Here is a 143,565-nt window from a genome sequence, read left to right as displayed (position 1 = left end):
ACAACAAGTGGCTATATCAGCTATAGTTCTTCACTGGGGCAAGGCTTATATAGAGAGCTAGACTGTAAGGTTGAAGACAGTGATGCAGGGGCTCTCATTCTTTTTTTAATTTTTTATAGTACCTGGCCTTCCTCATCCTCCGCTGCTCCTCTTGATGCAGGTCGCCTACATCTGTTGCCAGGACAACAGCGGCCACTGCTTCCTTCACTGACCTTCTGCATCAGAATCTTTCACTGCCATCCAGTCGAGGTGGCTCTGCCACAACATAAACACCTGACCCGGCCATTCTCTTGCAGCTCCAAGTTCAAGATATCTAAATGATGCGCCCCAGGAGAGCCAGGGCCTCTTTTGCCCTCTCTCTCTCTCTCTCTCTCTCTCTCTCTCTCTCTCTCTCTCTCTTGGTGGTACCAGGGTTCCTGAAAACCCTTCTACCTCCGCGCTACATTCCCAGACATATACATATACATATACATATACATATACATATACATATACGTGTGTGTGTGTGTATATATATATATATTTTTTTTTTTTAAACAGAGTCTCTTAAGCCAGTGAGGCTGGGTTCGAACCAGCACAATCCTCCTGTCTCTGCTTCCTAAGTGCGGGGATTACAAGTGTGTGCCACCATGTCCGGCCTCTTTTGCCATTTCTAAGAGTGAAGGTCCTAGAAGGAGAAAGAGGGCTCAGACACTGAGCTGGGTACACAGGAAATTTGATAAAGAGACTGGGACAAGTATCAGTAGGGGCCATGGCTAGCATAGGATTAGGAAAGATGACCTTCCCTGACCTAGAGAGGGAGGCCTGCCAGCAGCTGTGTGTGACCTGGGAGATGGAACTGGAGCACTAAATACCCTGGTCCCTCTGGTCTCTTGCTAGAGCCTCTAATCTGCCAAAGGTGCTGGTGCTGTCAGCCACCCAGGCCAGCCTTCCAGGGCACTGAAAACTGCAGAGAAGGGTATCAAGTCATCCTAGAACGGCAGCAGACAGTCCCAGCATGCCACTGTGTCCCTGGTACCCACTTAGTTGAAATAAAGCAATCAATAGTTCCAAATGCACGAGAAAAGGATGGCTTCCAGAACTCTGGGCCTGGAATTTGAAGTCCTTGTGAATCTGACGCAAATTCACTTTCCACACACCCTGTGCCCGATTTCCCGCTAGGATACCGCTCCCTTCTCCCGGGCACAGTTCAAATGGCACCGTATCTGGGAGCCACGCCTCGCTCCACTGGGAAGTTAGCCACTCTGTTCCCACTAACCCGACTTATTTCTTATGAAATGAATTGCTTTCTCTTCAAATTTCCTTAAATGTCTGTCTCTCCCTCCCCACCCCCACCTCCACTAGCAGCACTGGTATATTTATTTCTCTATTCCTAGCATCTGGTACCTACTAGGTGCTTAGTAAAACTTAAAACAAGTAGGAGAATTAAAAATGAATAGATAGAATGATGAGAGATGGTGTTCCTAATGCCTGTCACTTGCCCAAGATGGCAAGGGTCTTCTATACCTTGTGATGTTTAAAAATGAATGCAATACGTACTTGGGAGGCTGAAACAGGATGATTGCAGGTTCAAGGGCAGCCTCAGCAAATAGTGAGATTTTCAATAACCTAGTGAGACCGTGTTTCAAAATTAAAAAAAAATAGGACTGGGGATGTAGCTCGGAGGCGAAATGTCCCTTGATTCAATCCCCAGTAAGAGGGGGGGGGGAGAAAAAGAGGAAGAGGAAGAAAGAAAGAAAGGAAAGAAAGAAAGAAAGAAAGAAAGAAAGAAAGAAAGAAAGAGCGAGCAATAGCTAGGCATGGTGGTACATGTCTGTAATTCCAGTACTTGAGAGGCTGAGACAGGAGGATCGCAGGTTTGCAGCCAGTCTCAGCAACTTAGTGAGACCCTCCCAAACTTAGCAAGACCCCATTCCAAAATGAAAAAGTAAAAAGGACTGGAGGTATAGCTCAGAGGAAGAACACCCTAGGTTCAATCCCCAGTAACTCTTCTCCCCCCATGCAATACTTACGTATTTGAGATAGAAAGATGATCTGATGTTATTTATTTGGAATCAAAGCATAAAGATAAAAGAGCCCAAAGTGCTTCAATTCGGACCTAAGCAGAGCCAAACCCAGGGAAGCTGGCCTTGAAGGGAAAGCCCTTTCCTGGCGCTGGGCCATGCCAGCCTCCAATTCTTGCTCTGGCATCTCAAGCACGGTAAACTAGGGAACTGAAAGCCGCCGCGAGGAAGCAAAGTTTACAGTCCACTTACCGGTGGAGAGGCATTTTTGTTGGACACAGGCTGTGAAACTTGTTTTCATTTTGATGTTTTTAAAAATCTAATTTCCATGCAAATAGGAAAGATGTGTCTAGGAGTGTCAACTCTGGGATTTGTTGGAGCACCAGGCAGCATGACTAATATTTGGAGGGCTGGACAGTGTCCAAGGACACTTAAGGAATTCCAGTATTACAAAGGAAGCCAAATATGTTGTGATGAGAGCATTCACTGTCCCCAGGAAATAAATGAGCTGGCTCAGAAGAAGAGCCATTTTCCACTGTCCATTGGTTTCTGAGTAATTCTGTTCCTGAGAAGCTGAAATCAGTGGAAAAGAATCAGTGCCGAAGCAGTGGTTAAGAACTCGTTTACCCAAATGCTTTTTAAATGGGATTTTAAATATTCAGTAAAGAAAAACATGGCAAAAATTTAAGCCTAGTTGTGGTAGTAGTGGTGGGGGTCCTGCTAAAAGAGTTTTAACAATTCGTCGTCGTTGTTGTTTTTATTTAGGCAGTGCGTGAACAATACTGAGAATGAACCTGAATTTTAAAAGTTGTGTTATGGAGTATGGAGGAAGGTAAAGATTTAGTTTCCTCAAATGGCTCTCCTGATTAAAAAGGAAAAGAGTCATGAAAATTCAAGTGTGAGGAAATTGGGTGTGTAATTCTAGGTTTTAAGAAATCTTTCTTGGAGGATGGCATAGAAGAATTCGGGTTTGCCCTTAGGTATAAAGGTCCTTATGTCTGAATAGGGGAAGTGAAGTAAGAGGTAGTTGAAAAGGACAGTTATTGCCAGGCACAGTGGTGCATGACTGTCATTCCAGCATGTGGGAGGCTGAGACAGGAGGACACAGGTTCAAGGCCAGCCTCAGCAACTTAGGGAGACCCTGTTTCAAAATAAAAAATAAGACTAGGGGTTTAGCTCAGAGGTATAATGCCCCTTGTTTAATCCCCAGGACCCAAACCATAAAAACAAAAGCTGTTACCTCATTCTGTCTCTTAATAGCTAGTAACTAGTTAAGGGCTTTTAACTTTTATGTTTAACTTTTAACATAAAAGTTAAAAGCCTGAAGTCCCCACACAAAGAAGTAAGCAACTGAGCCGGGGCCCCAGAAGGCCCAGAAGCACTGTTTCCTCCTAACACCACCCAAGGGCAGCCTCAGCATATACAATCTTTGAAAGCAATTGAAACTGAATACAAGACAAGGTGCAACTTGAATGTAGTTTTCTTATGGTATCCTGAATCTGATATAGCAAGATCTTAGACTTTAGAGCAGTTGGATGATATTTTCCATTGCTTTGATAAGGAGTTAGACCTTCCAAAAAGAAAAAATTACACCCACGTGATTTGTTCTTTATAGGCACTGGGTCAACAGCCCCAAATCTGCACTTGTTGGTGCCTCCCCTAGTGGCCACCTCCAGAACTGCAGCCTTGCATCCTTGTGGCCCCTGTACCAAAGGCACCTGGGATATTCTCCACCAAAGAATTTGGTTTTATGGAGACTTCCGATTTCTTGTTTGTCTTAGGGTGCACTGACACAGGGATGTGAGCACGAAGGAGGTCCTCTCTTCCCAGGTGGGGAGCTGGTGAGTCTGTCAATGTCAATCCCTGTTTTGTTCCTGTGCCTGCTCCAGGAGCTCCTGGTTTGCATTTCTGTCCTGGTTGCTGTCTAGTATCCTGGCAACCACCTCCAGGGTGCTACTCCCAGTAGACCAGAAAGGCAGCAGGGACAGAGGAGTAGGGAGAGGTTCCTTAAAGATAAGGGTGTGGAGAGGGGAGCCATGTGGACGTGGGGGGGGAACGAATGGGCATGATGAGAAGGGAGAGAACGAGGGGAGAGGAGGGACAAAGGGGCTGAGATGGAGAAAGGCAGGCAGGACAAAACACACCATGTCCCCTGGGGTAGAGTCACCAACAGGCCCTACACCATGGCCAGCAAGTGGTCTCAATCAGTGCACGGATGCTTTCCCTGTCCCGGCCTGAGCTGGCTCACCCAGAAACCCTGGCACCCGGGGCGCTCCTTCCGGATGGGAAGATCGGGGGCTGTGGCTCAGGGGTGCCAGCGCCTTCATCGGGGGCTGGGGGGCTCGTGCCAGGCCCTTGCTTGCTCCTTGCTAGTCCCACAGACAGACCCTGGAGAGTTCTGGGTTAGGGCTAGGGTTAGTCATAAACTAAGTCATAAACTACTTTCACTGGCCCCAGCTTTTAGGAAGCTCATGGCCTGAGGTTTTAGGGTAGTTGAAGTAACTTTTGGAGAAGTGCTTCTACCAATCCCAAAGAGTTTAACTTCTGGCTACAGAGGACCTACTCCAATAAATACATACACGTTTTCTCTGGATGCATGGATACTCCAAGCAACCTTTATTTCCACTACATTTTATCAGGGGAGAGGTACTGGGAATTGGACCCAGAGGCATTCATACCCCCAGTCCTTTCATTTTGATTGTTTTTAAACAGTCTTTCTACATTGCTGAGGGCTTCACTAAATTGTTGAGGCTGTCCTAGAACCTGTGACCCTTCTGTCTCGGCCTCCCATATACAGGCATGGGCCAACAGTACCAGCCCTATTTTCTTTTAAAAAGGCAAGTAACTCTTCCTACACATTAAAAAAAATGCCATGTGATCTGATAATCCCACTTCTAGGTATATATTCAAAGAAACTAAAATCAGTATGTCAAAGAGATGTCTGTACCCCCATACTCACTACAGTGTTATTTGCAATGGCCAAGATATTAAACCAACCTGAGTCTCCATTAGTGAATGAATGAGTTTTGTTTGTTTGTTTTGCGGTACTGGGGATGGAACCCAGGAGCATTCTACGTCCGAGCTAAACCCCTGGCCCTATTTTTTCATTCTTTATTTTGAAACAGCGTCTCACTGAGTTGCAAATGGCCTCACTAAGTAGTGGCTGAGGCTGTCCATGAACTGTGATCCTCCTGTCTCAGCCTCCCAAACGCTGGGATTACAAGCATGCGCCACCACGCCCAGCTGATGAATGGTTTTTAAGCATGGCTTATATACACAATGGAATACTACTTGGCTTTTAAAAAGGAGGGAATCCCATTATTTTTGACAGCATGTATAAACCTGAAGGGCACTATGTTAAGTGGAATAAGCCAGACACAGAGAGACAAATACAAAGACAATATTTCACTAATACGTGGAATCTTTAAAAATATGTCCATAGAAGTAGAAAATAGAATGATGGTTGCCCTAGGTGGAGGTGGGACACAAGAAGGGAAGGAATGGGTGATCTCTGATCAAAGGGTACAAGGTTTCACATAGACAGGAGGATATGCTTTGAGATCTGCTGCATGGAGAATGACGAGAGCAAATAGTAACGTACTGAATGCCAGGCTTGGAGGTCAGTCTCGGCAACTTAGTGAGACTTGTTTCAAAATAAAAAAATAAAAAATGGGCCAGGGGAGCATCTCAGAGATGGAATGCCCGGGAGTTCACTCTGCGGCGCCACATACACACACAAAATGTGTATTTCAAAATAACTTAGACTAAACTTCAAGTGCCTCATCATAAAAAGTGAGGAAAGCGGGGTGATGGAGATGGTGACTCATTTCATTCCATCACTCCACACTGTGTGCATGTGGATATATGTGTACATCAAGACATCACATTATATACGTAAGTGTATATGATTATGACTTGTCAATTAAAAACAGTGCTGATTTAAGAATATCCACCCTAAGTCTTTTTTTGGTGTGTGGTACTCGGGGTGGAACCGGGGCATTCTACCTCGGAGCTACACCGCCAGCCCTTATTTTTTATTCTTTATTTTGAAACAAGGTCTCACTGAGTTGCAAAAGGCCTAAGCAGCTGAGGTGTCCACAATCCTCTTGTCTCGGCCTCCCAAATGCTGGGATTACGAGCATGTGCCACCATGTTATCTTGTACAGAAAAAAAGGAAATATTTCCCCACTTGTTACTGTGAGATGACCATAACCCCGACACCAAAACTGATAAGGGTACTGCAGGAAAAGAACACTGAGAGGCCAGTCAGAATTGCTCACGAAGACGGTGCAAACCTTCTGAGCAGAGTGTTAACAAACCATACGTAGGGTATACGAGAAAGGAGACCACGTCACCACCGAGCAAAGTTTCATTTACAAATGCAAGGGATACTTAACTTTCATCAATATAATTCTCCACCTCTTCATCAATTTAGAAAGAAGCCTGCGATAGAATCAATACCTATTCATGATTTTAGAAACTTCTCTCAGCCTTAGCAAAGAAGGGAGCTTCTCTGAGTGGATCTGAAAGTGCCATATACCCACAGCCAGCACCGTAGTCAGTGACGAAATGCTGCACTCTTTGCCCCTGTGGTTGGGAACAAGATAAGGAGGCCCATAATCTGACGCTGAAACGAAGGGCCAAAGCAAACAGCTTGACTAAATAAGCAAAGTTGTCAAGGTTACCAGACACGGGATTAATACCCCCAAATCGATACGTATAAAAGAATATAAATCAGCTGGACCTGATGGCACACAGCTGTAATCCCAGCACTCGGGAGGCTGAGACAGGAAGGTTGCAGATTCAAGGCTGGCCTCAGCAACTTAGTGAGGCCCTCTGCAACCTAGTGAGACTCTATTTCAAAATAAACAAGTCAAATAGGGCTAGGGGTGTAATTCAAAGGCAGAATGCACCTGGGTTCAGCCCCCCGCAACACACACACACACACACACACACACACACACACAGACGTAAATAAATAAAATAAAGAAAGAGCTTATATTTAAAAGTTAGGAGAGGCCTCTTGACTTAATTGTTTAACTTAAGGACCTAGAATAGGAACAGAAAATCAAATACAAAATAAGCAGAGAAGATAGAAAACACCAATACAAAAATGAGAGAAATGTTATCTCTACAGATTGTACAGACAGTAGAGGTTAGTATGAGGATTTTATATACAACTTTATACCAATAAATAAATTCCACAACTTAGATGAATTAGAAAAAATCCTCAGAAGACAGTAATTACCAAAGCTTACTCAAAAATAAGTATATATACTAAATAGCCAAATATCTAATAAGTAACTTGAATTTGCAGTAAATCTTTCCCACAAAGAAAACTCAGCACAGACAGTTTCGCTGGTAAATTCTATAATACATTCAAGAAAGATAATCCAAATTCTACATGAGCCCCAGAAAGCTGAAGAGGAGGGGCCATTTTCCTATAGATTCTATGAGCAAGAGCAGGCAAGGATATTACAAGAAAACAACAATTCAGTCGTGTTGGTACATGCCTGTGATCCTAGTACTTGGAAGGTTGAGGCAGAAGGACTGCAGATTGGAGGCCAGCCTCAGCAATTTAGTGAAAACCTGTTTTAACTAAGGTTGCTGAAAGTCTCACTAAGTTGCTAAGGCTGGTCTTGAACCTGTGATTTTCCTGTCTCGGCCTCCCAAGTACTGAGATTACAGGTGTGTGTCTCCATGTCTGGCTAAAATAATCGTCTTTACTTGCAATCAACAAATCCTTTTTAGAAAATTCATTAAAAATCTACAAAAACAAACCCAGGAACTAGTAAGTGATTTTAGAAGGGTTACGGGACACAAAGTTAACATAAAAGAATTAATTGCAACTTTATATACCAAAACAATTGAAAGCTGGAATTTAAAAACACCATTAACAATAGCTTCAAAAATAGAAATCCTTAGTGATAAACTTGAAAAAAGATACACAAGACTTGTACAGCAATAACAAAATATTACTAACAAAAATGAAAAAAACCCAAGTAATAAATGTACTATGTTCATAAATTAAAAATTAAACATTGTTGCTGGGCATGGTGGCCCAAGTTTGTAATCCCAGAATTTGGGAGGCTGAGACAGGAGGATTGCAGTTTGCAGACAGCCTAAGTTACTTAGTAATACCCTTTGCAACTCAGTGAGACCCTGTTTCAAAATAAAGAGTAAAAATTGGGGCCTCCATCCTCAGTATGACCAAAAAAAAAAAAAAAAAAAAAAAACCAAACACCCAACATTGTTAAGATGTCAATTCTCTCTAAATTGGATATGCAAATTTTATCAACCCCAATCATAATCCTTGGAGGACTTGTTTTTGGTAGAAATAGAAAAATCAATTGTAAAACTCATGTGGAAATCGAAAGAACCTAAAATAACCAAAATAATTCTGAAAGAACAAGAAGAACAATCAAAGATTAGAGGACTTGCATACCTGATTTCAAAACATCTTCTAAAGTAACTAACAAAGGCGGTGTGGTATTAGTAAAAAGGCAAGAGTACCAATGAACATAAAGGAAAATGCAGAAGTCGCCAAAAGATACACAGTCAGCTGATCTTTGACCATGGCAGGAGGATAGTTAGAGGCCAGCCTCAGCAATTTAGGAAGACTGTCTAAAAATAAAAAATTATACACACTCACACACACACACACACACACACACACACACACACACACACACGGCTCGGGGGTGTAGCTCAGTGGTTGAATCCCCTGGTTGAATCCCCAGTACAAAAAGAAATAAATAAAAGATTGTCCTCTGAGGCCTATCCTAGAAGGAGGGAGGGAGGACAGATGCTTAAAACACTTGGTTTGAGAGGATGAATCTGGCAGGGTCCTAAGTTAGAGCCAGAGGAGGCCCAAGTGCTCTAACTTCTTCACCCGAAAGATGAGTAAACCGGAGTTAGAGAGGGAAGAAACTGGCTCAGGTCACAAAGGAATCACTCATTGGGCTATATATCAAGTGAGAGAGAGAGAGAGAGAGAGAGAGAGAGAGAGAGAGAGAGAGTGTGTGAGTGTGTGTGTGTGTGTGTGTGTGTGTGTGTGTGTAGGATGGAACCCAAGGGCATTACTCCTCTGAGCTATACCCACAGCCTGATATTTTATTCATTATTTCGAAACAGGGTGTCGCTGAGTTGGAGAGGGCCTAAGTAGCTGAAGCTGGCCGCGAACTTGTGATTGTCTTGTCTCAGCCTCCCAAGTACTGAGATTACACAGGCACTTACCACCATCCACCACGCCCAGCCCAGGGAAGACTTTATTTATTTATTTATTTATTATTATTATTTGTGGTCCGGGGGATGAAACCAAGGGGCATTCTACCTCTGAGCTACACCTCCAACCCTATATTTTATTCTTTATTTTTAAAAACACGGTCTTGCTGAGTTGCAATATGGCCTCACTAAGTAGCTGAGGCTGTCCATGAACCGTGATCCTCCTGTCTCAGCCTCCGTGAGTGCTGGGATTACAAGCGTGCGCCACCACGCCCGGCTCCAGGGAAAACTCTTGATTGGCTCTCTGGGGTCACATGCTTACTTCTGCACCATCATAGTGGCCAGGGGGCAGCCCTAGCCGTGAGAATGTGGAAGGGAAGGTATGCTGAGTGGCAGCTGAACCTAAGCCTACCACCCTCCCCTGAGATACCCCAGGACTGACTCCTCAGGGCTGAGGAGTGAATAGGCAGCCCACCAACCACTCTACCACAAGCAGACACCTCTCTTCTCCCTGCTGGCCTGTTTATCATCCTCTACAGAACTTGGAACTTAGATTTCAACTTATTTATCTTTCTTTACTAGAATACAGTACATTGTTCCGTGGGAATCTTAATTGGAGTAGCTACTCTGGAAAACAGCATAGAAATTCTTCTACAATTAAAAAAAAAAAGGCTACTACCATATAATCTATCAATCCCACCACGAGGTAACGAGGTATATACCCATAGGGACTGAAAGTAGGGTCTTGCAAAAATGTCTGCATCCCACGTTCACAGCAACCAGGACAGGGAAGCAAATTTCCGCTGATGGAAAAATAAAGGAAAACTAAAGTGATATATACATACAACTGGATATGATTCCGCCTTTAAAAACAGAAGCTCTAGCTGGGTGTGGTGGTACACACTTGTAATCTCAGCACTTGGGAGGCTAAGGACAGGAGGATCTGGTTGGTGGCCAGGCTCAGCTACTTAGTGAGGCCCTTGACAACTTAGAGAGGCCTGTTTATAAACAAAAAAAAAAAAAAAATAGGGCTGGGGGGTGTAGCCATTGGTGACAACATGGATACATCTGGAAACATGACTGTAATGAACTAAGCCAGACACAGAGTAACAGTTATTACATGACACCAAGTACAGGAAGAGTCTAGTTACATTCATAGATGCAGAAAGAATGACAGCTGGTGGAAGACCAGGAAATATTAGCCAAAGGGTGCAAAGGTTTGGTCATGCGACATGATTAAACCCTGCAGGGGCACTCTGCAGAGAGTGCCTACATGTGACAATATTGAGTCCTGTACTAGAAGGCAGTACTCTAGAGGTAAATCTTTGTCTCTGTCTCTGTCTCTCTCGCTCTCTCTCCCTTTCTGTACTCAGGATTGAACCCGGGAACATTCTATCTCAGAATTACACCCCTACCCTAGCCCCTTTTTTATATTTTGTTTTGAAACAAGGTCTTGCTAGGTTGCTGCATCTTGCTAGACTGATGAGGCTGGCTATGAACACGTGATCCTCCTGTCTCGGTCCCTCAAAAACTGGGGTTACATGTGGGCGCCACCATGCCAGGCTTAGAGGACACACCTTATGTTACGTATTCTCATCATCATCACCATCAAGAGGGAAGAAGGGCACTTTAAGACACGATGAGCATGTTCATGGCACAGTTCACTAGGTTCTATAAACCAAGTGGGATCTTGGGCTATTGATCACACCTAAATAAAGCAGCTTAGGACACCACGAGTGGGGATCTAAATCTCAAAGGCTTCAGAAGACAAAAAGAGCAAAAAGGGAAAGTCGGCCAGTCTGATGGACAGTGCCCAGGACGGCCTCCTCGGAAGCTCTCAGCAATTCATTTTTAGAAAGAAAGAAATCAATAAAGCAATTACTTTCTTTCTTTTTCTTTTGATGGTACTGGTGTTCTTGGAAACCCTTCTACCTCCGGGCTACACTCCCAGACCTATTTTATATTTTTATTTGGAAACAGGGTCTCTTAAGCCAGAGAGGCTGGCTTCGAACCTGCGGGATTCTCCTGTCTCCGCCTCCCAAGCCCAGGGATTACAAGTGTGTGCCACCATGCCTGGCCAAAGCAATTACTTTCAAAATCAGAAAGAAATACAAGGTTAGTGAGATGTCTGGAGTCTTTGGTTTCTCATCTATCTCCCCAGCTAGAGGGGAACCTTCCTGATGGCAGAAATGGGGACTTACTTATCTCAGCATGCTCAGCCCTTAGAGTCAGGGACAGAGCCGTTCCTCAAACCACGGTTTCGGATGAACAGACCCAGTCATCACAGACTAACCCAGGCTTCCGCAGTTTTCTTTTCTTTTCTTTCTTTGGCACTGGGGATATGAACCCAGAAGCATTCGACCGCCAAGCTACACCCCCAACCCATTTATTTCTTATTTGGAAACAGGGTCCATGAGGTTGCTGAGAGCCTTGTTAAGTCACACAGGCTGACTCTGAGCCTGTGATCCTCCTCTCTCAGCCTCCCAAGTACTGGGATTACAAGCATGCGCCATCACACCCAGCTTTTCTTCTGAAATGTTAATGTGCATTTTAGACACTTGTTAACCAGATTCTGGTTCAGAAGGTGTGGGGTAGAAGAGCTAGAGCACCTGCACTTCTTTTTTTTTTTTCAGTTACACTTATATTTAATTACAGTGTATCTTCCCTTCATATGTCATGAGAAAATCTGAATGATATCTTTGTGTGTGTGTGTGTGTGTGTGTGTGTGTGTGTGTGTGTGTGTGTGGTGCTGAGGGTGGATTCCAGGGGCTTTCTACCTCCAGGCTAGACTCCCAGACCTATTTTATACTTTATTTGTAAACAGGGTCTCTCTAAGTTGCTGAGAGCCTCACTAAGCAGCTGAGGCTGGCTTCGAATCTGTGCGATCCTCCTGTCTCAACCTCCCAAGCGCTGGATTTACAAGTGTGTGCCACCACGCCCAGCCCTGAATCACATCTTTATAACCACAAAGGAGAGAAATATGCCAACTACTCAAGTAAGCTGGAAACATTTTCCTTAGAGACTTGAAAAGAACACAATCTTGCCAAAACTTGATTTTATCCCAGTGAAACCTATGTTGTACTTATGACCTGAAAAACTAAGATAATAAAGTTGTGTTACTTATAAGTAAGTAAACAAGTTGCTTGCTTGTGTAAGATAATTTTAGAACCGCAAATATAACACTAATACATCAACATAATTCTGTTAATATTTCTTTACTTTCTAATGCAAGAATATGTCTATGCTCATGTTATACCTCTCCTGCCCCATTCATTTTTAAATCTACAAAGATTTTACAAGGGTAGATATTTAGAGGCAAAGATATAGTAAGAGAATGAAACACCAAAGATATAGTATAGTAAGAGAATGAAACACCAAAGATATAGTATAGTAAGAGAATGAAACACCAAAGATATAGTATAGTAAGAGAATGAAACACCAATGCACAATAAAAATATGGATACATCTGACTCTATGAAAAGTAAAAAATTCTCCTGTAGAATTTCTTCTGTAGAAAAGATACCGCTAAGAAGTGAATACAAGCCGGGCGTGGAGGCACACACTTGTAATCCCAGCATTCAGGAGGCTGAGACTGGAGGATCGCGGTTCACGGTCAGCCTCAGCTACTTAGTGAGGCTCTCTGCAACTTAATGAGACCCTGTTTCAAAATGAAGAATAAAAAATAGGGCAGGGGATGTAGTTTGGAGGTCAAATGTCTCTGGGTTCTATCCCCAGACCTGCAAAAAAAAAAAAGTGAAAACAAAAGTCATAGTCTGTGAGAAAATATTAGTAATACTTGCATCCAGAAATATTGTGATATCTCAAAACAATATTAGAAAACTGTTTTTTACAGTACTGGGGATTGGACCCAGGTGCATTCTACCATTTTATTCTTTTATTTTGAGACAAGGTCTTACTCACTGGCAAATGATCTCACTAAATTGGTTTTTTTAAAGGATATATTTTTTAAATTTTTTATTGGTGCATTCTATTCACTCACTAAGTTGCTGCGGCTGGCTGTGAACCTGCAACCCTCCTGTCTCAGCCTCCCAAGTTCTGGAATGACAAGCGTAAGCCACCATCCCTGGCTGCATTTCTAACCAGCTCCTAGGCACTGCTGGGGCTGCTGCGGTGAGCTGCCCTCTGAGTAGCAAATCTCAGGCAATTGACAAGACATCCCACCAAACAGGAAGGTGAAATAGAGGCCAAGAAGGGCTATGCGCGGTGGTTCCCACCTGTAATCCCAGTACTTGGGCGGCTGAGACGGGGATCACAGGTTTGAAACCAGCTTCAGCAATTTAGGGAGACTCTCAGGAACCTAGCGAGATCCTGTTTCAAAAATTTTTTAAAATATATTTTAAAGGGATCTGGGGGTATATATCAGAGGTAGAATGTCCCTTAGTTCAATCCCCAGTACCAAATAAATAAATACATAAATAAAACCCAAGAAGGATTTCTAAAAAGAAAAATGGCAAGGAGATTGGGAAACCTAGATTTTAGTTCCAGGTCTTCTACCTAGAAGCTGGTGAGCTTAGAGAAGTGCCTGCATCTCTCTGACCCTCAGTCCCAATTGCCAGGACAGGACTCCCTACCCTCAAGGCCTCCCAGGTCAGAGCTGCTGCAAAGAAGGCTGAGGACTGGGAGGGGCGGCTTCAGAGGCCAACAAACTCATCATGGCCCAAAGCAGCTTTGGAATCTTAACAGTACTATATAAGCAAGAGGAAAGAATGAGGTGGACCATAGAAAAAGGTTCCAGAACACCCAGCTACCCCCCAGCAATGCTGACCTCAAATTCTATATTTAACCCTACCATTCTCTGCTGTCCACACTAGGATGGTTTTCATTTTTCTCAGACAGTTTTTTCTAATCATCTGGACCCCCCTTTTTACTATGCTGGGGATTAAACCTAGAACTTTGCGCATGCCCTTTAAGTGCTCTAAGCCATGCCCTCAAGAAGAACGCCCCTCCCCTTTCATAAGGATGGTCCATCCTGGGGCAAACACAACTCAAGATGCCTCGATGTCTCTGCCAGTGCTTCAAAAACAATACTAAAAGAATAGCTTTGCCGGGTGTGGTGGCGCACGCTTGTAATCCCCACGCTTGGGAGGCTGAGACAGGAGGATCACACAGGTTCAAAGCCAGCCTCAGCTACTTAGTGAGGCTCTTGGTAACTTAGTGAGACCCTGTTTCCAAATAAAAATATAAAATAGGTCTGGGAGTATAGCCCAGAGGTAGAAAGCCCCTGGGTTCCACCCCCAGTATCACCAAAAAAAAGAATAGCTTCACATTCCCGAAGCACCAACTCTGCACAAGTCTGATGTGTTGATAAGACCCTTACATAGATTACACTGGCATTTCCCCAAATGTGGTAAACATGGTTTATAATGTGATACATGCAAGAGTTAACTCTAACACAGGCTCAGCATCCCTTTTCAAAATACTTGGCACCAGGAATTTTGGATTTTGGACTTTTTTGTATTTTTTAGTGTTTGTGTACATAATCACACATATGTATATATACACACACATACATTTATAATACATATACATAGATACCTGTAAGCTTAATGCCTCAGCCTCCCAAGACTGAGATTATAGGCATGTGCCACTATACCCAGCCACTACTTCATGCCAACTAGAATGGTTATAGTAATATTTTTTAAAAGTTCAGATCTAACAGATATTTGTCAGGATATACAGAGATTAGAACTCTCATACACAGCTAGTGAGAATGTTATGTGGTTCCACCACTTTGGAAAATAGACCGAAAGTTCCTTAAAAGATTAAACAAAGTATTCCTGTATGACCTAGCAATTCCACTCTCAAGAATATACCCAAAGGAAATGAGAAAACATGTCCATGCACAATTTTGTACAGGAATTTTTGTATGTGTGTGGTACTGGTGTTCCTGGAAACCCTTCTACCTCCGGGCTACACTCCCAGACCTATTTTTATACTTTTTTCCTTGGAAACAGGGGCTCTTAAGCCAGCGTGGCTGGCTTCAAACCTGCGCGATCCTCCTGCCTCTGCCTCCCAAGCACAGGGATTACAAGCGTGCGCCACCACGCCCGGCTTGTAACAGGAAATTTTTGTACAGAAAAATTTGCATTTTCCTAAGAGCCTCAAACTGCAAACAACCCAAATATACACACATAGATGAATGAATGGGTAAATAAAATGCAGTGGATGTTATTTATCCACAGAAATAAGCACAGATCTGAGAAATGCTACAACGTGGAAAATCTTAAAAACATTGTTGAGTGGAGGGAGCCAGGCATAAAAGGCCACATCATTATTCTATTCATATGAAACATTCAAAAAGGCAAACTCCTAAAGACAAAAGGCTGATGAGCGATGTCTAGGGCTGGGGGACAGAGTGGAGTGACTGCTAAAGACTAGAGGGTTTTTTTTCTGGGGGTAACAAAAAATTGGGGTGTTAGAATTATCTGTACTGAGCCAGGCATGGTGGCACACGCTTGTCATTCCAGCATTCGGGAGGCTGAGACCAGAGGATCGCGGATCACGGCCAGCCTCAGCTACTCAGTGAGGCCCTTTGAAACTCAGTGAGACCCTGTTTCAAAATAAGAAATAAAACAATAGGGCTTGGGGGTGCAGCTTGGAGGTAGAATGCCCCTGGGTTCCATGCTCAGTACTGCAATAAATAAATAGATAAATAAATAAATAAATAAATAAATAAATAAAATAAATAGGGCTGGGGTGTAGCTCAGCAGTAGAATGCCCCTGGTTTCCATCCCTTGTACCACACACAAAGAAATTATCTGTACTGATAGTTGCACAACTCTAAATAGACCAAAACCATGGAATTGGTGTGTGTATGTATGTGTCTTGTGTTTGTGTGTGTGTGTGTGTGTGTGTGTGCACACGTGCGTGCGTGCGTGCGTGCATGTGTGTGTGTGTGTGGTGTGCTGGGAATTAAACCCAAGGGTGTTCAACCTCTGAGCTACATTACCAGATCTATTTTATTTTGAAACAAGGTCTTGCAAAGTTGCTGAGGCTGGACTTGAACTTGTAAGCGTCCTGGCTCAGCCTCCCAAAGACTGGGATTACAGGTGTGTGCCACTATACCCAGCTTGAATTATGCTCTTTAATCAGATTATATGGCATATGAATTGTTATAAAAATCTAAGAAAATGTTAGGTAATTAATTAATGTTTGCACATAAATATGAGAAAAAGAAATACGTATAGCAAAGTGTGAACACTGGGATTTTTTTGTTTTTTGTGGAACTGGGACTGGAACCCAGGGGCATTCTACTTCTGAACTACACTCAGCCGTATTTTATTTTTTTAGTTTGAAACAGGGTCATGCTAAGTTGCTGAGGCTGGTCTCAAACCTGCAGTCCTCCTCTGTCAACCTCCCAAGTGCTGGAATTGCAGGTGTGGGCCAACACTAGTCAGCTTTTTTTGTTGCTGTGATCAAAATACCTAATATGCACAACATGTCTGGAAAACCCTAAAGAGTCTGCCAAAAACCTCAGAAATGATAAATTTATCAAAGTAGAAGGACTCAAATATCAATATTAAAAACACCAGAGCCAGGCATGGTGACATATGCTTATAATCCCAGTATTTGGGAGACTAAGACAGAAAGATGTCAGGTTCACAAATAGCCTCAGCAACTTAGCAAGACCACCCACAATTTAGTGAGACCTTATTTCAAAATAAAAGAATAAAATAGGTGTAGGGTATAGCTCACAGGTAGAATGTCCCTGGATTTCATTCCCAGTACCACACACACACACACAAAATAAATCAGGCCAGGAGTGGTGACACATGTATGTAATGTAATCCTAGTACTTGAAAGACTGAGACAGGAGGACTTCAGGTTTAAGGCCAGCCTCAGCAACTTAGCAAGGCAAGGCCCTCAGCAACTTAGTGAGACCCTGTTTCAAAACTTAAAAATAGAGTCAGGCGTGGTGGCGCACGCTTGTCATCCCAGCATTTGGGAGGCTGAGACCGGAGGATGGAGGTTCGTGGACAGCCTCAGCTACTTAGTGAGGCCCTCTGCAACTCAGTGAGACCCTGTTTCAAAATAAAGAATAAAAAAAAATAGGACAGGGGGTATATCTCGGAGGTCAAATGCCCCTAGGTTCCATCTCCAGACCCACAAAAATAAAAAAAAAAATAAAAAATAGGGGTGGGAGTGTAGCTCAGAGGTAGAATGCCCCTGGGTTCAACGCTGGTACCTCCCCTCCCCAAATAAAAGAAAGAAAAGAATCAGTAGCCTTTCTATACCAACAATCAAGTTGCTGAGAAAGAAAAGAGGAAAATAATCCCATTACAAATAGCCAAAAAAGGAAAGAAAGAAAAGAAAAAAAGAAAAAGAAGGGAAAAGAAGCCAGGCATGGGGTGGTGCACACTTGTAATCCCTGCACTTGGGAGGCTGAGACAGGAGGATCGCGCAGGTTCGAAGCCAGCCTCGCTGGTTTAAGAGACCCTGTTTCCAAATAAAATATAAAATAGGTCTGGGAGTATAGCCTGGAAGTAGAAGGGCTCCATCCCCAGTACCACCAAAATAAAAATAATAAAAAAAAGAAGAAGGGAAAATAAAAGAAACCTAACCAAGGAAGTAAAGGACCTCTACAATAAACTCTGTAAGACAGTGGGGCTGGATCTTGCACAATCATTCAGTTCTTGATCTATGATCCTCTCCAAAAAATAAACATTCAAGCTACCTTGATGTACACCAGTCCCCTTCTTCATATGAGTTTTGCTTTCTACGGTCTTAGTTACCTGCAGTCAACCATGTGTAAAAACACTAAGTGGAAAATTTTAGAAATAAGTAAGCCGTAATTTTTAAATAACTTTATTTTTAATAAACTCTCGTATTTGTTCAATTTTCTTATTAGTTGTTATTAATCTCTTCACATGCCTACTTTACGAATTAAACATTATCATCAGTATATATGTATAGGAAAAAAAAGCATCATATGTATAGGGTTTAGTACTATCCACAGTTCCAGGCATCCATTAGGGGTCTTGTTTTTTTTTTTTTTTTTGTGGTACTGGGAACTCAACCTAGAGATACTATATCACTGAGCTACATACCCGGCTCTTGCTAAGTTACCAGGTGCTGGCCTTAAACTTGCAATCCTTCTGTCTCTGCCTCCCAAGTACTGAGATTGCAGGCATGCATCACTGTGCCTGGCTCCAGTGGGTATTTTGGAACACACTCCCCCTTGGATTGGGGGGGGGGGCTATTGTACAGCTACAAGGCACTGTTTAACTGAGGCCAACAGAATGTATAATCAAGAAATAAATGATTAATTTGACAAGGGATAGCATGGCATTTTCCCGGCTGTAACCCCAGGGTCAGTTCTGACCTGTCATAAGGGGCTCAGGGTCACCCTGTCATACAATTCCAGGGGCTACTGCAGAGTGATAACAGGAAATGTGCCCCTGGAGCTGGACATGTACTTTCTGCATGGTGGATGGAGAGGTCTTAGAAGCCCTAACTATAGGTAAATGCAAATGTCTGCCATACGCCACTGGTTTTGGACATCAAAGCCAGGTCATCAAGGACAGTCCATATAAACACAGGACATCCTAGAACATAAGGTACCATGTGCATTCACACACAGAGATGCTGGCCAATTCCAGAAGAACTGCAGCTCAGAGCCCAAGTGTAAAATAGAGTGTTCTGGAATCTGGAACACATTCTCCCATAGAAACAGGGTCCAGATGGGGGCTTCTCTTTCCAGATTAGCTTCCAGGATAGAATGACTATGTCCTAAGCTAATGTTTTTGGGTCTGTTCCCCTTAGATAAGAAAGAGGCAGGATTTCTTGCTTCCTCCCCTACTTTTTCCACCTAGACAGAGAAAGGCAAATTCCTATGATTAAAACCATTGGCTAAGCCGGGTGTGGTGGCACACACTTGTAATCCCAGCATTTGGGAGGCTGAGACCCAGAAGATCACGGTTCACGGACAGCCTCAGCTACTTAGTGAGGCCCTCTGTAAGTCAGTGAGACCCATTTTCAAAATAAAGAATAAAAAATAGGGCAGGGGGTGTAGCTCCGGAGGTCGAATGCCCCTGGGTTCCACCCTCAGGCCGCAAAACAAACAAACAAACAAACAAAAAACCATTGGCTAAACCAGGTACAGTGCTGCCCACCTATAACCCCAAGATTTGAGAGGCTGAGACAGGATGATCGCAGGTTTAAGGACAGCCTCAGTAACTTAGTGACACCCTGTCTTAAAGATCGAAATTGGACTGGAAGTGTAGCTTGGAAAAAGAATGCGCCTGGGCTCAATGGCCAGTACCATACACACAAAAGAAATAAACCACTGGCTAGAAAGGACTGAAGTCAGACCCTACAGGATGTAGAGTGTAAGAGAAATAAGATGAATTCTGGGTTCACTGTATGATCTTCAGTAAGTTGCTTAACCTCTTGAAGCTTTAGTTTCATTATCTGTAAATATGTTGCCGTGTGTATCTCACAGTGGTGTACAGCATAAAAGAAATGGTGTAATACAGCTCCAAGCACAGCCTGTGGCAAGTGTATCGGTCAGCTCTTGCTGTGTAACAACCTCAAAATCTCAGTGGCATATAAAATAAGCATGTGTCTCTCATTCCTGTGACTGTGAATTGGCTGGGCAGCCGTTTGTCTTGGGAATCTCTGCTCCACTGTCTCTTTCTAGGGCCCAAGCTAGAAATGAAAAAGCTACGCAGGACTTGTTGTTTTATGGTATTGTCAAGAGATAACAGGGCAAGCACAAGTGTGCAAGCATACTTCAGTCCTCTGCTTGGCCCAGCCCAAAGGCAAAAGGCTAGAGAAGCAAATTCGGCCCACCGAGGCTACAGCAAGAGTGAGGATGGAAAATAAGATTACAAGGAAGTGAAGCATTGGGACCAATAATTCAAACTACTACTGTGTACAACAGGATTACCATGTACCATGTGAAAATTATCCATTTATTTCAGTGCAGTTTCTTTTTTCAAAATAAGTTTGTTTAGCTAGGCATAGTGGCACATGCTTGTAATCCCTGTACTAAGGAGGCTGAGCAAGAGGATCACAGGTTCATAGCCAGCCTTAGCTACTTAGTGAGGTCCTCTGCAAATCAGTGAGACCCTGTTTCAAAATAAAGAATAAAAAACAGGGCTGGAGGTATAGCTCAGAGGTAGAATGCCCCTGGGTTCAATCCCTAATACCACAAAAAATAATAGGCATAGTGACAGAAGATAAGTGTATGGAGTAAAGATTAGATTACCAAACCGGTAAAATCCCAGTGCTTGGGAGGCTGAGACAGGAGGATCACATATTCAAGGCTAGCCTCAACAACTTAGCAAGACCCTATTTCAAAATAAAATAAAAACCAAAATAAACTGGGGGTATAGCTTGGAGGGTAGATTGGCCCTTGTTCTACCCTCAGTACAAAAAAGATTAGATTACCAAGGTACAAGGGTACTTGAGAGGCCTTGCCAGGAGAGGATGCCCATCTATCCATCCTCATTTTGGCCCTAACAGCGAAGACTTTGTCCTGAGCTAGCATGGAGGGCATCAAAGGAAGAAATGTCTCCATAGCTACCTGACCAGGGCATGAGCACGAGCCACTCCCAAAGGGAGACAGCTGTGGATGTATGGACACAGAGCAGAGCTGCACCACTGCCTCCTCCCTGGAGTGCCAAGGGCCTACTAACCTAGTAGAGGACCTGACACTAGCCCTCCCCTCCCCTCCCCTCCCCACCACATTCAGCCCCGGGGCCAGTGCCTCGGACCATATCCCCCAACACTGCAGACCTCTCGATGGTGGCATTTTTCCAAACCTCTTGGCTTCCCGATCATTTTTGCAACTGCTGGAGCAACACCTGCCTCCTCCACTACTCTGTAATGTTGAGTCACATACTGGCTGGTTAAGGGGGCTGATCTGGAGAGTCCACAGATTCCTCGTAGTGTAAATACAACTGCCACAGCATATTTCAAGATACCAACCACTGTGGCTCCCTCCAAGCCCCTAAAATTATAATAATCGCCTCTCACGAACAAGGTTAAGCTGGCTCCAGCACACTGTTAAAGCATGCCTTATATTTGGTATTGCACTCTAGTGACCGGTATCATACCTGGAAAGTTGCTGAAAAAGCAGAAGTGTTTGGTGAATGAATAAATGAACAATGCTGGTGTTTAAATGCACTTTTGAGGTTTTAAGAAGATGAAAGATGTTTGCTACAAGAAGGGAATAAAGGAAGCCAAGCGTGGTGGCTCATGCTTGTAAGCTCAGCATTCGGGAGTCTGAAACAGGATGATGGTGGTTTGTGGACAGCCTCAGCTACTTAGTGAGGCCCTTTGCAACTCAGTGAGACCCTGTTTCAAAATTAAAAAAATAGGGCTGTGGGTATAGTTTGGAGGAAGAATCCCCCTGGGTTCCATCCCCAGTATCGCAAAAAAGAAAGAAAGAAAGAAAGAAAGAAAGAAAGAAAGAAAGAAAGAAAGAAGTCGTGACATTTCTGTTCTCTGAAGATGATATATTTATTTAACAAACCTGTCTCATGTTGGGCACAATTCAAGTGCTTTACAAATACTAAGCCACTCGGTCTTTACAATAATGAAAAGATATGTGATGGTGATGCTGATACCCACATTTTACAGATAAGGACACGAAGGCTCAGAGACATGAGGTCATTTGTCAAGGAGGTGAAGCTGAAGTTTGGACCCAGGTGGTGTAAATGCAAAGCTGCCCATGGTGTGTAGCACCAGTCAGCTCTGGTCATCATCCTACTTGTGTACCAACCCAAGTGCAGCCACTTCGTGGAACCTGGGGACCATTCTACCTGGACCAATAAATGATGAAATAGAAAAGGTCCAGAGATGAGGCCATGAAAAGTTGGACGGAATGAGGGCTCTTCTGCATATGGACAAAGTAAAAAGATTTAGGCTTGTCCAGAACGGTGAAGTAACCAAGGAGATTGAACTCTAAATATTTACTGACTAAATTCACAGCAGGAAATGAACCTGGCTAACTTTCATAAAGGGAAACATTAAAACTTGAGAAGCAAGTTTGGGATATTAGTATGCGTGCAATGTTCTTCCCTACGCATTGTCTTATTTCACCTTTAAGATCACCCTGAGACACGAGGAGAATTGTACCCATTTGGATAAAGCCAGCACTCCAGAACTCCATGATGCACCTAGGGTCACAGAACTACCCACCAGCAGCACGGAGGGTGGGTCCCAGTAGATGCTGGCCAGTCCCTGTCCTCTCACTTTGGTACCATGTTTCTTTCCAAACAGGTCTGAGGGAACCACAGCTGCTCAAAACAAGCCAGTCCCTGGGGGCAAGGAGGCTGAGCACCAGTACAAATTGAAAATGTAATTGGATCTGAAGGCGGTTTACAGACTCGGGGGTGATCGGCTACTACTGCAGTAGGAAGATCCAGAAATGTGTCTCTACTTTTGATGTTTTGACTTAGCACTCTGTGGCTACTGGGCAGAGGGACTAAAGAAGAAGACAAATTCCTTTACTGTCCATTCTATATTCAGCCCTGGGGATTGCCCCAAAGGAAGTAAAAATACAATGTTTAGCATGGAAGTATAATGACACTGATTTATCTTATTTATTTATTTATTCATTCTTAGTACTGGGTACTGAACCGGGGACATTCTACCACTGAGCTATACTGTATGCTAGCCTCAAACCTGCAATCTTCCTATCTCTGGCTCCCAAATACTGGGATTTCAGAAGAGACCACTGTACCCAACTATGACATCAATTTCGAAGGAAAGGCTGGGACACTCAGATTCTGGGGGAATGTGAATGCCAAGGTCAGTAATTTGGCTTTATCCTATTGAAAAATAAGAGCCAAGGAAGTTTTTCATTTTATTTTTTAAAATTTATTTATTTATTTTGGTACCGGGGATTTGAACCCAGGGTTATTGTGCCTCTGAGCTACACCTCCAGTTCTATTTTTATTATGAAACAGGGTCTCACTAAATTGCTTAGGCTGGCCTCAAAACCTGAGCTCCTCCTGTCTCAGCTTCCCAAGTGCTAGAATAAGGTGTGCACCACTGTGCCTGGCTGAAGAAAGGCTTTTAACAAGAGAGTTGCACCTTTCTTCTCCTTTCATCCCTTATCATCATCATCGACATCACAATAAAAATATTCTATTCACTGAGTACCTGCTGAGGTATTTAATCCTCTAGTTCACCCTCTGAGGTCAGAAGGAATATCAAATCCATCTGACAAATGAGGAAGTAATAAACCTAACAAGAACAGAGCCTGGATGCGAAGTCCTATCTTAACCTGAACACTCTGCAGAATCTCTGCTTTTGAACATACTTGCAAGGGCACTGGGGGACAGAGATGTGGGAGGCTCCAGCATTTAGTTGGGCATCTCAAAGCATGAGAAACACAAAACTTGCGCGAGAAAGGAGAAGCAGAGAAGGGGGAGAAACAACGGCTAAGGCAGGCAAGAAAACCACGCAAGTGAGCTGGGAGCCGTGGTTCATGCTTTGCAATCCCAGGGACTGGGAGGCTGAGAGAGGAAGGAGGATGGCAGGTTTGAGACCAGTCTCAGCAACTTGGCAAGATTCTCAGCAACCTAGTAAGATCCTGTTTCGAAATAAAATAAAATAGGACTGGGGGTGTAACTGGGAGGAAGAACGCTCCCGACTTCAATCCCCAGTAACACACAGAGACACAAACATAAAGAAAACTACCCAGGTTGAAATTTCTCAAAAGACAGGAGGGATAACGGTGAGGACAGTCACCCAGAGGCCAGGTAGGGAGAGGATAGGAAAGAAACACTAGGATTTGCCAAATGAAGAGGGCTCAGGGACTTTCGCCGACAGTATTTCCAGAGGGATGGAGGGGGTGGCTGCCAGATTGCTGTGGGCTGAGGAACGAGTGGGAGGTGAGGACGGCGCAGCGACAACTTACGCTCTCAAGAAACAAGATAGTGTGTGGAAGGGGGGAGGGGGGATGGAGGGGGAGGGAGTCCTGAAAGGCTAGTAACAGGCAGGCTTAGATGGAAGCGGGTTGTTAGCTAGGGCTCCCCCAGCGGTGCTCCATGGTGGACTAGCTTTGTTCCCCTAACAAATGTAAAATAACTTATAAAAAGGCAAGATTTATGATTTTATTTGTTTTTATTTCTGTGGCACTGGGGATGGAACCCAGGGGCATTCTACCTCTGAGCTACACCCCCCAGGCCTACTCTTTATTCTTTATTTTTATTTATTATTATTATTATTATTATTATTATTATTATTTTTGGTGGTACTGGGGTTCCTGGAAGCCCTTCTACCTCCGGGCTACACTCCCAGACCTATTTTTACATTTTTTTAAAATTTGGAAACAGGGTCTCCTAAGCCAGCACGCGCGGCTGGCTTCGAACCTGCGCGATCCTCCTGTCTCTGCCTCCCAAGCGCGGGGATTACAAGCGTGCGCCACCACGCCCGGCTTTATTCTTTATTTTGAAACAAGGTCTCACTAAGTTGGGGAGGGCCTCACGAAGTAGCTGAGGCTGGTCGCGAACCTGCAAGGTCATCCTGTTTTAGCCTCCCAAGTACTGGGATTACAGCCGTGCGCCTCCACGCCCGGCTTGGAAAGGTTTATTTAGACTCACCATTTCTGAGGTGTCAGTGCACGGCCCCACAGCCGGCTTCGTCTCTTTGAACGTGAAGTGAGGCAGGGCAGCATGACAGCAGGGCGAGGCCACCGGAAGCTGCTCCTTTTGGCGCCGGGAAGTGGGGAGGTGAAAGAGACAGGATAAGACTGGAGATCTGACCGGAAGTCCCGCCCCTCCCTTTCCGGTACTGGGGGTTGAACCTAGGACCGTTCTACTGAGCTACAACCCCAGCCCTTTTTATTTTATATATATATATTTTTTTATTACCGGCGTGCGCCTCCACGCCCGGCTTGGAAAGGTTTATTTAGACTCACCATTTCTGAGGTGTCAGTGCACGGCCCCACAGCCGGCTTCGTCTCTTTGGACGTGAGGTGAGGCAGGGCAGCATGACAGCAGTGCGAGGCCACCGGAAGCTGCTCCTTTTGGTGCCAGGAAGTAGGGAAGCGAAAGAGGCGGGGCCTGTCGAAGGCACGCCCCCGATCCAATAAGATCCGAGAGCTGGCCGGAAGTCCCACCCCTTGCTTTCCGGTACTGGGGGTTGGACCTAGGACCGCTCTACTTGTGAGCTACGACCCCAGCCCTTTTTATTTTTTATTTCAGTCTTTTAATTACCAGAGTGCGCCTCCACGCCCGGCTTGGAAGGTTTATTTATGCTCACAGTCTGAGGCTTCGGTGCATGGTTCCTCGGCCGGCTTCGTCTCTTCGGGGTAAGGTGAGGCAGAGCCACATGGCAGCAGGAAGGTGCTCCTTTGGGTACCAGGAAGTAGAAAGGAACAAGAGGAGGGACCTGTTTCCCACAGTCTCCTTCGAGGGCAATTTCCCTTCCCAGAAACCAAAAGATCTTCTAGTAGACCCTGCTGCCATTTTCTTTTCTTTTTTTGGGTTTGTGTGTGTGTGTGTGTGTGTGTGTGTGTGTGTGTGTGTGGTGTACTGGGGTTCCTGGAAGCCCTTCTACCTCTGGGCTACACTCCCAGACCTATTTTATATTTTTGAAACAGGGTCTCTTACGCCAGCGCGGCTGGCTTTGAACCTGCGTGATCCTCCTGTCTCTGCCTCCCAAGCGCGGGGATTACAGGCGTGTGCCACCACGCCCCGGCCCTTGCCAGTTTCTTTTCTGATACTGGAGATTGAACCCAGGAAGATTGAGTCATTGAGCTAAACCTCCATCCTTTTTTTTAAATTTTAAAATAGGGACTTGTTTAGATGCCTACGCTGGCCTCCAACCTTACCATCCTCTTGCCTCAGCCTCCCAGGTACCCATGGCTGGCCCTGCCTTTTTGTTTTGGTACATTCTACATCCTCCCCCTTTATTTGTTGTTTGGAAACAGTGTCTCACTATGTTGCTGAGACTGTTTCTCGAACCCTTGATCCACATGTCTCAGCATCTCAAGTACTGGAATAACAGGTGTGGGCCACCACTTAGGCTTGACTCCACCCCTTAAAGGGTCCACCATCTCCCAGTAGTGCCACAGACTGGCAACCAAAATCCTGAACACATGGGCATTTAGGGGACACTTCCAAACCATAGCAGCTTCCCTCTTTCTATCCACAGATGTGTACTGAGCAAATACTGTGTCTCATGTTTTGTGCTAGGTTCTGTGGCTCTCACTATGAAGAGGACAATGTATATCATTCTTAGAGTGAACTGGGAAAACAAATATTAAGCAAGATGCATACACATAGAATGATAACAAGAATAATAGCTGATGTTCATCAAGCACGTTTAGTGTAGTAAGTACTTTATAACGATTTTCTTGTTAACCTTTCACTAAAAAAAAATACAAAACTGCAGGAAAGATACTATTGGAATTACCTTCTGCAGACCATGAAACGGAGGCAGATGACTGGCCCAACTCACATAGTCAAGATAGCTGAAACTTCTGGGTGTGGTGGTATACTTGTAATCCCAGTACTTAGGAAGCTGAGACAGGATGATCGCAGGTTCTCAGCCAGCCTCAGCTACTTAGTGAGGTCCTCCGCAACTCAGTGAGACCCTGTTTCAAAATAAAGAATAAAAAACTGGGCTGGGGGTGTAGCTCAGAGGTAGAATGCCCCTGGGTTCCATCCTTAGTACTGCAAAATAAATAAATAAATAAATAAATAAATAAATAAATAAATAAATAATAGGACTGGGGGTGTAGCTGGGAGGAGGAATGCCCGGGGGTTCCATCCTCAGTATGTGGTGGGGGGGGTAGGAATAGAGCTAGGAATAGAGCTGGAAGGTAGGAGGCCCCTGGGTTCCATTCCCAGTGCCCAGAGGGGGAAAAAAGATAGCTGAAGCAAAGCCTGGAGTGGTTGTGCACTCCTGTATTACTAGTACTTGGGAAGCTGAGACAGGATGATCAAAGGTTCGAGGGCAATTTGAGACTCTCATCAACCTAGCGGAGACTCAAAATAAAAAATAAGCCGTGCATGGTGGCGCAGGCTTGTAATCCTGGCATTTGGGTGGCTGAGACAGAAGGATCAGTTAAAGGACAGCCTCAGCTACTGCTTAGGCCCTTTGCAACTCAGTGAGACCGTGTTTGAAAATAAAGAATAGAAAAATAGAGCTGGGGTAGCTTGGGGGTAGAATGCCCCTGGGTTCAGTCTTCAGTGTATCTCCTCTGTCTGTCTGTCTGTCTGTCTGTCTGTCTGTCTCTGTCTATCTCCTCTGTCTGTCTGTCTGTCTGTCTCTGTCTCTCTCACACACACACCTGAAGCAGCAGATTCATCTTAGATTTGTCTGTCTGGAGACATAAGTACTGAGCCCCACACTGTCAGGACTGACCCTATTAAGAGCGGTGGGTACCAGGGTGAACAGCCCTGGGTTTGAAGCCGGGCCGGGAAGTATTAGCAGCACTGGGCTGGTTAGAAACGCCCCCTCTAGCCCACCTCCACCTATCAGGTCAGGACCTACAGTTTCCTGAACCCACAGGTGCTCGGTGTGCGCTTTCAAGTTGGAGAATAGATCCAAGCCTCGGAAGGTCACAGGGAGTGCTGGAACTTCAGGGCTGCTGTGTGGTCCCAGCTCTCTGGTCCTCCAGGCCATTGGGCAGGGCTGCAGGATGGATGGGCGCGCAGGGCGCTGGGTGCGCGCAGGCTCCCGGGGCAGCGTAGGCGCCCTGCGGGCGGGCCACGCGTCCGGGTCCCCAGCCCCGGCCCGGCGCTGGCCTGGCCCGGTCCCTCGGCTCCACCCCCTGGCTCCCCCGCCCGCCGCTCGCGCCTCCTGAAAAGCCAGCCCGCCCGGGGCGGCGGCGCAGAGCCGGGCCGGCGCACGAGGCAGCCAGCGCGGCCATGACGGCGGAGAAGGCGCTGCCCCTGGGCAATGGGAAGGCTGCCGAGGAGGCGCGGGAGTCCGAGGCGCTCGGCGGGGGCGGCGGGGGCGCGGTGCCTGTGCGCGACAAGAAGGTGCACGAGCGCGGCCACTGGAACAACAAGGTGGAGTTCGTGCTCAGCGTGGCCGGGGAGATTATCGGGCTGGGCAACGTGTGGCGCTTCCCCTACCTGTGCTACAAGAACGGCGGAGGTGAGGCGACCTGCGGCCGGCCGGGAGGAGAGGGCACAGCGGGGACCTGAGCTTGGAGGCTCCCGCCCGCCCGGGACCCCAGGCCACCTGGCGTGGGGGCTGCCTTTGGGTTGGCCAGGCCCACCTGTTCCGCTGCGCATGCGCGCGGGGCTTCGCACCTGTGCCTGCCTGCCACCTGCAGATGCTCGGGGACCTGCCCGCCGGGCGCGTCCAGTCCCGCCTGCGACTGACAGCTGGAACCTGTGGTCTTTGCTGCTCAGGCTGGTGCTTTGCGCAGGAGACATTTAGCCTCTTTGCTAGCTGGAAAGGGACTCCGGGTGCTTACCGGAGTGTCGGGCACCCTGCGCCTTCCCGGTCTCATCTCATTTCAGCCCCATAGACGCCTTGGTAGGCAGTGCCGTACTCGTCTGGCAGATGATGAAACCCAGGGTCAGAGAAGTTCCTCAGTGAACCAGTGGTTAAGATGGGACTCGGAGCCCGTGTGGCGGCGCACACCTGTAACCCCAGGACTTGGGAGGCCGAGACAGATTGCGGGATCCGAGCCAGCCTCAGCAACTTATCAAGACCTTTACAAAAGTGAAAAGACCGGGACTCTTGCTCAGAGGGAGAATGCCTTTGGGTTCAATGTCTAGTACTTAAAAAAAAAAAAAAAAAAAGACGGGGGGGGGGGGATTCTGGCACCAGAGGCCTTGTTTTGAGTTGGGATTGGACAGGGAGAACTTTTAGGTGAGACTTTGCTGCTGGCTCTCCTGACTGGCCTTTTGAGCCTGCTCATTAGCCCCTTTGCAGGGCTGATATTTTGGGCCTCTGTGGTGGAAGACTTGGCACAGAGCAGTTTCTTTACTGAACTCGGAGTCACCTACAGTAAAGAGTGACAGCACTGATTTAATGTTTTGGAGATGCTTAGCGACTGGGGAAGGGGAGAGGAGGGCAAGATGAGGAGAGTCGTTTCTATATCAGCATCCCCAAGTCAGTTTCCCAGAAGAGGCCGCCATGAATTCACAACTTGTACAACTCCTGGAAGGGGCTCCGTGCATCTGAGATCCTCTCCTTTTTGGCCCAATCAGGACAGCCCCACAGGTCCATGGCAAGGGATCTTATCACAGCTGCTCCAAGAAAAAGCCTGTGTCTGTGTATTCCTCCTGTCTCTTTGTGGTGCCCACCTTTTCCTCCAGCAAATCCTTAAACCATAGAAGCAGTGGCAGAGAAGAAGTTGGCCAGCAGGGCCAGTGTAGGGCTCTGTGCAGGAAGGGTACTGCTCAGGCCAGCTCCTTTCTTTGGAGACATTCATCTTGAAGGCACAGGCTACTCCAGGCCACTCTGCCCTGGTAATGAAGTGGCTGCCAGTTGGTAACTTGGCAGGGAAAACGGAGTGGATGTGGAGACCCCAAACATGCCCTGTGACTTCAGCTGTTGAAGCCTCTCTCTCCCTTCCCCTGTCTGTCTCCCTCTCTCCCTCTCTTCCTCTCTCTCTCTCTCTCTCTCTCTCTCTCTCTCTCTCTCTCTCTCGCCCTGAGGAGCCGCAGTGCACCCTTCCAAATCTGTGGGAACTCTTCAAGGTAGTCCTGGGCAAAGATTGTTTTCACATCCTTGTTCATCCAGGAAATTGTGATGCCGAAACAAAAACTATTCCTAAAAAAATTTTTTTAAAGGGTAAATTGGGTTAATTACAATATCTGCCACCGATTTAAAAAAAAAAAGTTTGTAGTGAGTAAAATTTAAAAATGAGTCATTGTTGGATTTTTTTTTCTTCCTCTGTAATTTGCCAAGAGTCTCTGTCGGGTGCACAGATACCCTATTTTGTCTGAATTAGTTATTTTAAGGATTACAGCACTAGCTTTGTGGATACACAGGCCAGGAGGCTTTTGTAAAATGTCATCTATTGGGCTCTCGAGGGTTCACAGGTAAATTGCAAGAAATGGCTGCAGCTTTTTAATCCGTTAGATTAAGATTCAGAAAACAGATACTCTTCTTCCCTTTCACACACTTTTTGCTTTCTTAAATAGTTGGGAAATCTGTTCATCCACTGTTTCTCTCTAAAGGAAAAAAAATACGTACAGGGCTCTACTCAGGTTCCCAACAACAGTTTTAAGTATTTCTTCCCCAATGTGAAATTTTAAATTAGTTACTTGCCCAGAAAAAGCCAAGACCCTTTCAAAACCTGGTAGATGGGGCTTTGCTATCAAGACTGATCAAAATTGTTGCTACTAATCCTTGCAGCAAAAGAGGCTTCATTTAACGGAAAGCAATTTCAGTGAAAGCCTTCACTTGGGAGATCAGATGGTGAGGAATAGCATGTTTCCATGCTTTGTTATTAGGCAGGAGAAAGAGAAGGAGGGATTTGGGGGAATCCACTTCTGCTTGTAATAGCTCATGTTCACCTCAGTTATTTAATTTGTTTTGCAGAAAGGCCCAAGTAATGGATATGTTGTTACAAGACAGAAGCAATAAAACTTAGGGTGGTCTTTTCCCAGGGATCCTAGGCCAGCCTTGCTGGGTAGATTCTTGCTGCAAACCTTTACAACTCAACTCTATATCTGGGTGTTGTGCAAAAGAGTACTTAACTCTTTGAAGCCCAGTACTGCTCATTATATAATTCCCCCCAAATCCTTTTTATGAAAAGGATTTTTTTCCAGGTAACTCTCTAAGAAGAAGGGGTCTTCCTCCTCAAGCCTGTTACGATTACTTCAGAATTTAAAAAGAAGGATGCAATATTCAAAGCATAAATAAAGTTAACTTGTGCTGGGGGATGGGATGTCTAAATTAGGGAACCCACAGACATGGTGGCACACACCTGTAATCCGAGTACTTGAGAGGCTGAGACAGGAGGATTACAGGTCCAAGGCCAGCCTTAGTGAAACTCTCAGCAACCTAAGTGGCCATTGCAAAAAACGGGGGACTGGAATAGAGCTCAGAGGTAGAATGTCCCCACATACAATTCCCAATACCACACACAAAAACTTAAATCAGCAAATAAACTAGAGAATCAAACAAGTAAAACACTTTGTTACATTCTTATCATAAATTCACAGGAGTTCTGGGAGATCAAGCATGTAGATATTAAGCATTAAAGTGCCAAGCTAGGCGTGGTGGCACACGCTTGTAATCCCAGCATTTGGGAGGCTGAGACCCGAGGATCGCTGTTCGCGGACAGCCTCAGCTACTTAGTGAGGCCCTCTGCAACTCAGTGAGACCCTGTTTCAAAGTAAAGAATAAAAAACAGGGTTTGGGGTGTAGGTTCCATCCCCAGTACCTCAAAGACAATAAAAAAGCTCTATTTTACAGGTGAAGAAGTTGAGGCTCAGAGATGTAGGTCATAGAGGGCACACAGCACCAACCCAGGCTCTGGTGCCCAGGTGGAACCTGGACTCACGCTTAGAGAACATCCTGTCTTGCCTGTGGTAGGTACCCATTAAAGACTTCTTGTAGCCAGGTATGGTGGCAAAGGCCTATAATCCCGATTATATGGGAGGCTGAGACAGGAGGATTGCAGTTTTGGGGACAGCCCCAGCAAGTAGTGAAACTCTCATCAACCTAGTGAGACCCTCTGTCAAAATAAAAATAAAATAGGGCTGGGCATGGAGCTTGGAGGCAGAATGCCCCTGGGTTCCATTCCCAGTATCATAAAAGATAAAGAAAGATTTCTTGTGTTGAACATGAAGCGATGAGGCTGCACTGACCTTACTCCTCTCCATCTCCCCAGGAGCGTTCCTGATACCTTACGTGGTGTTTTTTATTTGCTGTGGAATTCCTGTTTTTTTCCTGGAAACGGCGCTGGGGCAGTTCACAAGTGAAGGCGGCATTACGTGTTGGAGGAAAATCTGCCCTTTATTTGAAGGTAAGTGTCGATTTAATGAGAAAATGCAATTTTGCCCCAGGAATTGTCAAGCTGCAAAGAGTAGCTGAAGGCTCCTTGGGAAAGACAGAGACTCTGATTTCGTCCTTCCCTTTTCTCATTCCAGGCATCGGCTATGCGACGCAGGTGATTGAGGCCCATCTAAACGTGTACTACATCATCATCTTGGCGTGGGCCATTTTCTACCTGAGCAACTGCTTTACCACCGAGCTCCCCTGGGCCACCTGTGGGCATGAATGGAACACAGGTATGGCCTCCAGGGAGCACCTCTGGAGTGGGCCTGCTGGGTCACTGGGATGGGGGCTACATCCTTCGGCTCTGAGCTTTTGTCTTGAATCCAGTTTCCTGGGCATAGCCTCTCCGAGGCTGGGGGTCAGCACTCCACCTGGTCTGGGTATATATTCTGTAGAGTTACAATCAAAGCTGAGTGTTGGCCCAGGGACTGGCATGGTTTTGAGAATGGTGATGCTCCTGGAGTTCTCTGCAAAAGGCAGAGATTCAGCTCTTTGGGGGCAGAACTGGGGGAGGTGAAGAAATGCTCGACTGTGATTCAAGGGGCCAAGGGCCAGAGCACCAATTCTACGCCTGCCTCTCTGAGTTTCTTTTGTAAGGTGAAGGTGTCGGACTAGATGAAGGGCTGCAGAAAGAGAGCCTCTAGTCTGATGCTTTTTTTGGTACTGGGGATCAAACTCAACGGCATTCGACCAGCTGAGCTATACCTCCAGCCCTATTTTTTATTTTGAAACAGGGTCTCACTAAGTTGCTGGGCTGATCCATCTTTAGAACAAGGAATAGTAAATTGGAAAATGTAGTTGGTTGCCAGAATTTAAAAGTCAGAATACTTCATGTGAAAAATACAGCCTTCCAACTTCTCTCAGGAAATTTAAAAGACTGGTACCATTTCTGCTCGGCAGCTATGGCCACAGTGAAGAAGGGGCTGTTGCCTTTGGGTGGGTGGTGCATCTGTCCTCAAGTTTTCACTATTCTCACTTGTATGCATTTGCTTTACCTGTCCAGCCAGCTAGGAATTCGAGCTCAGCAACCCTCCCCAGAGTGGATACTTTTTTAGGTTATTTTGGTTTTGACGTTACTGCTTGTTTTTCAGTGTGTCCTCCCATCGGGACTGAGTTTTGCCATCTGGGGAAGGAGAATGCCTATCTCGCCCATTTCTGAGATGACTGTCCTTATAGCAGACATCACTAGTCGATCATAGCTCTCTTTCCTTTTGAGTCTAGTCTTGGCTTCAGAGCCCTTGCCAGAGCTGCTGCCTTTGGCCTGGAATTGCGGTGCACACTTTAACTGACTCACCACCTGTGCTATTCACCCATGTGAGGCTGTGTCTAGAAGTGGCCTGTCCTTCCCAGGGCTGAGGTACAGTCACACTGGGTAGGATGCTGGTCACTGGAAGAAGGCGCTGAAGGTATCAGAACTAGGAACTGCTGCACTGTCTTCTAGCCCTAGTGTCTCTGCCCTGCTTCCCTGCCAGTTGCATTTTGTGACTGCCTTGCTGTCTCTCTTCAGAGCACTGGGTCTTCTTAACCTTTCTTTGGCCAGGGCCCTCACACAGAGATTTATCAAACTCAAATTCAAGGATGTGTTCTTGGAGGCCTGTGAGCCCTCTATAGTGTGTGTGTGTGTGTGTGTGTGTGTGTGTGTGTGTGTGTGTGTGTGTTGAGGATACTCCAGTCATAATTTTAGGCATGGCCACCTTCTAACTGAAGATTAAGAGATTAAGATTAAAATTTTATAACTGCAGATCAAGAGATTCCACTTTGCCTGACTTCATGTGTGTTGATAATTGAAAATAAATTCATGGTAACTAGAATGATAGAGGCCAAAGAAAAGAGAGAGGAGAGGTTGATTCATGATTGGTCTGTTGGGGTATAGCTCAGTGATGGAGTGCTTGCCTAGAATGTGTAAGACCCTGGAAGGAAGGAAGGAAGGAAGGAAGGAAGGAAGGAAGGAAGGAAGGAAGGAAGGAAAGGTGGGAGGGAGGGAGGAAGGAGGGAAGGAAGGGAAGGAGGGAGGGAGGGAGGGAGGGAAAAACATTAGTACTAAGTCCAACTTTGAATTCAACAAACTATAGGAATCCAGGTTTGCAGAAGGGTGACAGGAGAACATTGATGGTAGACTGAGGCTCAAGTCAGGCGCGGTGCGTGTCTGTAATCCTAGTATTTGGGAGGGTGAAGCAGTAGGATCACTGGTTTGAGGCCAGCCTTGGCAAGTTGGTGAAACCCTCAGCAACTTAGTGAGAACCTGTTTTAAATCAAAAAGTAAAACAGGGCTAGGGGAGCAGGCATGGTGGCACACACTTACAACCCCAGTACCTAGGGAGGTTGGGATAGGAGGATCACAGGTTCAAAGCCAGCCTTGCCAATTTAGTGAGGCCTTCAGCAACTTAGTGAGACTCCATTTCCAAATAAGAAATAAAACCAGGCTTGGAGGTAGAATTCCTCTAGGTTTAATTCCCAGCACCAAAAAAAGAAGAAAGAAAAAAAAAAAAGAAATGAGGCTCGAATCACCCATGGAAGAATGAAAGAATAAACCAGCTAAATGCTCCATACCTGCTTTTTACCTTTTTACCATTTTTCTTTTGAAAGGCAATTTAATTCCACCATATGGCTTTATTCTACACACCCATGTGATGCCTCACTTCAAATTGTGTCCGTTCCACAGTTCAGCTGAACTGTAAATTTGCTTTTCAAGGTGCGTGAATAGTAGTGTCACAAAGACTTTCTTGTGCAATGTTTATTTGCACATGATTAAGTATCATTTTAATTAAAAATAGTTGGTCAACCTTGAGTGTCTGCAATTTTTTTTTTTTTTTTTTTTTACTTTAGGGAAAGAAATTTGAAAAACACTACTTTAGAGAATCCAATAAAAGCCAGTGACTCCTCTCCCCTAGAAGAAAGCCCAGACCACACGCAATTATTTTACTTATTTCCAGGTTTCTAAGACTTCCCTGAAGACTCAGTGTAGGCCTCCCAGCCCTGTCTCTGCAGAGTGTGGTCAGCACTGAACAGGAGGAAGCAGACACCTGGGGCATCGCCCCGGGGGCCACAAACCTGTTTGTTTTTTTTCACTTTTCTTACAGAACGGGTTCATAGCCCCTTTCTCCCAAAGCATGCAAACGCTTACAGTGTGCAAAACCTCACACAGAGGATGTAATCCCTGCCCCAGAGATGGGAGACACAATCAGGATGGTTTGTACAGGATAAGGAAGTGCTGACACCAAGTGGGTCTGTCCCCCTGCTGGCTGTGCTTCTGGGAGCATGGGACTTAAGTAGAAAAGTGGAGGGGAAAAAAGAAAAATTCACAAAGTTGTGATTGGGCTTATGGCAGGACACCTATGGACCTTCTCCCGGCACGCTCTGAGCCCTGTTTGCTTGGAGAAGGTGGAGCTGCCGGCTGCACCGCCGGCTTGCAGCGCTCTCTCGGGCTTGGCCCTCACCAAGGTTAATGTATATTCTCCCATGTCTTGTCTTGTTTGCACCATAGAGAACTGCGTGGAGTTTCAGAAGCTGAACGTGAGCAACTATAGCCATGTGTTCCTGCAGAACGCCACCTCCCCGGTCATGGAGTTTTGGGAGTAAGTGGAGAAGCACTTCTCAGTCTGAATGGGGACTCTCTCCCGGTCCCTCCCCACTTGGTCTTGACCTTGTCCTGCTCCCTGGACAGAGCCTGACCCTCCCTCCTGGCCGGCACTTCCTGGAACCTGTGGGCTTTGACTGCTTTAGAAGCTCAGAGATCTTCCCAGGTTTCCCGAAAGAGCAGCTAAGAGAACTATGCTCTCATTCTTTGATAACATGTCAGCGTGCCTAGTTGTTTATTAGGGCGGGAAATACTTGATAAAAGGGTAGACAGTTTAAAAATTCATTTTGAACAAAACAGAAGATACAGCGTGCTTGCAAAAAGTGAGTCGATGGTCTATTTAGCCTGGAGAGCAGAAGTCTCCAGGGGGCACGGCTGGCTCGCGCTGGGCCTCTGAGGTGGCATACTAAAGGAAGGAGGTCCACTTTAATGCACAGAGGTCACAAAGAGGTAGTTTTAAATGTGCTTAAGGAAGAAGTGAGCTTCACAGTACTGTCTGGAAGCACTTCAGAAAATGGTGAGCTTATATCTCAAATAGTACTCAGGTCTTTCTTACACACGTACATGCATGCACATACACGTGTGTTTGTGTATTTATATTTTTATTTTTGTTTGTGTATCTGTGTGTGTATGGTGGTATTAGGGATTGAATCCAGGGGCATTCTATGTCTGAGCTACACCCCCACACTCCCCTTTTTTGCTTGAAACAGGGCCTTGCTAGATGCTGAGTCTCACTACATTGTTTTGCTGAGGCTGTCCTCAAACCTGCAGTCGTCCTGTCTCAGCCTCCTAGGTACTGAGATTACAGGCATGTGCCGCCATGCTCAGCCCATAATTTTTAATTATTTTCTTCTTTCTTTCCTCTCTCTATCTCTCTTTCTCTCTCTCTTTCCTTCCTTCTTTCTCTTTTCTCTCTCTCTTTTTATTTATTTATTTTTGCAGCACTGGGGAGTTGAAACCAGGGACATTCTACCATTGGCCATATCCCAGCTTTTTTTTTTTTTTCTTATTTTGAAACAGGGTCTTGCTAAATTACCCAAGCTGGCCTTGAACTTGGGATCCTCCTGCCTCAGCCCACTGAGAAGCTGCGATTAGAGATAAAGACATGGCTGCCCCGTCTGACCTCTTAACCTGTTTTTTTTTTTTATACTAATGACATCTATGATTTACATTTGTTACAACTCTGTTTCTTTGCTCTGTGTTGGTTTTGAGATGTAACTCTATTGATATATATATATAGCTTTGGTTTTTCACCCCTTGCCCGGTGCAGTATTAAATTGTATAAGTAGCTGGGCCTTGGTGTCGCACGCACACATGCACACTTATAATCCCCACACTTGGGAGGTGGAGACAGGAGGATCGCGCAGGTTCGAAGCCAACCTTGCTGGCTTAGGAGACCCTGTTTCCAAATAAAATAAAAAATATATCTGGGACTGTAGCCCGGAGGAAGGAGGGTTCCATCCCAGTACCACCAAAACGACAACAACAACAAAATGGTATGAGTAGTCTACATTGTATTTATCCCAGTCTGTTTGGTAGTAGGGATGGAATGCAGGGGCCCTGTCTTATTTTTTATTTTGAAGCAGGGTCTTGCCAGCTTGCTGAGGCCCTCCATGGGAGCTTTGACTGTTGCCTACTGTTGCTGTTAAGCACACTGTGTGAAGGTCTAGTCCCGCTTGCTAGAGTGCAGAGTGTTTGCAGGCGATGTACCTGTCTTAGTCTGTTTAAGGCTGCTATGACACAGTGCCTCCGATTGGGTCCTTTACAAAGAACAAAGTGTTACTTCTTGTGGCTTTAGAGATTGAGAAATCCAAGGCTAAGGGGTCTGCATTGGCGAGGCTCTGCTGCCGTGTCATTCCTAGGAGAAGAGAGGGATAGGGAGGCACACTCACCCAAGAGAAGGACCAGCTCATCCTAGCGTCCCCAGTACTAGCTCATTCCCGTGATGATGGCATTAATCCACTCAGGGGTGCAGAGCCCTGGTGACCTAATCGTCTCTCAGAAGCCCTCCTTTAACTGTACTGCGTCCGTGATGTTTCAACACAAGAATTGTGAGGCCCACATTCAAACCACGGTAACATCTAAGAGTGGAACTGGGGGGTGGGGCTCATGCACTTTAAGTTCTATCAGATACTGCAAGGGGATTGCTCTCATTTGCAGCCTAATATGAGTGTGTGGGATTTCTGCTGTGCCACATTTTGCATAACACTTGATCTGCCCAGTATTTCATCTGTCAGTGGAATGGGTGTGAAATGGTATTTCACTATTTAAGTTTGCATTTCTCTAATTACTTGTGAGGTTGAGCCTTTCTCCCTCTCTCCCTCTCTCTCTCTCTCTCTCTCCCTCCCTCCCTCCCTCCCTCCCTCCCTCTCTCCCTCCCTCCCTCTCTTTTTGCTATTTAATATCTTCAGAATTCTTAAGATACTCTAGATATTATTACTGTGCTGTAAGTATCTCTTCTCCGTGTGTGGCTTTCTTTCTTATGTATTTCTGGGGCACAGCCTTTTCACTTCAATAGGAGTCAGAGTTGTCAATTTCTTCTTTTGGTTTGCACAGTTGGTGTCTTATTTAAGATGACTTTCTTACCCTAAAGTTGTAAATTTTATTTTCCTTTTAAGAATTTCAAGGTTTTGGCTGGGCATGGTGACACAGGCCTGTAATTCCAAAACTTGGGAGGCTAAGACAGGAGGATCACAGGTTTCGGGCCAGCTCGTGGTAACTAAATGAGACCCTGTTTCTAAATAAATAAGATATGGCTGGGGTATAGCTCCGAGGAAGAATGCCCCAGGGTTCAATCCTCAGTAATACACAAAAATAATTTCAAAATGGTTGTTTTTCACATTTAGGAGTATAATCCATATGGAAATTTATTTTGCATGTAAGGTACGAATCCTGTTTTGTTTTTTATGTAAACAGCCAGTTTCCCCAACAGTATCTCCTGGTCGTCCTTTCCTTCTCTACTGACTCACAATGCTGCTGTTTAGATCTCACTCTCCTAGCCGGGCGGTGGGCACGCTCGTCATCCCAGCATTCGGGAGGCTGAGACAGGAGGATCACAGTTTGCAGACAGCCTCAGCTACTACTTAGTGAGGCCCTCTGCAACTCAGTGAGACCCTGTTTTAAAATAAAGAATAAAAAATAGGGCTGGGGGTGTAGCTCGGAAGTAGAATGGCCCTGCGTTCCATCCCCAGACCCTCAAAAAAAAAAAAAAAAAAAAAAAAAAACCTCTCTCTCCTAAAAAGCACAGACACGTTTGGGGTCTCTCTGTGTTCTCTGTCCTAATTCATTGGTCTCTTTGTATATCTCTGTGTCAATAATATGCCTGTCGTTTTATTGTAAGACCATCTCTAGTAAGGAAACCCCCTCAATTTGTTTTTTCCCAAAATGGCCTTCGTGTCTCAAAGGACTTTTTGAATCAGTTTGTTAGGTTTAACAACAACAGTGACCCTAAAGAAGAAAATAATTCTGTGGGGATGTTGATTGGAAGTCTCTTGAACTTTAGGTTAATATTAAGAAAAACGACATCTTTATGATTGAGCCTCTTTGTCCGTGAGTGTGGCAGAGCCATCTCTCCATTTATTTAGGTCTTCTTAAATGCCTTGCTGATCCAGCCATGATGACACATGCCTGCAATTCCAGGCAGCCCCATTTTATTTTTTATTTTTGAATTAGGATCTTGCTAAGTTGCTGAGGGCCTCGCTAAGTTGTTGAAGTTGGCCTCAAACCTGCAACCTTCCTGTCTCAGCCTCCCAAGTACTGGGGTTATAGGCCGGCTCTCCTATGCCAGGCTTAAGCATTATTTATTTAATATATCTGTCCATTGTCTATTCCCAGTACAGTCATGAACCAGCACCTGCCTGGTTTTACTAACTGCTGCCAGGCTATGGAAGGCCACTAATGAATATTCATAGGATGGATGGGTAGACAGACAGATAAGCAGGCGGGCACACAATATATTCTAAAAAATATAAGAAGGAGCGGGAGTGGTGGCGCACATTTATAATCCCAGCATTCAGGAGGCTGAGACCGGAGGACAGCGGTTCGCAGCCAGCCTCAGCTACTTAGGGAGGCCCTCTGCAACTTAGTGAGACTCTGTTTCAAAATAAAGAATAAAAAATAGGGCAGGGGGTATAGCTTGGAGGTCAAATGCCCCTGGGTTTCATCCCCAGACCCACAAAAAAATAAAAATTTAAAAAAAAAATATATATATATATATATGAAGAGTCAAGGAGGCTGTGATAAGAACTCAGCTGACACCATCATTAAAGTTTACATTCAAGTGCATTGATGAGTCCCAGGATTCCTGTGCAGTATCCATATTGCCCACTTATTTGGACACCATGTGGTGTGGAGGGGCAGCTTGTCTGTATCCTCATGTGTAAAGATCTTTTTCTGCCAGCTACTTGGCCCTTCTAGATGAATGTGCATGGGAGAATGAGCTCATGCTTCTGATTTTCTCTTCAGATGGCATCTGTACTGTCTATGCAGTGCTGAATTCTGTACCTAAAGTATTCCAGTTCTGGCACCACACTTGCACCTTTAAAGGGTGTGTGTGTGTGTGTGTGTGTGTGTGTGTGTGTGTTACTGGGGATGGAACCTGGAACCCAAGGGCATTCTACCCTAAGCCACACCCCAACCCTATTTTTTTTATTATTTATTTTGAAACAGGGTCTCACTAAGGTGTGGAGGGCCTCGCTAAGTAGCTGAGGCTGGTCTCAAATCTGCAATCCTCCCGTGTCAGCCTCTCTCAAACTGGAATTACAAGTGTGCACCACAATGCCTGGCTTTGAGGGATACTTCTTATCAGACAGCTCCAATTCATCTTTCCCCAGGGATGAGCTTGGCATACAGGGGTTGTGTGAGACGTTCGTAGCAGCCTCGGAAGATCTGTTGAGCCACAGAAGCTTGAGGACGGCTAAAGGCATGTGCTTGAGTGACCATCCATGGTTCGTCCTCTGATGAGCTCAAATCATCAAGCTCATTTTCCTGCAGAAACATTGCAGACCCTCCTCCCCTTCCCCAGTGCACCCATCCCTTGAATACCAGCCTTTTTCTGAACACAGTCTACAGCACACTTTGCTAGAAAGTTCTTCCTTTAAATCCATTTGAAAGTTGATTTCTGGGACTTTGGGTAAAGCATTCCTAATTCTACCAGGTGATGGTCCTTCAAGTATTGGATCAATTTTATGAAGACATGTTTCTTCACTAATCCTCTGAGTGGTTTCCTTGAGTAGCTGGTTCAGGGTTCTCCATTTACATTCATACTTGCAGTGTGCTGCTTCTATCCTGGTGCTGTGTCCCACTCCAGAGACCTCATTCAGGGCGACGTTGCTTAGTCCAGGTGGAGGCCTCGGCTGTCTGCTCGTTCATTCATTTGACATGTCTGCACTCCTCGTGCTCATAAAAAAGATGCTGTGAAGCCAGGCATGGCGGTGCACACCTCTAATCCCTGTACTTGGGACACTGAGACAGGATGATCACAGGTTCAAGGACAGCATCAGCCACTTAGTGAGACTCTTAGAAACCTAGCAAGACCCTATTTCAAAATTAAAAGGGCTGGGTATGTAGCTCAGAGGTAGAATGCTTCTAAGCTTGTTTAATTTGGGGAGGGGAGAGAGAGGAAGGAGGAGGAGGAGGAAGAGGAGGAGGAGGAGGGGGAGGAGGAGGGGGAGGAAAGAGAGAAATTGTGCATATTCAGGGACAACAGAGGCGAAAGATGACAAGATGATGTTTTAGTGAAACCAGCCCAAGATTATCATAAAGTCAGTAACAAAGCGCTATTTCCCTGCTGACAAATGGCCGTGGCTTTTCCTTGGTACGAGCACCTGGACCAACCCACCTCCCACCTTAAATTTTCATTTTCCTTTCAGGATGTAATTAAGATGACTGGCTTAGCTGATGTGAAAAGCTCAGGCCTTGGGTCAGCCCTGGATTCAATGACCCTGGCAGGGGGCCTAATAGGGAAGGGACAGCTTGTCTTCCTAATGTCACATTTCAAAATCAGGCCGTCCCAGTTTCCCTTAGTAACCCAGCGCACATCGGCATCCATGTGTTTATCTAAATATGTCTGCGTTTCTGAATTGGAACCTGTGCCCTCGGGTGGGATGGAGGGCTGTCAAGTGTCTCACTAGTGTTGTGATAGCAGGTTGATTTGTCTTCACTTCCTGGTCTCAAGCCCCGTGTCCCATAGGGCCAGGCCTTTGCACAGCACCCGCTCCCCTCCACATATGTCATTTCCATTGCTTTTGCACGACCGCCGTTTAAGGAGCATGTGTTGGGCACATATTGTGTGCTGGGCCCAAATTAAACTCCAAGGGTATTCAGTTGTTTCTTTATTCAGAAGGCTGAGGCCTTGTCTGTCGGAATTATCTTCACTGCAAGAGGCTGTATTCTGTTTTGTTCTGTTCAGCTTTTGAAGTCATGTGGACATTTTAACTAGTTTCCATTGGCCGTAGATTTGGGGTCAGTGGAGTTGGGGTGAAGTCTGGGGGATGATATGATGCACCTCCTGCCTCCCTCTCACACTGGCCCTCGCCTGCCCAGGAGCAGTGTTTCGGCTTTGCTGTCCCTTTGTCTCAAAGAATCCTCACCAGATCCGTGTGTATCTGGCTCCATTTGGGAAACCCTCCCTGGCTGGCCCAGCAGGATCAGCACCCCCTGATGCTCAACTGTCTTAATGCCCCAGTTCTTCTTATCTGAAATCATTGTGTTTTTGTTAATTTGTCAATCTGTTAATCCTCTCGCTTCCTGCACACACACACACACGTGTGTGTGTGTGTGTGTGTGTGTATGGTACTGGGGATTGAATTAAGGGGCAGTCTACTTCCAAGCTGCACCCCCAGCCCTATTTTATTTTTTATTTGAAAAGAGTGTCTCACTAAGTTGCTGAGGGCCTAAGTTGCTCAGGCTGGCCTTGAACCTGCAATCCTCCTGTCTCAGCCTCTCCAATACTAGGATCATAGGGGCCCATCACCATGCCTGGCTGCATTCAGAGAACTTTGGTGGCCATAGTTACCTCCAGCACAGCATCCCATCCAGCTCCTGCTTCTGCAGGTACCAATTCACAGCTGGGTCTGAGCTGTATCAGCCTGTTTGTCTGAAGAAGCCTCAGACTTTAGGGTCACAAGTGCTCCCCAGACCCTTTCCCTTGGCTAGAGCATCCATGCTGTATATGCTACCCACCTATCAGTCACTTATTGGCTGTCTGGGTACCAAATCAAATCAATTGCCATTCTATTGCAATGTTGTGTGACCTTACAAAATAAGTGACCCTTGCCAGGCACGGTGGCGCACACTTGTAATCCCAGCGCTTGGGAGGCTGAGACAGGAGGATCGCACAGGTTCGAAGCCAGCCTCAGCTACTGAGTGAGGCTCTCAGCAACTTAGTGAGACCCTGTTTCCAAATAAAGTATAAAATAGGTCTGGGAGTATAGCCCGGACGTAGGAAGCCCCTAGGTTCCACCCCCAGTACCACCCAAAAAAAAAGTGACCCTTAATTTACTTAAGAATGACCCCCAAAATATGAGTAGTGTTGCTAACAACTTGGATATGCCAAAGAACATCTGTAAAGTGCTTCCTTTAAGGAAAAAGTGAAAATTCTTGACTTACAGGGAAAGGAAAAAAACCTCATATGCTGAGGTTACCAGGATCTACAGTATGTTCTTGCTGCTAATCTCTTACTGTGGCTGATCACAAACTAAATTTTAGTACAGGTGTACCTGTAGAGGAAAACACATGGTATCTATAGGGTTAGTACTGCGTGGCTTCAGGCATCCATTGTGAGTCTTGGCATGTTTGCCCCGTAGACAAAGGAGGATTGCAATACAGGTCTTTAGTGAGCACCAACTGTATACCAGGCATTGATTCAGGTTCTGTGATGCAGCTTGGGCAACAAAAGGCTCATCCTGGTAGATCTGGCTGTGCAAACAACCAAACAGAAAGCGTTCCATGAAGTGGCTAGCAGGCTCCTACAGAAAGTGGCAGCAGGGTGTGGGACTAGAGCGTCCCGGGGCAAGCCTGGAAAGCAGAGGCAGTAGAAGTTGAGAGGAGATGAGGTGCTGGGGCTGGGCTCAGAGGCCAAGAGAACAGTGGTGGGGAGAGGCAGGTCCCACACTGGAGGGATACTCCCATGTCTGGAGGCCGCCCAGGGGCCACAGGCTGGAGCAGAGCAGAAAGGGCCCCGTGCTTTCTGCAGGGTCGGGAGTGACTCTGCGGCCTGCCCTCAAGGGGCGTATATGTGCAGTCACGGATCAGCGCTGGGAAGCAGAGCCTCTCGGGCTGCCTGCCGGGTGGAGGCACTTGATATGGTCTGGGTCTAGGAAGCTGCGGTTTCTGCTTGGAGAGAGGGAGGCCAGAGGCAGTGGTGCCCTCCGCCGTTGGGGAAAGCAGAAGCAGAAGCCGCATTGGGGGTGATGGTTCATTCAGCTTGGCCACGCCACGCTGAGAACGTCCCTCTGATTTACAAACACCCCGCAGCCACCCACTTGCTGTAAGATGTCTTCCAACCTTGTGTGTCCTTGGTGGGCTTCTTCTGACAGAGGCAGATGGGACGCTCCAAATTTGCCTGGACCTGGGTTTTTTTTTTTTTTTTTTTTAGACAGCAGCAGCAGCCAATTTAGCAATAACTGTCAGCTTTGAGCTGCACATATGCTTCTTCCTCAGAATCTTACTGCTGAAAGTTTATTCTAGGGCATCACCACACTGGTTATGACTTTGTGGTCATCAACCTGGTAGATAAGTTATTCAACAACTGCAAAAAAAAAAGAATGAGGCACCAAATGTGTGGATATGGACAATATTACTATGACTAATTTTTTTTTTGCAGTACTGAGAATTGAACCAGGGGCCATTCTTCCTCCAAGGTACACCCCCAGTTTTATTTTTTGTTCTTTATTTTGAAATAAAATAATGAGATGCCCCAAGGGTCTCATTAAGTTGCAGCAGGCCTCACTAAGTAGCTGAGGCTGGCTGCGAAACTGCGATCATCCTGTCTCAGCCGCCTAAGTACTAGGATTACAACCATGAACCACCATGCCTGGCTAAGATTAAAACTTAAACGATGAAGTGTAGAGTGTTGTATATGGGTGTCACATATTCTTATCTGAAATGCTTGGGACCAGAGGGTTTTGGACTGGTTTGGGTTTTAGAATATTTGAATATCCATAATGGGCTGTCTTGGGAATAGGACCCAAGTCTAAATACAAAAGTTGTTTCTGTTTCATGTGCACACAGCCTGATCATAATTGCATGCATTATTCTTAGTGTCCCTACATTTTGACTGTGACCTGTCAAGTGAGGTCACGTTTGGTGTCATTTCAGCACTCACAAAGTCTCAGACCGTTGAGCGTTTCGATTTCAGTTTAGGCTGCTCGCCCTGCCATGACACGTTCCTAAAGTACATGCACGTGACTTGTACCACAGAGCAGGTGCGGGAGGAAGGCCGGGCACTCTCACAGACACTGCCCACACATCGCCCAGGGCTGTGCTTGGGGATCTGGGGTTAGGGAGGGGAAAGCGGAAGTGGTTTACTTCTTCTTCTTTATATTGTTTTGTAGTGTGTGTGCATGCGTGCGTGTGTGTGTGAAAGAGACAGACAGACGACAGACAGACAGGGGGTTAAACCTAAACCCAGGGGCATTTTGCTCTGAGCTACCCCCCCCCGTTTTATTTTTATTTTGAAGTAGGGTCTCACAAAATTGCGGAGGGTCTTACCCGTGCTAAGAGTGGCCTTGAATCTCAGTCCTCTTGTTTCAGCCAAGCACCTTGGGCAAGTCCCTCAGCTTCTCCCCACCCTCACCAAGTACTGGGATTCAAGGTGGGCATCGCCAGGCCTGGCTCACCCCCCAGCTCACCCTTTTTACTTTGAGACAGGGTCTCCCTAAGTGACTGAGTCTGGCCTTAAACCTGTGATCCTCTGTCTCAGCCTCTCAAGGCCTGGGATTACCATCCATGCCCAGCTAAGTTCAGAAATTTCACTCACCTCTTGCGTCAGCTCCCTTTCATGAAAGTAAGTTCTCCAGCAGACTCTTGATCTCATTATTGCAAAAGTGACCTCTCCTCCTACTCCTCTTCTCTTTCTTCTCCTCTTCCTCCTCCTTTATCTTCTAGGATGTTTAAAGAAGAGCAAACAACACGCAGTAGGATTTTGGTCTCTAAGCTGCTGAAGTACAGAGATTCTAAACTGCCAGAGGCCACCATTCAGGCTTCCTGGGCCCCACCAGGCACTCTCTGGTGGCCATCCCAGAAGCCCATCTGAGGTCTTTCGTTTACCAGTAGTGATTAACTACCCATGAAGTTCAAGGCTTGGATACCCAAGAGGGAACACAAGGTCTCTTTCTTGCCATGTCTCGCCAGGAAGCTCCCACCTTAAGTCTTCAAAGCCAAGGGTGTCCCGGGCCAGAGCCCCTGCCCAGGAAGGGGCAGTTCATGCCTCTGAGGAGGACGTGGCCTTGCCCCCCACACTGAGACCTGCTGAGAGAGACCTGTTGTTTCTGCACGCGTGCGCGCGCGCACACACACACACACACACACACACATACCTCAGGCACACACACACATACCACACACAGAACTGTCTTCTCTCTGTACTAGAATGTGGTTTACTGTTGGGACCCAGAGACTCAGGCTTCCTCGACTGACCTTGGGCATTTCTCTTAAACCCTCTTACTGTCTTTGCAACATGGGAATAATTGTTATCATGGTATTACTGAATAGCTGTGATCTGCTCCTATTTTCATTCTTGACCATTAAGTGAAAATCTTGATCATAAGAAGAAATCTTTACATATGAAATCAGCCAAGAGGGCATTGGCTTTCACCTCAGAAGTCTTGCACTTAGTAACAGGAAGCTTACTGAACTGGAAGAGTTTTGTTTGAGGTTCCTTTCGGGTCCTAGAAGGAAAGTTGCATGTAGTTAGTAAGCGCCCACTGTCTGCCCTGGCCCTGCACAGATTTCCTTCAATCCTCCTGTCCAGGGGATAAATGCATGATAGCACCATCTGGCTGCTCATCAACATGGCGGGTTTGAGGGACTTGTCCAGGGTGTATCTCGCTGTGAGCCCAAGCCTGAGCCCAGCCGGCCTCCGACGCCCTTTTGTATCTTGGCCGTTGCACTCTTCCAGCCTGTGCTCAGAATGCAGTCTGCTGCCCATCTCGTCACTGGCACGGGCTCTGAGTGGTGTGTGCCTCCTCTCAGCAGCCCTGCGCTCTGAGGTCTTGAAGGATGTTTCTCAGCAGGTGAGAATAACAGGAGAGAGATGGAAAGGAGGAAGAAACTCACCAGGAATGGCTTCACAGAAGGCCCCAGTGTGTGTGGCTGAGACAGACGTGGCTGTTGGAATGTGTTTGCAGTGGGTCTCAAGAAGTTCCTTCAGGAAATGACTTGAACCTTGTTTCACAAAAGATACTGTGAACTGGGCATGGTAGCACACACTTGTAATCCCAGTACTTGGGAGGCTGAAACAGGAGGATTACAACTTATTCAGACCCAGTTTTAAAATAAAAAAAAAATGAAAAGGGCTAGGGTGTAGCTCAGAGGTAGAATACCCCTGGGTTCAATTCTCAGTATGAGAGAGAAAGGGAAAGGGAAATGGAGAGGGAGAGAGAGAGAAAGAGAAGAGGAGAGACGGACAGACTTTGAATGTAAATCCATGAGGATAAGAGGCAAATTGGTGTCTGTGCCCTGCAGCCATCCAGCTGGTGGCAGGTGGCATTAATGTCAGGGTCAGGGACAGCATAACTGAGAAATGGCTGTTACCAAAAGGCCATGGTGGGCCATCTTGATTTCAGATTATTTTTAATAAAACTATGAAAAAGTATATGAAGCTCTCTAGATTGTGGGTATGCACAGGCACACACACATACGCACACTCGCACATATACCTGCTCACCTATACTGTACTTATTCACCACTGAGAGGCCAGAGGGAAGACACCCAGGACGGGGAAGGCCACCAGAGTTGGGGCAGGTTGGTTCTTCCATTTCTAAGTGGGGTCCCAGAGGAAAAAAACTTAGCTTCCTCCTTGGTAGAGGAACTGGGGACAGTCCCAATCTGATGGTTTGACCTGAGATTTCCAATGCGGATGTGAAAGTAATAAGCGTTCAGTAGACCACACTTTATATCCTTCTATCCATCCATTCTTCCCTCCCCTCCCTCTCCTTCCTTCTTCTTCCTCTTCTACCTCCTCCTTCATCTTTCTTTATTTTAGATTTTGAAATAGGGTCTCGCTCAGTGACTTGCACTGCCTTGAACCTGCGATCCTCCTGCCTTGGCCTCCCAGGGACTGGGATGTCATGTCTGGCCCCCACACTTTGAACGTGAATATGGATCTGGGGCTAGCCACATGCCGTCTGGTCCTTTCTCAGTGCTGGGCAGGGTTGCAAGGTGTAGCTCCCAGTCATGAGGTGAAATAACCAGCTCCACAGTACATGGTGTTACTTGGCTGTGATGTTCAGAAGGTCAGGTACCTTCAATGCATTTTCAGGTTCATGGTTTTCTCGGATGTGACCCAGTGGTCTGCCGAACTGCATCTGTCTTCTGTGCTTTGAGGTCAGCATTTAGCGGGCTGTGGTCCCGGTGACGGCCCTGGGCAGTGTGAGTGCCTCTTGGTTCATCCACGCCGGTCTTTGTCTGAGCTCCTCTGCTCACAGATACAGACCTGCTGTCCCTGGCACACCAAGAACAGGATGGCTTGGGCCGTACTTCAGTCCTGCCTAGGAGGAAGAGGGAGCAGGCGTTGAGACCCCTGGAGCCCCTTCACTGACCTGCAGAACTTCTCCACTTCTCCCAAGGATGAACAGAATTGAGAGCTCTTTCCTCTGATCTGGCTGCTTGGAATCGTCCCCACTTCTGGACCTGTTCTTCTCTTCTCCCTCCCTCCTACTTACCGAGGTCTTGCCCTTTAGCCAAGGAGGAACAAGACCAGGCATTGAGCTTGGCTACGGGAGGCTGGGGTTCAAGGCCAGGCTCTGCTACCCACGATCATGTGCAATGCAGATATCTGTGTGGAGTCTGGGCTTCCTCTGAGCAGTGATTGTGAATCAAGATAACACATAAAACGTCTGATACACTATCCCAAAGTGTGTGTTTTATACAATATTAGAAAGTACAGCAGTCCCCTCTATCCTGGGGGGCTATATCCCAAGACTCCCCCCCCATAATAGAAGGTACCAACTCTTTATATACTATGTTTTTCTATATGCATATACCTATTAGAAAGCTTAATTTATAAACTGGGCACAGGAAGAGACTAACAATAACTAATAATACAGTAGGAAAAGTATTAACAATAAAATCTCCAGCATCACTACACTAGTGCTTTGTGGCTGTTATTAGTAAAATAAGGGCAACTTGAATGCAAGTGCTGAAATACAGGGAGAATAGATTTGGTAACTGAGATAGCTGCTTAGTGACTGACAGGCAGGCAGCATATAAGCTGTGGATACTCTGAAAAAGGGATGACTTATGTCCTGGCCAGGATGGAATGAGACTCCAAGATTTCATCACACTGCACAGAGTAGCATGCAACTTGAAACTTATTGTTTATTTATGGAATTTTCTGGTTCATATTTTCTGACTGACTGAGCATAGGTAACTGAAACCTCAGTTGAGGGGACTGATGTTCTGCTTTGGAAAAGCAGAAGCATGCTGGGAGAGTAATTCCATCCTAAAAACTTTTTTCTTTTTCTGGGGGGTGGTACTGGGGTTCCTGGAAGCCCTTCTACCTCCGGGCTACACTCCCAGACCTATTTTATATTTTTATTTGGAAACAGGGTCTCCTAAGCCAGCTCGGCTGGCTTTGAAGTCTCCGCCTCCCAAGCACGGGGATTACAAGCCTGCGCCACCACGCCCGGCTCTAACAACTTTTTTTTTTTTTTTTTTTTTTGTGGTGGTACTGGGGTTCCTGGAAGCCCTTCTACCTCCGGGCTACACTCCCAGACCTATTTTATATTTTGGAAACAGGGTCTCTTACGCCAGCGCGGCTGGCTTCGAACCTGCGCGATCCTCCTGTCTCCGCCTCCCAAGCGCAGGGATTACAAGCGTGCGCCACCACGCCCGGCATTCTAACAACTTTTTTAATAGGTTTATTGAGGAATAATTTACGTTCCAAAAGGAACCTAGTTTAAATGCACAGTTCAATTGTTCTGAGTAAACTTATGGAGGACGGTGCCATCACAACACATGTGTCACCCAACTCAGAGCTCTCATGCCAGTTCACCTCCATCCCCACTCTATTCCTACCCCAGGCAACTGCTCATCTGTTGTGTCTCTGGATTTGCCTAGGACAGACACTGTCTATAAATGGTATATAATTTACAGTCGTCTCTTGTGATTGGCTTCTATCATGTAACATCACAGCGTCAAGGTTCATCCAGGAAACCTGTAGCATGAATCAGGTCAGGTTGAGTATCTCTTATTTTGGTGGGAAGATGATTTTATACAATACTTTCAGTGTGCCTCTGGCTTTTGTGACCTCTTACGTGGGGTCAGATATGGAGTTTTCCATTTGTGGTGTCACTTCAACACACAAAAGAGTTCAGACTCGGAGCGATGTGGGTTGTGGATTAGGGATGCTCACCCTGGGTTTCATTCCTTTGCATAGTGAAATAAAATCCTATTTTGTAGATATACCACATTTTGTATTTTCATTCATCGGTTGATGGACATTTGAGTGGTTTTCCACTTTGGGCTACCAGGAATAATGCCGTTATGAACATTTCTATATAAGTTTTGGTTTAAACATATGTTTTATACTTCCTTGGGTATATAAACATATTTTATATTTCCAGGAGTACAATTACTAGGTTTTCTGGTTAACTTTTTTTTAAGTACAGGAGGCCGAACTCAGGGGTTTCTACCTCTGAGCTACATCCTCAGCCCTATTTCTATTTGAAACAGGGGCTCGCTAAGTTTCTGACACTGGCCTGGAATCTGTGATCCTTCTGCAATCTCCCAAGTACTGAGATTATTGGTCTGTGCCCCACACCCAGCTGCTTAACTTTTTATGAAGCTGCCCAACTGTTTTTCAAAGGAGCTGAGCTGTTTTACATTTATACCGATATTATATAAGGGCTCCATTCCCACATCCCCACCCACATTTATTATTGTCTGTCTTTTGTATTGTAGCCATCCTAGTGGGTGTGAGGTGGTATCTCGTTGTGGTTTTAACTCGCATTCTAGTGAGGAACGCTTCTAAATAAATCTGGAAGATGCTAGGTTAGACAAAGCTGTGCAGGTATCTATTTCAGGACTTCTCGGAGAGCCTTTAAAATTCTAATAAGCACTGAGAATCCCCAAGGAAGTCTGGTATGTGTAGCTATGTTTTATAAAGAAGTCCCAGAGTAATCTGAGAGCCCAGGGTATCTGGCAGGAGTGACGTTCTTTGGGAATCATTAGCCTAGGACCTAGGTCAGCAAACTGGCTCAATCCCAAATTCTACATGTTTTTGTAAATAAAGTTTTATTGGAAGAAAACCACCCCGGTTCACTTACAAATTTCTGGTAGGAGCTTTTACTCTGCAGGAAGAGAGCTGAATGGCTGGATGGCAACTCTGACCTGCAGAGCCTAAAGTATTTACTGTCTGGCCCTTGACAGAAAAAGCTTGCAGAACTCTGCCCAGGAGTGCCTGATGTACTGGGAACTGCCCACGCTACCTGAAGATGGCCCTGGCGTTATGGCTGGGGACCAAGGAAGCAGTCAGAAAGGCTTTGCATGATTTGATCTGGTGCTTGTGGGCTGAGAGAATTTTGAGAGCTTGGGAGAATTACGGAGAACTTTCCCTGCCGAGGGAACAGAGGATGAATGCTGGAAAGGGAATGATAAGTACAGGGAACTGATGGGGACTTGCATCTGGCTGAGGAGGAAGGCTGCTGCAGGGATACGAGAGGCAGGAGAGTCGCTCCAGACCCCTCAGGCCATCCTGGGCTCCTCGTCATGCTCTGCGGCTCCTGGGGCCCTGACTCCACTCACGATGGCACAGATGATCTGGTCCATCTCCCAAGACAAAGCGGTGGTTCTGAGCTCTGCCTCTGAAGTTCAACAGATGTGGCTTCCCTGGACACGTCACCTCCCTAAGTGTTCTTGTCTGAGAAGATGCTGAGGAGTCTTCGTGAGATTTCGCCACTTGGCCCAGCGGACAAGTGAGAGGTGCGGGTTATTCCTGCCCTTCTTATCTCTGCACCCCTAGAAAGCAGTCTCCCCAAGGGCAGAGCAGCCTGCTCACTTGCCGACATAGCTGTAGTCCTTGGGGTGCCCAGCACATAGTTGACACCTGGCAAGAATCCATGGAATGAATGCGTGATGCAGAGCCCTGACATTGACTGCACCCCAGCTTGGTTGAGGGGCCTCTGCTGTGGACATTAGCAGTCCTCCATCATGGGAAGAACTGAAGGGGCTGCCCTTCTCTCTCCCCAAGAGAGTGAGCAGAATGCCCAAGGCGGCTCCCCAGGGAGGCAGCGAAAGCAACTTGTTTGGGTGATGGGCCTCTTTTGTTAGTGGTGGTGGTGTGTTCATTGCTTTGGGAGACCGAGCAGGGCTATTTATAGCTTGGCCCCTCCGTGCCAGCTTTTAGGGCCATCTCTATGTTCCTGGCAGCAGTGTGCTCTGTGCGAAAGGTCTGTTAAAGAAAGATCTGTTTGCAGGCTCCGTGCAAGACATGAAGATGAGTCCCCTCCACCCTCCGCAGTTGGGCTGGGAGCCTTTCCCACCGGGCAGGGCTGGAGGAAGGGCCTGGCCATTCTCTGGTCAGACTAGCCCTGGCCAGCCCTTGCCTGGAGGCTGTTGCCTTCTGTCCAGAGCCAGCCAGCCCCCGCTTATGTGAGACACCAACAGGCAGACGGGAGTGAGCCCAAGGAACAGATTTGGGATTCCATTCTCTTCTTTTAGACCATCAGAGCCAGGAAAGTTTGAAGCTCCTAGAACCCTCCCCCAGGTGGGTGTATGGCAAGGAAGCAGGGCGTTAGCATCAGAAAAGAACTAGGTTCCAAATTCCAAATTGGGCAATTTGCTTCCCCCCCCCACCCCCCCACCCCCCACCCCCGCCTCAATTGCACCATTCGTAAAACTCGGCCCTCTGTATCCATGGGTTCTGAATCTCGGTATTCAACTGAGCGTAGACTTAAATGTTCAGGAAAAAACACTGCGTCTGTACTCAATATGTACCGGCCTTTATTTTCCATACCATTACTTGCATTCAAGTACTGTGTAGATAGATGATGTACTGTACAGTTCATGGACTTTCTGCCCCAAAGGTTTCCCCATCTTCTTTGCTAATTTTCTTCCTACCTTCCAGGGCCCCCACCCTTCCCCTCCCTCTGAGACTGCCCTGATCTCCAGTGAGGGTCCTCTGCTATGCCTCAGGGCTTCTCCACTCTCTCTTATGTTTATATACATCTTTGTCTGCCTTTCCCATTAGGCCATGAGCTCTTGAAAGACCTCCAGGACACAGTGAAGGGCACAACTGATGGCAGTGTGTGCGTGCGTGCGCACATGCACATGCATAGTGTATACATGTACACTGGGGACTGAACCCAGGGGCATTTTACCTCTGAGCTACATCTTCCTGTCTATACCACCATGCCTGACTGCCAATAGCACTATACTAAACACTGTGTAAATAAATTAATATCTGTATGAATGACAGAGGCTGTATGCTTCTTTTACCGGGTACATGAAGACATGTAAGATAGCTTTGTGGTATACATTTTCTGTAGCTTTAGTTTGGAAAGGAGGGGTTAGAAAGAAGCCAGCAGGCTGCAAGTGAGGCCTCTGGAGTCAGCCCCCCCCCTCCGGGCTTCCATCCAGGATCTTTCGCTTTCTGGTGGCACAACTTTGGGCACATCCCCTAACCCGTCTGTGCCTCGCTCTCTCACCCATGAGCTGGCACTGCCAACTGTACCCACCTCAAGGACTATGGGAGGGTGAAGTGCCCCTGCGCTTGGACAGCCGTTGGAGGTAAGCATCATTCCCCCCATTTTAGAGGCAAAGAACCTAAGACAGGGACAGGCCATGTCACTTACTTAAGTGGACAGGCTGCCAGGGAGCAGAGCTGGAATCTGAGCCCAAAGGCTGGAGATGCCTGGAAATTACACCTCCCAGTGCTGAGATTTCAGCTCCCAGGTAGAAATAACCAGAAACCTGTTACTAGGGCCCGGAAAAGATGCTTCATAAAGAATGTGCTCAGGTTCCTGGTGCATAATAGGTGTGCACTAAACAACATTCTTGGACATGAATCCCCCTGAAGAGCCCCAGCTAGTCTCGGCATCTCCTGCCCCGAGTGGTTTTGAGAGGTCCACTCCTGGGCTCTTGGTGGCCAGCGTGTTGGCAGCCAGCTCCTCCTCATTCAGACCTTTCTTCTGTCCCAGAACTTCATGGGGGAGGGTCACTAAGCAGGCTTTTTCCCAGGAAGAGAGTGCCTTCCCTGAGTCTTTGGAGTCAAGTGGCCTAGCCCCCTCGCTCTCAAAGACTGCCCTTGTGGGTCTCAAAACAACCCTGTGGCCCAGCAGGCTGAGAACCTAGCTAACAGGTCCCCCTTCCTCTAGACCCTGGAGGGCTGTTTTTGTGAGAGTTAGATGGGGAATCGGTTCTCCTTGCTGTTCAGCACTCTGCTTCCTGCTCAGGGAATGAGATTGTTCAATAGGCGAGCAGCCCCGGGGCCTCAAGTACAGCTCCTCTGCTGTTCTGCCCTTCTCTCTCCTCTGTCCCCATGAGGGCTCGGTTTCCAGGTCTCTTTCAGAAGACAGCTATATCAATGAGAAGGTATCCCTGTGTGTGTGTGTGTGTGTGTGTGTGTGTGTGTGTGTGTGTGTGTGTGTGTGTGTTGTGTGTGTGTGTGTGTCTCTGTCAGGGAACTTGTGTTTCTTTCATGATAAGTTCTGAGGCCAGAGAGAACAGATGCAGAGTATACCCGGATTATCTCCATCAACAGTGACTCTGTTTCTTTCTTTTCTTCTCACTCAGCACCTGAAGGGCTATTACAGGGGTTATTTGGGTGGCAATAGGTAAAGCCCTAGATATAGGTCAGCTTAGAGGCTCCTAATCTGGGGGGCAAGAGAAATCAGTGGGCACCCTGAAATTCCTCGCAGAAATTTGGAAGTGACAGTATTTCTGGGGAGGCAGTCCCTCCCTATAATAACTTCTCAAAGGATCCATACAGTATGAGCAAGAAATAAACTTACTTAGTTTTGGTTACTGAGATCTTTGAGGACATTTGTTACTGCAGCAAAACCTAACTTATCCTGACTATTTCAGGGAGTCTGGGAAGGCTTCCTGGAAAAAGTGATATGTGAGGCACACTGAAAGATGAATAGAACTGAGCCAGGAGAAGAAAAGGGTGAATGCTTCATTCCCAAATTCCCTACCAAAAGAAAAAAAATGTTTAGAAACTACCCAGGTTGCATTGGTGACTCCCTCCTTCATTACCAGGAAATCTATTTCTGTGCTGCTCAACCCTTACTGTGCTAGAAAATTAGGGAAAGTCAGGCGTAGTGGCGCACGCTTGTAATCCCAGCATTTGGGAGGCTGAGGCCAGAGGATTGTCGTTTGCAGACAGCCTCAGCTACTTAGTGAGGCCTTCTGCAACTTAGTGAGACCCTGTTTCAAATAAAAAAGAATAAAAAATAGGGCAGGGGGTGTCACTCCGAGGCTGAATGCCCCTGGGTTCCATCCCCAGACCCACAAAAAAAAAAAAAAAAAAAAAAGAGAGAAAGAAAGAAAATTAGGGGACCATGCTGGGATCGGCTCCCTGGGAGCCATTCTGCGAAGGCTGGGACTCGGTGGGTCTGGAACTCAGGAATATTTGTATTTCTGGCAAGCACTTTGAGCACCGTGCTCTGGAATATGCTGCTTGGTTGGAATAAGAGATTCTCTTACAGGTCTTCTGTAGTAAGGCCTGAAGTTTTAAAATGAATTCGAGCTGGCGACTGCTAAGGCACAAGAAACCAGTCTTGTAAAGGTCATTATCATTGACGGAGTGGCTCTTTCTTCCCTCTCATGCAACCTGGACTTTTTTGTCCAGCATATCCTAGGAGTGTTAAGAGCCGTACTAACCTCAGCATCTGATCTTACCTGGACATAGCAGCTGCTCAGTAAATGTGTCCTGGAGAGGCTGCTCTCGCTTCTCCTGTCTGAGTCCCACCGCTGGTTTCCTTTCAAGTAACTCCATGGCCACACACGGTCTGATTTTGTTTGGGGGCCTGCCTGATTTCCCCAGTGGCAAGACTTGGGGCTGGAGGGAGCCTGCCAACCGGTGCTAATTGGTGTCATTGAGTAATTAATGCAGAATCAGGCCCCAAGCGGACTCCCAGGGAGACGACACTGAGGGTGGCTTTCATGCTTGGTGGGATGGGAGCTCCTTTCTCAGAGGACATGCTCAGAGCAGGAGGCAACTGGCACCGGCTGGCGGGGGCGGCTTGGCAGCCGGAAAGGGGTTCGCGGAACGGGTTTGGAGGGGGTTTGTGTTGGTGCCACGGTTCTGCACAATATGGAGCGTGGCAAGTTTGACTTTAAAGGAACACAAACCCCAGGCGTGGGGTCTGAGAGCCAGGCCTGCATGACTCAAGAGCGGATGGCCTCTGAGGAACGGCTGTGACTGGAGGCTCTGGGTCTTCAGGCCCTGGGTCTTCGCTGTTCTGTGGCTGGGCCCCTGGGACGCCCCGTCCCCTTGGCACAATGGTCAAGGCTGGGCTGCCCACGTACCTTCCTGTTACTCCCTCCACTCCCTCACACCCCAGCTCGCTATACCCAAAGTGCACCCCACTCTGTCTTCTGGGCTCAGCTCAGCCTCTTCCCTTGACCTAAAAGAATCTCCACTTCCTCCTCCTGATTCAGTTCCAGTTCTCTTTTCAAAGTGTGGCTCACAGGTGGCTTCTCCAGGAAGCTTTCCTGAACTCCCTGAAGCAATCAGGACAGGTTGGTTTCTGCTGCAGTAAGGAGTATTCCAAAAATCTACATTGTAACTCAATGTGACAGAGTTGTTTCTTGCTTACACTCCATCTCTGGAATGAGCAACAGGAGGACTCACGTAGTCCCTCAGGAACTTGCTTCCATAATGACCATATAGGTGGGGAAAGGGATGCTGGAGAGCCATGCCCCCAGGTTCTGGAAGCTTCTTTCTGAAGCAGTCATGCTCCACTGTTGGCCAAGCGATGGCCAAAGCAAGTCTTGTAGCCACCCTTGAGTTTGGCAGGCCAGGAAGGTCTAGTGTCTCCTGCACACCCCTGTGTAGGATGTGGAGTGCCTATGGAGGGAATACAGTCCCCCAGGCACATTCGAGACAGGCAGGTGTCTCTGGTCTTCCCGAAGCTCCCGTGCATTGTGCCAGTGCCACGTCTGCATCATGTGTCTCCTCAAAGAGCAGATCTTCAGCGGCTGGGAGTTCTTGCCTCTCTTGAAGGCCCCATGCGCAGTCCAGGGCTGGCTCCAAGGAGATGTTTGATGCTCGCTGGTAGTGGCGGGCATGTGAGTGGGTGGGCACCTCCCTTCTCATTGGCATCCCTGGCTTTGTTGCAGGTGGGCCATCCCCAGCCCTATGACCCTCCATCTTCCCTCTGCAGGCGCAGGGTCCTGGCCATCTCAGATGGGATCGAGCACATTGGGAACCTCCGCTGGGAACTGGCCTTGTGTCTCCTGTCTGCCTGGACCATCTGTTACTTCTGCATCTGGAAGGGGACCAAGTCAACGGGAAAGGTAAGAAGTCTATTGTTGAGCAGCTAGGGGAAGAAAAAGGCACGAATTGTCCTTGTGTAAGGAAGACTGTCCAGGTGAGCTGGAGGGTGCCAAAGAGTTCTTGTTGTGAATTCCAGCTCTTAAATTGGGAGGCAGAAGGAACGATGGGCTGGGAGTCCACTTGGGAGCCTGGACTTAGCTCTACCAGGCATTTACTGCACGCTTTAGGGCTACTCTGTCTTACCTCCTGAGCCGCAGTTGGCTCCTCTGTGAAGTAACACAGCCTCGTTCCATCTCCTCCTGAGGGTACACAGAGGGTAAGGTGGGGTTAAAGTGGACTGGAAACGGAAATGCAAAACGCCCAGCATCGATTCTCTGCCACTGAAATGTGGCTCCGGTTATGTTCTAGGGCAGAGGTTGCTGGCTGTCTCCCCAAATCTCAGAATGCCTTCAATCCATCAATCACTCGCCTCCACCTGGCTAGGGGTGGAGAAATGGGAGACCGTGGCCAACTCTTAACCGCCTTAGCCTAGATGTTGCACATGGCTCTTCTGCCCACAGGCCAGTAGCCAGAACCGCCTTCGCAGCCTCGCCTAGCCATGGGGGACACCAGGAAGTGTGGGGCAGCACGGGGACCTTTGGTCATGTGCCTCGTGGATCAGTGCAAACGTTACACATGTGAAGCTCATGACCAAATGCAGTGCACTTACGGGGTTCACTCTTAAAGAAAGTGGGGTAGGGAAAGAATGAGTTGCTGACATTCAGAAATTAGGAGATTTCACGTGGAACAAAGAAATCTGATTCTGGGATGTCTTGGAAAGCAAGAGGATTCAGCCACACTAGACTTGTACACCCACACGGCCGCATGCGGGAGAGCTGCGCGCAGCTGCTTCCTTCCAGATGTTCTGGTCAGCCACAATCCCCGCCATCCCCTGTCACTTCAGTTCTGTGGCTGGCGTTGCCATTCGTTCCTTCCTTTCTGCTACTTACGTTTTCTTTGTGGGAGAGAGAGAACTGAAGCACTGCTTAGGCCTGGGCCTCCCTGCCACACCACTTTCTTCCCTCCGGCTCTGAGAGATGGTTGCTCATAAACTTGTTCTCAGTTTCTGGCTGGGGCAAAGGCTGGAGAGAAGGCTTCCAAGGAAATAGGAACTAAACAACCGGAGGACCTTCAGGCTCTTCCAGGGATGGGTGGGATGAAGAAGAAAGTACTAGAATGTGAGGCGGCCGGCCCGTAGGAGGGAAGCCAGGAGAAGAGCCGCAGTGGAGCTGTCAAGAAGCACGGCTGTGTGGTCCAAGAAGCTGAGGGTTTATCAACAACCGTTCAGAGGTGACGAGGGCACTGCAGAAAGTACCAGACACTCACATCCCTCCAGCCCTGCGAATTTGCCAGTCTCTGCGTTCTCTAGTTTGTATCGTGAAATCAATAGGGCTTTCCTCTTTTACCAAATATGAAATTGCCGCATTATTGTTACACTTCAGATATACCACATTGTTCGCCCTCCCTCGCGGTTTCTTCTGGCTAAAGAAGATAAGAATGAAGTTGGGCACGATAGTGCACTCCTGTAATCCCTGTACTTGAGAGGCTGAGACCGGAGGATAGCAGGTGCGAAGCCAGCGGTGGCAACTTAGCGAGTCCCTCAGCAACTTCACGAATCCCTATTTCAAAAGAAAAAGTAAAACAAGGCTGGGGATGTAAGCTCAGAGATTAAACACCCCTGGGTTCAGTCCTCAGTATCACCATCCCCCCAAAAAATGATCAGAAGGGTCTGCAACCAGGACTCAAAGCCCAGTTCTGCCATTCACCAGCCTGACCCGGGGCACATCCGTTCACTTTTCAGAGTCTCAGGTTCCCACTCTGTGAGTGAGCGTGCTACTGAACAGGTTCTGCTAGGACGTTCATTTGGGGCTTAGCAGCATGTGGAATGCACAGTAACTGCATGGCAATGCTGAGAAAGGGGTGATTTTTTTTTTTTATGGTACTGGGGTTTCTGGAAGCCCTTCTACCTCCAGGCTACACTCCCAGACCGATTTTTTTTATATTTTTATTTGGAAACAGGGTCTCTTAAGCCAGCACGGCTGGCTTCGAACCTGCACGATCCTCCTGTCTCTGCCTCCCAAGTGCAGGGATTACAATCGTGCGCTACCACGCCCGGCTAAAGGGGTGAATTTTTTAAATTGTTGATACAATTTACATTATCATATGAGACTATAATGCACCACTAAAAGCACGTTAAAAAATAAAATTAAGTAAAAAATTGGTTTCCTGAAAATAAAATGGCATTCAAGAGGTAATTCCTGAGTGTTTACCGTAGACCTAGTATTATCTAAAACTGAGTGCCATAGAACTGGTCCAGCCCAGTTCCCAGTGGGAGGAGGAGGGCAGTAGTATCGCTGCTGCCATTTGGAGTATGCAGAGGCCTGTGGGCTTGGATGGGCGGTGGCTCTGTGTGGTGAGGAGGAGGGCTACTTGGAAGATGTTTAGGTACGATGGCTGTGCCCACAGATGACCTTGAGCTCTTGGCCCAGGACTTGGGCCATGGCAGAATTTCTCAGGAGGAAGCTCAGTCCCAGAGTGCAGCCATGCTCACTGGCTAGGTGATAAGCCTGAGCATGACAGCTCAGGAACTGGCTTCCAGGAAGTGCGGCTGGCTGCAGTCTTGGAGATGCCCCAGCAGGTGTAGGCGATGGCAGGGACACTTGTCCACTGTCCCTCACACCCGGCACGTGCCGGGGTTCTCCTCTACTGAGTAGAAGAGGAGTTGTTGGGGAAGCAGTGCTCGTGACCGCACGGCGACTCTGGACCGCAGCGCTGACCCAAGGCCACCCTCCCCGCCTCTCTTGGACTCTCGGTTGACGTGTAGAACCTTGTATTTTGAGTGAGGACCTCACGCACCTCCCGAGGTGCCTTTCTCATCTCCGCAAACGTGACCATGGAGATGGAGGCGGCAGGCAGGATAGTGATCTGCCACAGAGGCAGTATGTATTGCGTCCTTCCTCGACTCCTCACACGCCTGTTTTGCTCAAGATTCGGGATGACCCGGGAGACGGGAGCAGCGGGTACCCCCACTTCACAGATGAGGGAAATGGGGCTTGCAGGGATCAAGTCACTTGCTGGAGGACCCTTTGGGAGGAAGCAGAAGATGGGATGAAATCCAAGCACCTGTGCCTGCCCAACCTGTGCTCAGGAGAGGAGCAGCGCTGTGCTGTCCCTCGCCACGGAGGGCAATGGTGATATCACCGTGGGCTGGTTAGGAAGGGATGGTTAGCAAGGAAGCTCGGCACACAGGCGGCACTCTGGTTGTTGGCTGCGGCTCTGTCTAAATGGCATGGTGCTTTAAGGGAAAAGCAGGCACTGATGAGCCATTATGCATTTTCTTAAAGGCTGGGTTCCACAGGCTGTTCCTTGTGTCTCATGCCCAAGGCCAGCATTAGCATCTAGGATGACATGTGCTTGACCAGAGCTGTGAATTCTTAGGGACCGTCAGCTCTACCCTTCCCTTATTTTATGCAGGAAGAAACTGAGGCTCAGAGAGGGCAAGGCACTCGTCAAAGGTCACACAGCAAGTGGCAGGCCTCATGACTGGGAGGCTGACTGGGAGACCCAGTGCTGTCAGGTGGCTTCTTTGTGACACTTTTGTCCCTGTTTATCACACATGTCACCTTGGACATGAGCCCGGTCTCCAAAGGTTCGTTGGGTGCATACAAAAAGAACTAAAAACAAAACCCCAGGTCATCTGAGACTTCCACAGAGGTGGCCCAAGGCCCTGCCTGAAGGAACTAGGCAGTCATCTTCATGAAGCTGCTGCAGGAAGGAGAATCCCATCTCTCCAGAGTGCTCCAGGGCAACACTGCGTTGGCGTTTTCCCCCATCTCCTCCCTGAAGTTTCTGTTTAGAATAAATGTTCATCCGTGAAAGAAAAGCCCCTGGTGCCCGCCTGTCTCCCCTGGCAGGGACCTCTCGCAGGCAGCATGCAGGCCTGGCCTTGCAGCAGGTGACTTGGGGCCAGGTTATCAGATCCCAGGGGAGGCAGAGGACGCTGCAGGTGGCGTCCCAGCAGGTCCATCGGCCCAGGGCCACCGAGGCTTCCCTACCACCCTGTCTCCCTGCTGGGTGTCCCCAAGGGTCAGAGGAGCTCCTTGGAGCTGGAGAAAGACCCAGGAGACCCCAGCTCAGCAAGGTGCCTGCTCCATAACTGTGGCTTAGTAAGTACTGGTGGAATGCCTGAGTCCCAGCATGCCTCAGGCTCCCTGAGAGGTGCTGGGGATGCAGTGCTGAAGACAGTGGACAGACTGGTCCCCTGAGCATGTAGCCCGCCTGGGTAGGGCAGGATCAGGCGAGCAGTCGTGATGCAGAGCACCAGCAAGCGCTGCCTTAACCAGCACAGCAGGCGAGCCACGCAGGCCCAAGGACCTGGGGATGCCGCTGCCTGAGAATTGTCTGCGAGACATCAGAAATGGCACGTCAGGGCCAGGAGGCGCCTCGGCTTCTAAGCTGAAATGCTCTCTTACAAATCTGGAAGAGGAGGCCCAGGGAGGTTATAAGTTTTGCCTAAGGCCACCCACCTTCAGGGGACTGAGCTGTGATTGAAACCTGGTTCTGCCTGCGTCCCTCCGTCCGCTCTTGTCCTGGGCCGAGGCCAGCGCTGAGCCCGGTTTGGAGTACGGAGCAGCTGCTTATCAGTCGGTGTCTTTCCGGGCCACAGTAACGGAGCACGGTTTTAGTGCTACCTAGTGATTCTTTCCTTTCTAGCCACTATTGGAAATTCCAGAAATCTGTGGACTTAAAACAAAAACCCCTTTCTCAGTCCCAAGAAAAGAGGATGCTGAAAAACCGTTTTTCTCCCCAAGGAAACCTCCAAACAGTTTCTGGTTTGTCAGCCTCCAGAAGACAGACATTTCCACAGGCGACTGAAACCGAGTGGCCAGGATGTGGAGAGTTACCCCTCCGTCAACTTCACCTCGTCCGTCGCTGCCGCCAGCTTCTCCTGGTCTCAGCGACCTGGAACTACTGAGTGATTTTGGGCGCTCGCCCACCCACACATTCAACAAGCATTGAGCATTCAGTGGCTCCCCAGTGCCTCCAGAGAAGATTATTACTAGACTGTCTCCTACCCGCTTTATATTACCTAGGGACATTCTAAACTCCAAGCTCTACCCCCCAGCCCTTTTTACTTTTATTTTGAAACAGAGCATCACTAGGTTGCCGAGAGTCTCACTAAGTTGCTAAGGCTGGTCTCAAACCTGCGATCCTCCTGTCTCAGCCTTCCAAGTACTGGGATTACTGGCACACGCCCCCACACCCAGCTAGACTACCACTTTTATACACACCTACTGATACGTAGTATGATAAAACTAAAATGGTTTGAATTCTTTGAAAAAGTCATTTCAAATTAACTTGAGGGTACCTGTTTGACCATACTAAAGCAGGTGCAGCAAAACAGCATTGTAGTTTTGTGTTATTTTCCTGGTACGTCTGTGCATATTTGTTGGTGACTAAAAAAACTTATATTACAATGCATCCCACTTTTCTTACAATAAAGAATATTGAACCCAGGGGCATTCTACCTCCGAGCTCCACCCCCAGCCCTATTTTTTATTCCTTATTTTGAAACAGGGTCTCACTGAGTTGCGGAGGGCCTCACTAAGTAGCCGAGGCTGTCCAGAACTGCCGTCCTCCTGTCTCAGCCTCCCGAATGCTGGGATGACGAGCGTGCGCCATCACCCCCGGCTGATGCGTCCCACTTTTGTGGCTTTGCTAGGCCTTAACGTAATCCAGAGATTGGCCATTTGCACCTTTAGGGTCATTGCCTGTGCTTAGGAGTTTTTTTTATTTTTGTGTGTGCTACTGGGGATGGAACTCAGGGGCATTCTACCTCTGAGCTACATCCCCAGCCATGTATGTTTATTTTTATTTTTTATTTTGAAACAAGGTCTCACTAAGTGGCTGAGGCTGGCTGGCCTCAAACCTGTAATCCTCTTGTCTCTGCCTCCCAAGTACCGGGACTACAGGCACGCACCACCAAGCATATCCTCCTGTCCTGAGAGAAGAGATCAAAGGTTTAAAAATGAAAAAAAAAATAATAAAACAGGCTGTGGGTATAGCTCAGCGGTAGAATGCCCCTGAGTTCAATCTCCAGTACCACAGAGTAGTTTTTAAAGAAAGCTTACAAGCACAGGCGTGTCCCTATACTACCACCACCAAGGAAATGGCTGCAGTTTTAATGATACCTCATCACCCAGACGCTCATTTGCTGGGGATGCTCCGCTTTCACTCGTTCATTCTTTCACTCTCCCGGGAAGCGTTTATTATGCACCTACTGCATGTCAGGCACTAGGCCAGGTGCTCTTTTCAGTGGTCCTGGGGTGGGGGGACATAGGCGGCAACCCAGAAGGAAACACACCAGGCGTCGTGTGCATGTACTAGCACGTCGCTTTGCACCTCGCTGTATCCTACAACGCACCAGTAAAAGTATTTACCAAGAGGAAGCAGAATGCTGTAGGAGGAGCCTGGGGGCTGTGCGGGAAGGGTGAGGGCGGGGCCTTCTGGGGCCAGAGCACCTGGGCACTGTGGGAGGATCGCAGCGGCTAGCTGGGCAGCACATGGCAGGTTCTCAGGTGGAGAGAGCCAGGTGAGCTCGAGAGGCCAGAACCTATGATGGGGAGCACGGTGGCGTGCGCAGGCCCCCTGGGCCACGAGAAGGCAGAGGCTTTCGTCTGCTTACCGTGGAGAGACACTGAAGGCTTGCACGCAGTTGTGGCCTGCTCTGACTTTCATCCTTCCGACCGGCTCTGGCTGCCTGTTCTGGATGGACTGGTGTGGGGACAGAGGCCGTGGGCATCACTGTTAGCAGATGACCATGGCGGCGGCGATGGTAGAGAGGTGGTGGGAGGTGAGGTGTCTCTGGGGTGGCATCCTTGTTCTGCAAGGCCTGATGTGCCTTAGGGATTTATTTTTTTCATACTGGAGATTGAACCCCGCCCATTCTACCTCTTGAGCTACACCCGCCTTTTCTGAAATAGGGCCTCATTAGGTTGCCGAGGCTGGCCTTGAATCTGCGATCCTCTCTCGTCTCAGCCTCCCAAGTGCTAGGATTATAGGCATGCTCCCCCAGGCCCAGCTACAGCACAGGATTTTAAGACCATGCTGTCGTTGACCTTCTGAATGGGTGGCTGGCCCAGCCTGTGCCCTGGACACTCTGCCCACTGCAGCCAGCCACCCCTGCCCACCAGACAGTCAGAGCGTCCCCCTTGCACGGCCCCCACCCACAGCTCCCCGCTGACTCTGGTCTCTGCTCACCCTCCTGCCTGGTTCCTCCTCCGTCCTGCTCTCGGTGGATGATTTATGGATTTTTCCCTCTCGTTTCCTGGTCTCCAGGAGCAGTGGTTGGGAGGGGAGGGCGCTGCGAAAACAATTCTGGTCCCTTCCCTGCCTCCTCCTATTGCCCCTTTAAAGGAAGCTGCAGGATTAGCCGGGGTTTTAAGAAGAATCGTGCCTTTTCACTGCGTTCAGGCTCTGTTTTCAATTCTTTTCAAAGCTCCAGGACACCAAGGCGGGGGGAGAAAACCCACACACAGACAGACACACTCACCCAGAAACAGCTGCAAACAGCCTGGAATTGATTTCTTTTTCCCTTGCCTTCCCTCATTCACCAACGAGCTAGAGGCACTGGAGGTGACACAAGGACTCTGAAACAGACCTTGTCGTCGTCTGCAGGGTGGTAAGAGTAATGCAAATCCTGTCATCCCAGTACCGGGGAGGCTGAGGCAGGAGGATCGCTGGTTCCAGGCCAGCCTCGGCAACTTTGCAAGACCCTGTTTCAGAGTAAAAGATAAAATAGGTCTGAGGGCAGAGCTCAGAGGCAGAATGCCCTTGAGTTCAGCCTCAGTACAAACAAACACATTCAGAAAGAGTAAAGCAAATGCCCGAGCGGCGCCTTCTCCCACCCAGACCCCATTCCAAGACCTTAACCGCTTCAGCCCTCATGCAACCCCAAGAGGCAGACCCCTGATGATCCCTATTTCACAGATGAACAGACAAAGACTCACGGAGCACAAGCCTCCAGGCCTTGGGGGGCAGCGGCAGAGTCCGCTGGGGTCCCCTGGCTCCCGGTTGTAGGCGCAGGAGGAGCACTCCAGGTGAGGACCCAGCCCCGAGGGGCTGCAGGAGGCTCCTCCTATCCCCTGCACCAGAGGGCAGGTTGGACCGCCAGCAGGGACAGCCATCAGGAGCCCCACACAGACAATTTACTCTTCAGGAGCACCCTATAAAGTGTCTAATGGGTTCAATGAGGCATAAAGCAAGAGTAAAGGGGGCAGGGGAATAAAAGGGAGAGATGTGTGAAAGAGCAGAGAACGGGCCCGGGAAAGGAACTGGGCAGTGCTGTCCCTCGGCCCTCAAGTGGCCTTTGTTGGTGCCCGAGGCGAGCCGGAGAGCGGCCTCGGTGGCGGGGCTCTTGCAGCGGCCAGGCCGATGTCTGCATTCAGAGAGGAAACTAGAGCGTTCATGAGATGCATGCAGAGCACCCGGCAGCCAGCTGGGGAGAGCCCCAGCTCCGGGGCCCCCACAACCCAAGGACGCCCGAAGCAGCCGCCGTGGAGGGGCCTTTGTGCAGCGCAGGGAGTGATTCTCACACCGCGGTGCTCGCAGAGAGTGCTAGATGGTGACATTAAGTCAAAAGACTTCAGCATCTTGATTCAGCCCTTTCTCTGGCCTTGAATGACGGGGCTTCACCTTTAGCAGGAACCCTGGCAGCAAGGAAACTTGGAAAAGAGGAAGGCTTTGCGACTCAGTAATACCGTCTTTATTAAAGCACAAAGGCCCCCCAAAGTCCGAGCAATTGCTCGGGGGGGGGGGCTGTTCTGCAGGGCTGGCCAGCTCTAGAGAAAGCCCTGGTAGATGTGGGCACTGTTAACCCTTCCTGAGCACCTCTGGGGCACCTGTCACTGGGCAAAGCCCGGTCCTGTGGTCTCCCTGGGATACGGAAGCCACCCTCCCACATGGTAGACACAGAATAACCAGAGGCCCTCAGCGTAAGGCAGAGTGCCTCCTCCTGGGAGAACGATGTCAAATGAGTGAGGAATTTATTTTGCACTTAGAAGACGAGCACCGTGCGAGGCACCACAAAGACACAGGTGGCAGTCAGACGGGGGCAGCAGGCGACGGGCTCCTGGGTCCTCCCAGCCTCCTGCCGGCCCTGCGCTTCGGCCCAGGCCGCGCTGTGCTTTGCTGGCTGCTGCTGTTCACATTGCTTTGCCTCTCTGGGCCTGTGTCCCTTTCTGCCACCGTTAGCAGGACAAGAGCACCGGTGGCAGGGGGATGGCCCCGGTGGGGAAGGTGGAGTCGGGCACACAGGAAGGCACACTGCAGGCCCCAGGGTCCGCACGTCTAGGAGCTCTGGGCAGGGCTGACGTATGGGCTGGCTCTGACAGATGTGGCCGAAGCAGCAGAGGCCCTCAGTGCCATTTAAGGTGGCCTAGAGTGCCGTGTGCGCCAGGGCAGACAGTGGCCTGGGTGGCGTGGCGCAGCTGGCATGTGGCAGAAGCACCCACCTGCTGTCACCAACAGACGCCTGGCCCGTGCAGGTGACACTGATGGGAGCTGCTAGCTCCCTCTAGCACAGGCTGCATTCTCCCCTCCCCACCCCCACCTCCTCATCCCCGCCACCACCTGGACCAGTCAGCGTGCCTGCAGAGAAGAGAGTGGCGGGGGCCAGGCATGCATATCATGATATTTTAGTCGGGGGAGAGCCACGTATACAATAGCAGTCCTATACGATCAGCAACGAGGCTGAAAACTTCTTATGCCCTACTGATGTCGTAGCTATCGTGTTTTTCTGTTTGCTTGCTTGATTCTTGGTACTGGGGATTAAACCCGGGGGCATTCTACCTCCAGGCTATACCTCTGGCACTTTTTAATTTGAAAGAGAGTCTTGCCAAGTTGCTGAGGCTGGTCTTGAACCTGCAGTCCTCCTGTCTTGGCCTCCCACGTATTGGGATGACAGGTGTGCAGATAACGAAACAAGTTCAGTCCTCTTGCTTTTCTGATGAGGTTCTGGTTTGCCTGAGGACACGCAGCTGAAATTAACTACATAACATTCCTCCCGTGGACACTTGTACATGCACTATGAAGTCAGAGCCGGTCACCCACGCTGCAGACACAGAAGACTGAGGCTCTGAAGGCTTGAGTCACAGGCCACGGTCAGTTTCTAGTGGCAGAATAGTGGTCATGGGGCTGGGCACGAGGGCACCCACCTTATGGATGGGATACAGGCTGTGCGCCAGGACGCATTGGACTGACGGCGGTGACAGTTCTATAGCCTGGCCCAGCAGCCACGTCATTCATCTCTACAACAGTGTCTAAGGAAACTGGAAGAAAAGCCTGTCTGGGGAAGCGGAGTCGGGAGTAGAGCAGGTGGTCGGCGATGTGTGTGAGTCCAGGTGTGCCGCCTCAAACGCAGACCCTCCTGGAGACACCCAGGAGCAAGCGGAGGGTGATCACAGGGCAAGGGGGAGTGAGGAGGTGGAGTCAGAAAGACCCCCCCTCTCCCTGAGCTAAGGAGCACCACTTACGGGCCACCCACAGTATGCCCCATGCTGGACTTGACATCTGCTCCTGGTGTTTCATTCACCTGTCACAGGAGACTGCCCGGCAAGTGCTGGAGAAGGCACTTTATAAATGAAGGCGTTTCGGCAAAATGTGAACAAATACGTAACATCATTACTAATCTAATCAGAGAAACACGAGTCAAAGCTACGCCGCGATCCCATCTCACGCCAGGCGCAATGACACTTACCAAGAATATGAACAGTAATACGTGCTGGCGAGGATCTGGAGAAACAGGAACTGCAGACACTGCTGGTGGGAGTGTAAATTAGTACATCCGCTCTGGAGACCAGTGTGAGGCTTCTTAAAAGGCAGGAATGAAAGCAGCATATGAGCCAGCTACACCAGTCCTCAGTCACTTTCCAAAACAAAGTCAGAATGCTATAGCAGTACCTGCATAGCCGTGTTTATAGCAGCACAGATCACAGGACCAACCTCAGTGGCCATCAGCAAACAAACAGATAAAGAAAATGGGGTACATGTCCATAGCTGAGTTTTACTCGGCCCATAAAGAATGAAATTATGTCATTGGTAGGAAAATGGCTGTAACTGGAGACTATCAGACTAGGTGAGATCAGCCAGACTCGGAAAATCACAGGGCATGTGTTTTGTCTCCTATGTAGACGCGAGAGAGAAAACAGGAAACAAAAGGGGCCTCGTAGCCGGGCGTGGTGGGGCACGCTTGTAACCCCAGCATTAGGGAGGCTGAGACAGGAGGATCGCAGGTTCACAGCCAGCCTCAGCTACTTAGTGAGGTCCTTTGCAACTCAGGGAGACCCTGTTTCAAAATAAAGAATTAAAAAAATAAGGCTGGGGGTGTAGCTCAGAGGTAGAATGCCCCTGGGGTCTATCCCCAGTACCACAAAAAGAAAGAAAGGGAAAGAGAGAAAGAAGAAAAGAAGGGAGGGAGGGAGGAAGGAAGGAAGGAGAGACCAGTAGAAGGGGTTGGTAGGAGGGAAAGAGGAGATTCAGAGGAGAAAACAGACCAAATTATGCTCTATGCATATATGAAATTATCACCATGAATCCCATGATTATGTGTCATTATAATGCACCAATTAAATTTTAAATATAAATGAGGGCAGGAAGGCACAGAGAGGTAAGTTGTCAGCTCTGAGTCACAGAGTTGGTGAAGAAGGCAGGATTTGAACTCTGATCTGCCAGGGTGGTTCCCAAATCAGTGCATCTATGATGCTGGCTCCTCTGCTTGTCTTGGCCACCATTCACTCCTGTGGTACCAGGCAGAAGAGATCAGGGGCTGAGTGCTGCGCCTCTGCACCCCGGCAGGTGTGCCGGCTGGATCTCCGTTCCGCCTCCAGAGTGCCCTTTCTATCTCTAGTTATTTCATCTGGGCACAGAAGAGCTCATTGTATGGCTAAGGTGAAGAGATAGGGTATAAATACTCACACTGTGCTGCGGCGCAGGATGTTAGGGTGGCTGGTATTTTATTTTGCTGCTCCTAATTTTGATAAACGCATTCTCTAATTCCAAAGCAGCCTCAATTGAGTGGGCAGGGAAGATTGGATATACTCCCCTTGAAGAGAACTCACCTGAGCCCTGAGTAAATCTTCACTGTCAAAGACACAGTCAGCACAAGGAAAGAGTTTGGGTCAGGAAGTTCCTGTGGCCCTGAGGGGCCTGGAAAAGCCTCTTGGGAGTGGTGAGACTTGAGAGCAGGCAGGAGGAGGGGTCGAAGCTGGGCATTGCACTGGAGGAGAAGTAAAGACAGTAGACCCTGGGGGAGTGGAGATGGGGAAGCCATAGGCTGGGCCAGATTTCAGCAGGGGGACCACAAGTACCAAACGAAGGCCCCGTCAGCAGTGGGGAGCCATTGAAGGTTCTTGAACAGGGATGTATTTTAGGAAAGTCGCCGTGCATCGACCGGCCTCACACCAAGATGTGTGCTGTGACAACAGCTGTGTCCTTCCTCTTTGACAACCCCCAATGTGTGATGAGCTAGAGCCCCTAGTGAGAACATGGGAGCCAGCGGTAACACACTCTGCAGAAGCCAGACAGGGTCTTTATCCTGAATCGTAATTATGTTGTGCCACAATTATGACTGGCCCAGTATATTGATGATAATAGTAGCAACACCCAGGAAGAAAGTGCTGAGTGTATGCCAGGCCTCGTCCTGGAGGCTTTCCAACCCCTTAGCTTCTTAAGCCACTCACAGACCCAACACTCTTTGTATGTAAGAGTTTTATAATATATCTTGACCACCCTGAAATGCAATTCACAAACAATCTGCCTGCATGAAGCAGTTCAAGAAAAGCAACATAACACCCTAGCTACATTATAGGAAAAGCCCAAAGACAGAAACTTGTAAATAAAGCAGCATGCTCCTCAGTATTTAAATGCTCAGGCACAGGAGAAAGTGGAACGAACTAGACAAGTGCTGGCACCTTGGAAGGAATGCTTGTGGCTGTCAGGACAGGCGAGCATGCTCCATTGAATTCTGTCCACACTCTTCCTCTGACCACACACGTTACAACCCCATAACTGCCAGAGCTACAAACACAGACTGATACAAGACTATTGTGGTACACGCTCACATTCCATGGGTGGGATTCATATTGGGGACATGATTTTCTGAAATGACGATTGCTGCTTGGTAATTACTGAAGAAAGAGTGCTCAGCCTCACCATGATTTACACGGTGATTGCATTTCTGGGAAATTCAGTGTCAACTAAAATGAAGTTAAAAAAATACTTTGAAATGCAAGGCCCCAAGTTCAACCCATAAAACACATTTTAAGCCCCCCCCCACACAAATCAAATAAAAAACAAAAAACAAAACTCTGAGGTTTCATATAAAACAGAATCTGATTATAGGTTTAATAATTATAAACAAGCAGGGCATGGTGGCACATGCCTCTAATCCCACTACTTGGGAGGCTGAAACAGGAGGATTGCAGGTTCAAAGCCAGCCTCAGCAACTTAGTGAGACCCTGTTTCCAAATAAAAATAAAATAGGGCTTGAGGTGTAGCTTAGAGGTGGAATGCCCCTGGGTTCAATCCCCAGTACCAAAACAATAACAAAAATAAAAACTACTACTACTACTACTACTACTACTACTACTACATTATTTATTATTATTATTATTATTATTATTATTATTATTATTATTATTATTATTATTAGCCACTCTTCTCACACACATAGGAAATGGAAATCTCAAGAAGCTGGGCGGGGTTTCTGTTGGGTGAGGACCGTCCCAGGTGCTACAGGATTCCCGGCATTTCTAGTCCTTGGTCATTAATACAGAGCCTGAAATGCCCCCACATGTCTCTGGGTTGCCCCTTACCACAACCCTTTGAAGCCAGTATCTTCATTTTCTAAGCCCACTGGGGCTTAGAGAGGGGCCGAACCAGCTCAAGGTCACAGGGCTGGACTGGGAACCAGCCTATTTTTCTGCCTCAACATAGCTTTACTGCTTGTGGAGCCACATGCCTTCAAATGAATCCGGCCTGCAATGATTAAGCACGTGCTGGGTTCCAGGCACCCTGATAAGTCCCAAAGACACTGAAGTAAATTATACTTGGTCCCTGTATTGCATGTGGGATGGTCCAGGGTGGAGGAAGGGAGACAGAGAAAATAGGACAGAGGAATAGAACAGAGCAGCACGGGCACTGCTCAAGGGGGAGGGGAGCCTGGACTGGTTGGCCAGGAAGGGGAGTAGGAGCCTAGTGAGAAGTTGGGAGCAGTGGAGAGTCACCATTTCAGTCAGAACTCTGACCACAGCTTAAAGGAAAGGAGGCCCATCTGCCCACAGTTCTGAGTCCTCAGTCCACGATAGCCAGCCACAAGTCTGCGGAGCGCAGGGATGACCTCGGGATGCGCCACAGAAACTGGAAGTTACAGCCACTTGCTCCTCCCTGGAAACACGCCTCGGGCCACATCCCAGGCCCCTTGCCAGAAGCCCAGCTCAGCCTCCAACATGGCTGCTCATCTACACCTGAGGTGAGGAGGGTGGTCCAGGTTGAAACCGTAACAGTTGCCAAGAAGTTTTAAGCCCAGGGATGACATGCCAGGCTGTCTTCCTATGAAGGCCACCATGGAGCCATCGTGGAGGTGCACACCTGTCCTCCCAGCTCTGGGACAAGAGGAGTCAGGGTTTGAGGACAGCCTCAGCAACTCGGCCAGATGTCCAGCAACCTAGTGAGACCATGTTTCCAAACAGAAAATAATAAAAGGGTATGTAGGGGTGTAGCTCAGAGGTAGAATGTCTTTGGATTCAACACACACACACACACACACACACACACACACACACACACACACACTCTCACTCTCTCTCAGGCATGGGTCATTCAGTCGGAGACAGTGACAGCTTTGAGATGGATAGATGAGGGTAGGATTGGGAAACACACAAACATGGGAGTCAGCCCTCCCCAAGTCTGAACACAGAGGTGAAGGGGGCGCGAAGTCGGTGTTCAGTGGTGCTGTTGGGACAGAGAGACACCTGGTAGGAGGAGAGTGTGGCTGCAGTTGAGGGATTCATCTTCTTGGGATACCTCAGGCTTGGGACTCCTGTAAGAGTCCCTGCAGAGATGTGACTGGCCCACGAAGTGTTGACACTTGTACCTGCATTGGGACGTTCATACCTGGGACCCATGTATGCTTCAAGGATCCCATGAGTGTCTTGGAATTGTACAGAAGCTCTGGGACCATATCAATATCTACATATTTTTAGGGTAAGGGCTCATAGAAATCATCTGATTTTCATAAGAACCTGTGTCCCCCTCCCCCCAAAAATGAGAAATGTCTGATACAAAATGTTTCATCTGGTCTAAGTTACAGTATTATTTTATGTAGCAAAAGTTACATAAATCTTCCAATTAGGAAGGGCATTTGCCAGAAACAAACACACCTCTAGCTGACTGGCCTCCTGTGACAATGAAGAAGTCAGGAAGGGCACTTACTGCCTTGAAGCTGCGTCTTCAGCTCCTGCAAAGGAATGGGAGGCTCTCCAGGCCTCGCTGCGCTGCTTGGGGCGTTATTGCCAGTCTGTCTGCATGCACTGCAGGAGCAGAACGTGACATTGCTTCATCTACATGTGACCCATGGAGTACCTGGCTGCATCTTCTCAAGAAAATAGGGAGTCGTCCTCATCTCTCTATAATGATTTAAATTTGCTTTACAGTCTCAAATTTCATTCACCTACCTCTGTGCCTTCCTCCAGAAGCATGGCACAATCTTTTTAAGACCTAAATACTGAACAGCAATTGGTTTAAATTAATTTAAAATATTTTAGCCCAAAGAGCCGTAGCAGAACTATAGTGATAATAATAGGAACAGCTACGACCTTGGAGCCTCGTGCTCTAGCAGCAGAAACTGCATCATAGCTGCCACCTGGACAATTTCCTGATTTCAAAGATAATAAGGTAGCCGGGCGTGGTGGCGCACGCTTGTAATCCCCGCGCTTGGGAGGCAGAGACAGGAGGATCGCGCAGGTTCGAAGCCAGCCGTGCGCGCTGGCTTAGGAGACCCTGTTTCCAAATAAAAATGTAAAAATAGGTCTGGGAGTGTAGCCCGGAGGTAGAAAGGCTTCCAGGAACCCCAGTACCACCACCCCCCAAAAAAGATAATAAGGTAAACAATTGAACAATTGCTATGGTGTGGATGTGCTTTTCCTCTGAGGAGTTATGTATTGGAAGCTGGGTCCCTAGAGTGGTGGTGTTGGGAGATGATGTGGAACCTTTAAGAGGCAGAGCCTGCCGGGAGGTGTTTAGTGAGTGGGGGGAGTTTCCCTAGGTAACTCTCAGCCCACCCTCTGAATTCTTTTCTGGCTTCCTGTTCTGCGGTGTCACCTCTCACTCATGCTCCTACACACACTTGCAACTTAGCAAAACCCTCAGCAACTTAGTGAGACCCTGTTTCAAAATAGAAAAATGAAAAAGGACTCGGGGTATCGCTTGAAAGTAGAATACCCCTGGGTTCAATCCCCAGTACAAAAAAAAAGAGCTACTAATGCCATCTTGGGACCCCACCCTCATGACCCCATCTAATCCTAATTACTTCCAAGGGCCAAAACTTCCAATAGCTTGGGGATCAAGCTTAAAACACGTGAACTTTTGGGAGACACATTGCAACCATAGCAGACTGAAGCTAGGCTTCTAGGGAACAGCTTAGAAATGTGCAGACAGCAAGCTGCCCTTACAAAAGTTGACGGGGCTTGTTCTAGTGCCTGACACGCTATCTGTTGCTGAGTGGATATCAATCAAAGTTAGCTGATGGATTGGCTGATTGGTTAATTAAAAGGATGCATGAACAAACAGATCCTTGAGAGACTTTAAAAATGGAGAAAGGAAGCGGACAATAAAGTCTAATGAAGCACAGCTTTGAAGCTGCCAGATAGAGTAAGGGCAAGCACTAAGAAGCCGTCAGGCTGGACTGTCAAGGGGCCGCTGGTGTCCTCAGCGTTGGCAGCTGAGAAGAGAGGTAGGAAAAGAAGATAAATGGCCATCGACTGAGGCAAGAAGAGGAGCAGAGCATAGAAACAAGAAACACAGCAGTCTGGAAGGAGTGTGTTGCAACTGGTGTAGGCATCCTGCAAGGAATTTGTATTGCTGACACTCCTGAGGAAGGGCCGGGAAGAGCCCCACGTCCTTGCCTACAGGATGGATGAGTAGTCGGCCTTGGAGAAGAGGGGATGCTTGCAGGAACCAGGCAGCACCTTGCTCTTTCTGACTACAGACGTGGTCCTTGAATACTACCTCACTCCACATCTTCATCACCAGAAAGATGCTTAATAGAGTAAGGAGACCTGTGGTGGGAGTTGTCCTCCAGCAGCATCCCATACTGGGGAATGTACACCAGGGAACGTGTGCTTTAATGGTTCCCTCGGTTGCCATGGTGACACCAGCCTTCTAGTCCAAAGAGATGGATGGGGTTTAAATCATTACCAGCCAAGGTACTGAATGTGTTTTCCAGGTGGTAAATAATAGCTCCTAGTAAGATGCAAGCCTGGCTGGGCATGGCAGGGGCTATTTATGTTGCTCGGGCCCGTTTTGGGATTTGTTTTTATTTTTTGTTGTTGTTGTTATCTTTCTGGTGAAGCTCTGTAAAAATCAATAGCATTGACTCCCTAGCTAATCTTAATTCACCATGAAATAGGCTTAAACATGAGCCTCCCCCAACCGGTGACTTCTAGATACCCTGTAGACAGGGATTTAAAATCGGACTCCACCATCTTAATGACTGTGGTTGCTATTTAAGCATCTTGTCACCCCTGGCTTGCAGGGTTTATTTCCTACCTTGGAGGTGACTTTTCCCAGGCTGTCTGCTCCATGTTTTAAGGAATTTGCCTACACGGTATGCTTTAGATCAGGACTCTGGAGTTAGAAACATACTATATCCCCATCATAGCCCAGCTCCAAGAGTGGCTCTCTTGACTGTCCCTTGAAAAGGGCCGTGTATTAAAGGCTTAGTCACCAGCCTATGGAATCATTGGGAAGCTATGGAAACTTTAGATGGCCCCAGAGAAAAGAATTAGCCAAAAGTCATAGAAAGCACCTGAGGCTGGATCCAAGCTTCAGTCTCCTTAGGCTGAGACCAGCCCCTGCGTCTGTACGCTGAGGTCACGCGGTGTGCTGCAGGCTACACGAGGGGTGTTTCCTTCTGCTTGGATGGCTCTGGCACAGTCCTGGAGACATGGTGATTGGAGTGATCTTGAAGGTCAGCATGATTTGGGTGGACAGGGAAGAAGGAAGAATCTTCCAGGTCAAGGGAGGGCAGAAGCGAAGGTCTGAAGGCAGGATGGGCAGGGTTTGCTCAGGAGACACCAGAAGACACGGCATGACATGATCCTGCTTGAGTCACAGGGGACTCGAGCTCCCTGGGGGTCCCTGGAGCTGCTGAGCCTGGCCTCGGGGGTCAAATGGATCTGAGTGTGACTCCTGCCTCTTGGTGGCTGTGCAGTCATGGGCCAATTTTAGCTTCTGAGTGCCTCAAGTTTCCACCCCTGTGCAATGGGCATGATAATTGTTTATATTAGCAGGACACAGTGGTGCACTTCTGGAACCCCAGCACCTGGGAGGCTGAGATGGGAGGATTGCAGTTCAGGGCCAGCCTCAGCAACTTAGTGAGACTGTTTCAAAATGAAAAAAAAAAAAATAAAACAGGGCTGGTGATGTAGCTCAGAGGTAGACTCCCCCTGGGTTCTATCCCAGTGATCAACTGTCTGTCTGTCTGTCTCTCTCTCTTTCCCCCTCTCTTCCTCCTTCATCATCCTCCTCCTCCTCCTTTTCCTTCTTCTTTTCTCTCTCTCTCTTTCTCTCTCACAAACACACTAAACAAACAAACAAATAAATAAATAGATAGATAGACAAGGTGAATGCCTAAGGTTACGGGCAGCCAGAAGAGAAGGCAGGAGTTGAAAGCAACTAGAGAAGAGAGCATGTGTGGTAGAGTAGACTTCTGAGCTCCTCCAGCTCTGTAACCTAGGACACGCCACCTCCCTGATCTTTGATGCTTTCTTCTGTAAAGTGGAGACAGAACCCATTCACGTGATGTGAAGATCAGCCAGAGACACTGTATGAAACACTTCTGGCGCCCAGTAGGTGTTGAGTTAAGGACAAGTGTCTTCTGGGGCTTGGGGTAGCACAGGAAGTTCAGCCTAAGTTGGTGGCAGGACCCTGGAGAGCTCCAAGGGGCTTTGGGGAAGGGGTTGCAGTCGATAACAGACTGTTCTAGAAAATTTCATGACAGCTGTCAAGGACTTCAAAAAATATCCACCCATCTTTCCCACAAATACAAAAGGAATCTTTTCTCCTGGTGACCCACAGGATGATATTAGTAATACACGAGTGCTGATTAAAGAAGGTGCAGTCACATGGGGAGATGGTTCCCCCTTTGAGTGTCTCTTAAGGTGAAAGGTGCAGTGTGGTGCTGGGTTGTATTTATGTCTCTCTCTCGCTTACTGCTCCGTTTGAATAGTGATGGAACACAGCTCAGACACAGAGAGAGTCTTTGGCTGGAATTTAATCGCATTTTATTTTGGCTGCCTTTATTTTTGTAGTTACCTTCTATTTGCGTTCAGACACGATAGTTTTCTGTGGATGAAGGCAATTCACAGTTTTCTCATCACGTCTGTTTGTTAAGATAAGAAAGCATGCTGATTTGCAGAAAATATTAAGTAAATAACACTGAAATATTGCGCATATATGGGGAAAAAAGTTGTAAGAGTGATTGAAGATGGGTCTAGTGATACATGCCTGTAATGTCAGTACTGGGGAGGCTGAGATGGAAGGATTGCAGATTTGAGACCAGCCTCAGCAATTTAGTGAGGCCTTGTTTCAAAATGAATAAAAAATAGAGCTGGGGGTATAGCTCCAAGATGGAATGCCCCAGTGAATGAGTGAGTAAGAGAGAGAGAGGGAGGGAGGGAGGGAGGGAGGGAGGGAGGGAGGGAGGGAGGGGGGTTGGGTTAGTCTACCACTATCTCTTGCAAACAGTAAAATGCCAGGCCAGAGAGGTTGTAGAACTTTCTCAAGCTGCCCAGCATGTTGGATTTGCTGACCCTGTGGTCCCAGGTTCTTGCCCCCACCCCACTCTGCTTTCCGAATGCCTTTTGAATAACACTCATGTTTCCAATTGACCCCATTATCCTGAAAAACTTAGGGAGTGGCGGCCCTTCTGCAACTTCTATGGCCTTCCCAGAGATCAGACAATCTCCCTGTTCTGAAATAAATAGTCAAGTCCTAGAAATAGGGGGAAAAACACCCCACAATTCCAGCTTTGGATTGCAAATGAGCAATTAGAGTCAATTAAGACAGGATACAGTATAATTACCACCAATTGTGCTAACCTTTATATTCAGAACAACTTGACCTGCTGAAAGGGAATTAAACAATAGCAAATGCCCTTTCTTAACCAAGGGGAGTGTTGGGGAGCCAGGCCGAATTCCATGGGCCTGACAGGCCTGACAGGTCAGACCCTCCTCCCCCAGGCCCACCCACCTCTCTGTCTGAGCCCCTGCTGCTGTGGCAGGAACAGCCAGGCTTGCTCGACAGGACCTTGTTAGGACCTTATTGTACTCATCCCCAAACACTGCATAATGCAGCATGATAATGCCCGGGTCCAGACAAACCCTGGGTCCTCGGACATCCTCAAAGGGACCTTGAACATTGGCAAGAAGCACCTGGCAATGGAGCTTTCCTGGCCCTAGACCTGACCTGACCTGTCCTTCAAAACCAAATTTGTTGTGATGTCCTCACTTATGTACACACCTCTTAAAATGTGGTTCATTTTCCTAAATCCCGAGTTTTATGGATCTAGCATTTCTTACAGTCTCAGCACAAAGCAATATTCTTTTTAGTGTGTGTGTGTGTGTGTGGTACTGGGGATGGAACCCAAGGGCCTTCTACCTCCAGGCTACACTCCCAGACCTATTTTATATTTTATTTGGAAACAAGGTCTCACTAAGTTGCTGAGAGCCTGAGTAGCAGAGGCTGGCTTCGAACTCTACAATCCTCCTGTCTCAACCTCCCAAGTGCGGGGATTACAAACGTGCGCCACCACGCCCAGCTGCAGAGCAGTATTTTTTTTTTCCTTTGGTGGTACTGGGGTTCTTGGAAACCCTTCTACCTCTGGGCTACACTCCCAGATCCATTTTTATACTTTTTTCTTTTGGAAACAGGGTCTCGTAAGCCAGCGGGGCTGGCTTCGAACCTGCGGGGATTACAAGCGTGTGCCACCATGCCCAGCCAAAGCAGTATTCTTAAAGACCTGCATTCTAACCTCAGAGTTCCAGGTCTCAACCCATTATTTGACTTTATTTATTTATTTATTTAGTTAGTTATTTATTTATTATTTTGGTCATCCTGCCAACAGCCATGGGTTGAGCACCGCTGCAGCATGGAGAACACAGACAAAAATCCTTTATACTTTCAAGCTGGGCATCATGGTGCACTCCTGTAATCCCAGCACTTGGGAGGCAGGATGGTTTACAGGGCAAGAGGGTGGCTCCTGTAGTAAGAGAGAAATTTCAGATGGAACACTGTGGGCTGCTGTTTCCAGACTGTGTGTCGGGGGAGACTCCACAGTGGAGGGAGGGCACCTGACCCTGAGGACATGCAGAGGAATGACGTCTTGGGTGGTCAGGGAGCTGGATGACCCTGCGGGCTAGGCAGAGGGAGGCTGAGGAGAGGCCAGGGATCCTGGAGAGGCCTGGCATGTGCCCCAGCAGCGAGGAACCTGGTGTTTGGGGGAAGGGTGGAGACTCGCCAAGCTACACAGCGAGTCTGGGCAGAGCTGGAATTTGACCCCAGTGTTATGGGACGCAAAGCCCAACCTTTCCAGCATTCCCCTGCACCTCAAATTTGGGGCCAGAGGAGCAGGGAGAAGGTGGCCTGGATTGAAGCCTGGGGTGTATTGTGGACAGCGTGGGCAGTCACGGGGACAAAGAAGTAAGATACAGGAGGGCCCCGTGCCTCCTGGGATAGGAGTTCAGAATATAGTTGGAGACCAAAGTGGCAGAGCTGGGTCACCAGTTGCTGGGGGAGCCTCTGAGGAAAGAGAACAGGCCAACTCCAGCCTAAGCACCAGGGTGGCCCCGAGAGGCCCCTCCAGGTCCCAGGAGACAGCATCCTGTGGCCATCTGCACATCCTAAGCTGTCTTTGTGTTATTCCTGCCTGACTCTGCCTCTCCTGTTTCTGTTTCTCCTTGGATTCCCAGATCCAGCTCGCTTTTATAAGATCCGTTCTCAGGGAGCCTGGGAGCACCATTCCTACCTGTCTCTGTCACCTCCTTTCTTATTGACCCCTCTTGTGTGGAGCCCTGACTCCAGGAGTCTCATACCTGTGTGCGCATGTCCAGCAAGTCTAACCATCCTGCGGATCTGCAGGAGACCCTGGAATTTATATGAAACATGGACTTGGTCAACACTGGCAGATGAAAGGACTGTGGGGGCTGCCTGGAGTACGGTGTGGAAAATCTCTGCGGCTAGGTCCATGCTTTGCTGAAAAGAACTGCTGTGATTGATTAGTGATGTCTGGCAGGAGCACAGGCAGCATGCATGGCAGCATGCATGCCATTTCTGGGTAATCTCTTGATGGCAAGATCTGTATGGGGTTTTGACAGTCTATAAGCTATCCTCGGGAAAAATTAAAGATGGTTTCCAAATGTCTAGTCTGGCCAAGGATAAAAACAAACTAGAAGGGGCTTTTAGGAGAGCCGGGACCAGTGACAGATGTGGGCTGTCCTCTGCATTGCGTTTGCAACTTTCATAGTACTTTTTTCTTGTGTGCATTACATAAAGGTGCCCCTAAAGCACCTTTTGTGCCTTAAGTCTCTCAAACCTCAGCATGCAAATGAATTTTCCTAGGATATCAGAGGCCAGCCAGTGATTTCATTTTGTCAGCCAAACCCATCTGTGCTATAGTCTTGGGCAATTCATTTCAATATTGTATTTCCTTTATGGTTTTATAAAAGGAACGTAAATGTGAAGATGTGGATGCTAGTGGAGGGAACGTGGTTTTCCTAAATGCAGTGTAGAAGCAGAGCAAAACAATGGAATTGCTTCAAATTGACACCCGCCATTTAATAAGCCATGCCATCGTAGTGACTGAGGAGTGATGCGCTGTGTATGTTGCCTGGACGCAGGGCGGTCCATTTGGCAGGTCATAAGTGACCCTCTTGGGGACACCCCAGGGGCCCAGTCCACTCAGTGCAGACTGGATGGACATGATTAGCAGCTTCTGTCACACCAAAGTGGTCTCACAGGTAAAAGACAAGGCTCTACGATTTTGAGATGTTCTTAGGTTTTTACAGGAAGTGTTTTCTTCTTTGAGTTGTTAAGAAATCTGAGCTTGAGAAATACTGTGACTCTAGAGCAGATCAGCTCCTGGACACAGTGGGCCATTACTAATCTTCTATCGTGTGGTAGAGACAGGGGCAAATTATTAAACAAAAGCCACAGATCACTGGCCTCAACCTGATATTTTATAGACTCAGGCTGGTCAGTGGGGGAGGGGCTCGTTTAAAAACAAAAGAGTCAAGAATTGAAAGAAACGCTGGGAACCATCAATCCTCATTGATTACTGACCTCTTATTTTTTATTTTTACTTTTATTTATTTATTTATTTACTTCGTGGTACTAGGGATTGAATCCAGGGGCATTCTAAAGCTGAGCTATACCCACAGCCCTACTTTATTTTTATTTTCAAACAGGGTCTTGTTAGGTTGCTGAGGCTGGCCTCAAACCTGAAATCTTCTTGTCTCAGCTTCCCAGGTACTGGGATACCAGGCAAGTGCCACCACACCTGGCCTAATTTTCATTATTAATATCAGTTGCTGGTCTCTGACATATTTGACTTGTGTGCACCTTTTACACATTACAAAGGGCACTGTATATGCCATTATGACAGATGCCATCAGATATTACATGAGCTTGAACTGAGTGTGCGACATGTCAGTTGAACCAATGTTTGGTCTGGAAACAGGGATGCAGGAATTGGCAGCTGGGGACAGCCCCATCACTGTAGATTATAGAAGCGTAGATATCAAATAATCCAGCTCTGTCACCATACCCTGTTGGTTCTAACTTCTTACCTTGAGTTACCTGGGTTTAAGCCCCTGCTCTGCTTTTTCATGTATGAACCAAACGGCTTGACTTCTCTGAGTCTCATCCCTGAAGTGGGATGGGGAACATGCCATTTGTATAGCCTGTTCCTTCTAGATAGGAAGCTCAGGGAGGGTTTAAGTGTCTCCCACTGCCTCAATTCTTATATCAGATCTGCCAGTTAAAAGGGTATCTTGTGTTCATGGGGTCCAGTCACCTGCCTCCAATCTGACCAAGCCGAAATATCTTCATGCAAAAGCTAGGTCTTTGCCGCCCTGGTTTTCTTTCTCCTCTCTCTTGGTCTTTCCTCCCTCTCCACCCTCTATCCTATCTTATCCTACCTGTGATTCTAAAACCTTGATTTTTATTAAAAGTGGGGGTTTTTTCCTCCAAAATGTGAGTCTTGGCCCATTGGTGACTTATGAAATGGATTTAAAGGCTCATGACCGGTTTTTTTTTTTTTTTAAGATGAAAAAGAGTATGGTCGACATTATTAGTATGCATTGCACGTGGGAGTGACTAGGGAAGCTTCCTTCTCAGCCTACATGTCTGTGTTGTGATATATATTTTTTTCTATGAGTCATGGTGTGAATGTTTGACAAACAGTGCTGTCAAGCCTAGAGTTGGCCCTCAGCAGATGCTCCCTAAAAAATCCAGGTACCCTGCAGGTACCCTGGAGAGAGCCAGGCAGGAGAATAGGTTCCAGCAGGGTCCCTTCATATTGCTGCACCAAGGAGCCCCTTCCCTGTTTCTTCTCTGCAGGGCCCGCCATGCTTACTCCTTCTTTTTCCTTTTAACTTTGTTATTGGAGTAAGAACCTTTGCATGAGGGCTACCCTCTTACCAATTCCAGGAGAGAGAGAGAGAGAGAGAGAGAGAGAGAGAGAGAGAGAGAGAGAGGGAGGGGGGAAGAGAATATGTGTATGTGTGTGTGTGTGTGTGTGTAATACTTAGAGAGAGAGAGAATATGTGTGTGTGTGTGTGTGTGTGTGTGTGTGTGTGTGTGTGTGTGTGTGTGTGTGTGTAATGCTTAGAGTCAACCCCAGGGACTCACCTATGCTAGGCAAGTGCTCTCCCCTGAGCTGCTCCCTTTAAGAAGTTTCTAAGTGTGCACTACATTGTCATTGACTAAGTACAACGTCAAACTGCAGCCAGAGCATGTTCCTCTTTCTTGATGGGAACTTTATTAATTAGTAACCTTGTTTTTCTCTCCCCCACAACCACTGTTCCATAACCACTTTGATTCTATGACTCTGATTATTTTAGGCACCTTACAAAAATAAAATTATGCAGTGCATTTGGCTCTTTATATTCACAGGTTTCAGCATCCATGGGTTCAAAAAAACTTGGATAGAAAACATTGTAAGATGCCCTAAAAACAAACAAACAAACATACAGGTCTGGGTTAGGTGTGGTGGTGCACACCTGTAATCTCAGTACTTGGGAGGCTGAGACAGGAGGATCACAGGTTTGAGACCAGCCTCAGTAATTTAGCAATACCCTCGGCAGTTTGGCGAGATCCTGTTTCAAAATAAAAAAAATAAAAAGAGCTGGGGGTATAGTGTGGAGGTAGAATGCCCTTGAGTTCAATCCCAGTCCTCCCCAAATTGAATCAGTACTGAACAGGTAGAGTTCTCCTTTGTCATTATTCCCTAAATAATATGGTAAACTGACTATTTCTACAACACTTACTTTGTATTACATATTATAAGTAATCTAGACATGGCTTAAAGTATACGGGAGGATATACGTAGGTTCTATGCAAATACTGTGCCAGCTTATAGAAGAGACTTGAGCATCCACAGATGTTGGTGTGCACAGTGCTCCGGGAATTCACCCACAGAAGCTGGAGGATTACTGAATGTGTCCTTCTGTGACTGGGTTACACAGATAGAGAAAATGCAGTATATATGCACACGGTGACAGTGTGCAACACGCAGCCACATGGATGGAGCTGAGGATGTCGGGAAGCCACTGGCACGCCTTGACTCTCTCTTCTCTCTGGGCAGGTCGTGTACGTCACTGCGACCTTTCCCTATGTTATGCTTCTGGTCCTCCTGATCCGAGGGGTGACCTTGCCGGGGGCCTCCGAAGGCATCAAGTTCTACCTGTACCCAGACCTATCCCGGCTCTCCGACCCGCAGGTAAGGGCTGCTTGCTCAGCACTGTGCGACCCACGTGGACGGGAGGCCCCCTGCCCACCCTGCCCTCCGCCCCCCAGCCCGCTTCACCAGTTGGAAGCCTGTGGACATCTTCTCAGGATAACGGTTTTGAAGGCACCAACAAAATACTTACTTAGGAAACCCAATATATTGAGATACAAACTGGCAAAGAATTTTTCAAAGGCCAGTGCGTGACATGGTAAACGTAGGTGCTTCTTTTCTCCGTACTTTAAACAGCAAGTTCCAGGGGCAAGTATGATAACTCCAGGTTGAGGATCCTTTATCCAAAAGGCTGAGTACCAGAAGTGTTTCAGAGTTTGGATATTTTTTCAGATTTTGGAATATTTGCATATGCATGATAGGATCTGTTGGGGAGGGGACCCAAGTCTAAACCCAAAATTTATTTGTCAGGTGTACACCTTGTACACATAGTCTCAAGGTCATTTTACACAATATTTTAATAGTTCTATGCAGGAAACAAAATTGTACGTAGTGAGATTTTCCACCTGTAGAGACATATTAGCACCCAAAAAGTTTTAGATTCTGGACTTGGGGTTAGAGTTGCTTAGTCCATAATTTCAGTGCAGCACTGAGCATCAGTGGCGTTTTGAAACAGCAATGTCCTAGTGCAAAAACATCTGGGATGTCTATATTGCTAAGGGTGCTGTGGTTCATTGCCTGCACTTCCATTCATAATTGGAGCAAATAGTACATTTCAGCTGGGAGTTAGCTAAAATCACAAGCGTTTTTCCTCCTCAAGATCACAGACAATCTCAGGTAAGGCATTGGCTGTTGTAAATAGTGAGTGGTAAGTGTTTAGGCCTAAGGGTCTGTACGTGGGTATGCAGTGGCGTGCCTGGGATTAAGTATATTAAACAAGAGATAGAAACAGAGCATCTTACCACCAAGCCCAGTGCTTCTCAACCCCTACCACATGTCAGACACTTCTGGCAGCTCTTAAAAGCCCCAGAGCTCACCCCAGACCATTAAAATAAACTCTCCAGGAAGGGGGCCCAGGTATCAGTAGCTTTTAAAAGCCCCTAGGCAATTTTAGTGTGCAAAATAATTTATGCAAGGAAAATAAAGTGGAGTTGGGCATGGTAGCACACACCTGTAACCCCAGTACCTTGGAGGCTGAGACAGGAAGATTGGAGGTTTGAGGCCAGCCTCAGCAATTTAGTGAGGGCCTCAAAAACCTAGTGAGACCCTGTTTCAAAATAAAGTAGTACTGGGGGTATCTCTCAGAGGTAGATTGCCCCTGGGTTCAACTCCTAGTATGAAAGAAAAAGAAAGAAAGGAAGGAAGGAAGAAGGGAGGGAGAGAGAGAGAAAATAGAGTAGGTAAGGAGGTACCTGTTTTTCTTTTTTGTGGGGGAGTAGTTGAACCCAGTGACATTCTACCTCTGAGCTATATCCCCAGCCATATTTTATTTTATTCTTTATTTTGAAACAGGGTCACACTGAGTTGCAGAGGGGCTCAATAAGTAGCTGAGGCTGGCCGTGAACCCCGATCCTCCTGTCTCAGCCTCCCAAGTACTAGGATTACAAACACGCACCACCACGTCTAGCTCGTTTTTTTTTTTTTCTCTTAAAAGAAAACCTAGATAGATCAATGGAATCTGCATATACTCTTCAATTAGAATGTAGAGAGTGCGAGAACCGTCTAGCCGCTGGCTTCTGGCTGCCTCCTTGAGGGAGCTTGGGTGGTGCCTGTGGCGTGCGGGTCACCTGCTGCAGTCGGCATGGACCTTGGTTATGGTGAATGAGGTGGACAGTGGGGTGGGAGCGTGCTCATTTTTGTCTCAGTTTGCCATGCCTTGCAGCTCAGGGCACCCCTCGGCCCCTGAATTGCATCCTGAACTGCAGGCAGAATCCCCAGGAAGAAGGAAATGAGCTCCTGACTGCTGGCCCTCGCCCACTCCAGCCTCTGTTAGCAGAGGCTCAGTAGCAACTGTGGAAAACACATCCCCCGGGCCACTGGTGTGGGTATTTTTGTTAAGGCTACACTTTCTGCCTGATCCAGGATAGATTTCTCTTCCTCTCCCCTCCCCCTCCCCTCTCTCCCCCTCCTCCTCCTTCCCCTCCTCCTCTGTCTGTCTGTCTGTCTGCCTCTCTCTCTCTCTCTCTCTCTCTCTCTCTCTCTCTCTCTCTCTCTCTTCCTTTTGTAGGTAGTAGGTAGTGAGGTTTGAACCCAGGGCATTCTACCTTTGAGCTACACCCTAGCTCTCTTTTATTTTTAATTTTATTTATTTATTTATTTATTTATTTATTTATTTATTTATTTTGCAGTGCTGGGGATGGAACCTAGAGGCATTCTACCTTCGAGCTATACGCCCACCCCTATTTGTGTGTGGGGGGGGTACTGGGGGTGGAACCCAGGGGCTTTCTACCTCTGGACTATACTCCCAGACCTCTTTTTATATTTTATTTGGAAACAGGGACTCACTAAGTTGCTGAGAGCCTCACTAAGTAGCTGAGGCTGGCTTCTAACCTGTGCGATCCTCCTGTCTCAGCCTCCCAAGCATGGGGATTACAAGCGTGTACCACCATGCCCGGCTTTATTCTTTATTTTGAAACAGGGTCTCACTGAGTTGCAAAGGGCCTCACTAAGTAGCTGAGGCTGTGTGCAAACCGTGATCCTTCTGTCCCAGCCTCCCAAATACTGGGATTACAAGCGTGCGCCACCATGCCCAGCAATTTTTTTATTTTTTGAAACAGGTTTTCCTAAGTCACTGAGAGCTTCACTAAATTGCTGAGGCTGTCCTCAAACCTTTGATTCTCCTGTCTCATCCCCCCAAGTACTGGGATTACAAGCACATACTACCATGTCGGCTCATAGAGAACATCTTAAAAGCCTTATTCTCAGATACCTGACAAGAGCCAGCCCCAAGAGTCAGCCCTGATACATTGATATTTTCCTGTATACCTGAAAAACCTCCAGTATTTACTGTTAGACTCTTTCTAGAAAACGATTGTTGACCTCTATCCTAGAGTACCTCAGAGGCATGTGAGCAGGGCCGGTGGCCTCTGACCCCTGCATGACCCCACTCTGTCCCTGTCCTTTTTCCTCTGATGCCACCAGCCAGGTCAAGGCTGCCACTGTCTCCATTCAGAAACTAGTGTCGCCACCTCTTCATTCTCCCAGAAATGACTCTGATCTCCCTGCCTCGCGGCTTCAATCCCTGACGAGCTTTTCTGTGATCTGCAGAGTAAGAGCCAACAGTGGAGCCACACAGCCTTCCAGGAGCCGAGCTGTGCTGTGCCCCACACACACTCCCTTTCCATTCCTCCAGATAGTGGCCTCCTTCCCTCCTCCTCCTCCTCCTCCTCCTCCTCCTCCTCCTCCTTCTTCTTCTTCTTTTTTTTTTTTTTTTTTTTTTTTTTTTTTGTGTGTGTGTGTGTGTGTGGTACTGGGGATGGAACCCAGGGGCATTCTGCCTCCAAACTACACCCCAACCCTATTTTTTTATTCTTTATTTTGAAACAGGGTCTCACTGAGTTGCAGAGGGCCTCACTATGTGCCGAGGCTGTCCAGGAACCATCAGCTTCCTGTCTCAGCCTCCCAAGTACTGGAATTACAGGCATGAGGCCTCCTTTCTGGGCCTCAAACTTATGGAGCCTTTCTGCCTCGGGTGGTTTGCATGTGCTTTTCCTCTATTGGAAACACTCCTTTTTCTCCAGATCCCTCTTTTCCACTATGCCTTATATTCATTAATCCTTTAGGATTTAGGGTGTTTTGCTTTGTTTTGTTTTTGGTACTGAGGGGTTGAACCCAGGGTCATTCTTTCTCTGAGTGGCATGCCAGGCCCTATTTTATTTTTTATTTAGAAACAAGGTCTCCCTAAGTTGTTAAGGATTAAAACTAAATTGCTGAGGCTGGCCTCAAACCTGCGATCCTCCTGTCTCAGTTCCCCAAGTACTAAGATTACAGGTCTGTACCACCATGCCTGTCTAGGATTAAGATCAACATAGCTTCAGCACACCACCCCAGTACCCCTATACTTGTTTCCAACATACCTATGTTTGCAGTGGAATTGTTATGTAATTATGTGTGTGTGTACACAGGCATGCATTTTAGATGTGGCCTTTATTTGTTCAATGTCCGTTTATTCAGCAGATGGATGCTGAGTGCCGACACTGTCAGAGATAAGCACAGGTACTGAGGACATGGCAGTCCCCAGAACAGAGGCCTCTGCCCCATGGAGCTTGTGCCACAGTTAGGGAAGAAGTCAATCAACAAACTTCACAAGAGCAAAACCTAAATCCCACTAGGCAGTTGCAAGAGCCAGGCAGGCAACAAGAGATAGCAGCGTGGCGGGAGCGCGGGAGGGAGAGAGCAGCAGCGCTGTCCACAGCCCTGCTGGGGCGGGCCTGCAGGAAGGAAGGAGGGGCCAGCAGGGCCTGGGTCACTGCTCCCGGGTGCCGCCGTGACAGCACACTACTGCCGTGCCTCTGCTCTTCAGAAAGAGGGCGCTTTGAGGTAGTGGAATCTAGAGTCTCTCTGCTGGCATGGCTCAGCTCAGTGACCTTTGGTCTATGTCTTTCCCTCTTTGGGCTCAGGGTTCTCACCCGACCATCATGAGTAGGATACCCATCGCATGGGGTGGCCTAAGACAAGCGCGCACCCCAGGACCAGAGCGCTTGTGGGCTTGGTTTTCGGGGCCTGGCCTGTAGCGGGGCTCCAGGAACACCAGCGGTGGTCCTCCTTTTGGCCTGCACCTTACTAGTTCTGGGCAGGACAAGTCCAGGCCCCACAGCTCGGGGAGGGGGGGGCTCTGAACTCAGAACCAAGTGCCTCTATTGTGGGTCCAGTAAATTAAGTTTCTCGTCAAGAACTTGAGGCGGCACGGCAGCTCGGCCCCTTTGTCCCCGGGCAATTTGCATTCCGTGGTCTGTTATAACTTTCTAAACATCTATTTGTCTTCACTGTCGGCCCTGTGTTCTCTCTGAAGTGTGAAGTGCTTCCATTCCATTTTTCCCCCTCAAATTTTTACTTTTCTGTCTTTTCAGTCTTTGGGGAGCCAAGGGGATCTTGCAAGAAATCACATTGTCCCTGCCCCAGATTCCTACCACCCTCGCTTCTCGTTGTGTTTCAAGTGTGTGTTTTCAGGGCAAGAACAGAAAGGCCTGTCACGGGTCCAAATCGGGGGGTCTGCTTTCCCAGGGCACTGGCACACCAGCTCCCGAGGCCGCTGCCTCTGTGGAGGGAGCGGAGCCCGAGGCTAAGGTGACTGAACCCCACGGCCGGGGTTGAGCTCAGAACAGCCAGTCTCCCCACCCTCCAGGGGACAAGTCAGCAAAAACAAGACACTGGCTCAGAACACTGCCTGCTGGGCCTCCTAGACAGGATGGTGGAACTACTGCCCCCTGGTGGCGGTGTGCTCTGAGTCCCAGCAAGTACCCCAAGAACTGGCCCCTGGCCGCTGGACTTTCACACCAAAGTGTCCTATATTGACATTAACTTAGAGATATGAGATACGTTTGGAAAAGATTTCAAACCTCACTGATGCAGGGCTACTCCCTGGGACTGGAAATCGGCGAAGGGTCCCTTTGTATCTATTCCATTTGGGCTCAGGATCACTGTCCCACCAGCTCTGCTTGGTGTGTGCTCGGTACCAAGGCCCTGGGGCTATTGAACCAATCATGTAGCACGTGTCTTCAAGGAAACACCAGTCTCTTGGGAGGAACCCAGTGAAGTTGTCCTGGAGGTAGGCTCCTTCCGGTTTTCAGGCAAATTCCTTGGGAATTAAAGATGCAGCTAGGTGGGTTGATGCACGCCAGTCATCCCAGTACTTGAGAGGCTGAGACAAAAGGATTGTGGATATGCGGGCAGCCTCAGCAACTTAACAAGGCCTTCAACAACTTAGTGAGACCCGGTTTCAGAATAAAAAATTAAAAGGGCTGGGGTGTCGCTTAGAAGTATAATACCCCTGGGTTTAACCCCCAGTACCATATTTTTAGAAAAAGATGCATTATTCATCTAATCCCATGCACACCCAAAGGCAACAACTATTTCCTCCTTTCTTGACTCCTTGAAATTCCGTACAAGTATGCCGCCTGCCTGTGGGATCGGAATTCCTATACACCTCGTTGGGATTCTGTGCGTTCCTGAGATTCAGTGAAACTAAGTACTTCCACCCACGAGTTCGCTCAAGGTGAAGCTTTGTATTTTTTAATTCTCAGCTATTTCAGTGGCACCTTGTAATCAGCAGTCTTGGTGGTTGAAGAACTGCTTGGGTACCCATGCAAGGTGACGTTGGAGTATGGGGCACAGCTCAATGGCAGAGCGTGTGCTTGACGTACGTAAGACCCTTGGTTCAGTCCTCAACCCTTTTTATCTTTTTTAATTTTGAAACAGGGTCTCACTAGGTTGCTGAATGTCTCACTAAATTGCTGAGGCTGGCCACGAACCTATGATCCTCCTGTCTCAGGCTCCCAGGCACTGGGGTTATAGGCCTGTGCCACCATACCTGGCTCTAGAAATATTATTAATGGTCACAATTGGCAGTGCTACTAGCATCTACTGAATAGATGCTGGAGTCCTACTAAACATCCTACAATGCACAGGATAGCCCCAACCAAACATTTGTCAGGGTCTAAATGTCCATAGAGCCCGGCTTGAGAAACCCTGCCCTGGGGATGGTTCTGGTTCCTTAGGGGAGGTCTGGCAGTGTCTTAGTTGGGTGCCAAAGATGCAAACCTGGTGATGACCACGCCTCTCCCGTCTGGCAGGAGCACTCATCCCCAGCCGTTGCCCTCGCCAGCAGAATCTGTCTTCCAGCACCCTGGAGGGTTCCTCAGTATAGATGCCAACTCTGTCACCTGTCCCGCACTTTGTCCTCCCTCCTCTGCTCAGTGGGACCACACCCTCTGCTGGGCCCCTGCTCTCTGTACCACACTCAGGGAGTTACACAGGCAAGCCCCCATTGGGGTCCACATCTTGTGCTGGGTTAGCCACCTAGCCCCACATGGTATCCACTGCCTGGAAACACTTGCCTCCTGGACATTTTGCCGCTTTGATGGTTGCCGTGGTGAGAGGATGCTCTGATCCCAGTGACTCCAAGACCAGAAGCCCAGGCCTTACCCCCACTTACCACCTGCCCCAGCAGTTTAGGATTGAAATTCATACTGCTCCCCATGGTCCCCAATTTGCACATGGCCTTGGGCATCCCAGACTCATTCCCACCGTAAGGCTCTGGTATCTGCCTGCATCAGATATCCCCATGGGGTGGGTGTGTGTCTGTCTGTCTGTCTGTCTGTCTGTCTGTCTCTCTCTCTCTCTCTCTCTCTCTCTCTCTCCTGCATTTCACATCATCTCTGACCAGCTGAGCTCAAATATACATCCCCCACTTAACTCCCTGACTTTAGCAAGACTCTGTTTTGTTTTATTTTATTTTACCCACAGGGCTGATGGCTGTCTTAAGTAATTTTATGTGTTTATTTGTTGATGTGTTCTCTCTTAGCCCCCTAGGTTGGAATGACAGCTCCACACAAGCAGAGTTTGTCTGTCTTATCCACTGTGGACTCCCTGACACTTGGCATATAGCCTGGTGCATGGGAAGCTACTGATTGGTACTGGATGGTACCAATTATGGATGGATGGATGGATGGATGGATGGATGGATGGATGATGGATGGATAGATGGATGGGTAGATGGATGGGTAGATGGATGGATATATGGAAGGATGGATAGATAAGTGGGTAGATGGATGGATGGGTGTGTAGATGGATGGATGATAGATGGGTAGTGAGTAGGTAGAAGGATAGATGGATAGATAATAGGTGGATGGTGAGTAGATGGACAGATGGATGCCATATGGTGGTTTAGATAACAGCATAGAAACAGTCAGAGGAGAACAAAATTGCTTCCAGTTGCATGCCCTAGAGACTTTATGAAACAGGTGGCCTCTGATTCAGTCCCTGAAGGATGAAGAAGAGAGGGTTGTTTGAAAATAAACAAGGATGTGGGAAAGTCTACATGTGTGTACATAAACATAGCCAGTTTATTGTGACTAGAGGGTAGACTTTTTTTGGTAGGGAAGCCTTAGAAATAAGGCTAAGGTGACAGACTGAGGCGCCCTCACCAGGATGAATCATCCAGTACCAACCAGGACACCTGCTCTGTGAAGCCAAAGACTTTAGACTCTGTTCATTTGCTGGTCTGTAGTGAGCCATTGACTGTTTCTGTGCAAGATACCAGCATGAAGAGAGCTGAAATTTCAGAGTTACTCAGGTAAGCAGGAGGCTCAGAGATGTTGCCAGCAAAGAGCGCCAGTTTTCAAGTCAGCAGAGCAGTGTTTGACTACCTGCTCTATGCCCTACGCTGTATGACCATGGGCAAGAGACGTTCTCTCTGGGCCTCAGTCTCCTCTCTTACAAGCCATGTTATAGGAACCTGTGGCCAGAGCCCAGGTCCTTGTGTGAATTTGTCCAGCTGTTTCTAGAAGCTTTCAAAAGGCACAGCAGAGGAAAGAGGCACTGGAGTTATTTCAAAGAGATGCCAGTAAACATCAAAGATGTGTGTGCAGCTGTGTGTCAGGGGCACAAGGGGATGGGTGGCGTGGTGGTCTGGCCTGTGTGGGTCTTGCAGTCTCCTAGAGATGAGAGCTACCTCACCAGTAGACATGACCTGGCAGATGAGGGCCCTGGAGAGCAATGAGTCGAGCTGTACCGGCGCAGGAGCGGTCCACTCGTGGCCTGTCTCCAGAGATTCCCAGCCAGGCTGCTTTGTTCAGAATCCATCTTATGTTTATTCATCCAGCAAATATTTATGGTGCACCTGCTCCGTGCCAGGCATTGTGCCAAGCTATGCTTTTTAAATGAATCAACAGAAATGTACCAAGTGTCTGCTCCTGCTAGACATTTGCCAGGCTCTGTGGGAGTTGAAGGGGGAAGAGGTAAATGGGTAAGGCATAGCTTTTGTTTTTTAGAAGAAAATTTTTTAATTGAGAGAGGGTCTTTGACACTCCCTCTTCCAAATTAAATATAAAATGTGCACTGAATATGTTTTTAGCAGTTTTTTTGGTTTTGTTTTGTACTGGGAATTGAATCTAGGGTCACTCTTTCTCTGAGCTATATCCTCAGAACTTTTAATTATTTTATTTTGAAACAGGGTCTTACTAAGTTACCAACGGTCTTGCTAAAATGCTGGCTTCAAACCTGTGATCCTTCTGTCTCAGACTTCTAAGGACTAGAATTACAGGCATGAACCACCATGCTCAGCTGAGCAGTTTTAAACGTACAGAGATAATCAAGCAGAAAGCACAGAGTTCTGTTTTTCTCACAACCCCACTTTCCCGTGTCATTTGTTGCCATTAAAGGCAGTTTCAATACATTATTAACTACATACATCCTTTACATCAGACTTCACTCTTGGTGTTTTACACTCTGTGGGTTTTGAGCAAATATCTAATGATGTACCCAATGATATAATGTCACAGGGAGTAGTTCACTGCCCTGAAAGTCCTCTGTGTTCCATCTTGTCATCCTCCCTGCTCCTGAACTTGTCTGTCTCTCTGTTGTTACCCTTTTAAATATACCTTTATTGTGGAATTGTAATTAGGCGACATAGTGAGGTTCAGAGTGATACATACACATATGCACACAGCACTAAGTATGTTTCCCGTCAGAGCCCACCCTGCTCTCCTTCCTGCCTACACATGCTGTTGAGGTTGGTGGTGATACCTTCACGTACGGACACAGCGTTTATTATTGAACTGTGTGTCATCAAGCCCCACTTCCTTCCCCAGACCCCTCCTCTGTCCTTCCGGTCTCTACTCCATGGAGCTCCTTCAGTTCCCTGCTGTCTCTCTGGTCTCTCGAGCTCCCACATGTGAGGGAAGCCATATGACCCTTGACTTTACGAGACTGGCTGACCTCCACGCAATAGTCTAGTCCCATTCGTTTACCTGAAAACGGCATAATTCTGTCATCCTTGATGGGTGAGTAAAACTTCACATCTTCCTTATCCACTGTCTGTTGACAGATGCCTAGGTTGGCTCCACGATTTGGCTTCTATGAGTTGTGCTGTTATAAACATGGATATTGCTACCTTTTCCACAGTGTTGTACAATTAGAATTGTATAGTAAGTAGCTTTTTTTTTTCACTACTGGAGATGGAACCCGGGTCATTCTACCTCTGAGCTACACCCTCAGCCCTATTTTTCTTCTTTAAAAAATTGAAATAGAGTCTTACTAAGTCACAGAGGGCCTCACTGGGTAGCTGAGATTGGCTGTGAACCTGCTATCTTCCTGTGACAGCCTCCCAAGTACTGGGATTACAAGTGTGTGCCACCACACCCAGCTACCTTTCCTTCTTATGAAGATACATCCTTTAGTAATTCTTTCCACAAGGCCCTTGAATGAAAAGACATTCCTTTCACTAACTCCCTTGAGTGTGCAGACCCCAACACGCTCGGCGCTACCTGTAGCTGATTCATCGGAAGCTTTGTCAACCGGTTGACCAGACCCCAACAAAGCCCATTCAGCTTTTGTCATGCCCAGAGCCTATCAGTGTGTGTGTGTGTGTGTGTGTGTGTGTGTGAGTGTGTGTGTACGTACATACATATGTACTGAGGAGCTGACCCCAAGAGCGTTCTACCTCTGAACTACCCAAACCCCAGCCCTATTTTATTTTGAAGCAGGGTCTCGCTAAGTTCCTGAGAGCCTTACTAAGTTGCTGGGGCTGTCCTTAAGCTCACAATCCTCCTGTCTGAACCTCTTAACTACTAGGACCACAGGTGTCCATCACCACGCTTGACTGACCTATAATTTTAACTCTATCCTTGGAAAGGAATTTAAACCCCAGCCTCTCGAGCTTTTATCTGCTCAGATATTCCATTGATTTGGGGGGAGGGCCTATTCCTCCTCCTCAACATTTAGCTTTGACCTCTCCCATTTCTGGCATCTGGAAAAAGATGCTATCTTCCTTTCAAGCCAGGTTACAAATTTAGACCATAATTGTATGTTTTCTATATTGCCTATAAAACTTTAATTTTCAACATTTGCTTCCCTTTATCTGCTAGTTTTGAACATGACATACTGAATGTTTAAGTAGCCAATTAATATTAAGGGAAATACTTCCTAGTCATTCCTGCTAAATTCTGCAGCACAATATGATTCATAACATCTTTGGCGATGATCTCATATTTCATAGTATCCATGGTCCTGTTTTCATGTGGTGCTAGGGATGGGATGCAGAGGGGTGCTAGGGATGGAATGCAGAGGCCTTCTAGGGATGGAATGCAGAGGGGTGCTAGGGATGGGATGCAGAGGCCTTAGGGATGGAACGCAGAGGCCTTCTAACTTCGAGATACATCCCCAGGCTTATCTTTTCCTCTTTATTCTGAAGCAGGGCCTCACTGCGTTGGAAAGGACCTTATCAAGTAGCTGAGGCTGGCTGCGAACCACCATCCTCCTGTCTCAGCCTCCCGAATGCTGGGATAACAAGCGTGCTCTGCCACACCCGGCTTCCTTGGTCAAATTTTTCATAGTACATTTGCTTCTTAAACATAGAGTAAAATTATTTTCATCAAAATATTTGGCAAGCCAGGCGTGGTGGCGCACGCTTGTAATCCCCGCGCTTGGGAGGCAGAGACAGGAGGATCGCGCAGGTTCGAAGCCAGCCGCTTGCGCTGGTTTAGGAGACCCTGTTTCCAAATAAAAATGTAAAAATAGGTTTGGGAGTGTAGCCCGGAGGTAGAAGGGCTTCCAGGAACCCCTGTACCACCAAAAAAATAAAAATAAAAGAACCCATATCTAGGTTTAGCTGTGGCTTCTATGAATGGGTAGCTGAGTCCCAGCGAGAGGACATGGCTCACGGGTACCACAGCTAGTGGAGATCTGGACTAGGACACAGAACACCCAGCGGAAACATCTGTCAGCTTTTCAACCTTGTGACTGTGTTTCCTCACCTGTGAAATGAAGACCAACAGGGAGTCAGGTCCTGACTTGTGAGCTGTGTGACCTTGGGCAGGCCACATAACCTCTCTGTGGCTTCCTTCTCAGTAAGTCCTACCTTCTATGCCCTCGGTGGTTGTGCAGAGTTCGGAGCTGGCACGCATATGGGAGAGAGCTCTGAGGAATGCAGGAGCTACAGAGAGGTAGACAGAGTTCCATGCTTAGGAGGCCGTGGCGGCTCCTGGGCTCCATGCTTCTGAGAGGGTGCTTTGCAAGCATGGTGAGCTCTGATTACTTCTGACCTGGCGCAGCTTTGTCAGATAGCAAGGATTGCTGTGGTCTGTAAGCGGCAAGTTGTTAGGCTTCGATACTTCTCAGCTCTCTGGGCTTGTGACATTTGATGTCCTTCTCTGAGTGAAAACTCAGTGGCGTGTGAATCTCATGTTCGTTCTCTCACTTCTCCTATGCAAGCCAAGCACGGGAAAGCCCTGCAGGGAAAGTGCCGAGCGCGGCAGAACGTTCACAAGCAGGTCAGATGCCGCTCTGCTCCTTGATTAGAGCCTGCGTGACATTCCAGTGGCAGAGGAGAGCAGGCATGGCGCAGCCACAACATGCGGGTGTGTGCGCCTCCAACATGGCGGGTGTGTGCGCCTCGGTCATCGCCTTCCCAACCCTCACCCTCAGGAGGCCGTGTCGTATGGTGGACACTCCCCAGCTCACCATCACCCCAAAAGGTCACTGTCTTCCCTTGTGCCAGAGTCCCCTCGGCCACTAACGAGGGCACTCAGAGCCACAGACTTCGTAGCTTTGCACTCTCGATAACCGTCTATTTCTCTTTCCGCCTTTCTGACTCTTCTCCATGGGCTGTTTTATGCTGACAGGAAGTTCCTATTAGCAGTTGTATGTGTCTGCTCAATAAAATGTAACAAAGCCCAGGAATTCATTTCCAAAAGGTCCTTTGGGAGAAACAAGGACCAGAGAGAAGAGATGATTTATTTATGGCCAGGTGAGTGTTTTTGTATTATAACTAATCTGAAAGGGGACGTGTACACCCCCAAGGTTGGAGAGGATAGAGCATTCGGCTCTCTCAAGGTCACGACATGTGAAGGGAAGGGCTGGAGGAACATCAGTAGCATGCCTATGGTTAATATCCCTATGGAGGGCCGCACCCTCCATGCTTGATCACAGCCCTTGAAAGGGAGGGCCCTTTCAGGACACAGACAGCATCTCATTCGCCTCTGCTTCTCCCATGGTGGCTTGCATCCTGCCCAGCATGTGGTGGTTACTCACTGACTCCTCGTCCTAGAATGTGATCATCGTCTCAGAACTCTGGTCCTTCCCAGGCCGGTGGGTACCATAGTAATCGTTTAACCCCCAGACAGGAAACAGTTGCTGGAGAAGACACAAAGTGTGCATGGTGGTGGTTGGCGGGGGGGTCTTTCCCTTAGAAAGATCAATGAGGAAAAGAAATAATAGATGTGGGTTTCTTTAGTAAACACCTCAGACACCAAATATAAAATGAATCCCTAAGCTGGGTGTGGTAGCACACACCTGTAATCCCAGTTTTGGGGAGGCTAAGACAGGAGGATTGCAAGTATGAGGCCAGCCTCGGCAGATTAGTGAGACCTTCAGTAACTTAGTGAGACTCTGTTTCAAAATAAAAAGTGGGAAGGGCTAAGGTGTAGCTCAGAGGCAGAACACCCCTAGATTCAATCCCCAGCCCTAAAAAAAAAAGGCGTCTCTAAAATTGTGCAGGGCTGAACTGATGGATGCAAACCCCTATCTTCTCATGCCTTTGTTCCTTTCTCTCTTTAACCCTAGAATACTGAATTGTAACCCAGAGTAAGGTAGAGGAGCTGCTCGGATAAGTCTTCAAGTCACAGATGCGTGTCAACAGGAGTTTGGATGTGTCTTTAATTTTTTTTTTCTTTTGGTACTGGGGATGGAACCCAGGGGCATTCTACCTCTGAGCTATACCACAGCCCTACTTTTTATTCTTTATTTGGAAGCAGGGTCTCACTGAGTTGTAGAGGTCCTCCCTAAGTAGCTGAGGCTGGCCACGAACCATGATCCTCCTGTCTCAGCCTCCTAAATGCCGGGATTACAAGTGTGCGCCATCGTGCCCGGCTTGTTTCTAATCTTTAATGTGATATCGAGGAAGAGAGACCCGAATCCCATAAATCTCTTAAGCTTTCTGGTCAGGTGCTAAACACCGGCTTTGGCTCCTGGTATCCCCTGGGCAGGGCAGGGATTTCTGTTTACCCCCATTGGCGCAGGCACGAGTCATTGTACGCAAAGCATTTGTCTTCTTACCAGAGCATCCCTGGGGAGCACCTCTCTTTTCCTTTTGCAGATATGACTGGTCTCCTCCAGTGAGCTGGCAGTCCCCACCACCAGCGTGGGAGCCTGCCCTCTGCTGCTGCCCCCCAGGGAACACCCACAAACCCATCCCCTGGGTGCTACCAGTGGCCTTTCTCCTCGTCCACTCCACCACAGGCCTCTGCCGCCTTCTCTCCATCCATCTCATCTTAATGTGGGCACATTCAAAGTAGGGTGTAGACATCCGTGAGCTTCACCCCGGCCACGTCAACATTCATCTCTTGATTCCTTCTCAAACTGATTGTTCCTGGTTGCATGGCTCAGCCCCCCAACGCGGGGCCTGGCCGTGGTCAGAGCAGAGATTCAGAGCTGCAGATGGGGGCCACTGCGCTGTGCTCATCCACTCCTTGTGACTCAGGCCTCTGCTCCAGGCACGGGGCGCTGCCGCGCCAGCCAGGTCCCCAAGTGTCTGACCTTGTTTAAAGCCCTCACCGCTTCCCTTCGCTGAGCAGAGGACAGCCCTGGAGCAGGTGGCTCTGTGACCTCGAAGGCTGCCAGGGCTCTGGAGAGGTGTGAAGAGAAGAGAAGGCAGGCAGGGGGAGTGACGTGGGGCCAAGGGTGCGGGAGGGAGCAGGCCCTCCTCCCGGTAGAGATGGCGGGTTGTCCACCGGAAGCGGGAGGGAGCGCTCTGGGCAGGCACAGGAAGACAAATCCCACGTGATCTCACAGATGAGGGAGCAGCAGGGAGAAGAGTGGCGGGTGACGAGGCTGGGCGTGGGGCAGGCCCGGGAGGTGTCGGTCCAAGAACACACAGTTTCCCTCAGAAAGGAGGAATGAGTTCAAGGGATCTGTAAGGCCTGATGATGTTGCATGAATACCGTTGGTCCTCCCTCCACATCTGTGGGCTCTGCAGCCGTAACCAGCCTTGGATCAGAAATATTCTATAAAAAAAAGGTGTCTGTACTCAGCAGGCCTGGCCTTGAGTATGTCATCTTCCCCTAAAAATACAATATAACAACTATTCTTACTTTTATTAAGTATTATAAGAAATCTTAGAGAGATTATTTCAGGTATATTTATGAGACAGCCAGGTGCAGCAGCACACACCTCTACTTCCGGCAACTCAGAAGGCTAAGGCAGGAAGATTGCATACTCAGGGCCAGCCCGGGCAACTTAATGAGGCGCTGTCTCAAAATCAAAAGGGAATAGATGTGGTAGAGAACCCTCAGGTTTAATCCCTAGTTCTGAAAAAAGTGTGTGTGTGTGGGGGGGATATGTGTAGGTTCTGTTGAAAACTGCGTTTTTTCTTTATTTTTGAAACAGTCTCACTGAGTCGCAATGGGCTCACTAAGTAGCTGAGGCCGTCCAAAAACCATGATTCCTCCTGTCTCAGCCTCCCGAATGCTGGGATGACAAGTGTGAGCCATCACACCCGGCTCAAAAACTGTATGACTTTGTATAAGGGACGTGAGCATCAGATTATGGTTCCTTAGGGTGTCCTAAACCCATCCCCAGTGGCTTCTAAGGATAACTGTACCTGAAAGTTTATAGAAAATAGAACCAAACATGGTGGCACATGCTTGTAAACCCGGTACTGGGGAGGCTGAGACAGGAGGATCTCAGGTTGGAGGGCAGCCTCAGCAAATAGTGAGACCCTGTTTCAAAATAAAAATAAAATAGGACTGGGGTTGTAGCTCAGAGGCAGAATGCCCCTGGGTTCCATCCCCAGTGCCACACACACAAAAAGTATAGAGAATAGCTTTTAAGTGTTCTCACCATGCGTGTGCAAACGCACACACACATACAAACACATACATACACACACGTGTTATTAGCTTAATTTAGTCATTCCCAAGGTATAAATATTTCTGAACATCTTTTTGTACACATTAAATATATATAATTTTTGTCAATTCCAAAATACATTAATAAGCCGAGTGTGGTGGCGCACAACTTTGTGTATGGGGGGCTGGGATTGAACCCAGAGATGTTCTGCCTCTGAGCTATACCCTAGCCCCTTTTTATTTTGAATTTTTTTTTGTGGTCCTGGGGGTGGAACCCAGGGGCTTTTCTACCTCTGGGCTATACTCCCAGACCTATTTTATACTTTATTTGAAAACAGGGTCTCACTAAGTTGCTTCTCAGTAGCTTAGGCTGGCTTCGAACCTGTGTGATCCTCCTGTCTCAGCCTCCCAAGCGCTGGGGTTACAAGCGTGCGCCACCACGCCCGGTTTCCCTTTTTTATTTTGAAACAGGGTCTTGCTAAGTTGCTGAGGGCCTTGCTAAGTTGTTGAGGCTGGCCTTGAACCTGTGATCCACCTTTCTCATCCTCCCAAGCACTGGATTATAGGCTCGTGCCACCATGCCCAGCAAGCACCAGGATTTGAGGATGTTATTTTGATGAGCATGATATGATTTCCCTTCTTTCTTTTACAAGGGTTCTCAAGTGTGTGTGACTTGATGTTTGTCCGTAGGGTAGGGGAAAAGCTTATACGCTGAGGCATTTCATTGTCTCCCTGGGTTTCCAAGGGCTTTCCACAAAGAAGATGGGCCCAACAGATCCCAGAGTATATCCTCGGCTGGGATGTCTGGGCTGGGTGATCTTCTCTTCCGGGTTTCAGCTCGCTCACCATCATTGACTGGCTGAAGGACTCTCTCACCACAGCCAGACTGAGAGCAGAGCGTGCTGCGATTGATTAGTGATGTCTGCTGTGTACAGGATGATGGTAGATATGCATGCCACATGTCCACCATCTCCATTGCAATCCAGTTTGTGTATTTTACAGATTGGGAAAGTGAGGCTAGGAGGGAAGAAAGAGCTTTGGAGAGAACACACAGGAACCTCAGGGGCAGGCTGGATTGGGAACCAGTGTCCTGTCCCTCTCGGTCCAGCAAGGCACCTCACTTGGCCTGGTACTTAGGACTCTCCCTGGCCCTTGAAGCCTCCCTCCCTGCCTCCTGGAAGCTCTCATCAGCTGTGGACACAAGGTCAGCATTTCTCAGCGGCTTGCAATGCCGGAAGGGTTGGGGTGCAACCGTGAAGAAACAGACAAGACCCTGCTCTCGGGGCTGGGTGTGGCTCAGGTAGAGCTCGTGTGAGGCCCTGGGCTTCGTCCCAGCACTGCAAAAAAAAAAAAAAAAAAAAAAAAAAAGTGACTGCTCTCTGCTCTTGTGGAGGGCTTCCACCTCAATAGTGACACAGAGACAAGAGTCAGCAAAGAAGATACGCCTTGAGGTTTGCTTTTTTCTTTTTCATCTTCCTCCCAAGGGAGACCGTTCTGTGGACCAGAGCATGCACTGCCCAGCGGCCCCTCCGGGGCTGGGGCATCTCTGCTTGCCATCTCTTTTCCGGGTGTTCTGCTTTTGAACTGGTGCTACGGTTGTTAGAGGAGCTAGTGTGGATGGGAAAGGGGATGAGGCTTCAGCTCGGGGCTTGGCCCACAGTAGCATGTGGGGCTCTGTTGGGAGCTAAAGTCTGCCCTGGCCCGGTGCTGCCTGTGGGATGAGGGTTCTGCAGCCCCACTGCTATTACAAGCTCAGCCCCCCAGCCTCAGCGGCTCTCAACCAGGGGGAGGTGGGACCCCCTGGCCCAGGGCTCACTAAGAATCAGACGGGTACCATTTGGGTTGCCTCAGTGACTGTGGAACTCACCTCTAGCATTTAAAGAGTGGGGGCCCAATGAGACTAAACACCCGGCAAGGACGGGAGAGTCCTATACAATGACAACAAATTGTGCTGTTGAAAATGCCAGTAGTGCTGAGCATGGAGGGGCACACGTGGAATCTCAGTCCTGGGAGGCTGAGACAAGAGGATCGCAGGTTCAAGGCCAGCCTTGGCAACTTAGCGAGACTCTGTTTCAGAATACAAATAAAGCCAGGCATGGTGGGGCATGCCTGTAATCCAAGTACTTGGGAGGCTGAAACAGGAGGATTACAGGTTTGAAGCCAGCCTCAGACACTTAGTGAGGGCCTCAGTAACTTCAGGAGATAACTGTTTCAAAATAAAAAAGTAAAATAGAGCTGCAGGTGTAGCTCAGAGGTAGAATATCCCTGGGTTCAATCCCGAGTACCACAAAAAATAAAATATAAAATAGGAGCCAGTTGTGGTGATGCACGCCTGTAATTCCAGTATTTAGGAGCCTGAGACAGGAGGATCACGGGTTTGCAGTCAGCCTCAGCTACTTAGTGAGGCCCTCCACAGCCTAGTGAGACCGTTTTCAAATAAAGAATAAAATGAGGCTGGGGGTGAAGTTCAGAGGTAGAATGTCCCTGGGTTCCATCTCCCGTACTGCAAAAAATAAAAAATAAGAAAAGATTACATGGGGCTGGGAGTGTAGGTGAGAAGTAGAATAGCCCTGGACTTAGTCCCCAGTACCACACAAGAAAGAGAGAGAGAGAGGGAAAGAAGGGAAAGAAAAAATGCCGAGAGCGTCCCCTGAGTAAGATACCCAGGTGTGTTGTGAGAGCCAAGTGGAGGGTCACTTGGGCTGAGAAGAGAGCCCCAGTGTGTGACAGCCCTGGAGAGCTCAGGGGCCTGCTGGAACTCACCATTACACGGAATCTGCTCCACTTAGCTCTTTGGAAAACGAGGCTCAGGGGTTTGTGTGACGGCTTAAAGGATAGTATGCACAGCCACCCAGGATTCTACCACGTCAGACACAGAGGTCAGTGCCAGCTGCCTAGAGCCAGCAGCAGCTTGTCCACTCATTTTATTTTATCATATTTTATCATATTTTATCATATTTTATTGGGTACTAGAGATTGAACCCAGGAGCATTCTACCCAAGCCACCCTCCCTAGCCCTTTTTCAGTTTTTTTAAAACTCTGCAACAGGCCGGGCGTGGTGGCGCACGCCTGTAATCCCCGCGCTTGGGAGGCGGAGACAGGAGGACGGGGCAGGTTCGAAGCCAGCCGCGCTGGCCTAAGAGACCCTGTTTCCAAATTTAAAAAATATAAAAAATAGGTCTGGGAATGTAGCCCGGAGGTAGAAGGGCTTCCAGAAACCCCACTACCACCAAAATAAATAAATAAATAAATAAATAAATAAATAAATAAATAAATAAATAAATAAATAATCTCTGAGGCAGGGTTTTGCTAAGTTGCTGAGACCGGCCTCAAACCTGTGCTCCTCCTCAAGTACAGCCTCCCAAGTCCTGGGCTTGCAGGCATGAGCCACCAAGTCTGCTTCATCCACTCTTTTGACTCTCTGTGCCTAGAACACAGGCATCCAGCTTTGGGCAAAGCCCAGACACAATGACCCTGCTGCACACAAAGGGGCTGCCAGGGTCAGCCTGCACACCCCAATCCCCCCACGGGCTCCACGGCGCCTCGCCCCTGGCAGCACAGCCCTCCTTTGCCCCAGTGATACTTTACTGGCAGGGCCCAGGTTGGCCCCAGGGCTGGCTGCCCAGGGAAGGGCTTGGCATGGAGCACAGGGTTGAAGAACATGTGTCCAGCGTGGCTCAGGCCAAGAGCCTCGGCCCCTTCCCACCACCATCCTACTGGTCCTGCCTGCCTGCCCAGCGCATTAGCATTTAAATATAGCCAGGGTGTCCCCCCAAAGCTCTCTTCCCCATTGAAGCCACCAGGGAGGGAGCATTTGAATCCTTCTCCTGGGCTCCCCTTCCTTCATAATGGCCATCTTGTATTCATTAGCTTCTGTCTGTGGCGTTAGCCGAAAGAGGGAGCGAGGGCGCCTAGCAACCCGGAGAGGCTGAGAAAAGACGTGGGAAGGAAGTGGTTTTCATGTAATTATTCACTCCGACAAAAGCCCTTGTCAGGTACACACTGGAAACACAGCTGTTTCATTATTCTCCTAACCTACTTTTCATCTTTTGAGAATCCTCCCCGATATAAAAGGTGCAAAGAAAGAGCTTTATTTCAGCCATTTTCTGCCGGGCCATATAAGTTATGTTTTCAGTTCCTTCTAAGAAGGCTTCCACTTCACAAAAGTTGTGCTGTGTGTGTGTGTGTGTGTGTGTGTGTGTGTGTGTGTGTCTGTCTGTCTGTCTGTCTGTCTGAAAAGAGAACATTTAAGGAAGAAGAGGCTGTGGGTTATGAGCCCCAGGAAGGCCACTGCGGCCTATCTTGGCTTCTTAGATCCGAAAGCCAAAAGCCGCAAGTGTTGGGTCTGGCCAGTTTTCGTACATCTTGGTCCAGCATTGGAACGGCAAGAAGCCGAGACGCCATAAGATGCGAGCTCCTTCCACCAATCACTGGTGCTCGTAGCCTTAGGAGGAAAGTGTTTCTGCTTTTCCTTTCCTTTCCTTTTCTTTTCTTTTCTTTTCTCTTTTCTTCCAGAGCTCACATGTAACTCAGGACCTTATGCATGTTGGGCAAGCGCCCTACCGCTGAGCTGTACCCCGCCCTGTCCTTGCTTTAGTGGCAGATAGCTGCGGTGTCTGGTGGGCCCCACAATACTGATTGGCACTGTGGAGCATGCCTGTAATCCCAGTACGTAGGACGATGAGATAGGAGGATTTCAAGTTCAAGGCCAGTCTCAGCAACTTAACGAGACCCTCAACAACTCAGTAAGACCTGTTTCAGAATAAAAATAAAAAATAAAAAGGTCTGGGGGTATAGTCTGAGGTAGAACACCTCTGGGTTCAATCCCTAGTACCAAAAAAAAAAAAAGTAGGGGTCTCGTTAAGTTGCTGGGGGTCTTACTAAGTTGCTAAGGGTAGCCTTGAACCTGGGATCCTTCTGTCTCAGCCTCTCAACTACTGGGATTGCAGGCATGTCCCACTACCACGCCTGGCTTAAGTGACTGTGTTTGAGTCTGGGGGGATGAATATTGACTCGGCACCTCCTGCTCATTAGTGCCTGAAACTGGGTTCCAAGTCTTCTTCTAGGTTCAGCACTGCGCCCAAGGCCTGTTTCACTTCTATTACCTATTTTATCTTTCATGTGTGTATGTGGGGGGGTAGGTGCTTGCCACATATGATCCACTCCCTGGGCTCCCCAATCAAATAAGTCACTTCTCTCCCAGAGGCAGGAAAAAGACATGGGGCTTTCTCCCTCAAACATCTAATAAATTAGACATCCTACTTGTATGATCCCAGTAGGGAGACAGGGAGTGTGTTTCCCCTACCTACCTATCTTTCACCTGGGGATAAGGATGCCATCTCAGGATACATGGTTGTGTGTGTGTGTGTGCGCGCGCGTGTGCACGCAGGAATGCTACTGGAGATTGGACCCAGAGGCATTCTACCTCTGAGCTATACCTCCAGCCATTTTTAACTTGTTTTGCAACAGAGTCTCACTAAGCTCCTGAGGCTGGCCGGGAACCAGTGACCCTTCTTTCTCAGCCTCTCAAGGACTGGGATTGCAGGCGTGTGCCACCACACTGGACTCATATGGTTTTATGAAGTGTGGTCCTCGTGGACAGGGCCCTCCTTCACGACAAATGTAGCATCTGAGCATGGGTAGGGCAGGATTTATCCTTGTGTGTCCATGTGCCCTCACTTTGGCCAGCAAATGTCCTCGAGGACCTTCTGCCAGTGACCAGGTGCTGGTCCCCAAGGGTCTTGCAGGGAATGCAGGTTGCCCGCTGGCTGATCCTTCGCACTGAACCTCCTGTGCACCTGCGCTTCCTGGAACCAGCTCCCCCTCAGGAGGGGAGTTTGCCCCAGCGCCAGAGGGCGGGACCACCTCTCCTCTCCAGGGGCTGCAGGCCCCTGTTCCCATGCAAGTCCATCCTCCAGACCTGAATGTGGCCCGCCTGCACCGCGCTGCCAGAACGCCCCCATTCATCGCCGTGGAACACGAGGAGCGATCCCTTTCTCGGGGCTGACCCAGCTTCCTCAGGGTTTGTTTCCTTGCGACTCTTTTTCCTTCCGATTGTGTTGAGAACTAGGAAGCCCATTCTGCTCGGCGCCGCTCCCTTTTGGCTCCTGGGAGATGCCGGTCAATGGGGCTGAGGGCCTGGGCCTGCTTTCATGGAGGTGGGTTGCTTTTGTTCTGTGGGCTGGACAGCCGTAGAGCCACAGAGCAGAGCGGTGAAAGGCCCAGCGACTGGACTCTGCAGACCAGGAGCCCCCGCCCCGCCGAACCCAAGAGCCAGGACGCCATGGCTGCAAACCCAACTCCTCCTCCAAGCCCTTTGACCCTCTAGGGTCCTTCCAGTCTTCAGTACTGAGGGCGATGGGTTGCTTCCCTAGTGAGATTTATACACGGAGGCCTCAGGGCCATGGCGAGCTTCAGCAGACATGAACTCCTGTTTCCCACCAATGCAGTGGAAGGGCGCAGGGGTCTTCAGTTAGCCTGTCCTGCGTTCTTCACCTCTCTCAGCATTCACCCTGCAAGCAGTGCCCCAGAACTTATCTTTTTTTTTTTTTTTTGAAACAGGATCTTGCCGAGGTTATCGAGGCTAGATTCAAACTTGTGACCCTTCCAGCTCACCTGGCTTCCAAATTAGTGTTTACTATTTACTTACATCATACTTGCCGCCTCCATTAACATAACAGCTGGCCCATTCTCTAGTGTTGCACCCCATCCACCATACTGCTCAAGGATGGATATTCTTCTCTTCTGGCAAGAATAAACCTTTTTTATCTGCCTTTTAAAGATTTCTTGTGAACCAAGGAGGCAAGATGGCAACAGAAAAAAATTTTTTTTTTAATTTCCCAGAATGTTCCCAAATAAACAGAAGCAGGATAACAAAGCCAAAGCAAAAGATGACCTGTGAGTAGCACCTTCAGCGTAGCAGGGCGGGTACTTGAACCATGGCACGTGACCGGTGGGGCCAGACACCAGCAGCAGTAACAGCCCCAGGAGATCAGCCCCAGGAGAGGTGGAGGATGGAGGCGAAGGGAATCCTTCGTGTCAAGTGCCAGGAAACCCAGAAAGCCGAGCACGCTCACCTGTAGAGAGGGGTCCTGTTGGGGAGCAGCTCAGTGGGTCTGTCTAAAAATATCAGCCCAAACCAGGAGGGGTCTGCACCGGCCCCAGGCCCCAGGTGAGGACTGCAAGAAGCCCAGGCAGAGGCCCGAGCCCCAGAAACCATAGGGATTAGCCTGCTAAAGCGCCATTGCAAGGTGTCTCTACATTGAGGAGAAATCACTGAAAGCAGAGTTCACATTAAGAGGATGGAGATGCTAGAATATTTTAGAAAGTACTGTGTATACAGTCGTTGTTTTAAAGACTTTTTTCATAATAGCAGACTAGGGAACTCTACAACTGTAACAAGACTAGAAAATCTGCCCCAGATTACCCCCATGCCTCTATGTAGAAATGGAGTACAGGAGAGTTTATCTCACTATACATGAGCCAAATACACACAAAGCCATTATAAGAAAAAGAATTACGAGAATAGCATTTACTCAGGTAATAAATACGTTCCACCAAACAGCTGAACACTGAAACTTGACGTCATCTGTGTGTGCGTGTGTGTGTGTGTGTTTGTGTTTGTGCACACGTGCGCGCATGTGCACACACGTGTGTACATGCACGCTTTACTGGGGATTGAACCCAGGAGCATTCTGCCTCTGTGCTACACCCCCAACCCCTTTTTTATTATTTTTACTTTGAAACAAGGTCTCACTAAATTGTGTCAGGCCTCACTAAGTTTCTGAGGCTGGCCACAAACTTGTAAATCTCCTGTCTCAGCCTCCCAAGTACTGGGATTATGTGTGAACCACCACTGCCCGGCTGAAACTTGGTATTTCAAAACCAGCTAAAAGAGATTAAGAAACCAAAGGATGCTATGAGGCAAATAGCAGAAATGCAAGTGCTAGGCAAAAAGGAAGTGTGGAAAGAGTGCTGACAAGGGCAGCTCATGAGAGGAAATCTATCTCAGGAAAAGTGAATAGGAGTAAAAGAATGGAGAGTGACCATGAATGGTGGAGGAAAACACAAACTGCAGTCAGGTAGCAACGAACAACGAGATCCTAAACGCATGCAAGAAGTGATAAGTCCAGATGACGAAGAAGATCCAACATACATACAAGTTCCTAAAGAAACACAAAGCAGCCAGGCGTGGTTGCGCACGCTTGTAATCCCCGCGCTTGGGAGGCGGAGACGAGGATCACAGGTTTGAGAAAAGCCTTAGCAAGTAGTGAGACTTGCATCAACCTAGTGCGACCTAAATAAAAGTAAATAATAGGGCTGGAGGGGGTAGCTCAGAAGCAGAATGCCCCTAAGTTAATCTTCAGTACCACACACACACACACACACACACACACACACACACACACACACACGATGATCTAGTAGATCTCTCTAAAGAAGAAAGTGGCTGTGTCCAGAGATAATGTGCTGTCTGCTGTTGGCAGCAACCAATCAGAGACCATTCTGTCAGAAGGATTTAGAAGATACCTTTGTTGTTGGGGGAGAGGTCATACCAGAAGATCTTGAAGCTGATTCTAAATCTGAAATTCTGGGACTGGCTGCTGATGCATCTCCATAGGTGGGTCCCCATGGATTTGTATGCACCGATTCACAGCTGTGTTGTTTGGGGCACACTACTTGGTCTCTCAGTTGGTTCCTATTTCCTCAGCTATAAAAAATAAAAAAAGGGCTATCAGCACTTCTTACAGAATCCCATATGAAGGCTTGGCAAGCTGGGGCATGGTGATGCACACCTGTCATCCCAGTACTTAGGAGGCTGAGACTGGAGGATCACAGGTTTGAGGCCAGCCTCAGCAACTTAGCAAGGCCCTCAGCAACTTAGTGAGATTCTTTTACCAAATAAAAGATAAAAGAGGGCTGGAGGTGTAGCTCCGAGGCAGAATACCTATGGGTGAGTTCAGTCCCCAGTATTAAAAAAATTAAAAGGCTCAGCAAGGTGCCTGCACATTGTAAGTGCCTAATAAGCGCTATGTCTAAATTTTGTGCTGAGCTCCTTTCTCTCGGTACCTGAGCAGCAGCTTCTGGGTTTTAGCTGCAGATTTTCCTTGGTAAGTTCCAGAGCCAGCTTCAAAGACAGCCCTGGGGGGAAGTGCTAGAAAAGCCACTGTGATTCCCCTTGCACATGTCACGCTGTCCACAGCTGTTTTTGTCAGAGGAGACCAAGGCGACAAGAAAGTAGAGGCCGTAAGGGCCGCATGGGAGCCAGCACAGAGGAATGTGTGCTGAAAGCTGATGGAGATGGGCCGGGCCCCCGCCCTGTCCCTGCCCCTGCGCTCCGGGTAGTTGTGCATAGCTCCCTGGGCTGTGTCTCGGGTGTGAGCACGGTTAAGCATGACCTAGCCTTACGTGCCGCCACCAGCCCCAGGGCTCCCCCTCCTTAGTGCATGGCTCCTCAGCACAGTTCTGTTAGGGAAGTCGCTGGCCCGCTTTGCAGGTGAGGGAACTAAGCCTCAGAGAGGGGAAGTAGCTTTTCTAAAATCCCATAGCGGAGCCAGGGTCCTAGACAGACAGATTGGTGCTGTTGAGGGAGCTGTTGCCCATGACCTCCGGAAAGTTCTGCAGTTCACTAAAGGCATCCGTGTTTCATCAAGTGGTCGGCAAGAATAGAACTCCTTGCCAGGTGTGGTGGCGCACGCCTATGATCTCAGCACTTAAGAGGCTGAGACAGGAAGACCGTAGGTTTGAGGACAGCCTCAGCAAGTAATTAGACTCTCATCAACCTAGTGAGACCCTGTTTCAAAATAAAAATAAAATAGGGCTGGGGGTATAGGCTGGAGGTAGAATGCCGCTGGGGTCAATCCCCAGTAACACACACACACACACACACACACCTCCTTTTAAAAGTAAGCCCTGATGCTGGGTGTGGTAGCACATGTCTATAATTCTAGTATTTCGGAGACTGAGAAAGGAGGATCAGTTTCAAGCCCAGATCAACAATTCAGCAAGACCTTATTTCAAAAATAAAAAGGCTGGGGGTATAGCTGGGAGTTAGAATATTTCTGGGTTCAGTCTCCAGTACCAAAAAAGCCCTCTGAGACTGGCGGATCACAGGTTCAAGACTAAATTGCCTCCACAATTTAGCAAGACTCTTAGCAACTTAGCAAGACCTTGTTTCAAAATTTTAAAAAAGAACTGCACTAGGGGTGTACCTCAGAAGTAGAATGCCCCTGGGTTTAATCCCTAGTAAAACACACACACACACACACACACACGGTCCTGAGGTTAGGACGTTTGATGAAGCATTCATGGAGATTTTTGGTGGGTGGGGGATATCACAGAACAAGCCTCCTCTCGCACACATAAGTGTCTGATGCCACCTCTTTGTACCCACTCTTTGTTCTCCCTGCAGGTGTGGGTGGATGCTGGCACGCAGATCTTTTTCTCCTACGCCATCTGCCTGGGCTGCCTGACTGCCCTGGGGAGTTATAACAATTACAACAACAACTGCTACAGGTGAGCCTCGCTGGGCCCTGCCGCCTCGTCCTGCCCCAGGTTCCCCACGTTGCTGCGTGGCCCAGGAGAAAGCAGATGGGCTGCTCGCTGACCCCTCTGCCCCAGGGTCAGAGCATGCCCGCCATCGGAGTCTGCTCCAAGATACAAGGCGAAGCCATCCCCAGAATCCCATTCAGGCTTCAGAGCCACTCCGATGGCACAGGTGGACCCCAGAGGGGACCAGGAGCTGGCAGAGGTCTCGCCGCCCTAAGTGGAAGCACTAACCTGTCACTCAGGTGTTCCAACCTCAGGATCCTTGCTCTCCTGCCTCGATTGAGAAACCTGCTTCCTTCCCTTCCCTTCTCCCGGGAATATCGGGTTCTCCCCACCCCTGCCCAGAGTGGCTGGGGCGCAGCCCTGCCTTTGGCCTCCTCAGCCTCCCTACCTCTCCTGGTCCTCTTCGTACCTGGGGGTGTGAAGGGACTAGTGGCGGGTAAGCCCAAAGCTATCTGACCTGGGGCCCCTCAAACCCCGGAGCTAGGTCAGTGCCGGCTCTTGGGCAGGGAGGAGAAAGCCATCTGTCGGCTGTACAGACAGGAAGCAGTGGCCCGTGGGGCATAAGTCACCTGCTTGTAATTCACATTGCTGAGTGGAGCGTGGCTTTCCCCTGGGGTCTTCCCGCCTCCTGCACCCCAGCCCCTCACTGTCAGGGATGGCCAGTTCCTTGACAAGGATATGGCCATGGCTGGCCAGTGTCTTGGGGCAGTCCCTTCTTCCCCACCGAGGCCCTGGGCGACGTGTGCCAGCCGCTAGCCTCTCCACATCCCTTCTGCTCCTCCATCCAGCTGGCAGGGATTTGTTTTCTTCTTTCTGTCTCTTTCTCTTATGAGTGGAAGAAAGCAGTGCGCGAGGTGACATTGCAAAATCAGAAGGCTTCTTTTAGTTCTGTTTCAAAATTGTTCTGCAAACAGGTCTTCCCAGCTCAGACCGCGTAAATTAATACCCTCTGCCTGACAGCATAATCGCCTCTAGAGGTCTTACAAGCCCAGTTCAGCTCCCACCGACTTCAAAGCACCAGTTACATAAGCTTTCACCTAGACAGCGCCCGCGCTGATGCAGGGAAGGAATTAGAGGGATGGGAACAGACCAAACCAGGTGGAAGGAGCTTCAGTTCAGAGGACACTCCGCTGGGCCATGCCTGCCTGGGGGTGTGGATGCTCTGGGGGCTGGCAGGCAGGTTAGAGTGACAAGCAGGTACTGAGCTTTCACAAGAGCATGAAGGGGCTTTTTCAGAAATGTGGGGACATTTGTCCTTTGCCACCCATTATGGATGCCTAGAGATAATTCTAAGAGGGACCAAGACCTCAGGATGCTATTTCTTCATCTTGACAAAGCTCTGTCGTCATTTGTAATCTGATTTCTCCAGAATCATGACTTTATGCTGATGACTTTAGCTGGTGAAATCCTCTCAAGAGCAGCCACTGCTCCATATACCCCCACCCCCACCCACCGCATGAGGGGTCAGACTGGGAAAAGGCTGTTCCTCACAGCAGCAGAGCAGAGGCTGAGCAGATAGGTCTGAAAGATGCTGCTGTGGTGAATAGCCTGGCTGGGCTGGGTGTCACAATAAAACCTCTCCTCCTGGAAGCAGCTGGAGCTACAGGCTTGAGTTCCATGGTTCCTCCAAAGGCCTAGAAGCAGCTGTTTCGCACACAGACGCCTCTCCCGTCCTCTAAGCTTTGAGGCCACGGGAATGCGATCCTTGCCTGCTTCCCCGCTGTCCCTCCTCCTGGGCTTCAGAGACATGTTGGCCTGCCCCTACATAATCTCTCACCAGATCCGGACTCCCTTGCTTGCTTCCCACTCCCCCACCACACCTGGATCTCTGACCTGCCTTATCTTCTAGAGATGCAGAAGGTGCCGCGTGATTGTGGGCTGGCCGCGCGACCTCTGAGCCACAGTTCCTCATCAGAACAGGGCTGTCCCTGCCCCCGCTTCCGGCCTGCCCCTCGGCCTGGCGATGGTGCCCAGTGGAGAACGCCCCAGCCGTGTGCCTGCTCCTCCCACTCTGACCCAGTCCCTCTCGCTGCCTCCCCCAGGGACTGCATCATGCTCTGTTGCCTGAACAGCGGCACCAGCTTCGTGGCCGGGTTTGCCATTTTCTCTGTCCTGGGCTTCATGGCATACGAACAGGGGGTGCCTATTGCTGAGGTAGCAGAGTCAGGTAAGTTTGCCAGAGATGGGGGTGGCCTTGGGAGGTGATCATAAGCCAGGGTGGTCTCCATCTGCAGGGCTCAGGGCTCAGGAAGTGGCCCTACCAGTCACCCATGACCCAGGGTCCCAGGAGGGAAGCCTTGTTACCTTACTCCCTCCTGTACCCAGAGCATCCCATGTCTGCCAGTACTGTGTCTTTAATGTCACCCTACTTCACGCAATTCTCCCCAGTTCCTCCACGTCTCCCCACTGGCCTGGATAGCTACGGGAAAGCTTTAGCCAGCCTCCCTGCCTCCGTTCCCCTCTCCATCTCCTGCCCAAGTGCATTTTTCTGTACAGGCAAACTGTGTAATAAATAATGAAGGCTTAAATGAGCAAACAAGCCACCGATGGGGGCCACACTTGTAATCCCAGCTCTTGGGAGGCTGAGACAGGAGGATCACAGGTGTGCAGCCAGCCTCAGCAACTGAGGCCCTGAAACTTAGTGAGACCCTCTGGTGGTACACGTTTGTAATCCAGTACTCGGGAGCCTGGGACAGGAAGGTCGCAGGCTCAATCCTCCTGTCTCAGCCAGCCCCAGAGGCTCAGTGACACTCTCGGCAATTTAGTGAGACCCTGTTTTCAAATAAAAGATAAAATAGGTCTGGAGGTGTAACTCAAAGGCTCCTGGGTTTTATCTCCAATACCACAAAAAAGAGAGAGAGAAAGTAATAAAGAAGGAAAGGAAAGGAAAAGAAAGGAAAGGAAAGGAAAGGAAAGGAAGGAAGGAAGGAAGGAAGGAAGGAAGGAAGGAAGGAAGGATGGATTGAAGATTTGGGAGCTGGGTGTAGTGATGTACACTTGTAATCCCAGCACTTGGGAGGCTGAGACAGGAGGATCACAGGTTTGCAGCCAGCCTCAGCTGCTTGGAGCCTCTGCAACTTAGTGAGACCCTGTTTCAAAATAAAGAACAAAAAACTGGGGCTAGGGGTGTATTTTGGAGATAGAATGCCCCCTGGGTTCTGTACCCAGTACTGTAAATAAATAAATAAGCAAACAAGGGTCTAATGATATTTTTAAAGGTTTAAATATAAAAGTAACCATTGAGTCAGGTACAGGGGTTAATGCCTATAATTTCAGTGCTTGGAAGACTAAGACAGGAGGATCACAGGTTTGAGACCAGCCTCAGCAATTTAGTGAAGCCCTCAGCAATGTACGAAGACCTTGTTTCAAATCAAAAATAAAAATATAAAGGAATGATGTGTAGCTCAGAGATAGGGTGTTCCTGGTTCCATCGCCAGTAGAAAAAAAGAAAGGGACAAGTCAGGCGTGGTGGCTCACGCTTGTATTCCCAGTACTCGGGGGGCTGAGACAGAAGGATTGCAGGTTTGCAGCCAGCCTCAGCCACTTAGTGAGGCCCTTCACAACTCAGTGAGACCCTGTTTCAAAATAAAGAATGAAAAATGGGACTGGGGGTGTACCTCAGAGGTAGAGCGCCCCTGGGTTCCATCCCCAGTACCAAATACTACTACTACTACTACTACTAATAATAATAATAATAATATAGTAACAATAACGACAATCATGCCAACAGAGTGAGGGCTGGACCCCACGCAGCACTCTCCTCTCTCTTCCTCCCAGGCCCCGGCCTAGCCTTCATCGCCTACCCCAAGGCTGTCACCATGATGCCCCTCTCCCCGCTGTGGGCCACCTTATTCTTTATGATGCTCATCTTCCTGGGCCTGGACAGCCAGGTAAGGGGTCCAGGAGATCGGGGCCAAGTTGGGGCCGGGAAGCCAAGCACTACTGTACTTGAGGATCGGCTCCTGGGCGAAGCCTCTGCCTCCTGACCCTGGAGAGCCACCCAGCACCCCACCCCTCCTCCCGCTGCCCTCTGCGGTCCCTGCGTGCACACACGCTGCCCGGGCCTCTCAACACTTCCCACTGCTCTCCTTCCTAGGGATTCCTAATCCCCATGTCGTTTTAAATGCCCTGAATACTTCCCTTCTATTATACTGTTCCTGCCCCACAGCACCATCTGGCAAAGCAGAGTCACTCCTGGGGGCGGGGGCTATGGCTCAGGTCACCCAGGGTCCCACATGTCCCTGTCTGGCCCACATCACCGAGGCCTGGGGGCATGGGAAAGCACCTCCTCTTCCTCCCTCCATCCGTGTCAGGGGTGCCCAGGCTCCCCGAAGGCCTCCAGGCGGCCCCTGCTCCCCTGGTGCAGACGCGCAGTGAGAGCCAGCAGTTTCCCAGCATGCTCATCTTTTTCCCAGCATGCTCATCTTTTCTTCCGTGGTGCCCCACTAAGCCTTCAACCCAGCCACGTCCAGTTTCACCCCTGAGCTGAATTGAGCTGAGCTGAGCTGAGCTGCTCGCTCGAAGCTGCTAAGCCGCCCTGCTGAAGCGCCCGGTGCTTCTGCTGATAATCTCCTGTTCCTTATTGCGGCTGAGGCCTGGGAGGGATCCGGGCTCAGCAGCTGATGCGTGACAGGCCAGGACAGCTGGATGGCGGGGGAGGCGGAGCTGGGTAGCCTTCTTAGGTGGTCGTCAGGATGGTCATAGGGGCCAGGACCCCATTCCTTGTGCACACTGTACAGAAGAAACCAAGGCTCGGAGAGGCTGAGCAATGATCTGGAAAGCGCATGCAGGTCCCTCTGCCTCTTAGCCGCTCGCTCCTACACCCCACCCTCTCCATCCTGGGAGAACGGCTGCCTTGACTCCTCCTCCCCTTGGGCCCTGCAGAAAGGAAGCCATATGACCCCCTGTGGAGGTAGACAGGGCGGGATGTGATCATGTGATCCCAGAACGCAGACCCCTGCCCGCTGCTGCGACCTTAGGACAGTCCTGTCTCTTCTCTGTGCTTCCTTCCCCTTCTCTACACAGCCCAGATAAAAGTAACTTTTCAGAGACGGAAGAAGTGAGTTATAAAGGAATTAAGGCCACGAAGTGGCTCCAGGAGAGGAAATCCACCAACAGAGTGACCAGCAAGCAGACCCGTTACTCCCCCACACCCACCCGCCTCTTAAGGAGTGCAGCCCAGTGGCCAAAGCCCAGCCTAGGGGCAAGGCTGTCTCTCAGGGCCCGTGTAGCCTGGAGCACAGTATTTCACCCCTCTGCCTCCATGTCCTCATTAAGAAACGGGGATAATAATAGTGTGTACCACCCGGCGATTCAATCAATTAATACACGGTAATTGCTCAGCACAGGGCCTGGCATGTGGAAAGCACCCTGAGTTTGCTATTATCAGTACTATTATTAGTACAATCATTTGCCAAGCATTCTCTGTGCATCTCTGTGCGCCAGGGCCCCTGCGCCAGATCCTGGAAATAGATGAAAATGACACGGCCCCCTGCCCTCCAGGTGCCATTTTCTTATCAGGTGACAAATATAGCCAAGGACCCGCAAGATGAGGAATGGAGCGAGGAGGAGCGGCCAGGAAGCCTTCTGCAGATCTGTTCCCAGTGCTGTCACCATGCTGGAATAGTTAGGCTGGGTGTTGACGGGTGGGTAGGAGTTAAGCCTGGCTGTGCTCAGGTGATTAGTGGCTCAAACGCAGCCATCAGTACCTGCCCACAGGACCCCAGGGACTCTCCCAGAAGAAGCAGCAGAACTGGGTGCGGTCTTAGCTTGACTGCCCCCACCTAGCAGAGGGGTGCTTGGTTACCAGAAGCAGACAGTAGGGAACTATCCCAGGCCTGAAGGTCACAGACACTGACTGGAGCCTGCCAGCCGCAGACTCCCGGGCTCCCGGGACAGTGAGTGAGACCCCTGCCTTGCCTCAGGGCAGGGCCTGGGTCTCGTTCAAATTGCTAGCTGCTGAACAGGGGCAGGCACATAGGCAGGTGTCAATATAGTGCATGCTGAGCTACCTGGGGCAGGTTACCTCCCCTCTCCGAGCATTTCATCCCTGTCTACTGAATGGGCATACCACTTCTGCTAGTGCTAGGATTGATGCGATTCCTGGGCCCTCCATCCCTGTGGGAATGAAGACTGAGGCCAGTGGGCAGGAAGCCCAGGGCTGGGCCTTCTGATGTCACCCAGAGCCAGGGCCACAGGAATGGGCTTTTTCTCACGCCATTGCTTCTCCACATCCAGTTCGTGTGTGTGGAAAGCCTGGTGACCGCCGTGGTGGACATGTACCCCAAGGTCTTCCGGCGGGGCTACCGGCGGGAGTTGCTCATCCTGGCCCTGTCTATCATCTCCTATTTCCTAGGCCTCGTGATGTTGACGGAGGTGAGTGGGCTGGCGCATGCACGGCGTGGGTGGGTGGCCTGACCTCCTGTCCCGCCTCTGAACCTGAGTGGCTGGAGAACAGGCAGGTCAGTAGGGTCTCGGCACTGCTTCCTGTTCTTCCTGTGGACCATCACGAGAGTAGAATGGTTTTCCTGCTCCTTCTGATAGGCATCGTGAGAATGGAATGAACGCTCTCCTTTTGCCACCGAGCCTCGTGTGGGCCAGGGAGGGCTTGGCGCACAGCGGCGGCTCTTGCTACCAGAGGAGAATAAAACTTGTAAAGACAACATTGGGGTTTTCTGGTTATCATGGGTATGTGACCGCCTGGGCCTCCACGAGTAGCTTCCAGGGGAAGAGGGCAATGTCTTCTACTGCCCCCCCCAAAACGGTTGCCTGTCACAATTCAAAGCAGCTTTTCTGGGGCATCCCCGGGAGTAGGCACCTGTGATGATGTGTACCCCACTTACTGTCCTGGGCCTGCAGGAAGGGTTCTCCATGCCCTCCCCAAGAAGTCCGTCACCAGAAGTAAGTCGTGTTCCTGGCCCCTCCGGCTGAATACCTTCTGGAGTATCTAGGGAAGGTGACACTGGACATCTTCCTCCCACACACACCAAGATCATTAATTTCTTAAGAAAACCGTTGCTGAGATACAAGAAGAGGCTTTTTAAGAGACGTGGAAAGGTGGGAGCTCTGAATCAATCAAGGCAGCTGATGTGAAACTGAGGTCAGCCTAGAAAGAGATCTGGCAGCTGCCGCCCTGTTGAACCTGCAGATCCGCCCCTCCCGGCTCCCACCCACCTCCCTTCCCCGCAGTGAACCCTGAACCTTCAAGGGCTCCGTCTTCAGACATCACCTCCGTGAAGATCGGAGCCGCCCTGGTCCAGCCTGGTGGGTGGCCGGCGTTGCCACCGCTCCTGGTCACTGTCACTTTAATGAGGGTGCTCAGCAGCATTTGAGCAGAGGAGTGGGCCGAGTCCCTGTCCCACTCACCTCCTCCTCCACCCCACAGGGGACAGGCCTGCAGTCAGTGCAGCCTCATTAAGCGCCATTAATTACACAGAGTAGAGGCTTTTGTTGCACACAGATTGGGGGGTGAGCCCCACATTCAAAAGAGGCTTCCCGGGAAAAGTTGCAAGAGTGGATCCCAGCAGAGGCATCGCTGGCTTGCAGGACTGCCTGCCTCGTTGCCCCATCCACAGATCCCCAGGGGCCATCAGGGCGCAGCCCTGAAAGAGAGGGCTGCAGCCGAAAGAGAGACTCCGCCTCTCCCCTGGGGACAGGTCTGCAAGCAGTTGCACCCGCCGGGAGAGTTCAAATCGCCAAAGGGCTGTGTCTGCCTCAGCCTGCACCGCAATCAATGACTGGATCTTCCTCGTTTGTACAGATTTAGAGCTCAGCACCTGGGAGAACGTAGACCACCAATTTCTTTCTGTTTTCTGAGGCAGTGTGGTGGGTTGTTGACCCTTGGCTCTGTGGTCAGGCCGCCGGAGTTTGAGCCATAGACCCTCAGCTAGCTGGCTGATGACCTGCAGGCGGGATTTACACTACCCATGCCTGTTTGCCCTTCTAGCCGCTGGAAGAACAGTAGTGCATGAAAAGGACTGGCAAGGGGGTTCAGATACAAGAAGCAGAGCCAGGCATGGTGGTGCAGTCCTGAATCCCAGTACGAGGGAGGCTGAGACAAGATTACAAGTTTGGGACCATCCTCAGCAACTTAGCGAGACTCAGTTCCAAAATAAAAAATAAAACGGGCTGGGGCTGAAGCTCAGAGGTAGAATGCACTTGTGTTCAATCCCCAGTAACACACACACACACACACACACACACACACACACACAACAAAGACCCTTAACCAGCATTCAAGTACATGCTTTGGCAAAGGACATTGCTATGGGTCACATATATGGCAGAAATCTCCTAAGACTGTTTTGCCTGCTGACGTAGCTATCTCAGTTTATAAGATATTCACAAACCAATGCAATTTCTTAATGATATGTTTCTCAAAGCACAACGCCATCCTAATGATGTTTGACTGCACCAGGCTGATTTGTACTGTTTCTTGTACAAATCAGGGGGGTTAGGAAAGGGTGTGTTAAGTTTAAATTCAGAAAGCCACAACCAGCCGGGCGTGGTGGCGCACGCTTGTAATCCCCGCGCTTGGGAGGCAGAGACAGGAGGATCGCGCAGGTTCGAAGCCAGCCGCACGCTGACTTAGGAGACCCTGTTTCCAAATAAAAATGTAGAAATAGGTCTGGGAGTGTAGCCTGGAGGTAGAAGGGCTTCCAGGAACCCCAGTACCACCAAAAAGAAGAAAAAAGAAAGCCACACCCAACTGTTAGACACAAGTGAGGCCCTAGATCTGCTCCTGATTCTCCCAAACCCCAGCATCCACTGCTGTCACAGAACAGAGGCTTTGGGTCACATGTGGCCCAAGATCAGTTTGGTTTTGCTCTTGCTGTGGACTTTTTGTTTTGTTTTGGTTTGGTTTTTGTTTGATTTTTGGGCTTTTATTTTGTTTTCATTTTGGAAGGTAGGGGTTGTTCTTGTTTTGTTTTGTTTGGGGTTTGGGGGGAGATTTTTGTGGGGGTTTTTGGTATTGGGGATTGAACCTAGGAGCATTCTACCTGTGAATGCCCCCCCAAGCCCTATTTTATTTATTTGGAAATAGGGCCTTACGAAGTTGCTGAGGCTGACCAGCCTCCCTGCCTCAGCCTCCCAAGTACTAGGATTGCAAGAATGCACCACCACACCTGGCTCTCACTGTGGCATTTTAATACTTGAAGTCACCAAAAATTAAAAAGAACCTCCCCCCCAGGAAACCCGAATTTCTGGTGTCTTCTAGAAAATCCGCAGCTCTGGTTTCACCACTACATTCCCCAAAAACATCCACCAGAGAGATTGTCAGAGAAGGCTTGAGGCAGTTGCTCTGAGCTCTGAAGGAACTCCTAAGTGAGTGGCGAGGCGGTCCCTCAGTGTCTGCAGGAGGTGGCTGGGGCACAGGGCGGATGAGGCCAGGAGGAGGCAGGAGCAGTTGCCCTGGCTCTCAGGTTGAAAGGAGCCCAAGGGTGACTTCAAACCACACAGTGACATGGTAGGCAGGTTCCTGGGAAAGCTGAAATGCAGGATTGGCGGCAGTGATGCTGGAGGCAGGGAGGCTGGTCAGGAGGCCGCTGCAGCCATCGGGGAGAGGTGCTGAGGCCGCCCAACCTCAGCTGATTTGTGGCGTAGCCCCTGGCACTTGGGAAGCTTGGACAGGAAGGGCTGAGACAGCACAGACCATCCACCATCCCAGCAACCCACAGAGGACGGGGTCTTGGGGCTCCCAGGTGCGGGACGAGCAGAGGGCCCTGCCGGGGGCCCGCCGGCTGACCTCTGCCCTGTGTGTGTGTCTGTCTCCGCGTCTGTCCGCTGCCGCAGGGGGGCATGTACATCTTCCAGCTCTTCGACTCCTATGCCGCCAGTGGGATGTGCCTCCTCTTCGTGGCCATCTTTGAGTGCGTCTGCATCGGCTGGGTGTACGGTGAGTCCAAGTCGGGCGTCCGCACCCCAGATCTCCACGGCTTACCTCCATCGGCATTGGCCTCCGCCGCCGCCGCCGCCGCCGCCTCCTCCTCCTCCTCCTCCTCCTCCTCCTCCTCCTCCTCCTCCTCCTCCTCTTTGGTGACTTCTTGATCCCTTTCTACTCTTGGGATACCTTCCTGCTTCGACATCCCGCAGTACAAGGAGGGTTTCTGGGCCCAGCCACTGTGACGAGGGGCCAATCCTTCTGCCCCAAGCCTCAGTTTCTCCCTCTGTGAAATGAATCAGGCATCACTTTGTTTCTGAGCAGGAGACATTGTAGGCAAAATGGTCAGCAGCGGACACCTGCCTCTGGTCCTCCTGTTCCGTCCGCCACCAGGGGTGAGGTTGCCAGGCTCAGGGACAGCCGGGCTAGAGCCACCCTGCTCATCCGCAGCCTGCCCAAGCCCTCGCCTTCAGAACCCAGCCCCTTGCTGCAACTGACCTTCCAGAGGCACCACCACCCCTTCTCTGGAATCTCCTCACCGTTTTCTGGGCCTGGCTGCCCAAGGCAGGATTCTTCCTGATACCAGGACAGCATCCCTGTTACTGCAGCTTATTTTAAAACCTCACTGACTATTAGTCAGCCTGTATCACTGTAACAGAATGCCTGAGTCAGGTTACCAATGAAGTAAAGACAAGTTTGAGTTGACCAAATTATGTATGTACATGTACAAATATGTAACCTATAATCCCACTATTGGAGATAATCATAAAGTACCAATAAAAATTTCAGTTTAATATAAAAAGAAGAGAGAGAAGACAAAGAGGAAGGCAAAAGAAGAGAAGGTGGGGGAAGAGGAGAGGAGAGGCCAGGCATGTTGGCACAAGCCTGTAATCTCAGTACTCTGAAGGCTGAGAAAGGGGAATCACAGGACTGAGACCAGCCTTAGCAACCTAGAGAGGCCCTCAGCAACTTAGCTGTTTCAAAATAAAACGGGCTGAAGGTATATATCAGAGATAGAGTGCTCCTGGGTTCATTCCCTAGTACCACAGACTAGTAGTAGTAGTAGTAATAGTAGTAGTAGTAGAGATAATAATAATAATAACAATAATAATAATAATGCTTTTTTAATGAGGTCCCTGCTGTAATTCCTCCATCCCAGGCTGGAGTCAACAAACACTCCCAGCCTCTCCTCATACTTGTGGCCCATGTCTTTTATTCTGCACAGGAAGCAACCGGTTCTATGACAACATCGAGGACATGATTGGCTACCGGCCATTGGCACTCATCAAATGGTGCTGGAAGGTCGTGACCCCTGGGATCTGTGCGGTAAGGGCTCCCATGAACACCACACTCCCAGTATTCCACTTCACAGCAGCCCCCAGCCCAGCCCAGCCGAGGCTACAGGTGGTGGCGATAAGAGGTGTGTCCCTGTGGGTCTGAACTTCCAAACACCTCATAAATCTGGGGTCACAGGGCTGGGCTCAGGGATTGGCACAGGGGCCTCGCTCAGATGTCAGCTCCGCCTTCAAGTTTCTGGGGGACCCTGAGCCGATCTGCTGCCTCTCAGGGCCCAGAGTCTCTGCACACAGTGGGTGCTGGATCTGCCTCAGTGGGGCCAAGAATGATGTGCTCCAGAAGGAAGTGCAGCATTGAGACTACCCCAAGAAAGAAGTAAGAGAAGCCAAGAGCTCCATCTGGGCAGGTCAGGGGTGCACTCCTGTGATCCCAAAAGCTCCATCTGGGCAGGTCAGGGGTGCACACCTGTGATCCCAAAAGCTCCATCTGGGCAGGTCAGGGGTGCACTCCTGTGATCCCAAAAGCTCCATCTGGGCAGGTCAGGGGTGCACTCCTGTGATCCCAGGACTTAGGAGACTGAGACGGGAGGATTAGTTTGAGGCCAGCCTCAGCAACTTAGGGAGATCCCGTTTCAAAATAAAAAAATAATGCCAGGCGCGTGGCGCACAAATAGGTCTGGGTGTGTGGCACAGTAGTCGGTCCCTGCGTTCCATTCCCAGTACCACTAAAATAAAATAAACTGTGGATGAAGAAGAAGAGACCATAGATGAGCAAATGGGGCGGGCTAACTGAGGGACTGGAGGGAGGAGAGGAGCATTTCCTTGTGTGTGTGATGTGCATCCACACGTCAGAGTCAGTCACTGCACCTCACACGAGGAGGAGGAGGAGGAGGGAGGGGCGAGAACCGGGGAAGGGCTAAATGGTGCCGTGTGCATGTGTGCCTCCACCATCTCGTAGCCCATGAAGATGTATGACTACAACACCCCAACCACAAAAAATAAAGCCAAAATATATGTAACTTCAAAACGAAGTAAGTAAATAAAAAGGGCTGGGGTTGTAGCCCTGAGGTAGAATGCCCCGGGATTCAGTCCCCAGTACCCCCAAAGAAGTTTCTAACTGGGGAGACGGCGGAGGGTCCCGGGGCCCTGGAAACCACCCAGGCTGCATTGGCTTGGCTCACTGTGGACCGCGGTGTCTCACCAGGGCATCTTCATCTTCTTCCTGGTCAAGTACAAGCCGCTCAAGTACAACAACGTGTACACCTACCCGGCCTGGGGCTACGGCATCGGCTGGCTCATGGCCCTGTCCTCGATGCTCTGCATTCCGCTCTGGATCTTCATCAAGGTGTGGAAGACTGAGGGCACGCTACCCGAGGTGAGACGGCCCGGGCAGGGCACAGGGAGGCCCGGGGGTGGGCCCCTCCGCGTCCCCACACACTCGCCTGGACCACGGTGTGACGAGACATGTCCCCCCCGTCACCGGAGCGAGCCAGGCCTGGCCGCCGTTCACCATGGCGACTGTGCCGCCCGTGTCACTGTGAGAGGCAGGCTGTGCGCCCAGCCTCAGTTTCCCTATCTGTAAAACGGGACACTGGCAGTTCTGGGCTTAGCAAGGTTCCAAGGACTCGAGAATTCATAGGGGAAAGCACTTCCCCCACGACCTGGACCAGGGCTCAGCAAGCATCAGTTGCACTTACTCTGCTGTTAATCCCGTTCTTTGGGGTGTTTGGGGACACCTGTCCAGTGTCAGGCTTCAAGCTGCAGGATCTTGTCCTGCTTGGGGAAAACCCAGGCGATAGGCCTTGTCTTCTACATTTAACCTGTGAGGAAGGCAATGCTCAGAGAAGGGAAGTCTCTCTCCTGAGATCACACACCCAAAAGTTAGCAGACCGGTGTGGGTTTTGTTTTTGCTTTTGTGGTACTGGGAATGGAACCCACAGACCTTCTACCTCCGGGCCACACCCTCAGACCTATTTTATTTCTTTATTTTGAAACAGGGTCTCCCTAAGTTGCAGAGGGCCTCACTGAGTTGTTGAGGCTGGCCATGAACCTGTGATCCTCCTGTCTCAGCCTCCCTGTAAAGTACTGGGATTACAAGTATGCACCGTCATAGCCAGCTAGCAGAGCAGTGTAAAAACAGTTTTATCGCTGGGCTTGGTGTTGCATGCCTATAATCGCAGTACTTGGAAGGCTGAGACAGGAGGATTGCAGGTTTGAAGACAGCCTCAACAAGTAGTGAGAATATCATCAACCTAGCAAGATACTGCTTTAAAATAAAAATAAAATAGGGCTGAGGGTATAATCCAGAGGTAGAATGTCCCAAGGCTCAATCCTTAGTACCACAAATAAATAAATGAGTGAATAAATAAATAAATAAAAACAATTTAATCAAATTATGTTTTTGTTTTGTTTTGTTTTTGTGGCACTGGGGATTGAACCCAGAGGCATTCTACCCTCAAGCTACACCCTCAGCCCAAATTTATTTCTTATTTGGAATCAAGGTCTCACTTTGTTGCCGAGGGCCTCACTAAGTTTCCAAGGCTGGCTTTGAACCTAAGATTCTCCTGCCTCAGCCGCTCAAATACTGGGATTACAGGCCTGTCCCAATACACCCAGCTCAAAGTATGTTTTATATATCATAAAGTTTATTAATTTCACCTATACAATTTAATACTATTTTAGCAACTTTCCACATAGAACAGTTATGACAAGTCAGTTGTAGAACATCTTATTCATTCATTTATTTATTTATTTATTTATTTATTTATTTATTTATTTATTTTGTGGTACTAGGGGTTGAGCCCAGGGATAGTCGACCTTTGAGCTCTACCAGCCCTATTTTATCTCTTTATTTGGAAACATGATTCTCACTGAGTTGCTGAGGGCCTCAAACCTGCTGTCCTCTTATCTCAGCCTTCAAAGTATTGGGATTGCAGGTGTGCGCCACCTTGCCTAGCAGTTGTAGAACATCATTTTCTCTTTTTTTTTTTTCCTTTTTTTTTTTTTTTTTTTGGTGGTACTGGGGGTGTAACCCAGGGACATTGTGCCTCCGAGCAACACCTCCAGCCCTACTTTTTAGTCTTTTTATTTTTGAAACAGGGTCTCACTAAGTTGCAAAGGGCCTCGCTAAGTAGCTGAGGCTATCCGCAAACCGGGATCCTCCAGTCTCTGCCTCCTGAATGCTGGGATTACAAGCATATGCCACCACGTCTGACATAGAACATTTTATCACTTTCATAAAAGATCAGCCATGCACATTCAGTTAGCCCTGTTCCCACCCCAGACAACCAGGAACCCACTTTCTATTTCTGTGGATTCGTGAGTACTGAGCACTTCCTCTAATGCAGTCATGCAGCGTGTGGTCTCTTGTTCGCTGAATGAACTTTAACCAAGCTCATCAGATTCCTGGGGACACGTCCTCTACTCTCCCTGGCTAGTCAGATGGTTGGCGTTGGTTTCTGCTTACTAAGCAGACATTGGGGGTTTTGCTGTGCACTCCAGTGTCCTACACTGTCCACAAATCCCAAGTCATTCAATCCTCATAGCATTCCTGCCAGGTGATACTCATACAGAAGAGGAAACTGAGTCACGGGGACATGATGCAGCTCGGCCAAAGGCACGCGTGCCTTGGCCAAGGGCACACAAGTCCAGTCTTATCCCCTGAGCTTCGTGCCTCCGCCCACCGCTGTGGCTGACCTGGCCGCGCTGTCACAGGCCCACATTGCACGGATGGCAGGTGTTGGCCTTTGTCTCTAGGCCAAGGCCAGAGGGAAACAGGAGCAGGAGGTAAATGTGCAGACACTGAAATGCAAGTAACGGCTCAGAGTTGGCTTCACTCAGCCCAGCTGTTCACAGAGGGTCCTGGGCTCCAGAAATAGCCATGTGTCCATCCAGAAGGAGTTAGCCAGGACAGAGGGGCCCTTTACCAAGCTGCTCCTGCCCCAGAGTGGGCCTGTGGGGACATTGGTTAAGGGTAATTGATCTGTTTCAAATAAAAGACAAAAAGGGCTGGGGGTATGGCTCTGTCTGGGACCAAACATGTCCAAAGGGGAGCAGCCCTGGGGCTTTAAAAGCTCACCCACCACCCAGACTTCCAGGTGGGCTGTGGGTGTTCAGAAGTGTCTGCTGTCTCCTACTGAAACTCCCAGACATTATGTCAGGCATGATGTGGGTGTATGTGGGGGCCCTTTCCCTAAACTTCCTCCATCTACCGAAGCCCACACCCCTGTCAACCTGACCCAGACAGCAAAGAGAAGAAATTCTTTACTGGGAATGGGATGGGTACTGGGGATTGAACGCAGGGTCATTCTTTCCTCAAACTACAACCCCTAGCCCTTTTGATTTTGAAACAGAGTCTCCCTAAGTTGCTGACTCTGGCCTCGAACCTGTGATCCTCCTGCCTCTGCCTCCCCAGTCCTGGGATTACAGGTGTGAGCCACCACACCCAGCGAATGAGATCACATATTTTGGAAGTGATCAGAACTGCCTCCCAGGCCCTCCTCACCTGGACACCTTGCGCAAGCTCACGCACCTCCCTGAGCTTCAGTTCCCACAGAGCTTCTGCCACCGACAGGAAGCATCTAGAAGGGAAATAGGGTCGGCAGAACTGCCCCAAAGAAAGACCGGCTAACAGAAGTACACATCAGAGTGGTGGCCGGTCAACCCCCAGCCGCGTGGTAATGCTCAGCAGCAGGTGCCTTTTACCGACAAGGAAACTGAGGCACGGGGAGGTTAAGTTTCCTGCCTGTGGGAGGTGGTGGAGCCAGACACCAGGGCTCTAAACCCTAATCTAGCTCAAGAGCCAGCCGCAGTGCCTGGCACGCAGCAGCACCTGTCCATCAACACTGGTGAGTCTGCCCGCTAACCCTACCTGGGCACTCTAGGTTGGTGTCAGGGTCTGAAAGAAAAGACAGAGCTTGATCTGGAGTGCCTGGCCACCCCAAAGTCTTGCAGCCCTTCTTGGAGAAGAGTTTATACTCAGAAAGGGGCTCCCAACTCCGGGCTGATGTAAGGGCCCCACATTGGGAGAGGGAACGACACCGGGTCATTCATGGCCAGCCCCCCACCGCTCTGTAAAGCTGCACACATTGGGGATAGAGATCGTGTTTCTGCCTTTGAGCACTGTGCAAGGAGTTTGTTACACACTTACACACTGCCCTGAAAGGTGGCAGCACAAGGATACCCTTTGGGGGGACAGCTGCCCCCCTTCTTGTGGTCCTAGGGATTGAACCCAGGGATGCTTGACCTCCGAGCCATACCCCCACCCCTTTTTGTCTTTTATTTGAAACAGGGTCTCGCTAAGCTGCTGAGTGCCTTGCCAAGTTGCCTAGGCTGGCCTTAGTCCTGTATCAGTCTCCTAAGTACTGGGATTGCCAGTCTGAGCCACCTGTGCGCCCGGCAATAGGCACCCATGCATTCAGAGGTCACGGTGTCGGTGGCCTTAGAGCTGCCTCACCTCCCACAGCAGCCAGTCCTGGAAGGAACTGTCACCCCACTTCACAGGTCAGGGAAGCGCGGCTCACAGAGGGTGACTTGCCTTGCACAGCTGGCAAGGGGCCGGCAGCTACTGAAACCACTTCTCCATCCTGACCAGAGGCCAGGCCCTTCTGCACTAACGCCAGGAATGGGGGCTTCTGTTGTCCTCACTGTCCAGAGGAGGAAACAGATTCAGGGGATCGATGCGTGGTCCAGCACAGGGTGGTTAGGGAGAGTCGGGGCCTGGCCCCTGGCCTGAGGATTTCACAGTGCCAGTGTGCACCCGTGTAGCAGGGAGCCACGGCAGCTCACCTGGCCCCCGTCCCCACCCCCACCCCCCTTGCTCACGGCTGTCTTCCTCCTCACTATCTAGCGATTCCGGAAGTTGACGGTCCCCAGTGCTGATCTGAAGATGCGGGGCAAGCTCGGGGCCAGCCCACGGACGGTGACGGTTAATGACTGTGACGCCAAGCTCAAGGGCGACGGCTCCATCGCCACCATCACAGAGAAGGAGACGCACTTCTGAGCCGCCGCCGCCACCTCCGCACTCTCCTTCCTCGTCCTCCCCCGTGTGTATAAATGAAAACCCGAAACGCGTACTTCTCCTAACGGTAGGGGCTTGCTTGTTTCGCACAGGAGGTATTAACAAGTTAATTTCCAGCTCTTTCGAAGCTACACCCCCTCCCCCGCCCCGGCCCCCAGTGATCATGGAAGTATCCGCTGCAAGGAGATAATACTGTACAGTGACTAGCAAATCCTTCACGCCCTAGGGTGGTTTTAATCAGTGTTTTCTAGGGGTTAGTGTATCATATTGTAAAACTTTTATACTTGGGTTCTGGGCAGGTGAGGTGGGAGCAACACCTGGCCTCCTCTGTCAGCTCTTAACTCACTGCTTCACCACACCCCGCCTTTGCCCTGGCTGTCAGCAGCCACCCTCCAATTTGCCCTGGGGACACTTTTTTTCTTTTTTTTTTGAACCTTCCCTTTATAAGCAACAGGAGGTTTGCAAACTGCAGGGTTCCTTGGCAGAGCAGAAAATGTGCCACCAGCCTCAGACTCCTGGGTTGTAGGACCCCCCCTCTGGCATGATCCCACAAAGTGACCTTGGGTGCCCCTTTCCCCTCCCTAGGCCTCAGTTTCTGCATCTCCCAAACTGGGGGATGAGCTAGAGTGGGTGATCTCTCCCCGCTGCCTCATGAAGCTGCGGTTGACCAAGGCTTCTCGAAAGCCTCGCTGGGGCCTCATCCCTGCTCTGCCTGCCGGTCCTCCGCCCCCGCGTATTCAAAACCAGATATGCCGCTAGCAGTAGCACACCCTGTAATCCCAGGACTGGGAAGACTGAGAAAGGAGGATTGCAGGTTCGAGGTCAGCCTCTGCAACTTCACGAGACCCTGTTTCAAAATAAAAAGAAATAATAAAATAGGTCTGGGGGTGTCAGTTTGAGGCAGAGCATCCCTGAGTTCAGTCCCCAGGAACGAATGAACACACACACAACACACACACACACTCCCCAAAACTCTACTTTTATCTCATTCCTGCTTCCTGCAGACCAACCGGTCCCTGGCCCTGTGGCAGTGACCCTCTCTTGGGTCCCCCTTGTCTCCTAGTCCCCTGCTCTGTCCCTCTGTCCCGGGCAGGACTGGCTGCAGTGGCTGTGGGGCTGGTTGTCTGGGTCAGGAAGCCGCTCTCCCTTCCCCTTGTGGCCAGGGCCCCTGCAGCATCCCATGCGGGGCCTGGAGCTGACCCTGGCTGTCCACTGCCCTCCGTCCCTCCTGCCTGTCCTGGCAGAGCCTGTTTGAGGCTCCTTCCCTGTCCTCTCTGTGGGCCAATGGAGCGCCCACACTGCCCCTCACCTGGGCGCAGTGGCCCCGGGTCTGAGCGAGGGCCTGGCCGCAGCCCTCTCTGGCCAGCACTTCTCTTCCTCATCTGTTGGATCTCACTGCAACCTCTGCCTCGGCTTCTGAGCTGCTGGAGGTAGGAAGCTTACTCTTTTCCCTTTTCACGGAGATCCCCAACATTGGATGTGGAAACAAGAGCTTCCTCCAAACTTCATCTTCCTACAGGGGAGATGTTCACATGATCCAGCCACCCCAGAGTTTCCAAACTCCCACTTCTCTGCTCTGACCAGCCCCCACCTGAAGCCCCTGAGTTTGATCAGAGGGATGCCCAGCCCCGCCCCTCGTTCTGGTGTCCCTCCTATGTACAGGGCCCGGGCTGCTCAGTAACCACGGATCGGCCAGCGTCGTCCTGGCTGTGTGGCCCAGTGGGCCCAGGAAGATGGCCCGCGCTCTGGGCCTGGGCTGCTCTCCTCCCAGCAGGCCCCGGGGCGGGACACCCCTGCTGCTACCTGTTCACTGCCAGCTCCCTCGCAGACCCACAGACAGCCCCAGTCTGCATCTGCAGATGTGCCATGGCACCTGCGGCACTGGGCCCTCTCACCCACTCACAGGGGAGGGGCCGTGGGGTTTTTTTGTAATTTCCTACTAGTATTCGGATAACTTTTGGGGGGTGGGGAGGGCAGCGTGGGGGTGGGGAGAATGTATCGTTGTGATGACTCTTTTGATATTCACTAGAAACCATATATCCTTTCCAAGCTATTTACGATATTATTAAAAATGGAAAAGGTTGTACTGTTTTGCACAATGAACGTTTTTATTGGGGATTCAAAGGGCTAAAGCCTGTCTGCTTACTCATTTTTAAAATTAAAGACGTGAACAAACTACCATGTGCCTGTTCCCAGCAGGGTGGTGTTCTTTGGGTTTTTTTTCCTGGTTTCTTTTGTCTTGTGCCTTCTTGATTTGCCTGCAAAACTATCTTGGCTCTCTATATGGAGGTTGTGGTCTTAACTCAGCACTACAAATTGGAGGTAAGTTGGAAGTGACAGGGTTGCAGGAGCCCCGTTCTGTTCACATATTCACTGTGGAGTACATACTGTCTGCTTTACAGAAGCAGGTATTCACCTTTTGCCTCGTATGGACTAGGTATTTTATATAAGTTATCTCTTTAATCCTTACAACAATGCTGTAAAGTAAGCACTCTATTTATGTATTGCTTCATTTGCGTTTTACTTCACCCATTTTACAGATAGGGGAAATGGTGAAGGCACAGAGAAGCAAAATAATTTTCCCCCAGTCACACAGCTAGTAAACAGCAGGACCAGAAAGAGGACTCAGATCCGCCTGACCCTTGCCTCTGAATCTGTATGCGTTACCTCATTCCGCGAGCCCAGCCCAAAGCTCTGCATTCACACTGTTTATTATCCTGAATAAATATGCATAAGCATGAACAGGATCTGTGGCATTGCTTGAAATTAGACAAAAGTGTCCAAATTTGAATCTGAGATTTCCAGATGCCCACTCAAGACCAGAGCCACAGTTCAGCAAAATCTTCTCACAGCATCGGCTCGTTCCTGCCTAGTCATCTCCTTTCTTCCAGTCCTAGGTCTCAGGGTCTACTTGGCACTATCTCGGCCTCTCGGCCTCTCTGAGATGGTGATATTTACTCACGGGGAAAGGATCCTACACGTACTGCCTTCCCTCTCCACCTGAAAGTGTATTACATTCAACGTGTGTTGGCAGCAAGAAAGACAGTGCTGAATCACAGAAATGTGGCTCGCCCTCTTTCCCAGGAAACCCGATTTATAGGGCCTGCACCTACAGAATCGGGAACCTGAAATCAGTTTACCTGGTACGCTAGCCATCTGCAGTGTGTGCTGCCAGCGACCCCTGCTGGCCAAATGAGACTCTGCAGCCTAGCTCTGTTGGAAACTGCAAATAATGAAGTCCAGATCTCCCTCAGTCCTAAAAGATTTGCCTGTGTGATGGTGGAGGGGACCGAGAACCAAATAGCAGACATTTTCTTCTGAGAGCTCTAAACCTTGGAACGTTGGGTCCTCTCATGCATTTAGCAGGCTTTTACTGAACACGTGCCACGTTCTACGCCTGGACCTGGGTCTAGAATATGGAGTCAGCTGGGACCTTGAACGTTCCTGCTCTTCTTGAGAAGAGAGGGCTCCACATCACTCTGGTCAGGGTGACGTACGTGGAGAGGACCCGGCCTTTCTGGTCCCACTTGCTCCAGCCACTTTGAATTCTACACCATAGTACTGAGCGTGTCTGTCTGCTTCTCTGGATTTCAGCTCGGCCATATTTAGACCAAGAAAGGGAAAAAGAGAGCCAGAGAGGGACCATAGTGCCCCACGATTCCCTCAGAGCTCCAGCGCACTTCTTTGTCAGTCAGCCTCCTGTACCACCTCAGATTTTGAAAAAGCACATGAAGCTGGGGGTGTTGGCATGGGATGAGACAGGGGGATCCCAGGTTCAAGGCCAGCCTCGGGAGCATATTGAGACTTTCAGCAACCTAGTGAGACCTTCTCAGAACAAAAACAATTAAGAAAGGTTGGGTGTAGCTTGGAGATAGAATGCTCCTGGGTTCAATCCCCAGCACCAAAAAAAAAAAAAAAGTTCTCAACTCAAACACTTCATCTTCCAGTATGGAGAAATTCAGTCTTTCAGCCTTTGTTCCTAATTCTGGCAACTTCTCTCACTTTTGAAGAAGGACCCCTTGTAATGGATACTGGGAGGAGGAGCACATACCACTCTGAAAGCCCCCAGGCTAGATGAGGACGTGTCAGACCACCCAGACCATGAGAAACTCCAAGGAAGAATGTGCCCAGGGCAGGCGTCACTGTATTGAGCACCTAACTGTGTTCCAGATGATGCCAGCCCTACCTCCTCTGAGCCTCACAACAAATCTAAGAGGTAAGAATTAGTCGTCTCCTTTTTCAAATGTAGAGACTAAAGTTACAAACTGTAAATAATGAAGCAAATAAAAATCCACCAGCTATTCCTCCTGGGAGGTGGAGGAGGGCTTGAATCGAGGCTTGCTCGGACTGAACACAGCCCAAATATGTGGGACTTAAGTTGGACTTTAAGTGATCAGGATGTTCAAGTGACCCTCCCCAATCTTTTGGAGCAAGAAGGTCAGGTGGTCCTGTGCCCAGCAGGGGTGGTGACTTGTGTAGGTCCCCATCAACAGGGAATAAATAGACATTGAAGCTGGGCATAGTGGCACACATCCAGGATGTACTTGAGATGCTGAGACAGGAGAATCGAAGTCTCGAGGCCAGCCTCAGCAAGTTAGTGAGACCTTATTTTGAAATAAAAACGGGGCTGGGGGTGTAACTCTGACGTATAATTCCCCTGGGTTTAATCCCCAGTAAAACACAAACACACACACACACACACACACACACACACACACACCCCTCCTCAGTGTTGAAAGCTACCCGGGGCCCTCGTGGCCACCCCCTCCACCACCTTGTGGTTTGGCAAGATGTTCACTGTCTACCACTGAAGAAAGTCTTACCTGCCCAGGGTCACAAAGCTGGGGTAACAGCCCCCATGTGTCTGGTTCCCCAGGCCGGAACACCTGTATCAGAGTTCTCCAGAGAAACAGAGGCATAATAGAGCTGCAGAATGAGGTTCCCTGCACAGGATCAGATCACGTGATTACGGAAGCCAAGAAGCCCACAATCAGCCCTCCAGCTAAAGAATAGCAACGCCCGGGCAGCAGCTATAAATGGTGGGGTAACACAAGGTACCTCTTGAAGCTGCCAAGGTTTCCCAGAAGTGACAGAAGCCTCTGGAACTTGCTAAGAGGAGCAGGGGGACATTTGGGGTCAGTGAGAGGCATCGAGGGTGCCTAGGGACCTGGGAGGGTTGCTGGACAGGCTTCCACGAGCAGTGGTGATGTGGGGCTCTGAGCGTTGGGTGGCAGGAGGGCGTGGGAGAGGTAGGGGCTGTTGGAAGGAAGGAAGAACTGCCAGGAAGCACCTAGGGCTGGCCAAGGGCCATCACAGCCATCCACAGATCCGTAGATCCTGGGGACACGGGTTGCTGAGTGGCAGCAATCCAGCCTCTGAAGCGCGCCCAGCAGGATGTGCCTGGGCAGAGGGGGGGTGGGGTGGCCCCGGCCTAGTCAGCACTTGGCTTCCCATGTTGCCCCGGGGGTTATCTCTGCCTTTTGAGGATTTTTTTTTTTTTTCATACTGGGGATGGAACCCAGGGGCATTCTACCTCTGAGATGCACCCCGAGCCCTATTTTTTTATTCGTTTGGAAACAGGGTCTCCCTAAATTGCAGAGGGTCTCACTAAGTAGCTGAGGCTGACCACTAACCCGAATCCTCCTGTCTCGGCCTCCCGAGTACTGAGATTACAAGCGTGTGTCACCACGCCTGGCTAGGAACATCTTTCCAAAGCCTCTCGTTCTTGGAGTTAGAGGGCTCACTTGGCCCCGTCTGAGCAGGAGTGAGCACCAGGGACACCTCATGGACAGAGGGGACAGGACCGTCCAGCGCGAAGGCAAGGGTCATGTAACGGCTGATCACTTACAGCCAGGTATTTTCCATAAGCCTCAAAACAGCTGCACTAGTGGTATTCCCATTTTATAGACATGCAAACCAGCTCAGAGACGAGGTAGTGAAACTCGCCATCTACCACGTAGGCCATGCTGGGATTTGAGGCCAGGTTTATCAAACCCAGAGTCCTTGGGGTTTTTTTCCTTTGTACCAGGCAGCCTGGGCTCTAGCAGAGGAGCCCAGAGCTGCCTCACGCTACAGGCAGGTGGCAGCAAATCAGCCACCAGGTGGCGCTATTGCTAAACCCAGGCCAGTAAGGTCCAAAGACCCTCGCTGAGACTAGAGGCTCCATCCAGATCTCTCACCTGGTGCCCAGGTGAGGAGCAGAAAGGCTGCCTTTGACTAAAAAGTATAATACACTAACACTTTCTCACCTCACCCCACCCTAACTGATCAGCCAGACACACCTGAGTTCAGTTCTGAACACCCCCAACCCGTCTGTGTGACCTTGGACAAAGGACTTCACCTCTCTGATTTCAGTTTTCTCATCTATACAAATGGACCAAATCAGCCCCTCTGGTGGGGACATTGGGATAGTTAGATAAAATGATGGAGCCAGGCTGTGGCCCATGCCTGTAACCCCAGTACTTGGGAGACTGAGACAGGAGGGTCGCAGATTCAAGGACAGCCTCAACAAATTAGCGAAGAGACTCTTCCTTTCTTTCTCTCTTTCTTTCTTTCTTTCTTTTTTTCTTTTTTTCAGGTTTGGGGATGGAACCCAGGGGCATTCAACCACTGAGCTACACTCCCTGCCCTATTTTTTTTTTCTTTATTTTGAAACAGGGTCTCACTGAGTTGCAGAGGGCCTAAGTAGCTGAGGCTGTCCGTGAACCGCGATCCTCCTATCTCAGCCTCCCAAATGCTGGGATTACAAGTGTGCGCCACCATGCAAAGAGGCTGTTTCAGAATAAAAAATAGAGCCAGGCGTGGTGGTGCACACTTTTAATTCCAGCATTTGGGAGGCTGAGACAGAAGGATCACAGTTTGCGGATAGTCTCAGCTACTTAGTGAGGCCCTCTGCAACTTAGTAAGACCTTTATTTAAAGTAAAGAATAAGCCAGGGGCAGTGGCGCACGCTTGTGATCCCCGTGCTTGGGAGGCGGAGACAGGAGGATCACTCAGGTTCGAAGCCAGCCTCACTGGCTTAAGAGGCCCTGTGTCCAAATAAAAAAATATAAAATAGGTCTGGGAGTGTAGCCCAGAGGTAGAAGGGTACCACCAATAAATAAATAAATAAATAAATAAATAAATAAATAAATAAATAAGGCTGGGGATATAGCTCAGAGGTAGAATGTCCCTGGGTTCCATCCCTAATATTGCAAGAAAAACTTTAAAAAAATAAAAAATAGGGTTGGGGGTATAGTTCAGAGATAGAATACCTCTGGATTCAGTTCGGGATGCCCCCCCCCACACACACACACAGAGTTTTAGCCTGGGGTCGTGTCGAGGGACTAAGCTGGCATACAGCACAGGCGGTGAGTTTGTTCTGACCCTATGCCCAGTGATCAACCACACAGCCCTTTAGCCAGGCCCTGCCCGGTGGCTGTGGGCCGTGCTTGGTCACTGCCTGGCTTGCTGGCACTGAAGTCTTCCCCCAACCCATTTGGACCTGAACTTATGAGTGCCCACAGAGACAAGGCCCAGTGCTAAAACCGAGACGACGATGCTTTCCAGGGGAAATGATTTGGGATGGTTTTTCTTTCTTTCACTTTTTTCTGTGCCATCTCATCATTTCTTTCAACAAAGAAGAAGATCTCTTGCTTTTATATTCCCAAACACCAAATCGATGACGCTGTTTTCAAAACGCCTCTCTTGGCCACCAAGAAAATGGTTCCAAATGAGGACTCCAAGGGGAAGAGAAGTGATTCTTATAGTTGAATAAGCATGGTGGCACATGCCTGTAAGCCCAGGACTTGGGAGGTGGAGACAGGAGGATTACAAGTTCGAGGCCAGCCTCAGCAACTTAGTGAGACCCCTTGGCAGATACTTAGAGACTTTATTTCAAAAATAAAAAATAAAATGGAGTCAGGGTGTCGCCCAGAGATTGAATGCCCCAAGATGTTAAGTAGCAGGAAGGGGAGAGGGGATGTTGGTGGTCCTGGCTACCTGAGAACTAAGGAGAAAATACAGGACCAAAGAAGCCCCTGTGCGTCCGTGGCTAAATATTCTCCTCTTGCCTCATCTGCAAATCATCCTAGTTTCTCAACCACAAACACCCGCAGAGGGAGCTGGGAGTATCAGCCCAACTGATAGACGGGAGACCAAGGTTGCCTCGCACATCTGTCTGCCCCGCGCGTCTCTCTCTGACTACGCCGTCGGGTTTCTTCAACTCCGTTTTCCCAGTGGAATTCATCCCCTCAACCTCTGGCCAGGTCAGTCTGTTCTTCCCGCCTGGATCAATGGCACCACCAGCCAGCCCCTTCCTCCATCCAGTCTGCATTAATTATGCACCTACTGTGGACCTGCCCTCAGGGCGCTTGCAATCCAGCCGGTGGAGACGAGGCGATGAACATCTAAAAAGAAGTAAAAAGTAAAAATACCCAGTGTGGTCGAAGCGGATGAATAAAAGAAAAAGATAAAAATCAAGCCAGGTGTGATGGTGCACACCGGTCATCCCAGGACTTGGGAGGCTGAGACAGGAAGATGTCACGTTCGAAGCCAGCCTCAGCAGAAGGTGGAATGATGCTGGGTCACCAAAGAAATAGACGCATGAACATATAAATCAATAAGGAAAACCACCATGTCCAGCCACCGGGACCAGCTCCATGACCAGCAGGCCGTGTTGTCGCAAGGCTCCAAGGTTGGCAGAAGAGGCCCGGAGCTCTTGATTTTAAGCGTGGGCTTTGGCATCTGGCCTGGCTCCTGCCCCATCATGTGACCTTGATGGGTCTTTTACTTCTCCTTGAGACTCACTTCCCTCGTCTGCAAAATGGGACAGATATTCCTAACCCTGGAGACTTTTGCAGGGTCTGGGAGCTCCATGAGAGATGGCTTGTGCCGACCCAGCACAAGGCTCCTGGGGCCAGCTGGTCCCCTAGAAAGGAGAGCCACACAGCCTTGACGCAGAAGGACTGGAGGCCCGGCCCAGCCCCACCGGGCACCAGTGAGTGATCTTGGACAGACCCCGACCTCTCTGAGCCTTCGTCCTCTCCCCTGCAAAATGGTACTGGCCTCTTGCAAGAAAAGCACCTGTCCCTGCACTCAGCACTCAGTAGGTGCTCAGCCAAGGTGCTGAGTAGTTTGGACTTCACCGTGGCGACTGCTGGAGCCGTTGCTCCAAGCCCTGCTTTCTAGGCCAGGGCAGCTGCAGGCCCCGGCGGGTGGGTGCTTTTTTTTTTATCTCCCAGCCTCAGTGGGCTCCGCGGCAGAGCTCGCCAGAGTCCCTGGGCTGCGGACAAAGAGCTGTTGTTCCCGCGGATCTAAAATTGCTTTCCCTCTGATTGCTGCTATACAAACCCAGGCGGCGGCTGCTTCCCCATCCAGTTGGGTCTATTTCAAGAACACGCTGATTAGTGTTGATTGCGCCTTGATTAGGCAGCAAACGCATCGCTCAGCCCCCTCCCCAGGCTCTGAGGGGGCGGGGGGATGCTCGCCTGCCCTCTCCCCTCCTACCACCCGGGGACCCTGAGGCCACCAGGAGAACCAGCACACCTGGGCTGGGGTTATCATTCTGCCTCCACCTCCCCATGGGGCTTCAAGAAGGTACATCCATAAGAGTATGCAGAGAAGCATGGCTGTGGGGTGGGCTCGCAGCCCCCGGGCTGGCTCACTGGCCAGGGGACAGTCCCTCAAAGCAATCTGCGGGGCCAGGTGCGGCGGCGTGCAGCTGTAATCCCAATACTTGGGAGGCAGAGACAGGAGGATCGCAGATTCGAGGCCAGCCTCAGCAATTTTGTGAGACCCTGTTTCAAAATAAAAAGGTCCGAGGGAGAACTCAGAGGTAGAGCACCCCTGGGGTCAATCCCCAGTACCGCAAAATCACAGTACTGCTGCTAAGTAGACCTTCCCTTTACTAAACTTGTGGCCTGCCCTTGAACATATCCGCACATGCGAAGCCACCATCATCCTTTTTTTTTTTTTTTTTCAGTACTGGAGATGGAACCCAGGGGCATTATACCTCCAAGGTACACCCCAGCCCTACTTTTTATTATTTCTTTTGTTTTGTGGTACTGGTATTTATTATTATTATTATTATTATTATTATTATTATTATTATTCTTGAAATGGTCTCGGCCTCCCAAATGCTGGGATTACAAGCATGTGCCACCATACTCAGTTTATTCTTTTTTTTTTTTTTTTTTTTTGCGGGTCTGAGGATGGAACCCAGGGGGCATTCGACCTCTGAGCTACACCCCCTGCCCTAGTTTTTATTCTTTATTTTGGAACAGAGTCTCACAAAGTTGTGGAGGGCCTCACTAAGTAGCTGAGGCTGTCCACGAACCGCAATCCTCTGGTGTCAGCCTCCTGAATACTGAGATTACGAGCGTGCGCCAACACGCCTGGCTCACCATCATCTTTTGAAACAAGTGTTGTGTACCTGTTTTTCAGGTGAGACGCCTGAGGTCAAGAGGCATAATTTGAGAGTGCCCTGAACTCTAGGCTGCTGCCTCTGGTGGACAGACTGATTCTTGGAATAACTAACCTAGAACCCTATTTAAAAAAAAAAAAAAAAAAAAAGCAAATTCTAAGCTCCATCCTTAGAGACTTGGAATCAGTAGGTCTGGGATGGGCCCAGAAATCAGATGTTGTTGTTGTTGTTTGTTGTTTTGGTACTGGAGACTGAACCCAGGAGCATTTTTATCTCTGAGCTACACCCTCGTCCCTTTTTACTGAGGCTGGCCTCAAACCTGCAATCCTGTCTCAGCCTCCCAAGTACTAGGATTACAGGTGTGTGCCGCCATGTGCGGCTTGCTCGGTACCTCTAGTAGATACTCAGGGCCTGGCCTTGTCCTGGGCTTTATCTCGGGTGCAGAGCAGACACCTAAGCCGTCCTCTGCATTTATAGCTGAACCTTCAGAGAGAGAAGGTCCCAGGCACCTTCCTTCATACCAGTCATCTTTATAATCACTGCGTTGGTCAGGGGGACTTACTGACAAGTTACACACAAAGAAACCCACAGCCAGGAAGGGAGGACGAGTCTCGCGCACACCCCGCACGGCCAGGGCTTGTGCCCCTCTCTTTCCTGACGTTGCCACCTCTGCCCAGGTCGGCATCAGCGATGTGGGACACAGGCAAGAGCTTTGCCCAGATCCAAGGATTCCACAGCCCTGCAATCTCCCACCTCCGTTGCTAAGCAACAGCTGCTCGGTGCTGAGGGTATCAGCAGAAGCTGAGCAGAGGGGCTACAGCAGCTGGCGTGGTCCTTCACAAAGAGATGTTCCCAAGGGAGGCTCAGGGAGAGCCGGAGCCTTCAAGATGAGCAGGGACTGGGCCAAGGCCGCTAGAGATGCAAGGTGACATATCCTAGCAGCGTGCGTCAGAGCCAGCAATTCCTCAGGGGTCACTAGCACTGAGCCCACGGCTGAAACCCTGAGCTCTGGAGCCCGGGCACGTGGCCCTGCTCCTAGCCCGGGCTCCAGATCTTCAGCAGAGCGGTGGGGCCCACAGGACAGACACGTTTATGATTTCTTTTTCTGCCCTCCACCCTCTCGTTGTGAAGAGAAAGCCCTAGAGAGCGATCCTGGGGCAAAATGTGAATCTGAAAGCAGTTCTAAGCGCTGCTGTCTCGCTGTGTGACTATGGGCGAGCCCCTTCACCTCTCTGAGCCTCAGACACCACCGGGGTCGAAAGCCTTGGGTGACAGCCAGTCTGGGTGCCAGGCGCAGGGCAGCCCTTGGGAAGCTTCCTTTCTTTCTCATCTGTTTCCTGCAGAGCTTGGCAACTGCACGTCGAAATCGAGGCCTCCCCAGCCCCGGTTCCCACTCGGCCACTTGCCTGAGCCATGTAAGAAGATGAAGGAAGCAGTCAGGCTGGGAGCCCGCTGGGCCCTCGATGTCCTGTGCAGAGGAGAAGGAAAAGGCGGTGGCTCACGGGGCACGGACAGCGTTGGGCTAGAGAGAGCAGGGAGGGTGGCCTGCGGTCTGTGCTGGCCATGGCCTCAGCCGAGTTCAGCCTTCCCTCCCCCTCCCTCTTTCTCTGCCATTTCCCCCGCCCAGCCCCCGGCCCCAAACTCTACTTCCATCCTGGCTGCCAAGGGGAGAAACTAGCCAGGGCTCTGCCTACACAGACGCACTCGTGCACGCACGTGTACACACACACACACACACACACACACACACACACACATACTCTCTCTCTCTCTCTCTCTCTCACACGCTGATTTTCCTGGTGGAGTATTTTGATTTTTCTCCCCCTGAAATATTTCTATTGTCTTGGCTATCTCAGCTGGGGCCATTTCTAAGCCAGGCAGGGTGGCACACACCTGTAATCCCAGTATTTGGGAGGCTGAGTCAGGAGGCTCACAGGTTGGAGACAAGACCAAGACCCCATTTCAAAGTTAAAAATAAAATAGGTTCAAGCCGGGCGTGGTGGCGCACGCTTGTAATCCCCGTGCTTGGGAGGCGGAGACAGGAGGATCGCGCAGGTTCGAAGCCAGCCACGCTGGCGTAAGAGACCCTGTTTCAAAAAATATAAAATAGGTCTGGGAGTGTAGCTCGGAGGTAGAAGGGCTTCCAGGAACCCCAGTACCACCAAAAAAATAAAATAAAATAAAATAGGTTCTTGGGAGGCGGAGACAGGAGGATCGCGCTGGTTCGAAGCCAGCTCAGCTGGTTTAAGAGACCCTGTTTCCAAATAAAATATAAAATAGGTCTGGGAGTGTAACCCAGAGATAGAAGGGTTTCCAGGAACCCCAGTACCACCAAAAAATAAAAATAAATAAAATAGGGCTGGAGGGTAGCTCAGAGGTAGAATGCCCCTGGGTTCAATCCCTGGTACTAGTAATCCCAGTCCAGCCAAGGAGCACAGGCAGTTCTGATACAGAGAAACAAAACCTCGCGAGGGGCCTCGGCCTGTGCCAGCAGCCGAGAGGTGGGGAGCGGGCTTCGGGTGGCAGGCAGCGGTCAGCCCCCTGCAGCCTGGGTGCTGAGCTTGCCCAGCCTGTGAGGAGGGGCCTGGGCTTCGACTGGTCACACCAGGGGCTCCTTGCCCAGCCGCACAGGGCGTCCTCCCCCTTGACTGTCAGGAAGGCCTTCACACAGCCCTTGTGTCTGGATGGATTGGGGGACTTATCAGTCCACTCTTTTCCATTTCCCCACACTTCCTTCAGTATACTTCTTCACTGTGATTATGTCTCTCTTCTCTCTCTCTCTTCTCTCTCTCTCTCTCTCTCTCTCTCTCTCTCTCTCTCTCTCTCTCTCTCTCGGCAGTGCTGGGATTGCACCCAGGGGCATTCTACCTCTGAGCTGCACCCCCCCAGGTCCCCTACTTTATTTTTATTATGAAACAGTCTAGATGGCTGTGGGGGCGCACGCTTGTCATCCCAGCATTTGGGAGGCCGAGACAGGAGGATCACAGTTCAAGGCCAGCCTCAGTTAGTTACTTAGACCCTTCGCAACTCAATGAGACCCTGTTTCAAAATCAAGAATAAAAACTAGGGCTGGGGGTGTAGTTCAGAGGTAAAATGCCCCTGGGTTCCATCCCCAGTACCTCAAAATAAGTAAATACATACATACGTACGTACATACATACATACATACATACATACGGCTCAGTGCATAGTTCCAAGACAGAATGCCCTGGGTTCAATCCCCAGTACCATCAAAAAAGAAGGAGGAGGAGGAGGAGGAGGAAGAGAAGAAGGAAGAGGAAGAGGAGGAGGAGAACTTGAGAACCAGGCATGGTGGCACAGGCCTGTAACCCTCAGCAACTTAGTGAAATCCTGTTTCAAAATAAAAAAAAGTAAAATAGGCCTAGGGGTATAGCTCAGGGATAGAATGCCCCCAGGTTTGATCCCCAGCAACACACACACACACACACACACACACACACACACACACACCCCTTATTGCCTATTCTGAGCTGATCACCTTGCTAGATGCCCACTTCCGGCCTTGTGAGTAGATATATTTTCAAATAAGCAAGAGAGGAAATAAGTCAAGTAGTCAGTAAGTCGGTCTGTGAATAGATCAGATGATGACAGTCAGTGGTATGGTCGGGGAAGGGGTCCCCAAGCTGGAACCACGAGGCAGGCGCAGGGGTCCTGACTAGTGATCAGCAAAGGCCACTCAGCAGAGACCTGAGGGAGGAGAAGGCAGCCCAGAAAACAAGGTACAAGCAAATCCTTGCCTGAAGTCCGGAAAGGAGGCAGGGGAGCCAAGCCCCTGAGCTCAGCCGGGGGGCGTGGCCTTCGGGGCCAGGCAGAATTGCAGAACAGAGGGAGCTGGTTTGGATGCTTCATCCAGCCATCCCTGGCCCCCAGAAGGTTGGTGGGGGGGACCCATGGCTCCCACCCCTGGCCCTGGAGGGTCCTGCTGAATGTTCAAAGCAGCAGCTGCAAAAACAACCCTCCTTCAACTCTCCTGCAAGCCAGGCCCAGGCCGACCGACATCCAGGCCCGCATGCTGGCGCTGATGTTGGAGAGGCTTCAAGACAGCGGGCGCCCAGGGAACACATCTTGTCAGGTTCCAAGACTGCTGCCAGTTTGTTCCCTGGTCCAGGGGATTTAACCCAGGCAAGACCAGAAAGATACCTGGTCCCATTGCTAAGAACCTCTCTACCTAGGAGTTCTTCTAGAGAAGAACCTCTCCACCTAGAAGTTAAGTGGAAGTTTATCCGTAAAATGGAGCTCCCAGCTGGTGAGGGGGCACATGCCTGTAATCCCAGGACTTGGGAGGCTGAGACAAGAGGATCACAGGTTCGGGGCCAGCCTCAGCGATTTAGTAAGGTCCTCAGTAAATTAGCAAGACCCTGTTTTAAAAAAAAATAGGGCTGGGAGTGTAGCTCAGAGGTAGAATGCCTCTGAGTTCAATTCTCATACCCCACCAAAAATATGGAGTTCCCAGCCCACCAGAAATTTCTAAAAAATATCCATGTTTCCAGGTCTCATCCCTGACTTGCTAATTCAGAATCTCCCAGGATATTATTCTGGAGAGAGAGAGAGGGGGAGAGAGAGAGAGAGAGGGAAAGAAAGAGAAAGAGAGAAAGAAAGATAGAAACTGGGTCTCTCTAAGTTACTAAAGGTAACATGTGAAATTATATCACTGAGACTGTCCTCAAACCTATGATCCTCCTTTCTCAGCCTCCCAAGTACTGAGAAATTCAGGCACATGCCACCAGGCCTGGCAGATATTCTGGATTTTTTAACAAGCTATTCTCTGACAGGCAATCAATACTCTGGAACAGGGCCAGGCTCAGCACAGGACAATGGTGGGGAAACGGGGCCCTGGAAGCAGAAGCCATAGGTTTAAATCCTAGAAGACACTCTGTTTAACCCTGGGCAGGTCGAACAACTTGAGCCTTGTCTTTAATGGGGAAATGTGCAGTGACTCCAATTTCTCCATGAATCGCAAAGAATCTTCAAAAGTATGCCAAGTTCCTGGTGTAGAGCAGCAGGTGTCTTTCCAACTGCCTTTGAGGTATGTCCTGCGGCTAGATCTTCAGCTCAGCTTGTCAAGGCTCCCAAATAATTCCCGGGGTGCTGGCAGAGCCCCTGCCTGTTTCTGCTGGAGTCTCCCAAGCAGGTCTCTGGGCTGCAGCCAAGGGGACTGGGCTTGTGCAGAGAGAAAAGGATCCCCCAGGTCCCCGGAGGGCCCCTTGCGCTCACCCGGTTCTGATGGGAAGACAGGGGCTCAAGGAAGGCTTAGAGAAACAGGCCAGCCCTAAAGTAGGTCAGCGCCCTCCTAGCCGCTTGACCTCCGACCCAGCCACCAGACCTGCAGCCGGCTTGACCTCTGACCCTTTTCTCCCCTCCCCCTCTGGCCATCGTTGTAGGAGAGGGAGGTCTGAGCAGCTGGTTCACACAGCACAGGCTACAGCCAACAAGGGCCTCTGATTCACGCTGCTGTGCCAGGGGGCTGGTCGCCCACCTGTCCTGACTTTACTTAGGGAGCACAAGATGTAGATTCCTTTTTTGGGGGGGAGGGATGGAACCCAGGGGCATTCCACCACCAAGCCACACCCCAGCCCTATTTTTTTGTTCTTTATTTTGAAACCGGGTCTCACTGAGTTGCAAAGGGCCTCACTAAGTAGCTGAGGC

The 143,565-nt window shown here is 49.1% G+C and overlaps 1 protein-coding gene across 1 annotated transcript; it reads left to right on the top strand.

Annotated features, from left to right (window-relative positions):
- Nucleotides 1-28,081: 28,081 nt before the first annotated feature.
- Nucleotides 28,082-127,478, top strand: SLC6A11 (solute carrier family 6 member 11; the record flags this gene model as incomplete). Its single annotated transcript, XM_080718118.1, has 14 exons — nucleotides 28,082-28,313; nucleotides 32,017-32,151; nucleotides 32,276-32,416; nucleotides 35,668-35,758; nucleotides 57,309-57,441; nucleotides 83,598-83,732; nucleotides 110,163-110,266; nucleotides 112,345-112,469; nucleotides 114,080-114,192; nucleotides 116,540-116,677; nucleotides 120,095-120,197; nucleotides 121,408-121,508; nucleotides 122,682-122,852; nucleotides 127,326-127,478. 14 exons carry the CDS (start codon nucleotides 28,082-28,084, stop codon nucleotides 127,476-127,478), a joined length of 1,875 nt encoding a protein of 624 aa, XP_080574244.1.
- Between the last annotated feature and the right edge of the window lie 16,087 nt (nucleotides 127,479-143,565).

This window comes from Muscardinus avellanarius (assembly GCF_963383645.1).
Source record: "Muscardinus avellanarius genome assembly, chromosome: 22".
NCBI lineage: Eukaryota > Metazoa > Chordata > Mammalia > Rodentia > Gliridae > Muscardinus > Muscardinus avellanarius.
Note: the sequence above shows the minus strand (reverse complement) of the source record. Positions and strands in the feature narration are given on the sequence as shown.